The sequence below is a fragment of the Hemitrygon akajei genome, chromosome 13, assembly GCF_048418815.1.
Source record: "Hemitrygon akajei chromosome 13, sHemAka1.3, whole genome shotgun sequence".
Taxonomy (NCBI): domain Eukaryota; kingdom Metazoa; phylum Chordata; class Chondrichthyes; order Myliobatiformes; family Dasyatidae; genus Hemitrygon; species Hemitrygon akajei.
The window spans coordinates 109,762,436-109,879,453 of record NC_133136.1 but is presented as its reverse complement, the minus strand read 5'-3'; the positions used below and the strand labels follow the sequence as shown (position 1 = coordinate 109,879,453).

Here is a 117,018-nt window from a genome sequence, read left to right as displayed (position 1 = left end):
AACTGCTGCAATTCCAAAGAAGCCCTGGTCCTGGTCTACCTGTGCCTCTGAGCTGAAGAAAAATCAGATGAAATCATTTTAAATTTAATTTTAAACCATTTTTAAGCTTGGATGATGCAGCTGTGAGTAGCAAGCATTATTTCATGGCAGCGAGTCATCGTTTGCTTCTCTTGGCCTGGAATGGTCTCTAGCCAAGGAAGCTTGATCTTGACCTGAACAAGAAACAATCAGCAAGGCTCTTTTTGAGCTTCCAGTAAATCACAGAGCTCAGCAAGATTAAAGGACACAGTCTGAATTTTGTTCTTTAAATAGCACGATTTCAGAGGAAGACAGGATTTTTAAGAGCTGGTTGTTCCTAAGTAAACGGGATTGCCATTGCTTAGAATAGTGAGCTGGAAAATTGCAGAAAAGTGTGGTAATTGAACTATCACTGGAATCAATGTACAAACACAAACTAAATTATGTCAAAAGATTGGGGGGGGGGTGAATTTCTGATAGGGCTTAGGCAAATAGCGAATCCTCTCCACCACATTAAGTCAATTTTCAAAAACACAGCAACTTCTTTTTAAAAGAGTTATCCAGAGGAATTTCTAGGTTAGATTAGGTACTCACTTCCTGTTCTTCACAGGGATCCAGCTAGTTTGCAATTCCTGGCTGTCATGACAGTAAAATTGTGCCAAGTGTGAGATTAGGTGAATAGAGGGAACAGGAGACTTCACATGTTTACAGCAACCACAACTTGAATAGCAGAAAATCTGTGGATTTTTAGAGCATGAAAAGGAGGAAGGATATGAGGATGCTCTTATCTTCTAGAGTTTCAGAACTATCAATGGCAAAGACCTCATTAACAATAAGAGCTGGCTATCATTTAAGGAGTGTAGCTTGCCTATTTCATTCCAGTTAGATGTTTCTCATGTGATTATAGACTAACATTCTCCATAAAATAAAATTCTATTAATAAAATGCCATGTATGGATGATGGACTACTATGGTTGAATAGCTGGCAGTATGTTCTGGCTGCGAACTATCATATGCAGCTTTCACAAGAAAATCTGCAGATGCTGTAAATCCTAGCAACACACAGAAAATGCTGGAGGGTCTCAGCAGGCAAGGCAGCACCTATGGAAAAAAATTAACAGTCGATGCTTCGGGCTGAGACCCCTTCATCAGGACTGGAAAAAAAAGATGAAAAGTCCGAGCAAGAAGGTGGGGAGACAGGATGAAGAAGTACAAGGTGGTAGGTGATAGGTGAAACTAAGAGAGGGGGAAGTGTGAGGTAAAGAGCTGGGAAGTTGATTGGTTAAAGAGATAAGGGGCTGGAGAAGGGGGAATCTGACAGGAGGGGGCAGAAGTCAATGTTCATGCAGTCAGGCTGGAAGCTACCCAGGCAGAATATCAGGTGTTGCTCCTCCAACCTGAGTGTAGCAGAATGGGAATGGAAAGTAGAATTGAAATGGGTGGCCACCAGGAAATCCTGCTTTTTCTGGCTGACGGAGCGTAGGTACTGTGCGAAACGGTCTCCCATATGAAGTTTCCTGAAAATTTACTTCTCCGGCAGCAAAGTTATCTCACCAGCAATCAAAAGGCAAGCAGCCAGCGTTCACCTTCTGCATTCACCTTGATATTTCAATCTCCCTCTTCACTTTAATCGTAAAACAATAGAAGCTTTAATCAGTGAAATGGAGTCGACCATCGACTCGTGCCCCGCACGCTGCCTCTGCCTCCTGGAATCCTCTTGGAGACTGAAGAGTGCTGATATACCCAAAATGCAGATGACAGGCTCCGACAGTTCCAGCAATCACACTCAAGATGAAAAACAAATGTAAAAGACATAAATGAAGTGAAATATTTGATTTCACTATCTATTCAAATGACATTGACTGAAGGAGGGTTGTATGCATGGTTCAAATAAATTTTTATTTCCCCCAAAGTGAGGGAAAGAGGAAATATGAATCATACTTGTTGAATGACAATTGGGTGAATTCAAACTGAGCTGGTCATTAGCTAGAACAGGACAACACATACGTCACTGTCTAAGTCATTGACTGTGAAACAAGGCAGAATGCTGGTGTGTAGAAAGGGCAGCTGCAGGCTCCTCTGATCACTCACAATGAAAGCCACCATCTAAGAAGGATTGGACATACCTATTTCCTCCCAAGTCTATAACCTGAAAAAATAATGTCACCATTTTAATACATTTTAATTTAAAGATGGCCAAGTGCATCTGATTATAAAATGCAAAATGAAAGGAATTTAATTGGCATTCTAAATTATGAAAGCCAAGTGCCAATTTCAGTATATTGCATACCAGGAAGTACAAAGGTAGTTTCTGATCAGGTTCATTGTATTTTTAGGTGGTAGTCAGTATCCAGTGGTTCAGTGCACTCTATTTCCCTGGTGATGGCACCCACCTGAAGTTAACATTTGTAAGAATGCACAGAGCATCGTGACTATATGTAAAGTACAGAGGGACACTAATTTACCATTAAATTGTCTATGGAAAACTTAATGCCATTTACCAGATAATTTGTTTGACTGAACTTGATTATGTGGTAATAAAACAATCTGGCATAGAGTTTTAATTGTCACTTTTTCACAGTTTCATCCCTGTGTTTCACTGTAGCTCTATGATTTCTTTTCCACCATACTTCCAACTCCATTTGCAAGATCATTGAATCGTATTCTGTATTAAAATGAGCTGACTATGGAATGGACTTTATGGGCTGAATGGCCTAACTCTGCTCCAATAATTGATGACAGAATATTGTCCACTCGCCTCGCAAGCATTGCCACAGCAACTCTCAAAAAGCTTGTCACTATCCAGGATAGCAGATTCTAAACATTGACTTGGTGCATAGAACCCTCATCTGGGCTACATTGATAGCACCTTCAAAACCTACATCCTCTACCACTAAGAAAGGGACTTACTACAGGTAAATGAAAACACCGCCACCTGCAGATTCCTCTTCCTGATGCACATCACCTTGATTTGGTAATATATTGTTTGCCTCCTGTCATCAGCCGGAATTGAGCCCAGAATTTTTCTCCCCAACAGCACGATGGAAGGACTGTGGCAATTCAAGAAGGCAGCTCTCCATTACATTAGGGATTTGTAATAAATGGGGTTCTTCGAAAACTCTAAAGACACTGAATAAAAGACCTTACTCTTTCTGGTCGTGCGTTCACATTTTGCTCAACAGTAAAATCAGCACATTTAATTATGCCAGACATGGGCAGTTATTTAAGTGATTGCACTTACTTAAGCATGATTTATATTTTCGCATAATTTGTTATATTTGCAAGATAATTTTGAATCTGTGTGCAAGTAACAAATGGATGAATGTTAAGTGGTAAAATGTTTATAAATCTCCCTATTTTTATTGAAGCCACACACCCTGGGGTCACTTTCTTAGAAACCTCATGAACCTCACACCTGCTGACCATGGTTTGACTTAATGCATGTCTCTGCCAAAGGCTGCATTGTGATTGCATTGCTCACCAAGTTATATTAATTTCCCAGGCTTTGCTGATAATATTGATGTTGCTGGTTATAGTCTGTAGTTATTCCTTCTCTGATTACATCCTTTTCTTTGTTAATATAGTCACATTCAGTTGCGGTGATCTCTTGCTATTTCTCTGTTTCATTTTTTGCTCTGGTTACTTTCGTCTCTTTGTTCAACTTCTGGTTATTTTGATATCTCTAGCTACATAATTTCCCCAATTGCTCGTCCAGGTACACATTTCATGCAGGTGACATTCTAGTCTCTCGAGTTAAATTCTTCTTTTTATTTTGATTACCTATGTTTTCTGTGGTTAACTTCGGCAATCTGAGGGGAAAAGGAAGAGCGAGATATCAAAGGTTCGTGAATACGAGATTTGGCAGATCCTGGAAATCAACAACAACACACACAAAATGCTGGAGGAACTCAGCAGGTCGGGCAGCATCTATGGAAATGAATAAACAGTCACTGTTTCCGCCCGAGAGTCTTCATCGGGCCTGGAAAGGAAGGGGAATGATGGCATAATAAGAAGGTGGGGGAAGAGGAAGGAGTACAAGCTGGAAGGTGACAGGTGAAGCTAGGTGTGTGGGGCAGGGGTGATGAAGTAAGAAGCTGGGAGGTGATAGGTGAAAAAGGTAAAAGGCTGGAGAAAAAGGAATCTGATAGGAGAGGAGAGTGGACCATGGGAGAAAGAAAAGGAGGAGGAGCACCAGGGAGGATGATAGGGAAATGAGGAGAAGAGATAAGAAGCCAGGGTGCAGAAATGATGAAGAAGCGGAAAAAATTACTGTTAGTTGGAGAAATTATATTTATACCATCAGGTTGAAGGCTTCCTACATAGTATATGAGGTGTTTCTCCTCCAATCTGAGTGTTGCCTCACTGTGGCAGAAGAGGAGGCCATGGACCAACATATCCATGTCTGACAAAGAGAATTATCAAGTTAGTATTCCTGTTTACAATTGCTACAGCTGAAATCTGCAGCCTCAGAGTCTGCAGTAAGAAGCATTGTTTCAAGTCATTTAAAAGGACTAGCAGTCTTCAGAACTGACAGACCTGGAACTCCAGCTACTCAAGGAGCAAGTGCAACAGTTGGAAGTTCAAGGGACATCCTCATTGTCTCAGGAAACTTAGTTGTGGGGAAGGCTGCAGGTAAAACTGAAACACAGGGCTCAAAGCATCCTCCCCTTCTTCCTATCATCCCCCTGGCTAATGAATAAAGTTTGAAGACCTCAGAGCAAAAGCAAAATACACCAGTGACTGTTATGTATTCTGCTTAACAGAGACATGATTGATCCCAGCACTTGAGACTTAGCACTCTAACTTGAGGGCTTCACCTTCCACCTCCTGTGGTATCAGAAAAGGCAGAGGTGGTGGCATTTGCTTCATGATTAACTCATGCCAGTGCACAGATGAATGGATCTGTCTCAGACCTCCTCTTCTGATCTGGTTTATCTGGTAGTCAAGTGTTGTCCATACTAAATGCCAAGGGAGTTCCTGATAGCAGTGCACATTCCTCCTCTAGAAAACTTCAAACCAGCAATAATGATCAACAGTTATGAGACAGCACACCCTGATGCCTTCCTGATCATTGCATGGGACTTCAAACAAACTAGCCTGGAGAAGTCTCTGATAACTACTACTAATATGTCACCTGCAGAACCAGAAGAGCCAACACAATCGATCACTGTTATACCACCATCAAGAATGCCTACAGTTGCATCCCATGTCCATATTTTCTTAAGTCCAGTCACCTAGCTTTACTTTTGCTGTTAGCATATAGACAGAGACTGACGACTGTAGCACCAGTGGGAGGACTGCTAAGGTTAAGGGAGGTGGAGGAGTACTTTCAGGACTGCTTTGAATTGGTAGACCAGACTGCATTTGGATCTGAATGAATAGGCCACAGCAATCACCAACTTCATCAAGACCTGTGTGGATGAGTCTGTGCCTTTCAGAGCATACTGTGTTTTCCCAAACCAGAAGTTCTAGATAAAGTAGGAGATTCAAAATCTGCTGAGGGCTAGATTTGTGACACTCAAGACTGGCGATTCAAGAACTTAAAAGAAATCCAGGGAAGTGTTACAGAAGGCCATTGTGAAAGTAATAAGGGTAATTCTTTGTGAAGCTGGAGATATAATCTGAAGGATGACAGCTGTGTCAGAGTTTGTATGCTCTCACTTCCTAAAAGGCAAAAGCTAATAGCATAAATGTTGCTCCCTGATGAGCTCAACATTTTTTTACACACTCGTTGAAAAGGGGAATAGCATTAGACCTATGCAAATATCCAAATTTGATGACCCAGTGATCTCTGTTACAGAGGACAATGACAGGCTATGTCCACACTAGACTGGATAAATCCATAACTGAAGCTTTTTCTCTTTGTTTTGACCCTCCGTCCACACTAAAACAGTGTTTTCCTCCCCCGAAACCGGAGCCTTTCAGAAACGCCCTCCATAGTGTGTAAATTTGAAAACGCCAGATTGGCCGGAGCAGCGTGGACGGGGTAACCAGAGAAATCTATAAATGCTGTCATGACGTGCCAGAACAGATGGTGAATGCAACCTTACAATATCAGAACAGACAGCAACGAGACTGAAGCCAGAACAGTTAGAAATGTACTCACCAAATACTTTGACCCATAACTTACTGAATAAATAAGTATACTCATTTTGCCCTGTTTTCTGTCCTTGCTCGTATGAAGGTGGTTTACCTATTTATGCAAGTACTTCTCTGACAATAGATGTGTAACAGCCTAATGTAACATTGCATGGAAATACAAGATAATACTGATGCAGACATGTTTTATACATTTAACAAGGGGCTTTATTAATGCAACAGAGTTAGCCAGTTTTTCAATGTTCGTCGTCAGCCGGGTCATACTGTCTGTGAACTTCCTGTTGGTTGCCTCCATACACTCCAGTATTTTTTTTTTTTAGTTTTAAGTCCTCCTGCACGAGAGCCAACAGCTGTCTGTCGTTTAAGTTTTTCTACTCTGTAACTACACAAACGCGCACCAAGTCTTTCAAGGTGAGATTCAACACCAAACATGTCGCTTGTTTTCGGTAGATGTGTCCTGTGCATGCCCAGTAGGAGGAGATTCGCCGAAATATCCATTTTAATGTGGACAGAAGTATTTTCAAAAATGCTCAGTGTGGACGCCCATCGTTTTTAATGCGAAACCGGCGTTTTCAAAATTATCCGGTCTAGTGTGGACGCAGCCTCAGAACACCCTTCAAGGGGGTGAACCGTCATGAGGCATCACGCTTTGATACTGTACCTGACAAGGGACTGAAAACTTGTGCCGACCAGCTGGCTGGAATATTCAAGGACAACTTCAACCTCTCACTTCTGCAGTCTGAGGTTCCTTTCTGCTTCAAATGGGCTTCGAAGATACAGGTGCCAAAGACAAGCAGGATAAGTTGCCTCAATGATCATTGCCCGATAACACTCACATGAATGTGATGAAACACAGAAAACCTACAGCACAGTACAGGCCCTTCAGCCCACAAAGTTATGCCGAACATGTCCCTACCTTAGAAATTAGTAGGCTTACCTATAGCCCTCTATTTTACTAAGTTCCATGTACTATGGACTCGGACCCCAAGCTCCCTCTGATCCTCCACACTGCCAAGAGTCTCACCATTAATACTATATTCTGCCATCATATTTGACCTACCAAAAGGAACCACTTCACACTTACCTGGGTTGAACTCCATCTGCCACTTCTCAGCCCAGTTTTGAAGTACTTTGAGAGATTGGTATGGCTAGACTTTACTACTGCCTGAGCAAGGACGTGGGCCTCCTGCAATTTGCCTGTGCTGCAGTAGGTCTCCAGCAGATGCAATCTGACTGGCTCTCCACTCTGCTTTGGAGAACCCAGATAACAGCAAAACAAACATCAGGCATTTATAATTTCACAGATGACACCATTGTTTGTAAAAAAAATCACAGATGGAAACAAGATGTGTTTAGGAATGAGATAGCTTGACTGGTTGTTTGGTGTGACCACAACAATCTTGCACACAACATAATTATTGTGGACTTCTGGAAGGAAATGTCAGGAGAACGTGCACCAGTCCTCAGGGAGATGTCAGCAATGGAAAGAGTCAGCAGCTTCAAGTTCCTGGGTGTCAAAATTTGTGAGGATCTGTCCTGGGCCCTATACATTGATGCAATCAAGAAGAAGGCACACCTCTGGCTCTACTTTGTTAGGAGTTTGAGGTGATTTGGTATGTCACCAAAGACTTTTGCAAATTTCTATGAATGCACTGTAGCATTCCAATCGGCTGCATCACAGCCTGGTATGGAGTCTCCAATACACGGGATCACAAGAGCCTACAGTGGGTTGTAAAATCAGCCAGTCAGTTCCACACAGGCATAAACCTCACCACCAATGACGACATCCATCGTTAAGGACCCTCGCCATGTTTGACATGCTCTGCTTTCGTTACTGTAGTACAGGAGACTGAAGGCCAACACTCATTGATTCAGGAACAGCTTCTGCTTTATCAACAGATTTCCAACAGTTCAAGAGCCCATGAATACTACCTCATTATTCCGATGTTTGCACTATTTAATTTTGTAAATTATAGTAATTTTGTATCTGCATTGCACTACCGCAGCAAAACACATGTCACGTGACAATAAACTTGCTTCTGATTTTGTTATACTGCTGTCAGTTACCTTGTTCACCGGTTTCCATAGTCCTGCTGGTTATACTGTCACATTGGTTCAGTTGTTCTCAGGTTCAACAATTGCCTCAGTTACGTTGCTTCCCTAATGACACTGATGCCTTGGTTATATTGTTCCTCCTGTTATAATGACCCCTGGGCTATAAGGTCGCCATTGTTCTCTGGTTATGCTGTCACCCTCAGCAAAACACACAGAGCACTGGAGGAACTCAGCAGGTCAGGCAGCATGGATGGGAAATAGTAAACACTCAACATTTTGGGCTAAGACCCTTCTTCAAGACTAAGAAGGAAGGGGGGAAGATGCTTGAATAAAAAGGTGGGGAGGGGAGGGAAGGGAAGGAGGCCAGCTGGAAGGTGACAGGTGAAGCCAGGTGGGTGTGAAAGGTCAAGGGCTGGAGAAGAAGGAATCTGATAGGAGAGGAGAGTGGTCAATAAGAGATAGGGAAGTAGGAAGGGACTCAGGAGGAAGTAACAGGCAGGTGAGAAGAAGTGAAATGTCAGAGTGGGGAATGGGGAAGGGGTGGTATTTGTTCACCGGAAGGAGAAATCGATATTCATGCCATCGGTTGGAGGGATAGCCAGACAGAATATAAGGTGTTGCTCGTCAACCTTGAGGGTGGGTTCTGTTGGCACAAGAGGAGGCCATGGACCGACATGTGGGAGCAGGAATGTGAAAAGGCCTTTGGCCACCAGGAAGTACCGCTTGTGGCGGATGGAGTGGAGATGCTGGACAAAGTGGTCCCCCAATTTACCAATATAAAGGAGGCTGCATTGAGTGCACTGGACACAGTAGAGGACCCCAGCAGATTTGCAGATGGAGTGTTACCTCACCTGGTAGGACTGTCTGGGGCCCCGAATGGAGGTGAGTGGGCAGGCGGAGCACTTCGGCCGCCTACAGGGGTAAATGCTGAGAGGGACAAATGGACAAAGGGATCGCGGAGGGAGCGGAAAGCGGAGGGGAAAGGGAGGTAAAGACATGTTTAGTGGTAGGAAGCTGTCACCCTGTTTACACTATGCCCTCGGTTTTGCTGTCGCCATGGTTACACTATTCGTCCCTTTCGCTCCCGTCCCGGGGTTTGATTCGTTGCTCTAGGCGCATGCGCGCTGTTGTCTCTTGGGGGAGTTGACCTGAACTTTCGGAGCAATCGGCCTTCCGTCAACTTGATGTCTTGGTGTGTCGTTGCCAGAGCAGATGTACGAACAAACAGGTCGACCAAGTGAGAGGCCAGCTATATTGTTGTGAGGTGCTGCTGCAGGTGGCAATGTCGAGTGAACAGTGATGTCTCGGCGAAATCGTAAACGGTGTACCTGGTGCATTCTTCTGTGCTGCGCTCTTTTCTCCTTGGTAGGTACAGTAGTAACCGGAATTATCCCTGTATTCCTTGTGGGACATTTCTGACAAAGCTTGAGCTAGATACAATGTGGCAATCATGTTACGTTTACAAAAAGTTTGTTATTGTCAGCTTTGGCCAGTTTTGCAAGAATACGACCTGGCCACAACTTCAACTCATTAAACCTAGCAAAAGTCAATGGTCGTGTTTTGTTGCATAACAACATTGACAAATCAAATGTCTCGAGGAAGTAAAAAATGCATATAAATAAACGTAAGTCTTTTACAACTACCGAAACTGCATACACTGATAAATCAAATGAACATGTAAGATCGGTTGGTAATGACTGGGAACTATGTACTCAATTTTATGGAAATAATTAAAACTGTATCCATGCATATCTTTTACAGAGAACACTTACTTTGAACTCTGTGATTAGCAATGATGAACTAAGTGTTAACTTTTTATATGAAATCACATTAGTAATAATGTTCTTATATGCTGTGCTTACTCGTCCATAGTCTGGGGTAACAAGAAGGTGGATTTTTTTTGTTTATAGGGGTTTAGCCATTAGAGATTTGTTTCCTACAAGTGCGCTGTTGTGATATTCTCACTTGAATTGTTTGGGCACCCCCACTTTAGTTACACAGCATGTCATAGCTCCTTGCAACTCCTACTTCTCTGCTGTGTGTGGTTCTTGCATTCATCCTAGGATTTCAAAATGCATAAGCTCTTCTCAGGTTTCATCATCATGAAGGTGGCAGAGTGCTGGTTAAAATCGACGTCTGACCCGGCTGGAAGCCTGAGAAGAGTTTAAGTGTCATATACACTAGGAAAGTACTAGATCCTTTTTCAGGCTCTCAAAATGTTGGAACTGCTATCCACTTACTATTACTCTTCTAGTGCCACCTATTTCCTCTTTAATTGTGACTAAATTGTCAATTTTTAATCCCATTATTAACTTTAAAAGAATTCTGACAGATGGATTCTCTTTCACGTGATTTAGATCGTACATTTCAGAAACTTGAGATTTTGGTTGTCTGAAGAATGTATAGCTTTGGTGAATTATGTGATATACTATCTTTGGTTGAAATGCCTGAGGTAAAGTTTAATAGATATGTACTTACATAGTTATCAATCAACACTGAATATTGTTTTGTGTTTAGCCTGATGATCACCTTTGTAGCTAGATGCTGTCTCCAATGACTGGCTGGGCTTCTTTGGATAACTGATTGCACACACAAAGAATTGTGACATAGATCCTCTGTTATACATATTGTACTCTGACCTTACACATACCATATTTATTCTCTATTTAGATTAGAGGATGGTATAAAAACACATTCAGCTAATTCATTTTTAACATTGAGATCCACTTCTCTTCAGTCTGATTTTTTTGCTCAATAACATTCTCATTTATAGACCTTTGTCCATTCCAATATTGCTGATCAACATATTGTATCTTCATTAGGGATAAATAGTGCGACATAATGATTTTTCCTGTTTTTGAACTGGTCTCTTAAAATGATTTTCTCATTCGTCTATGTCTTTAAAAGTTTAAGTATATATAACTTGCTTAGAATACAGCAAAAAAGGTTTCTTGCATTAAACATAGAAAATACGTGCAGGAGTAGGCCATTTGGCCCTTCGAGCCTGCACCGCCATTCAGTATGATCATGGCTGATCATCCAACTCAAAACCCTGTACCTGCTTTCTCTCCATACCCCCTTGATCCCTTTAGCCACAAGGGCCATATCTAACTTCCTCTTAAGTATAGCCGGCCTCAACTGTTTCCCGTGGCAGAGAATTCCACAGATTCACCACTCTCTGTGTGAAAAAGTTTTTCCTCATCTCAGTCCTAAAAGGCTTCCCCTTTATCCTTAAACTGTGACCCCTCGTTCTGGACTTCCCCAACATTGGAAACAATCTTCCTGCATCTAGCCTGTCCAATCCCTTTAGAATTTTATATGTTTCAATAAGATCCCCCCTCAATCTTCTAAATTCCAGTGAGTATAAGCCTAGTCGATCCAGTCTTTCTTCATATGAAAGTCCTGCCATCCCAGGAATCAATCTGGTGAACCTTCTTTGTACTCCCTCTATGGCAAGAATGTCCTTCCTCAGATTAGGGGACCAAAACTGCACACAATACTCTAGGTGCGGTCTCACCAAGGCCTTGTACAACTGCAGTAGAACCTCTCTGCTCCTGTACTCAAATCCTTTTGCTATGAATGCCAACATACCATTTGCCTTTTTCACCGCCTGCTGTACCTGCATGCCCACCTTCAATGATTGGTGTACAATGACACCCAGGTCTCGTTGCATCTCCCCTTTTCCTAATCGGCCACCGTTCAGATAATAATCTGTTTTCCTGTTCTTGCAACCAAGAACAGGAAAACACATTTATCCACATTAAATTGCATCTGCCATGAATTTGCCCACTCACCTGATCTATCCAAGTCACCCTGCATCCTCTTAGCATCCTCCTCACAGCTAACACCGCCGCCCAGCTTCGTGTCAACCGCAAACTTGGAGATGCTGCATTTAATTCCCTCGTCTAAATCATTAATATATATTGTAAACAACTGGGGTCCCAGCACTGAGCCTTGCGGTACCCCACTGGTCACTGCCTGCCATTCTGAAAAGGTCCCGTTTACTCCCACTCTTTGCTTCCTGTCTGCCAACCAATTCTCTATCCACATCAATACCATACCCCCATACCGTGTGCTTTAAGTTTGCACACTAATCTCCTGTGTGGGACCTTGTCAAAAGCCTTTTGAAAATCTAAATATACCACATCCGCTGGCTCTCCCCTATCCACTCTACTAGTTACATCTTCAAAAAATTCTATAAGATTCGTCAGACATGATTTTCCTTTCACAAATTCATGCTGACTTTGTCCGATGATTTCACCTCTTTCCAAATGTGCTGTTATCCCATCTTTGATAACCGACTCTAGCATTTTCCCCACCACCGATGTTAGACTAACCGGTCTATAATTCCCCGGTTTCTCTCTCCCTCCTTTTTTAAAAAGTGGGGTTACATTAGCCACCCTCCAATCCTCAGGAACTAATCCATAATCTAAGGAGTTTTGAAAAATTATCACTAATGCATCCACTATTTCTTGGGCTACTTCCTTAAGCACTCTGGGATGCAGACCATCTGGCCCTGGGATTTATCTGCCTTTAATCCCTTCAATTTACCTAACACCACTTCCCTACTAACGTGTATTTCCCTCAGATCCTCCATCTCACTAGACCCTCGGTCCCTTACTATTTCTGGAAGATTATTTATGTCCTCCTTAGTGAAGACAGAACCAAAGTAGTTATTCAATTGGTCTGCCATGTCTTTGTTCCCTATGATCAATTCACCTGTTTCTGACTGTAAAGGACCTAGATTTGTCTTGACCGGTCTTTTTCTTTTCACATATCTATAAAAGCGTTTACAGTCAGTTTTTACGTTCCCTGCCAGCTTTCTCTCATAATCTTTTTTCCCTTTCCTAATTAAACCCTTTGTCCTCCTCTGCTGGTCTCTGAATTTCTCCCAGTCCTCAGGTGTGCCGCTTATTTTTGCTAATTTATATGTTTCTTCTTTGGACTTGATACTATCCCTAATTTCCCTTGTCAGCCACGGGTGCACTACCTTCCCTGGTTTATTCTTTTGCCAAACTGGGATGAACAATTGTTGTAGTTCATCCATGCGATCTTTAAATGCTTGCCATTGCATATCCACCGTCAACCCTTTAAGTATCATTTGCCAGTCTATCTTAGCTAATTCACGTCTCATACCTTCAAAGTTACCCTTCTTTAAGTTCAGAACCTTTGTTTCTGAATTAACTATGTCACTATTAGGAAACCAAGATTTTTTTGAAGCAACTTTCTCAGGAACGCCTTGGAAACAGATTAAACTATTTAATCAGAAATAGCTTTATGACTTTTGAATTTATAACTTTTTTCCTCACAGTATATGGGTCAAATTTTTGCAAACATAGTCTTTTGGTCTCCTACATTTGTGACTGGTTGGTCTCCACTGAGTTAAATGTAATAAAGCATAGGTCATAGGCTGATTAAACAAAGTACTACATCACACTTCAAAGGTTCAAAAGTCAAATTTAATGTCAGAGAAATGTATACAATATGCAGTGGCATGCAAAAGTTTGGGCACCCCTGGTCAAAATCTCTGTTACTGTGAATAGCTAAGCGAGTAAAAGATGACCTGATTTCCAAAAGGCATAAAGTTAAAGATGACACTTTTCTTTAATATTTTAAGCAAGATTACTTTTTTATTTCTGTCTTTTACAGTTTCAAAATAACAAAAAAAGGAAAAGGGTCCGAAGCAAAAGTTTGGGCACCCTGCATGGTCAGTATTTAGTAATATCCCCTGTGGCAAGTATCACAGCTTGTAAACGCTTTCTGTAGCCAGCTAAGAGTCTTTCAATTCTTGTTTGGGGGATTTTTACCCATTCTTCCTTGCAAAAGGTTTCTAGTTCTGTGAGATTCTTGGGTTGTGTTTCATGCACTGCTCTTTTGAGGTCTATCCACAGATTTTTGATGATGTTTAGGTTGGGGTCTGTGAGGGCCATGGCAAAACCTTCAGCTTGCGCCTCTTGAGCTGTGGATTTTGAGGTGTGTTTACGATCATTATCCTGTTGTAGAAGACATCTTCTTTTCATCTTCAGCTTTTTTACAGACGGTGTGATGTTTGCTTCCAGAATTTGCTGGTATTTAATTAAATTCATTCTTCCCTCTACCAGTGAAATGTTCCCCGTGCCACGGGCTGCAACACAAGCCCAAAGCATGATCGATCCACCCCCGTGCTTAACAGTTGGAGAGGTGTTCTTTTCATGAAATTCTGCACCCTTTTTCTCCAAACATACCTTTGCTCATTGCACCAAAAAATTCTATTTTAACTTCTTCAGTACACAGGACTTGTTTCCAAAATGCATCAGGCTTGTTTAGATGTTCCGTTGCAAACTTCTGACTCTGAATTTTGTGGTGAGGACGTAGGAAAGGTTTCCTTCTGATGACTCTCCCATGAAGGTCATATTTGTGCAGTTGTCGCTGCACAGTAGAACAGTGCACCACCACTCCAGAGTCTGCTACATCTTCACGAAGGTCTTTTGCAGTCAAACAGGGGTTTTGATTTGCCTTTCTAGCAATGCTACGAGCAGTTCTCTCGGAAAGTTTTCTTGGTCTTCCAGACATCAACTTGACCTCCACCATTCCTGTTTACTGCCATTTCTTAATTACATTACGAACAGAGGAAACAGCTACCTGAAAACGCTTTCCTATCTTCTTATAGCCTTCTGTTTTGTGGGCATCATTTATTTTAATTTTTAGATTGCTAGGCAGCTGCTTAGAGGAGCCCATGGCTGCTGATTGTTGGGACAAGGTTTGAGGAGTCAGGGTATTTCTAAAGCTTTGAAATTTGCATCACCTGGCCTTTCCTAACGATGACTGTGAACAAGCCATAGCTCTAACAAGCTCATTAAGGTCTGAGACCTTGGTAAAAGTTATCTGCAAGCTCAAATCTCCTGGGGTGCCCAAACTTTTGCATGGTGCTCCTTTCCTTTTTTCCACTCTAAAATTGTACAAAACAAAAATAATACACTAATCTTGCTTAAAATGTTGAAAAGAATGTTTCGTCTTTAACTTTATGACTTTTGGAGATCAGTTCATCTTCTACTCACTTAACTTTTCACAGTAACAGAAATTTTGACCAAAGGTGCCCAAACTTTTGCATGGCACTGTACATCCTGAAATGCTTTTTCTTTGCAAACATCCACGAAAACAGAGGAATGCCCCAAAGAATGAATGACAGTGAAACACGAGAATCCCAAAGTTCCCCCCCACAGCTCTCCCCTCTCGCACGTAACTGGCAGCGAGCAATGATCCCCCCCCTACCCCCACCAGCAAATAAAATGCGCATCAGTACCATCACTGAGCCCAAGCGTGTGCTAAGCAATAGAAAAGACACAGACCAAAGTTACCCCAAAAGCTTTGCATTTCATCCAACAATTGACAACTCAAAAGGTCTCTCTCGCCCTGGCAAGGGAGAGGGAGGTGTCCCCATTTTCACAGTGAGCGGGAGACATAACAACAACCTGCTGGTTTACGACGTTAAAAGTCTGTTTCATCGTTTTTTCGAGCACTTCTAAAGTACTTTGCTTTGGGGGCATCCAGAGGCTGTGAAAAGTTCTGGGTAGACCACACTTGGAATATTGTACTCAGTTCTGGATACTTCATTATAGGAAGGACATGGAAATCTTTTAAGAGGGTACAGAGAGATTTACTTGGATTCTACATGGGCTAGAGGACATGTCTTATGAAGATAAGTCAGGTGAGCTAGGGCATTTTTCTTTTGAGCAAAGAAGGTTTAGAAGTGACTTGATAGAGGTGTACAAGATGATAAAAGGTATAGATAGTGGGTAGCCAGAGACTTTTCTCCCCCACTATGGTAAAGGCTAATACAAGGGGACATAATTTTATGGTTATTGGAGGAAAATATGGGAGGTGATATCAGAGGCAAGTTCTTTACACAGAGTGCTGAGTTTACGGAATACCTTGCCAGTGGTGAGGGAAGAGGCAGATACATTAGAGGCATTTAAGAAGCTCTCAGATAGGCACATGTATGATAGGAAAATAGAGGCTATCTAGCAGGGAAGGGTTAGATTGATCTTACAGTAGGTTAAATGTTGGCACAATGTTGTGGACCAAAGGGCTTGTACTGTGCTGTAATGTTCTGTATGAATGAGATAGGTGATATATGCATTAACAAAAGATATGATGGATGGTTCTTTCCTCCTCTGCTTGGTTAAAATGCAGAAATACGTCTTAAATTTAGTCATAATTTATGGGAAGATCACTCACTGTCACTTATTATTGTGATCTTTATTTGGTATGTTACAAATAGATCCGTGTCAATTAATTTTGGACTATAGTAATGCACAACGCTACTAATTTCTGGTTTTTATTTTTTATGTATGAAGCACTCGGGTTTCCTTGGCTGCGTAAGTCTAAGGAAGACAATCTGCGGCCCCACCAAACATGTGAGATCGAGGCGTGAGCCCCCCCCACCCCCTGTTTGTGTAGGTGCTGCGTAATTCACTACCCTGTTACAAATTGATGCCACAAAATATCAGACAGTACACTGCATACTATTAAAGGAATCATATTTATGAATCTTAACTAAAGGGTTAATAAGGAATAACAAAAAGAAAAGAGCCCATTCTAATTAAGTAGTCAAATATGCACAAGTTGGAGCTCATCTTGAACTTCTCTGTCACTCACGCGTTGGGCCCTCAGCCAACGTGAAAGCAGAAACGTCGCTTGCAATCCATCTCCAACAAACGGGTCTCCCACTGGATCGTATGCTACGACTGGTTTTCCCCAGCGGCTTCTCTCTTCATCTCCTCTCGAACAAAAAACTCAACACCAACCTTATTATCCCTCACCAAGAAAAACCTCCCGCTAATTGGATTCCACATCATCCCTTATCTTCAACAGTAACCCAAACAGGCTGAAAGCAGAACAAACAGCTCTTACAGAGCTGCTGAGTGAAATACCTACAACATAACAGTAAAGATGTGAACCAGGGCACTACCTGTATTTAAAGAGAATATGAGTTCACTAGCTTTAGAAAGATAAGGCCTCAGTATTCAGTCCTTATCCCTTCAACCTAACAAATCCTGATGCAGCTTGTATGCCTTACGCCATGTAGTGGTTAGTGTAACGCTATTACAGCTCATGGTGTTGGAGTTTAAAGTTCAGTGCCCACGCTGTTCTGTAAGGAGTGTTTGTGCATCTTCCTCATGGAATTCATGTGTTTTCTCCAGCTGCTCTGATTTCCTCCCCTGTACCTAAGATGTACTGGGTAGGTTAATCGGTCATTGTAAATTGTCCAGTGATTGGGTTAGGTTTAATCGGGGTTGTCGGTGGTTGCTGGGGTGGTGTGGTTTAAAGGGCCTTATACACGCTGTACTGCTAAATAAATAAATATTAAGCTCCAAAGGTATTTCTGTTTTGCTCTTTTTCACAGACTAAGGTGCTATTTGCTGTGAAAGTAACCAGGCCTTCAAGGTCTTCACAAATTCTTCTCTGATTTCCATAGCAATTGTGGTGATTGTTCAGTTCTGGTCTTGTAACCATGCATTACCTCTTCCACTTATCATTTCCCTGCTTCTTACTTCATCCCCCTCCTCCCCCACCCATCATTTGCCAGATTGCAATCCTTCCTCTTCCCCTCCTCATTCTACATTCTTCCCTTCCTTTCCAATCCTGATGAAAGGTCTTGGCCTGAAACATCAACTGTTTATTCCCCTCCATAGATACTGTCTGACTTGCTGAGTTGTGATTGTTGTTCCAGAAGGGGTTGTATGCTACAGACTGGAGTTTTTTTTTTCCTGTGTGTTCGTATGAGGAAAGGTTTCCTTTCACAATTTCATGTAGAAGTTACTTAGGTTATGTTAAAGACAGCAGGTATTATATTTGAGGAGTTTTTAATTTTAAATTAATGCACAGCCAAAGCAAATGTAGATATCCCAATTTAAATGCCCTCTGAACTTTTTTCTTCTCTGTCAAGTTGTTTTACAGCTAGATTTTTCTTCCCCTGTCTGATAATGATGTTAATGAGATCTTGAGAGCTAAAGGGGGGAGAAAAAGAAGGTCAGAAAGTTAAAGGAGTGGGGTAAAAAGAAATACAGTGGACGATAGGAAACAATGGAGACAGACACTCCTTTCAAAATGACTTGTTTTGAAAATAGAAAGGGTTGTACCAGGATCTTGTACTTAATTTTGTAAGATTTGAGTCCTATGTGCTTTACATTGATTAATCAATGGATCTAAAATGTACCTTTGACACAAAGCACATGAAAAACTCATCTTTATATTTTTGCTATTCTAATTTATTTTAGTATTGGGAAATGGAGAGTAGAGGGAAAACAAATTGTAGAGGAGGATGGTGAATGAATAGGTAAGGGAATAAATAGGATTAATTTGTGGTGACACTACCTGTGATGCTGTTCATGAGTTGGTGGGGGTATACCATATATTATGTGGATTGGACTATAAGACATAGAAGCAGAATTAGGCCATTCAGCCCATCAAGCTTGCTCCGCCATTCCTTCATGGCTGATTTATTACCCTCTCAACTACATTCTCCTGCCTTCTCCTCATAAACTTTCATGCCCTGACTAATCAGCAATCTACCAACCTCGGCTTTAATTATACCCAATGACTTGGCCTCCACAGTTATCAGTGGAAATGAACTCCATAGATTCACCTTCCTCAGGTAAAGAAATTCTTCCTCATCTTTGCTTGAAAGGGATGTCCTTCTATTCTGAGATTATGTTCTCAAGTTGTAAACTCTCCCACTACTGGAAACATCCACTCTATCTAGGCCTTCCAATATTCAATTGGCTTTAATGAGCTCCCCATCCTCACCTTCTGAGCACTCCTTAATACATGCCCATGGCCATCAAACAGTCCTTATACATTAAACTTTTCTCATGAGCCTCCTCCAAATCCTCTCCAATATCATCACGTCTTTTCGTAGGTAAGGGGCACATAACTCATGATACTCCAAGTGTGGTCTAACCAATGCTTTATAAAGGCTCACCATTTTATCTCTTCCCTTATATTCTGGTCCTCTTGAAATGAATGCTAACATTACATTTGCCTTCCTTACCACCAACTTAACCTGCAAGTTAACCTTTAAGGAATCCTGCACAAGGACTCCTTATTTTAGAAAGGATATACTGACTTTGGAGAGGGTTCAGAGAAGATTCATGAGAATGATTCTAGGAATGAAAGTGTTACCGTATGAGGAATATCTGGCAGCTCTTGGGCTGTATTCCCTGGAGTTCAGGAGAATGAGGGGGATCTCATAGAAATATTCTGAATGTTAAAAGGCCTGAACAGATTAGATATGGCAAAGTTATTTCCCATGGTAGGGGAGTCTAGGACAAGAGAGCATGACTTCAGGGTTGAAGGACGTCCATTTAGAACCGAGATGCAGAGAAATTACTTTAGTCAGAGGGTGGTAAATCTGGAATTTGTTGCCACGAGCGGCTGTGGAGCCCAAGTCATCGGTTGCATTTAAGGCAGAGATTGGTTCTTGATTGGCCGGGGCATCAAAGGGTATGGGGAGAAGGCAGGGGAGTGGGGATGACTGGAAGAATTGGATCAGCCCATGATTGAATGGTGGAGCAGACTTGATGGGCTGAATGGCCTACTGGTCCTATATCTTATGGACTCCCAAGTCCCTTTGCATCTCTGATTTTTCCCTCTTAGAAAGTAGTTTACATCTTTATTCCTGCTAGGAAAGTGCATGTCCATATACTTGCTTGTACTATATTCCATCTGCGACTTATTTACCCATTCTCCCAATCTGTCTAAGTCCTTCTGCAGCCTCTCTGCTTCCTCAGCACTACCTGCCCCTCCACCTATCTTCTCATCGCCCATGAACATGGCCACAAAGTCATCAATTTCATCATCCAAATCGTAAAAAGAAGTGGTCCCATCGCAGACTCCGGTGGAACACCACTAGCAGTGGCATCAAACCAGAATAGACCCCCTTTATTCTCTTACTTTGCCTCCTACCAGTCACCCAATCTTCTATCCATGGTAGTATCTTTCTTGTAATACTATGGGTCTTATTTTGTTAAGCAGCCTCGTGCGGCACCTTGTCAAAGGCCTTCTGAAAATCCATTTATACAACAACTACTGACTCTCCTTTGTCTATCCTACTTGTTATTTTCTCAAAGAATTCTAACAGATTTGTCAGGCAAGATTTCTCCTTAAGGAAACCATGCTGACGTTTGTCTATTTTATCATGTGCCTCCAGGTACCCTAAACTCTCATCAATAATGGACTCCAACATTCTATTATTCACTGAAGGAATGCTAACTGGTCTATAATTTTCTTTATTTGCCTCCCTCCCTTCTTAAAGAGTGATGCAATATTTGCTGTTTTCCAGTCCTCCAGAACCATTCCAGAATCTATTGATTCTTGAAAGCATATTACTAATGCCTCTACAATCTGTTCCGTTACCTCTTTCAGAACCCTGCGGTGTAGTCCATCTATCCCAGGTGACTTATCTACCTTAAGGCCTTTCAGCTACCCAAACCCCTTCTCCTTAATAATAACGACTACACTGACTTCTCCCCACTGATACTCTTGAATTTCTAGCATACTGCTAGTGTCTTCCACAATGAATCCTGATGTAAAATACATATTGTCGGCCATTTCTTTGTCCCTCCATTGCTACCTTTCCAGTGGTCTGATATCCACTCTGGTGAGATACTGATCAGTCAGTGGACAGCACTGGGAGATGCTACTCATTGTTAGTATTTCTGATTATTGAGGAAGAGGCCCTTATTGGTCAGGGTTGACCATGGATGTTGTTTCCTAGCTGTCATAGTTACCTATCTAATTAGTGAGCAGCTGATAAATCTATCCAATTACTCGACCAATTCTTTGTTTTATTTTGGTATCATTAATAACTTGACTCCACTTTAACGGGTAGAATCAAAAGACTGCAAATATTGAACTGCTTGTTGCTTCATTTTAAAGGTGTTTTGCATGACCCTGGAAGGGACCTCATTTCAATAGTGCTTCCTTAGCTATTTCAGGCTTCACCAATGTCATAAAAAGTACCATATAAATTGGATTTTATTTTTGTTCTGATGTATCTTTCCATTAACCTATTCAATTGGTCATTTCAGATGTTTCTCTTTCCAAGTGAACTTTGACAAAATGAGGTGGAGGAAAGAAAAAATGGGAGGTGAGGGTAAACAATGAAGAAAATATATATTGTCCAAAGTAAATATAGTGTGCATAAGTGAATTATATTGGAAAATTTGTGATAACAGTATGCCAAGTGACAGCTGCTTTTATTATATAAGAATTGTTAAAATACCAATTCCATTTTAGAATTTGAATAATGTCCTTGATCTGCAGTTGTCCCACTGTATGTTACACCCACCTCTGTATTGATTGACATTGTTATTCTTAACTAATGTGCATCCTTAACCTCTCTTGAGCAGGCTTGTTTACAGTTTTCCTTCCTTGAAGTATCTACTCAAATTCACCATACATCAAGTCAAGCAAACAAGGACAAGACAACCGCTGTAAGTACTAGCCTGCCTGTGATAAATCCTACATTAGTCATGACCTCTATAAACATTTGTTACGTGACTACTTCTCGTTACTTTGAAAGTCTGAAACATTTAATTAAAAACTAAAATATAAATATTCATTTCCTTTCTACTGCATATTGCTCTGCTATATAAGATTGTTGCTTTATTACACTCAGAAGACCAATATATACATTCTTCACCAAATCATGCTTTCATAGGAATAATCCATTAATAGCAATTTTTTTTTACATGTTCAGGCCAGTCTTGGAAATATTACATTTGGTCATATTAGTTTCTTGAGTGGTGTAAGCGCCTTTGTTTTAGTGGTGTTAAATGCATGTGAAATTGTGGAACAAACCTATTTTGTTATAGATTTTACTATAGAATCCAATTGTAATACAGATATGTGGTGAGGTCATTTTTAAAGAGCCATTCCTCAGTGCTGTTAAGATGGTGGAGATGATTTCATGAATTGCTTTACTATAGTCTGTGCGGTCAAAGTGCATTCGCAGTACTTGGCAGTAAATTCAGGGATATTGACTCATGATGAAAGAACTACAGTGTATTTTCAAGTCAGAATGGCCTGTGATTTGAAGTGGAACTTAGTCTTTTACCCATGTGGCTGTTACCTTTGCACTTTTTAGATGGTTAAAATTTCAATTTGGGGAGGCTTTGTGGAGCTGTGCTCCATCATTCGCTATAAGTCTATGTTAGAAAGGATTTGGGGATGTAGAGGACGAACAACTCATTGGAAAATACTAAGCTTTTGGTTAATGATACCCTGTAAAATTGATTTTGATGATGATGCTGCTGTCACTGAATATGAAGAGATTATTAAATTCTTTTCTTGGAGTTGGTTGTTGTCTAGAATTTGAGTGTTAGTTCTTACCTTCTTGCAGCAGAAACCTGAATATTATTTGGGTTTTTTATCATGTGCAGACCTTCATTATCTGAAGACTTATGATTGAACAATGTGTAATTAGGACAGCTCACTTTGTAGCGTCAGCAATCACTGACTCCTGCCACTGTCTGCAAGATATTTGTATGTTCTCCCCGTGACTGTGTGGGTTTCCTCCAGGTGCCCTCTTTTCTTCCCATATTTCAAAGATGTAGGGTTATTAAGTTGTGGGTATGCTATGTTGGTGCTGGGAGGGTGTTGATACTTGAAAACTGCCCTAGCACAATCCTCGCTGATTCGATTTGACGTAAACAACGTATTTCACTGGATGTTTCAATGCTAATCTATATCACCTTTATTTTTTTTCTTTATTAACAAACATCCGGTTCTGAAGTTTTGAAGGTGGTAAGGTCATTGCTGAAGTATGTCAAAATTTTGGACTTGGGGGTGCTGCCCTGAGAGATTCCAGTAGTGATATCCCAAGACTTGAGATGATTTCTCTCTAAAATCCACAATCATGTTTTGTGTTTAGTATAGTTGAGGGTTTCCCCCTTGATTCTCATTGTGTTTAATATATACAGCACAACACACCATTTCAAGAGGGTAGCTTGTACCAAAAATAGAGAGCAGGAATTTGATGAAGCAGTGGAAGAAGTGCTATTTGGTGACAAATAAAATACAGGATGGTAGTAAGAAATTAACACTTGTTTAATCACTGACTTAAATATTTAGGTTAGACTGTGAAACTAAGATAAAAAGATAAGTGTAGGTTCAACACTGTCTACAATAAGAATCAAAATCGGGTTTATTGTCACTGACTTAAGTTGTGATGGAGCAAAGTGGGGGGGGGGAGTGTGAGGATGAGAGACAGCTATTGGAGAGAGGTAAGTAGGACCACACAGCGCTATCAGAGCTAGATTTGGATATGCAAAAGAGATGAGTGGGAACCACCAGGGAAGAGGTGTACAACATTTGGAACCAGGTAAGTGTAGGGGTGCAAAAACTGTGAATTGGGTGGATGGAGCAAAGTGTGCAAAGGGGACAAAGATATGAGGGCCAGAGGATCAGTAGAAGAAGGGAAGGGAGTAAAGGGGGGGGGGTGGATAAAGGAAAGTAGTGTGTGTGGTGTTGGCGGGGGGTGGGGGGAGGTACCTAATATTGGAAGACTCAATGCCATTCTATTGGGTTGTATGTGTCATAGAAGGTGTGACTTTTCTAGTTTGTGTTGGGATTCATCCTGGCAGTAGAGAAAGCTAAGGGTGGATGGGCCATTGAGGGAATGGGAAGTGGAGCTGAAATGGTCTGCAACTGGGAGCTTAGGATGACCACTGTGGACTGAGCATAGGTGATTTGCAAAATGAACACCGAGCTGCGGTTTGGTCCTGCTGATGTAGAGGAGGTCACATCGGGAGCAGTGAGTGCTGTAGACAAGGTTGGAGGAGATATTGTGAACCTTTGCCTAACATGGAAGGTCTGTTTAGGTCCCTGGTTGGCGGTGAGGGAGGATGTAGGTGGACGTGTTACATCCACTAGAATAGCAGGGGAAAGTGCGAGAGGTGAGGGAGGGCTAGAGCTTGTCTAGTCAGATTCAAACCTTAAAAGGTAGTTCATCTTCCATTACTTCAGAAGGGTCAGCCTGGCAATGGTGCAGAAGATGCTGGGGGAAATTCTGAGGGACGTGTTCTACCAGCATTTGAATAGATGGTCTTATTTGGAAGAGTCAGCATTGCAAGTCTTGTTTGACAAATCTTTGAGTTGTTTTTTTTGAAGGAGTTGCCAAAAAGGTAACTGAGGGTAGACGTTGTCTATTTTGGACTTTAGCAAAGCCTTTGACAAGGTTATGCATGGTAAGCTGGTTATGGATGGCATGGTAGTGCAGTGGTTAGCACATCACTTTGCAACGCCAGCAATCTCTGACTGGGATTCAATTCCTGCCGCTGCCTGTAAGGAGTTTCTGTGTTCTCCATGTGACCACATAGGTGCTCCAGTTTCCTCCCATGTTACAAAGATGTATGATTAGGGTTAGTGAACTCTGTTGGGTCTGGAAGCATGCCAGCACTTGTGGGCTGCTGAGCTCAATGCTCACTCATTTGATTTGATGCAAAGGATACAGTTCACTGTATGTTTTGATATTTCAATGTCCAGGTGACAAATAAAGTAATCTGTACCTTCAAGATAAAGATGATGTCCAGTGGAATCCATGGAAAACTATTTAAGTGGATTCAAAGTTGGCTGGGAGATGGGAAGGCTGTTTCTCTGAATGGAAGCCGGTGACTTGTGGTATGCTGCAAGGTTTGGTGTTAGAAACCTGTTATTCATTATTATGTAATAGTTTGCATGTGAATGCACAAGGAAAATTTGCTGTTGACACAAAATTTGTTCCTTTTGATAGTGAAGAAGGTTATCTTGATCATTTGTGGAAGTGGCCTGAGGAGTGGCAAATAGATTTCAGTACAAACAAGCATGAAGTGATGCACTTGGAAAGTCAGCCAGTATAGGACTTGTACCATGAATGGTAGGGCATTAGGCAGTGTAATTGAAAAGAGGGACTCAGTACAAGGGCATAGTTCATTGATAGAGGGAGGAGTCACAGGTGGATAGGGTTTTTTTTTAAAAAGAAAAGACATTCAGCTTGCTGGCTTTCATCATTATGCAATATAATGTTGCAGCTGTCTAAGTTGTTAGTGAGGCCACACTTCGAGTTAAATTTTGGTTGACATGTTTTAGGGAAGATGTGCTTAAACTGGAAAGGGTACAGAAAAGATTTGAGGAAGTTGCCAGGTTTAGAGGGAGAGACTGGAGGAGGCAGCTGGAAGAAGTGTGGTGCAGAACATGACAATTGGGAGGAGTGAGTCATTGAAATACAGTAGAAACTCATTTCTGCAATGGTCAATGTTAGTCCCTATGTTACATTGTCTCTCTGGTGCCAGGGCAAAGGAGACTACAAGAATCTGCAAAGTTTCTGTGATTGGAATGGGGGTGGGGTAGGGTTTGAGCCAGATGTGGTGGTACATGTCAATTCCAAATACTTTGGCACTAAGCTACACTGATGGGTAATGTACAACAATTAATCTACCAGTTCTGAGAAGAAATTGGAGAACCTGGTGGAAGCCCAAGTGGTCTCCAGAAGATAGAAGCTAAGTTCAAGGTCAAAGCTTAACTCTGAGAGCAGTAGCATTGATGGGTGCAAAACCATATTTCTATTAGAGAGAACAGTGAACGTAATATTGTTTAGTATAGTAATGCCATTGAAAAACACATCGAGCACTCATGAGGTAAACATAGTCAGTGTCCGTTTTGTTAGGTATACATGCTCATTAGTGCAACTAATTAATCAGCCAATTATGTGGCAGCAACTCAATGTATAAAAGCATGCAGACATGGTCAAGAGGTTCAGTTGTTGTTCAGACCAAACATCAGAATGGGGAAAGAAATGTGATCTAAGTGATTTTGATCATGGAATGATTGTTGGTGCCTGACAGGATGATTTGAGTATCTCAGAAACTGCTGATCTGGAATTTTCATGCACTATAGTCTCTGGAGTTTACAGAGATTGGTGTGAAAAAACAAAAAATCATCCACTGAGCAGCAGTTCTGTGGGTGAAAATGCCTTGTTAATGAGAGAGGTTAACTCTCTGAAGAACTTCTCTGAATGCATGACATGTCAGACTTTGAAGTCTTGAAGTTTGAAGTTGGTACAGCTGCAGAAGACCACAGACATACACTCAGTGGGCACTGTGTGCAAGTTGGTTGAGGTGGATATTGGGCTAATAAATATTCTAAAGTGGTGGAAAGTATTATTATGCCCAATATCATTTGATGACAGTCCCCATCTGAAGAAATGCACCAATCTTCTTGAATATGTGTTTTATTTAAACTTTTATTTAAGACGAAGGCTATGTAATTTCATCATTCCATAGTGTAGGTTGCTGAACTTGATTGAGCTTGAAGAGTGGTAATGGTTGAGGTAATTTTTAAGAATTGATACAGAAACATGAAAGTGTATTCTTTGCCTTTAACTGAATATTTTGTACATTTCACAGTATATACAGAATTTCAGCACCATTGCCACCAGGTTGAAATCTTCCACATATGATGACATCTGTCCAGTTTTCAGGCTGCAGTCTGAGAAAGAGAAGCCACAGGAGGAGGTAGCTTGCATCCGAGCAGAGTTTGTACCAGGTTCTTGTCGCATCATGAAAGAGTTGTTCGCTGATAAAGAGCCTGCCAACTGTTCCCACCAGCTCTCAGATGTGATTTGTACAATTACGGTATGAATTTTAAATTCAATTGAGAAATAACCTTTCAGCACCTGGAAGGAATGCATACTAAGATTATTGGGCACCATGGTAGTGTAGCAGTTAGTGCAACACTTACGCTTGGGGTGTACCAGAGTTCAGAGTTCAAATCCAGCACCATTCTGTGAGGAGTGCTCCCTATGGGTTTGTTGAAACCTAACCATTGATCAATTAACTAAGTGCAAAATGAAACCCAAATAGAAATGTTTCCAGCCTGTGTGGTTCTGTTATTTATTGTTTGATCAGAAGCTTTGTGGTGGGAATTGTAATACTTGCAATTTACACCTTTTAAAATTTTGTTTTCTCAAAGCAATATAATCCCTCAAAGCCTGAAGCAACCTGTCACCACGATCTGTGCAGTAAATCATCTTCAGTAGTTGTGGGATTGTACAATGAAGAGCTGGGTGTTAATCAGTGGTTGAAATTTAAATCCACAATGGAAGCAGTGATATTTATTAATGAAGAGCTGCTAATGGACTGGAGGACCTATCACCATGGTTACTGTTTTATACGCTGCCTCAGCCATCATGGGAGGAAGATGTCACAACTTCTTATTCTACCTCCTGTTCTGCGTGAAGATCACAGATCCATCAACAAACTTACAAATGAACCAGCACTGAATGTGAATATTTTACTCTTGGATTCTGTATCCAGGCACCATTTTTATAGAAGTCTACCAAAAACTATTGATGCATTCAGAAATCTGAATACTAATGTGTTCAAAACTGGACAAGTATTTGACTTTGAACTGGTTCAAGGTATAAAAAGTAGGACGTTTGAGTCTCTTCAGGCTCTGTTTGGTGGTGAGTCATTCAAGCCACTTAAACCATTCAGTTCATTTGGTCTGCCACCAAAGGCTGTGGATTTCAAAAAGACACTTGGAAACTTTAAAAGATTTGGATATGAGACTTTATATTTGGAAGACATGTGCTGGAAGTGGGATTGGGGTTTGGTGAAAGAGCTAAGAGCTCTTAACAAAAAAGCACCATTTTCAGAAAGGGCACAGCTGCTTTTGGAAGCAGCCAGGAGAAGTGGAATTGACAGGATGGATGTTTCATATTCTAGCTGTGATATTCTTCAAGAAAATGGGGTGAAGGACATGTTCCATGGTCCTGCTGCTCTATGTTACAATGGTATCCATCAACACACCTACCTCCTCCAGTATATTGAGTACTTTGTCACTCGTTTGTCTTTCCTGCAAAAGCGTTTTTTCAGCTTTCTTATGCTGGACACTAATCATGAAGATACAGGTCTCAGGTTAAAGCAAGTAGATGAGGACCTGTCCAAACACGTAACTTACTTGGCTGATCAACAAAACACTCTAACCTTCATTCTTTCAGACCACGGCAATAACTATGGGAAGTTTGTCTCGATGTCTACAGAATCTCAAATAGAGCTATTCCACACCACACTTTTTGTCATTGTCCCAGATACAGCAGCTGCTTTACTAGGTGAAGAGAGGATTCGATCCTTGCATACAAACCAACACAGATTGATCAGCCTCCTTGATATTCATCATACCTTACAAGGTCTATTACCAGGTGCTGGAGCCATGAAAGAGAATAGTGTGAAATATGGGATAAATACTGATGGGTTGCTGAGTCCAGTTTCTCCCAATAGGACCTGTGACAGCATTCCAAGGATTCCTCCAAACTTTTGCATTTGCCAAGATTTTGAAAAACCAGTAGTGAGTGATTCCAGTTTTGCGCTGTTTGCTGAATTTGCACTTGGTCAAATGAACCATGAAATCCTTCAACAACAGGTAACTGCAAAAGGTGCTCTTGAAGGACGCTGGGCCTGTCAAAAATTAGTTGGTGTTAGATTTGACAATGTGAAAATTCGTGAAGAGCACAGAAATGAGACTGTTGTGAAACTTGATCTTTATGTAAAGGGTTCTGAAATTACAGGCCGTGAGGAAGAAAAATACTTGGTGGTTATAGACTTCAACTTTCTGGTCGACGCTTCAATGACTTTAGTAGGTTTTGACCGTTTGACTCCATACAGCCCTTATGAGATTTGTGCTAATCGTGATTTAAGATTTAAGATTGATTTAAGATTGTGCATTTGTGATGTAGAAAATGTCCATGAAGCACCTATTCCATATTGGAAAAATACTTTGACCTCATCAGTGTCTTGGATGGAGACTAATTTCAGTTCAATTCATGAGAACTGTCTGTACCTTATCAAAAGGCATTATAACTTGGGTGTTGTTTTGGCTGTGCTTAATGCCTGCTCACATTTGCACTATGACATAGAATTTGACTTCCTGACTGTAAATATGTACTCTTCATCTGTGATGCCTGTAAATGTGACACTTTGGTCAGGATCAGAGGTGCTCTTAACTGTTGGATTTCAGAAAACTAAGGGAAAACCTTGGAAGTATAAATATTCTTTGAATTACAGAGCATTTGCTTTATAGATGAAACCCCACACACGTTCTCTCAACGGAAACATTTTCAATTCAATAAAATGACTTCAGACAACCTTTAGAGTTGTAGCTATCAAGTGGAGTATGCCTAGCACTGAAATCAGGAGCACAGTTTTTTTTATTAAAAAGTTCTAGAATACAAATCTAGAATACAAACCTGCAACACAATCTGCAGGAAAGTGACACAAATCTTGAGTAAATGCGAGGAAATCTGCAGATGCTGGAAATTCAAACAACACACACAAAATGCTGGTGGAACACAGCAGGCCAGGCAGCATCTATAAGGAGAAGCACTGTCGACGAAGGGTCTCGGCCCGGAACGTTGACAGTACAAATCTTGAGTGCTTTTTCTTAAAAGCAAGAATAGCAGAGTTTTGGGAAAACTGTTTTGACAGTGTTTCAATTCTGTGGATTGTCTCCTGTTTTAGCAGCTGGTGAATCCTTATGTGTGGCATTAAGTAGAATGCATCCTTTCGGCTGTCTGGTTATAGCTGGACTGCTACAAGGCTTCTAGCTCATTCTAGGAACTTTTCAGGAACATTCTAGGAACTCCATATCCACTACAAGTATATAACTATCTCTCTTTATAAACCCAAATCTTCAAGTTTCTCTGTCTCTTTGCTCATTATTTTCATGTGGTTTTGCAGTTTAGGTTTCCGATATTTGTCTGTGGCAGCACTCTTGGTTGAATAGTGAGATTTGTTAGCACAGATTAGTTACCAGGGGTGTCAAACTCATTTTAGGTCACGGGCCGGATTGAGCAAAATGCAGCTTCATGCGGGCCGGATCAGTCGGACGCGTGCGAACGCAGCTTTCGTTGCCTCCGTTTTTTCAGCCTGCTCTCATGTGTCTCAGTCTCTGCTATAACTACAAAGTGTTTCACTTTACAAATTCCGTTTCTTATGAAGAAGACTGCCGAGCAAGACTGCCGAATAAACACTAAAAACCCTGAAAACCTGGTACCTGAATAAACTCAGCATTAGCCATATCATACGCCATACGCTTCGATTACTGGGGCCAGCTTTAATAGTAATTAGATATTATCTCGCGGGCCAAAGATAATTCCACCGCGGGCCGGATTTGGCCCGCGGGCCTTGAGTTTGACATATATGAGTTAGACCATCTTCTTAATGGAGAGAAGAAATATTTATTCTTGGAATCACATTTCTGCACATATTTCACAGCTCAATCATTTTCCTTGTCTAACATGAACTGAAAAATGATCTAGATAACATGCTTGCTTATTCTGATCGTGTAAATTGGAGTATCTTTTGGTAATCAGAATCGGGTTTAATATCACCAGAATACGTCATGAAATTTGTTGTTTTTGCAGTGGCAGTACAATGCAATACATGATAAATATACATAAAACTGAATTACAGTAATTATATGCAGTGTACATATATTAAATAGTTAAATAAGCAACGCAAGAACAGAGATTGAAAATTAGTGAGGTAGTGTTCATGGGTTCAACGTCCATTCAGAAATCGGATGGCAGAAGGGAAGAAGCTGTTCCTGAATCACTGAGTGTGTGCCTTCAGGCTTCTGTACTTTGTTCCTGATGGTAACAGTGAGAAGAGGGCATGTTCTGCATGGTGGGGGTCGATAGAGATGAACGCCTAGTTTTTGAGGCGACGCTCCTTGGAGATGTCTTGGATGCTCTGGAGGGCAGTACCCCTGATGGAGCTGACTAATTTTACAACTCTACACTGTGCAGACAGTGATGTAGTCAGTCAGGATGTGTTCCACGCTACACCTGTAGAAACTTTGGAGTGTTTTAGGTGACATTCCAAATCTCCTCAAACTTCTAATGAAATACAGCTAACACGAGGAAATCTGCAGATGCTGGAAATTCAAGCAACACACACAAAATGCTGGTGGAATGCAGCAGGCCAGGCAGCATCTATAGGAAGAAGTACAGTTGACGCTTTGGGCGGAGACCCTTCATCAGGACTAACTGAAAGGAAAAATAGTAAGAGATTTGGAAGTGTGGGGGAGGGGGAATGCAAAATGATAGAAGACCAGAGGGGGTGGGATGAAGCTAAGAGCTGGAAAGGTGATTGGCAAAAGGGATACAGAGCTGGAGAAGGGAAAGGATCATGGGACGGGAGGCCTAGGGAGAAAGGAAGGGGGAAGGGGAGCACCAGAGGGAGATGGAGAATATGTAGAGTGATGGCGGGGGGGGGGGGGGGGAAACTAAATATGTCAGGGATGGGGTAAGAAGGGGAGAAGGGGCATTAACAGAAGTTAGAGAAGTCAATGTTCCTGCCATCAAATACAGCTGCTGTCTTTGTGGCTGCATTGAAGTGTTGGGACCTCAGAGATTTTGACAGCAAGGAACTTGAAATTGCTCACTTTCTCCATCTCTGATTCCTCTGAGGATTGGTATGTGGTTCCCTTGCTATCTTACCCTTTTTGAATAATTTCTTTGGTCTTACTGACATTGAGTGCAAAGTTATTGCTGTGATATCACTCAACTAGCTGGTATATCTTGCTCCAGTATGCCTTCTTGTTACCATCTGAGATTTTTCCAACAATGGTTGTATCATCAGCAAGTTTATAGATGGCATTTGAGCTGTGCCTGGCCACACAGTAATGGGTGTAGAGAGTAGAGCAGTGGGGTCAAAACACATCCCTGAGGTGTGCCCATGTTGATTGTCAGCGAGGAGGAAATGTTATTACCAATCCGCACAGATTGTGGTCTTCCAGTCAGGAAGTTGAGGATCCAGTTGCAGAGGGAGGTAGAGGGATGCAGGTTCTGTAGCTTTTCGATCAGGACTGCTGGGATGGTGGTTTTATTGGAGGACCAGGAGGAATGGATTTAAGTGGGTGTAGCAGTGGAGTGGATTTGTGAGGGAAATGTGTGGGAAGGGAAGGAAGGAATTTGTCGGTTTGAAAAATAATTAAAGGATATTGGTGACATGAGAAGCTAGCAGAAAGTTGATTACTGTGCTTTCATTCTGAGTTTTCAAAAGGGCTGTCGGTTAAATCAGCAATACTGGAAGGCATCAACTGTTAATCAATAAATCTGCTTAAGTTCAAAGGTACAATTTAATGTCAGAGAAATGTATACAATATACATCCTGAAATGCTTTTTCTTCGCAACCATGCATGAAAACAGAGGAGTGATCCAAAGGATGAACAACAGTCAAATGTTAGAATCCCAAAGTCCCCTCGAGCTCCCCCCTGCGTGTAAGCGGCAGCAAGCAACAAAACTCCCCCCCCGACAAAAAAAATAGCATCGGTACTCACCACCGAGCACTCAAGCGTGAGCAAAGCAACAGCAAAGACACAGATTTGCAGTTACCCCAAAGACTTAGCGTTTCACCCAGTATTCAACATACCACAGGTTTTCTCTCTCTCCCTAATAAGGGAGAAAGAGGTGTCTCCATTTTCCCAGTGAGGGGGGGGGGGAAGACAACAAAAAACTTGCTGGTTTACAATGTTTAAAGTCCGCCATGTCGATGAAGAACAGTATGACAAATATTTGGTTTAAAAAGAAAGAGTAGATGAGAATCATATGAAGGACAGTATGTTGATTTGAAGGAATTGTTGGATAGTTAGCTATTTTAATAATAGCTTGGTCCAGCTGGTTTCATATTCAGTTCCACGTGTGAATTCCAGGAAGCTTCTTGTGCTCTAGACGTCCATACATGCAAGAAATGTCATCAAGCAGAGAAAGTAGAGATCTGGATTTTGGCATGCAAACGAGAAATTTCATTGCATCCTGGTGTATATGACAATAAACTAATCTGAATCTGGAATGCTTAAGAAGATGATCACTCCACAGCTTAAGTGCTGGCACAGTGGGTATGCGTATACAAGGAGAGGAGTCCCAAATGCAGCATTCTGCCTTGTAGCTCATAGTGGGAGTGGCAAAGTTTCCTGAGGAGTGCAGTCAAAATCAGAATCAGGTTTATTATCACCAGCATGTGTCGTGAAATTTGTTAACTTAGCAGCAGCAGTTCAATGCAATGCATAATATAGAAGAAAATAAATAAATCGATCAATCAATTACAGTATATATAGAATAAATTAAAAATCATGCAAAAACAGAAATAATATATATTAAAAAGAAAGTGAGGTAGTGTTCATGGGTTCAATGTCCATTTAGGAATCGGATGGTGGAGGGGAAGAAGCTTTTCCTGAATCGCTGAGTGTGTGCCTTTAGGCTTCTGTACCTGCTACCTGATGGTAACAGTGAGAAAAGGGCATGCCTTGGATGGTGGAGGTCCCTAATAATGGATGCTGCCTTTCTGAGACACCGCTCCTTGAAGATGTCCTGGGTACTTTGTAGGCTGGTACCCAAGATGGTGCAGACTAAATTTGCGACCTTCTGCAGTTTTATTGGTCCTGTGTAGGAGCAACCCCCCACCCCCCATTCCAGACAGTGGTGCAGCCTATCAGAATGCTTATGAGGTACATCTATAGAAGTTTTTGAGTGTTTTTGTTGACATACCAAATCTCTTCAAACTCCTAATGAAGTGTAGCCACTGTCTTGCCTTCTTTATAAATATATCAATATGTTGGCACCAGGTTAGGTCCTTGGAGATCTTGACACCCTGGAACTTGAAAGTGCTCACTTTTTCCACTTCTGATCCCTCTGAGGATTGGTATGTGTTCCTTCATCTTACCCTTCTTGAAGTCCACAATCAACTCTTTTGTCTTACTGACGTTGAGTTCAAAGTTGTTGCTGTGGCACTGCTCCACTAGTTGGTAAATCTCATTCCTGTACGCCCTCTCATCTCCATCTGAAATTCTATCAACAATAGTTGTATCATCAGCAAATTTATAGATGGTATTTGAGTCATGCCTAGCCACACTGTCATGGGTATAGAGAGGGTAGAGCAGTGGGCTAAGCACAGACCGCTGAGGTGCGTCAGTGTTGATCGTCAGTGAGGAGGAGATGTTATCACCAAGATTGTGGTCTTCTGGTTAGGAAGTCGCGGATCCAATTGCAGAGGGAAGTACGGAGGCCCAGGTTCTGTAACTTGTCAATCAGGATTGTGGGAATGATGGTGTTAAATGCTGAGCTATAGTCAATGAACAGTATCCTGACATAGATGTTTGTATTGTCCAGGTGGTCTAAGGCCATGTGAAGAGCCATTGAGATTGAGTCAGAGCCAAGAACATGAACGAAATACTGCACTGAGGTAGATAGGAGAGGAAAGCTCCAGTGGTTGAGGACTCAATTAGTAAGGGGCAAGAGGGTGTTTCTACAACACAGATGTGATCCCAGGATGCTATGTTGTTTCCAGATGCCATGGTGTTTACTGAATGGCTATAAATGGTGGGAGCTTCGGAGCATTGGTTTACAAGAGTATAATAGAACATCAATAAATGAGGCCAACTGGGTTAAAATAAAAAGCAAAGAATGAACAATCTTGCTGCTGTAGATCCTCAACGATCTGAGGGAGAGTGATTTAGGCAAATTTCCAATCAGTATAAACCTAGCAAGGCTTAGTAATGATGAATTCAACTACTCTAACTTTAGAGTAGCAGTGTGAAAGTTATGTTGGAGCTGACTTATTGGAACTTTTTCCATCAGTGAAAAAGAGGAGCATTTTCAGATTAAGATTTAGGGAATGGACCCAGGCAAGTGAAAATAGTGAGGGGGGGGGGGAAACATTTTAGAAACAACGTCTATTAGTTAGTTATATTTAGTATAGATATGAAAAAAGGCAAAGATATACCATGATTTTAAAAAGCTCTGAATTTGTGTAAGGATAGTTTTACCAAAGGATGTAATTAGGAGCTGGTCAAATCAAGGGAAACCAAAATGGATTTTATAAATATATTTTGGGAAAGAAAATTATAAAGGGGGAAGGGGGGAAAGGGTGGGCTATTAGACAATGAAATCACAATTTTTAACTATGGAAATGGAAATTTTTTGTTTCTTCACAGAATAAGAGGATGCAAACATTCATATTTAAGATGTAGGGTGTGAAATGTGTGATATTCAGGATTCAGACATCTTTTAAAGAATGTAAGTTATTAGGTTTGGATAAAATATACTAGGCTATTCAGAGAGGGAGTACAAGGAGGAAATAGTATGTTACTTTTCAATCCTCTTTGACCACAGTTGATGGCGCCAGAGGCCATGAAGACCTTTTTTTTAAATGATGGAGAAATAAGATGAAGTGTGGATGATTAGAAAGAAGTAAGTCAGCTTAATATTACTGGAGGGGAATTAATGGAAGACATTCGGAGTGTAAATCAATCTCAAGTGAAACACTGATCAATCAAGTCCATCAATATTGATTTGTTAACAGAAGGCTGTGTCTAACTAACTTGATTTGAGATGCTGTGCAGATTTAACAAGTGTTAAATTCTAGATATGGATCATAGATTTTACCAAGGCATTAGACAATTTCCTCAGAAGTAGAATCCCATGAGATAAAAAGGAAGATGGATTTAAAATGAGCTTGGTAGGAGTCTTAGTGACTGTAAAGGCTGTGTAGCTCTTGGTTTTTTTGCATATTTCACCATGTATGCAATATATCCAGGTCCAAGAATGAAGGTGCGCTTGTCAAAACTAGGAAGACACACTGTACCTCTTGTAAGGAAAACTTGAAGATGACTTCAGTTGTGTCTCTGTCTTGGACACTAATGTTGTTCATGCTCACCATCTCGCCAGACCATCAAGAAAAATGACAAGGTCCCATGATCGTATTGTATCTTTGACCATTGCTCCCTGTTTTCTCCCTTCCTCCTGTCTTGTAGATAACATTTGCTGCCTTCCAATCTCCATACAGTGCCTTGTAAAGTATTTGGCCCCCAATCCTTTGTTCACATAAATGAGTATTATAACTAGGGATTTTGATCAATTTAACCAAGAATTTTTCAAGTTCAAGTCACTTTTTATTGTCATTTCAACCATAACTGCTGGCACAGTACACAGTAAAAACGAGACAACGTTTTTCAGGACCATGGTGCTACATGAGACAATACAAAAACTACACTGAACTACGTAAAACAACACAAAAAAAACTACACTAGACTACAGACCTACCCAGCACTGCATAAAGTGCACAAAACAGTGCAGGCATTACAATAAATAATAAACAAGATGATAGGCACAGTAGAAGGCAATAGGTTGGTGTCAGTCTAGGCTCTGGGTATTGAGGAGTCTGATGGCTTGGGGGAAGAAACTGTTACACAGTCTGGTCGTGAGAGCCCAGACATTTTGGTGTCTTTTTCCAGATGGCAGGAGGGAGAGGAGTTTGAGGGGTGCGTAGGGTCCTTCATAATGCTGTTTGCTTTGCGGATGCAGCATGTAGTGTAAGTATCTGTAATGGCGGGAAGAGAGACCCCAATGATCTTCTCGGCTGACTTCACTATCCGCTGCAGGGTCTTGCGATCCGCGATGGTGCAGTTTCCAAGCCAGGCAGTAATGCAGTTGCTCAGGATGCTCTCAATACAACATCTAGAATGTGTGGATGGGGGGGTGGGAAGTGGACTTTCCTTAGCCTTTGCAGAAAGTAGAGATGCTGCTGGGATTTCTTTGCTGTAGAGCTGGTGTTGAGGGACCAGGTGAGATTCTCTGCCAGGTGAACACCAAGAAATTTGGTGCTATTAACGATCTCTACTGAGGAGCCATCAATGTTCAGCAGAGAGTGGTCGCTCCATGCCCTCCTGAAGTTAACACCCATCTCTTTTGTTCACATTCAGAAACAGGTTGTTGGCTCTGCATCAGTCTGTTAGCCGCTGCACCTCCTCTCTGTAAACTGACTCGTTGTTCTTGCTGATGAGACCCACTGCCATCATGTCATTGGCGAACTTGATGATGTGGTTTGAGCTGTGTGTTGCAGCACAGTCGTGGGTCAGCAGAGTGAACAGCAGTGGACTGAGCACACAGCCCTGGGGGGGGGGGGGGGGGCCCTGTGCTCAGTGTGATGGTGTTGGACATGCTGCCTCTGATTCGGACCGACTGAGGTCTCCCAGTCAGGAAGTCTAGGATCCAGTTGCAAAGGGAGGTGTTCAGGCCCAGTAGGCTCAGCTTTCCAATCAGTTTCTGAGAAATGATTGATTTATATCCTTTTGTCACAGTATAGCCCAAAAAAGCAGGAAAAACTAAAAATACAAAAACTGAAATGCCAATAATTCAGAAGTATTTACCCGCCTCCCCCCCCCCCCCCGCTGCTCAGTACTTGGTTGAATCACCTCTTGCAGCTATTCTTCTTTTGCTCGCTACACCACTGGAATTTAGGAGAACAATGAAGGCCTTTCATCTCTGGCAGCAGTCACAGCTTCTTTTCACCATGTCAGTAGCTTCCTCTTGGATTACTGTCAGTAATGCAAGTCCTGGGTGGGAACTCAGGAATACCATTACACTCAGATGTAGGATTCTTCATTGCTGTTTCTGTAACAGTTTTGTTTGACCGGTCAGGATTGTTAGCTCTGAGCTGAATCCCCCGTGCCTGGTGGACCAGTGGACCACTCCTTGTCTGACCTCTACCCTTTGACCTGTTTGGCATGGTTGACACTACCAAGAACCAAAGCACAAGGCCCTGACTCATTAAGGCATGCAAGCCTCCAAACCACAAGAAGGTTGTGCTCCTCTTGGAGGTTTGCAGCTGTTAAACATAGAAACATAGAAAGCCCACAGCACAATACAGGCCCTTCGGCCCACAAAGCTGTGCCAAACATGTTCTTACCTTAGAGCTACCTAGGTTTACCCATGGCCCTCTATTTTTCTAAGCTCCATGTATCCATCCAGGAGTCTCTTAAAAGACCCTATCGTTCTTGATCCACCAGTGCCGCCGGCAGCCCACTCCACGCACAGCCAATAATTTTTTGGATAAGTCTTTGCACAACATGATGGAGCAAGATTTGCCCATTTCTTGCAAAATTGCTCAAGCTGTGCTAGGTTAGTTGGGGAGTGATAGTGAACCGAATTCTTCTATATCTTGTACACACCAAACATGACAGACTCTTCTGTATTATTCATCTATATATTTGTCAGAAAATATTGATACTGTGCCAAGTCGGAAGATGGTGATCATAGGGAAACAGACCTCTGCCATATATTAATTCCCGTATTTTATTTGTATGGTCATTAAAACATGATTTTAAGATTGTCCTTGGGTAGCTGTATTTTTGTATTTAGTCTATTATTTGTAATTCCTCTAGCAACTAAACAAAACAATACAAAAGAAATTGTGCAGATGTTGGAAATCTTGAGCTACATACAGAATGTTGGAGGGACTCAGCAGGTCAAGCAGCATCTGTGGAGGGCAATGAACAGTTGACATTTCAGTCTGGGACTCTTCGTCAGCACTCAATTTTATTTTAAACAAGTCAGATTTAACTAGTTCCAGATTTGTGAACTGGTGAATGCAAGTCATCATATTGGGGAGAAAGCAGTTCTTTGACTGATGAGGCACTACATTGATTTATGCTAAGGTTATTCAGAAACAAAGGTTGACATCAATTTATCTCAGTCTTTGATCTTAGATATTAAAAATAAAATTTCTAATCTAAAATATTTAGAGATGGAAATTTATAGCCAAGGATTTTAATATTTTATTTGCAGAGCTTGATCTATCTGGAATGTTAGTGTTGTTATATCTTGTGCAACCTTAAGCGTAGTGTTGAATAATGGACAATAATCCCGCAGTGTGTTATTTATCATTTCTCATGCTAGGATACAGAAATTAATTCTTCCATTCAGTTCTGATCAAGTGTCTTTAACCTGAATCATTAATTGCTTCTTATTCCACAGCTGCAGTTTGACCTACTGAGTATTTTCAGTATTTAGTTTGGATTTGCAGTACCTGTAGTTGTCGACTTTATTTCCATATTTTGTCAGCATAAGTTAACCTCTTTTTCTTTTATTGTTGTACTTTTATGTTTAATTATGGTCAGGAGATTCAAAGGACATTTTCTCCTTATAGTTTTGCTTAATATGTGATTTTTCTCCATTTTATTTTATTCCAGCATCCGTTAATCAGCAGTAGTTATGTTTATCCACCTATAACCTTCATTATACTCAGTAGATTCCAATAAGGCTGTTTCTTGGAAATAAGTTAACTCTTCAACTGCTGCAAAAATTTTGAAGAATATTTTTTTATAGCTCTGGCTTTTTTCCCGTCCTTTTTTATCACTCTAGGATTGCACCAAAGTTGTTTTAATGTTCGTGATGCTGCCAGAAATTTTTGTTTTGCATTCTTGTGTTTAGTATATTGCCTTATTGTCAGAGAATTCAGTATTTGTGGTTTACCTCTTGATATTATCGTGGGTCAGTTCCCAAATTTAACTAAATAAGTAGTTTATTTAAATAAGAATAAATAAATAAGTGGCAGTAATATCAGAATCAGGTTTAATATCACTTTTCAATTCAAAGTTCTAGTTTATTGTTATAGACATTGATAAGGAGTGAATGCTCTGAAAGTTAAAATTTTTCGGCAGCAGCAACACAGTACATAACAAAATGAGGACAAGTACAATAAATATTGCTATTAGTTTATCATTGTCACATGTACCAAAAGCTTGTCTTGCACACTGTTCATCTACATAAATCAAATAGTTACACAGTGCATTGAGGTAGAACAAGGAAAAACAATAGGACTTCAGAATAAGTTGTAAACGCTACAGAGTCAGTGTAGTAATGCAAGTGAACTATAAAGCACAGGAGCCGAACAAAGTACATATACAGGATATAGAATTGTGTAAGGTAAAGGAAACAAGTAGGGAAGTTATGGAAACTATGACAATTAAAGAGCAGGAAGTACTGGAGCTTTTAAGGAATATAAAAGTGGATAAATCTCCGGGTCCTGATAGGATATTCCCTAGGACCTTGGGGGAAGTTATTGTAGAAATAGCAGGGGCTCTGACAGAAATATTTCAAATGTCATTAGAAACGGGGATGGTGCCAGAGGATTGACATATTGCTCATGTGGTTCCATTGTTTAAAAAGGGTTCTAAGAGTAAACCTAGCAATTATAGGCCTGTCAGTTTGACGTCAGTGGTGGGTAAATTAATGAAAAGTATTCTTAGAGATGGTATATATAATTATCTGGATAGACAGGGTCTGATTAGGAACAGTCAACTTGGATTTGTGCGTGGAAGGTCATGTTTGACAAATCTTATTGAATTTTTTGAAGAGGTTACGAGGAAAGTTGACGAGGGTAAAGCAGTGGATGTTGTCTATATGGACTTCAGTAAGGCCTTTGACAAGGTTCCACACGGAAGGTTAGTTAGGAAGGTTCAATCGTTAGGTATAAATATTGAAGTAGTAAAATGTATTCAACAGTGGCTGGATGGGAGATGCCAGAGAGTAGTGGTGGATAACTGTTTGTCAGGTTGGAGACCGGTGACTAGTGATGTGCCTCAGGGATCTGTACTGGGTCCAATGTTGTTTGTAATATACATTAATGATCTGGATGATGGGGTGGTAAATTGGATTAGTAAGTATGCTGGTGATACTAAGGTAGGTGGCGTTGTGGATAATGAAGTAGGTTTTCAAAGCTTGCAGAGAGATTTAGGCCAGTTAGAAGAGTGGGCTGAACGATGGCAGATGGAGTTTATTGCTGATAAGTGTGAGGTGCTACATTTTGGTAGGAATAATCCAAATAGGACATACTTGATAAATGGTAGGGCATTGAAGAATGCAGTAGAACAGAGTGATCTAGGAATAATGGTGCATAGTTCACTGAAGGTAGAATCTCATGTGGATAGGGTGGTGAAGAAAGCTTTTGGTATGCTGGCCTTTATAAATCAGAGCATTGAGTATAGGAGTTGGGATGTAATGTTAAAATTGTACAAGGCATTGGTAAGGCTGAATTTGGAGTATTGTGTACAGCTCTGGTCACCGAATTATTGGAAAGATGTCAACAAGATAGAGAGAGTGCAGAGAAGATTTACTAGAATGTTACCTGGGTTTCAGCACCTAAGTTACAGAGAAAGGTTGAACAAGTTAGGTCTTTATTCTTTGGAGCGTAGAAGGTTGAGGGGGAACTTGATAGAGGTATTTAAAATTATGAGGGGGATAGATAGAGTTGACGTGGATAGGCTTTTTCCATTGAGAGTAGGGGAGATTCAAACAAGAGGACATGAGTTGAGAGTTAGGGGGCAAAAATTTAAGGATAACACGAGGGGGAATTTCTTTACTCAGAGAGTGGCAGCTGTGTGGAACGAGCTTCCAGTAGAAGTGGTAGAGGCAGGTTCAGTATTGTCATTTAAAGTAAAATACGGACAGGAAAGGAATGGAGGATTATGGGCTGAGTGCGGGTCAGTGGGACTAGGTGAGAGTAAGCATTCAGCACGGACTAGAAGGGCCGAGATGGCCTGTTTCCATGCTGTAATTGTTATATGGTTATATGGTTACATCGTGCAGTTAAGAGTATCTTGTACAAGTTCCATTCAAGGGACTGAGAATAGCAGGATAAATTTCTTAGAGCTTGGTTGTACTTTCAGGCCATTCAATAGGAGTGGCAAGGGGAAAGTGGGTGCTGTCTGCTTTACTGTGTGAGGGGGGGGGCTGGTTTCTATGATATGCTGGGCTTTGTGTATAACTCTGCAGTTTCTTGTGAAGATGTATAACATCAATTATACATAGTTTATGTGTATATGAACACTAGTGCACGAGCGAGACTAGCTTCTATTCCATCCAATAGTCAAGGTGCTGCCATGAAACTACTTGCTTGTACTTTTGTATTTATTATTGTTATTGCACACTAGAAACATCTTCACTATTTTGACATTGTGTTAAGACTTGGTGCTTGCTTTTTTGCCATTTGGTCAGGTGGATGTGTCTTTAAGTTTTTCAAAGTTTTGAGCAGAAAATAACAGAGCTCTTGAAAGAATAATTGTTATATGTTTCCTCCTGGATGATAAGACCGTTAGACATGGGAGCACAATTAGGCCATTTGGCCCATTGTGTCTGCTCTGACATTTCATTATGGCTTTGTTTCTGCTTAATAGTATTTTAATTTGCCTTGCCCCAATTAAATACTTTTATGTATTTTCTGCTCCTATCCCTGTCCAAACATATGGTAAATGTCAGGGAGATGTGGTTACTGTCACCAAGCTGCTCGCCTATGAAGAGATCTGTCAGCTGACTAGGTTTGTTGCCTAGTGCTAGATCAGGAATTGCCAGCCTGGTTGCCATGAATCCCTTGGTTAATGGTAGGGGCCATGGCATCAAAAAGGTTGGAAACTCCTGTACTAGATCCATGATGACCTCTCCTCCATTTGGCCAGTCTACATTTTGTGTCAGGAATCCTTCCTGGACATACCCAACAAATTCTGCCCTATCTACAGCTTTTGAACTAAGGAAGTGTCAATCAATATTAGGAAAAGAACACCAGTCAATCAAAACCGTTACTTCGCAGAATTCGTATAAATCATTTCCAGTTTGGTCTTTCCTGCTCATTTTATTCCCTGAAGCAATAGGTTTCTCTATAAATCCTTCAAAGGAAATCATAGAAAATTCCAGAATGTCGATGAGATAGGCATGTGGTATGTGGATGAAAGCAACTATTGTACTTTGATCTTGTTAATTGACAACTGGCAAATGCTTTTGTTTATTTCTTAAAATAGTTATATAATTGGACATTTTAAATATATATATATAATATTTTGCTGTTCAACTTTTAACATAAAAAAGTTTAATATGCCGTGAGAACATTAGCACAAGTTCCCTACAGCATTTATTTAAAGAGTGATTGATGTGTGACACATTATCCTAATCTTTCTGCATTTGTTAACTTTACCACAATTTTTCTTTGGATTTTTTAAAAACTAGCTTAATTGGATTTCTTTCACTATCTGTTAACATTCATAGAAATAAATGTGGGAGGAAAGATACACGGGAATCAGAGTGCTGGAACTGAAGTAAATTTCACATGCTTTGTTGATCACTAATACCAACCAAGCAAATATTTTTCTTCATCTGCTATGAATCATTTGGTTTCCTATAAAAATAAAATACAATTTATAATCCTAATCTGGACTAAAAATAAAATAAAACATTAATCAGTAGATCAGCAAAAAATTGTTTCATGGTAATGTAAATGGTTCGTGGAATTGCTTAAGTGCAATGGGGTTTTGCTTGCGTGCTGCGGTTTCCTTGCACATTTTCAAAGACACAGAGCTAGAGCTAGTGAGCTGTGGGCTTGCTATAGTGACAACACTTGCAGGCTGCCCAGCACAATCCTTGCTGATTTGATTTGATATAAATGATACATTTCACCATTATGTACATGTGACGGATAAAGCTAATTTTTATCTTTTGTAACCCTCAGCATTACGAAAGTTTACAAACCACATGTTTAGCATTGCAGAGATGAAGATTGTGGCAAATAAAGGAAGTTTATAGATTGATAGATATAATGTTTCAGTTTGGTGATCATTTCTGATGCAAAGCCATCAACCCGAAACCAATTTGGCATGATCTGCTGTATGTTGGATTTTGCCTTGGCTATGCAAGCTTTTATTTTGAAATGTAAATTGAGAAAGCTGCTAATAACATTTAGTAACCCTGTGTTTTATTTTAAAAAATGTTTTTGGAGTCTTCCACCAAGGATTATTAATAGTACAGTGATTTATAAACTGGCTGAGGCCCTACATCTTATTTGAGCTCTCTGTGGGTAAATCTGTGGAGAATACAGACTGTCCTCCAAAGTGAAAATATTTCAGTGAGGAAATGAAAAATTACTCTGACTCAAAACCTAAAAATTTCAACTAGTACTCCATGGTTAAAAAAAATATCTGTGACCATTTAATTTTGGTAGCTTTCAATTTACCACGTTTCAGCTCTACGTTTAAAATGCTTATTGACATTCTTCCTCAATATGGCCGGCAAAACATAATTTACCCTTTACCTGCTTTGAAAGTAAAGAAAAAAATCTTCCATTTATACAATTCCCTTTCAGCCAACATTACAAAGTTTGTTCAGTTATTTACTTACCTGCTTGCATTAAATCCAAAGTTATGGTGTGACCACAGCTAGATTGCTTTCATGCCTAAATACTCATGATGATGACCAACATGTGGCTTGCCTTCTTAACTGCTGTCTGTTTGCTCTCAGTAGCGGCTGTGCAGGTGTCACTTTTGTAATTTTCGGTATCAATATTTCTCATTCTATTACCATTGAAATAATACTTTGCCTTTCTCTTTCCCTGTCAAAGTAGGTTATATCAGTTTTGTCTACATTACTGCCACATATTTGCCTGCTCACTTGCCAACATCACATTCAATAGTTTAATCTCTCCATTTAATATCCGGATGCACACAATGTACAACCTGAAATTCTTGTTCTTCACGGGCATCCACAAAAACAGAAGAGTGCCCCAAAGGAGTTTGGAGTTTAATGCTGAGAAGTGTGAGGTTCTACATTTTGGCAGGAATAATCCAAATAGAACATACAGGGTAAATGGTAGGGCATTGAGGAATGCAGTGGAACAGAGAGATCTAGGAATAACAGTGCATAGTTCCCTGAAGGTGGAGTCTCATGTAGATAGGGTGGTGAAGAAGGCTTTTGGAACGCTGGCCTTTATAAATCAGAGCATTGAGTACAGAAGTTGGGATGTAATGTTAAAATTGTACAAGGCATTGGTAAGGCCAAATTTGGAATATTGTGTACAGTTCTGGTCACCGAATTATAGGAAAGATATCAATAAATTCGAGAGAGTGCAGAGACGATTTACTAGGATGTTACCTGGGTTTCAGCACTTAAGTTACAGAGAAAGGTTGAACAAGTTAGGTCTCTATTCATTGGAGCGTAGAAGGTTGAGGGGGGATTTGATCGAGGTATTTAAAATGTTGAGAGGGATAGATAGAGTTGACGTGAATAGGCTGTTTCCATTGAGAGTAGGGGAGATTCAAACGAGAGGACATGATTTGAGAGTTAGGGGGCAAAAGTTTAAGGGAAACACGAGGGGGTATTTCTTTACTCAGAGAGTGATAGCTGTGTGGAATGAGCTTCCTATAGAAGTAGTAGAGGCCAGTTCAGTTGTGTCATTTAAGGTAAAATTGGATAGGTATATGGACAGGAAAGGAGTGGAGGGTTATGGGCTGAGTGCGGGTAGGTGGGACTAGGTGAGATTAAGAGTTCGGCACGGACTAGGAGGGCCGGAATGGACTGTTTCCGTGCTGTGATTGTTATATGGTTATATATGATGAGTGACAGTAAAAATGTTAGAATCCCAAAGTCCCCTTTACTCCCACCCCTCCCACGCACAAGCAGCAGTGAAGCATCAACCCGCCACTCACCCACTTTAGCAAAAAAGCATCAGTACCCTCCACCCACCAAGCTAGCAATAGCAAAGCCCCCCCCCAAGAAAGACCATGATCTGCAGTACACCTAAAACTAATCGTTCACCCAACATTTCGACATACCACATGCTCTCTTCTCCTCCCCCCCCCCCCACAATAGAGGGACAGAGAGGACCCCCCTTTCACAGCAAGAGGGGAGATCAATGAAGACAAACAACTCACTGATCATGGTGTTAAAGTCTGCCACATCAGTCTCTGACTAGAGAATTGCAACAAGCTCTCCCCCACCGAGAGAAAGAGAGAGCGCATGATTCACCGAATACAGAGCCTCCAACAGCTGGTCTGCTGTTCCCCATGTTATGTTTTCTCCCTCAATGCTTCAGCTGGCAGCACTGGCTCAGAATCGGCTCATCCCCAGGGCCGTGAAACCTTGGAACCCAGAGGCGGGCTCAGTTTCTGGGCTGTGTCCTTCGGATAGCGAGAAACAGCCAATCATGAGCCCCCTGGAGCACGTCCCACTGCCACAAAGAACTGAAGTTTGAGTGTAGCTCTATGTCAGGGTCTTCGACAGAACTCCATCCACTTTGAAAAGGAAAAAGAAAGGCTTTAAAGTTAGAAATTAAGCTGTTTCTGCAGATGAATTTGAAGAAGTAACTGTCGATGGCATCATAGTCTCAAGCCTCTTTACATCCTCCATCCTTCCTTCCATTGGTGGATTTAGTAATAATAGTTTCCTCATTCAAAACATTGGGAACAAAAACTCATTGATTAGCTGAGGCTCAATTTTCCACACAAAGCTCCAATGTGAAACTTTACAAAATGCCTCTTTTTGAAGAATCCAAATACTCTATGCCCATTGATATTTCCTTGTAGAATCATAGCAATGTGCAGCAAAGGAATAAAGTCATTCATGCCAATCATGATGCCTATCCACGTTAATCCCATTTAGCCACATTAGGTCTATATCCCTCTGTCTCTAATTAGCTATTCAAACATTGTTAGTGTATCTGCCTTCAATACAAACTCTGACAGATTATTCCAGATATTCACCACCTTCTGTATGTGGGGAAAAGCAAAATTAGAAACATAGAAAACCTACAGCACAATACAGGCCCTTCGGCCCACAAAAAATCTATTTCTAGTAAGTTTGTCGAGCATGATTTCCTTTTCATTAGTCCATGCTGATGTTATTAATTCCATCCTTTACAATAAATATTAGTGTTTTGCAGGGTGCTGATTTTAAACTTAGCGTTTTAAATAATATGTTGTGTTTGCTGCCCTTCAATCTGGAGGAGGTATTCCATGCTTCAAAATTTTGCAATGACATCCAATGCGTTTCCATGATTCTTTCTTTTGGTACTCTATGGTGCAACAAGCTAACAAGTCTCAGAATTCATTGTCTTTGAATGCCATTAAGTTCTTTAGTACACTCTTTTTAAAACCTAGTAATAATTTCCTTAAAATGTCTTACCTTTTTGTTAGACATTTGATTCCTGAGCATTTCTAGAAAGCTGTTTGTGTCCTCTTCAAAGGAACAAATTTTAAACAAAATCAAAGTATTTATCTGATTCTAAGGACCTACATTCACTTTGTCTCGGTTTTCTTTGCACAAATTTGTGTTCTGTGCAAGTTTATTTATATTCACATTTTGTCACAATTGAATATTGTGTTTTATTTTTGCTGAGGTTTTCCACTGCTCTCAATCCTCAGGCCTGACTACTTTACATGCCTCCTCTTTGTATTCAATACTATCCATATATTTATTTTGTAAGCTACGATTATGGCAGTTCTTGTACTTGGAACAGTGCAGCACAAGAACATGCTAACAACTCACAATATTGTGCTGAACCAATTAAGCTAATTCCTTTTGCCTGTAAAGAGTCCAAATTCCACCACTTCTGCATATTCACATCCCCATCCAAGATCCACTCAAACAATTCTTTTGTATCTGCCTCCACCACTGTCCCTAGCAATACTTTCTGGGAACATTCGAAGTTTTGGCTCTGAAAGGAATGTTCCAACGTTTGCTCCTCAAATGTTATCCATTTTTATGCTCAAGCCTGCACCTTCATACTTCACTTTGGTAATGTTTAGAACCATGGTTTTGCATCGACATACACTTTATATCTTAATGAAGAATGTTATGGTTATTCTTCACTGAAGGAATCACCACAGTGATTACAAAGGGAGTACATTCCTAGGCACCAGGCTTAAATTTCCAATGTAATAGTACTTGACATTGACCTACAAGGAGACAACTCAGAATAATTTACTTCTGTTTGCAGTATGCTTTCCAATTTCCCCTGCATGCAGAACTCTGGCATTGAACAATAAGTCATATATGATGCAGAATCCATGTAGACGGCAAAACAAATAATCAGAGCTCTAGCTTTTCATTAACATTTTAATGGGGTAAATTGAAGATTAGAATGCACATGTAAACTCATTAGAAGCCAGAAGATAAAATAACAGATTTTTTAAAATTCAAGAAATAATTAGATCCAAAACATTGAACCAGTTTCAGGGTGGGGGGGGGGGTGAATGTGCCTGATCCGTTTTTATTTGTGGGGAGGTGGTTGCAAGTATGAAGGCAGTGAAGGTGAGAGGGGATGGGGTTGTGAATTTGATTAGGGAGAATATCAGAATCAGGTTTATTATCACCAGCATATGACGTGAAATTTGTTAACTTAGCAGCAGCAATTCAATTTAATACATAATTACAAGAAGAAAAGCAAAATAAAATAATAATAATAAATAAGTAAATCAATTACGGTATATGTATATTGAATAGATTAAAAATCGTGTAAAAACAGAAATACTATAATAAAAAAGTGAGGTAGTGTTCAAGGGTTCAATATCCATTTAGGAATCGGATGGCAGAGGGGAAGAAGCTGTTCCTGAATCGCTGAGTGTGTGCCTTCAGGCTTCTGTACCCCCTACCCGATGGTAACAGTGAGAAAAGGGCATGCCCTGGGTGCTGGAGGTCCTTAATAATGGATGTTGCCTTTCTGAGACACCGCTCCCTGAATATGTCCTGGGGACTTTATAGGCTAATGTCCAAGATGGAGTCGACTAGCTCTGTAGCTTCTTTCGGTCCTGAGAGAACCGCACTCCACACCGACCCTAAATTCAAACAAGGATTAGGTTGCACTTGCGTAAAATGGCATACTTGGGCACAGTAACTGTGGTTGAATCATCAGCGTCAGGCGGTCACACAGACGCTCCATTGTCACATCTGCTCTGTCCGCCGGTACTACCTGCGGCGGCAACAAAATGTTACGGATGCTTCTCAAGTTACTTAGATACGGGAACAAAAGCTTTTGCGTTTTCCAACATCGCCGAAACGCGACCAAGTGGTCAGGTAGAAAGGCCTGATCGACTCGCGGGAAGGTTGGTCGGAAATTCCCGTCTGAGCGGCCCGCGGAAAAGGTGGTGGTGAGTGCGGGGGAGCGGCAGGAAGCCAGCTGGTTCACTTCGGGAGCTCGGCACTGAGAGGAGGTAGGAATCGTTCGCAGTGGTAAACTGCAAAAGCGAACTACTTCGCGGATCATTTCGATGACCTCCTGCTGCCTGAACCAACCGAGGCCACTTTAATCTCCCCAGGAGTTGGAGTTACAAGCATTAGTCTCCAATAGCAACGCCGGAGAGAAGGAGGGAGCAAGGAATAAGAGGCGAGGACCTGCCCTTTTTCTTCCGTAGTTGTTGTTACCTACATTTCGATTCGTAGAGAGTTGATTTTTTATCCACTGATACCTTAAGGTATCTGTATATTACTGGGGATTGTAAACTGGTGAATAAGCCAAATAATTTCTTTTGACATAATTTTGGATGCGCTGGATTCCAAAGAATAAGTTCCGCAAAAAAACTTGGATAAATAAGCCAATTTTAAAAGTCTGTATTAAAAATAACTTGTTTATTTTCAGTGGCCCAGTATTCAACAACTGTTGGCAACGAACTGCAAGATTTTTGTTTTTATATAGACCGACCTTTGTCAGCATTAATTTTTTTCCAAAAAAGCTCCAAATGGATCCTTTTTACCCTCCAGACTTACTATTAAAGCGTGCCTTGTTTTATTCCATCATCTTAGAAATCCCTGCAAGAATTAATGAGACATTAGCTTTTTTTCTATACAGTATATCCATTTTATTAGGGTACAGAGTTTATCTAATTTCACTTTGCATGATAATTAATCTTTTAATGAGCTTATTAGAATTTACCATAAAGCAGTACAAAAACATGTTTACATAAAATTAACTAGTTCAAAGAATTTTTTTTCTGGCAACGTATGTCATGGTCAGGTCCATAAACTCTTGAGTTCCGTTCACAGTCCAGTCCGTGGACTCCGGACTCTGGGTCTTCTGGCTGTCCATTGTTTCAGTTGGGCTTAATCACAGGCATCTGATTCTCGTATTGGGGCTGGAATATAAGTGACCCTGGGTTTGTGTGTGGTTGCTGGAGATTGGAGAGGTGGGGCGTGCGGGCGGTCGGGCTGGCAGACAGACAGACAGACAGACATTGCGGCTGCGAACTGATGGGTGCATGCGTGAATGTGGTTTGGAACTTGTTGAGGGAAGGAGCGGGAATTGCTGGGAGGGGGTCGTCCAGGTCTGGTAATAGTGGACAAGGCGAGGGGGGGGGTTGAGGGAAAGAGTGGAGAAGGAGCAGGGTAGGGATTTGGGATCAGAGGTAGGTAGCTGGGGAGAAATGGATTATGGTGAAGGGAGAAATAAAGGGAATGAGGAGATAGTGAGGGGATGGATGAATGAAAACCGAGACAAAGGGAATAAAAGAATAATAAATGACAGTGGAGAGAGCTCTGAAAGTGAGGAAGATGAACAAGTTCAGAGAGAAGGTGTTGTCATAATTAGGTTTAATGAGAAGACTCAAAGACACATGAAAATTAACCCGTTTGTGCTAACAACAACTCTGGCAAATAAGATAGGGGAAATAGTATTTGCAAAAGTCCTTAATGATGGCAACCTATTGGTAAGATGTGCGAATGAGGAACAACTTGAGAAAGCACTCAAGCTAAAAGAGATAGGAAAATGCAAGGTGGAGTATACAGGGAGGGTGGGAGCACGGAATGGTGGTTGTAAAGGAGTGATCACAGGTGTACCAATGAGTATAAACATGGAGGAGTTGAAGAATATCAAAGGGGGAACAGTAATGAATGTTCTAAGACTGAAAACAACAAAGGAGGGAGTGAAAAAGGAAAGTGAATCAGTATTGATTGAATTTGAAGAAGAAAGAGTGCCAAGGAAAGTGTTCCTGGGTTTCATGAGTTACCCAGTAAGGGTATATGTGCCAAAGCCATTGAGGTGATATAATTGTCAAAGGTTTGGACATATAGCTAAAAACTGTAAAAGGCAGAGGAGATGTACTAGATGTGGGGGTGATCATGAATATGGAAAGTGTGGAACAGGAGTACAACCAAAATGCTGTAATTGTGGAGGAGCTCATAATGTGGTGTATAGTGGGTGTGAGGTTATGAGACGGGAGAATAAAATTCAAGAAATAAGAGTGAAAAGAAAGATCACTTATGCAGAAGCTGTAAGAATGTCAAGAGAACAGAATAATGCTCCTAATGACCAGAGAGCAATAGGGATGCGAGAGATGCAGCAAAGAACAAATGGCAGGATTTATGTAGACAAAAAGGCTCTAGTAACATTCATTGCAGGAGTGATTAATAAATAGTACGGCTGAGGTAAAGTCAAAAAGTGACAAAATTCAGCTGGTGGTCAAAGCAGCAGTAAACCATTTAGGGTTAGTAGGACTGACATGGGAAGAAGTGAGGGAGAACCTCACTAATCAGTCAAGCCAGGAAGTGTCATAGGTTGGTTAATACTCATTATGGTGATTCTTTTGCAATGGAATGCAAGGAGTTTACTGGCCAATGGCCAGGAATTCAAGCACTTTATTAAGGAAATGGTTGTAAAACCGGATGTAGTGTGTATTCAGGAAACTTGGTTGAAACCAGCTTTAGACTTTGTGGTATATGGGTATACAATGATAAGGAAAGATAGAAATCTAGGGGGAGGAGGGGGTTGTGCTATGTTAATCAAGCAAGGTATACCATTTAAGGTACTGGAAAAAGGAGACGATCAAGAATAAATATGGGAGAGAGGGGAGGGAGTGGTTATAATTAACTACTACAATCCATGTAAAAGGTTGGATTTGGACAGCCTATTAAGGATACAAGGACAAAACAGACATAAAGTAGTGTGGTGTGCAGATTTCAATGCTCACAGCACAATATGGGGGGGGGGGGGATCTGATTACAGATTCAAATGGAAAGGTAATTGAAGATTTGATGGAAAAAAGGGATTTGGTGTGTATGAATGATGGTAGAGGAACAAGGATAAACACAACAACAGGAACTGAATCAGTATTAGATATTACGTTAGTGTCTAATGTCTTGGCTGGCATTAGTAACTAGGGAGTTTGGACTGCTTCAACAGTAGGCAGTGATCACTACCCAGTTTTATGTTCAGTGGGTGAAAGGGTTGGAGTAAGACCAGGTGGTGGAATCCCAAAATGGGTGTTTGGAAAAGCAGATTGGGGTAAGTTCCAGAAGTTAAGTGAAGAAGCATTGACAAAGATTGACATTTCTGGAGATATAGATGAATTAAACAGTCAGGTGACTTCAGCAATTATTATGGCAGCAGAAGGATCTATACCCAAGAGTAAAAATAGGATGAATAGAAAACTATTGCCATGGTGGACAGGGGAATGTTGTCAGGCTGTATAAAACAGAAATACAGCATTCAGGCTAGTTAAAAGAACCCATAATATGCAGCATTTGATTCAATATAAGAAGGCACAGGCAGTGGTGAGAAGAACTATACGTCAAGCTAAAAGGGCAAGTTGGAGGAGTTTTTGCAACAAAATAGGAAGAACAATGCCTGTGGGAGAGGTATGGGGAATGATTAAGAGGATGGGGGGAGATAGAAGGGATTGGGAGTATCCAGTAATGATATCTGAGGAGGAAACAGCAGTCTCCAGCAGGGATAAGGCTGAGATCATGGCCAAGTCATTTGTAAAGATACATAGTTCAGAAAATTTGTCTGAAGAAGGGAGGAGGAGAAGGGAAAGAACAATGAGTCAATACCTGGGTGTGTTAAACAGGAAGGAAGAAACAGATGATATAATTGATGATCCATTTACTTTGGCAGAAATGGTGAGAGCAATAAAGAGATCGAGACCAACCTCCCCAGGGAAAGATCTAATATGCTATGTTATGCTAAAAAATCTAGGAGATGGAGCGCTCTTGAAGTTACTGCATCTTTATAACAGAGTGTGGGAGGAGGGAAGATTACCAAGTTTTTACAAGATTACCAAGTAATTACAATAAGGAAACCCGGCAAGGATCCGTCAAAACCCACTAGCTACAGGCCAACAGCACTAACATCAAATATATGTAAGGTAGTGGAAAGGATGATAACAGACAGTTTATCGTATGATCTTGAGAAGAGAGGAATGCTGGCAAGTTATCAGAGTGGTTTTAGGAAGGGAAGGAATTCCATGGACTCAGTGATAAGGTTAGAGACTGAAATAAGAAAGGCCCAGGCAAATAAAGAGTCAGTAGTTGCAGTGTTTTTTGACATTGAAAAAGCCTATGATGTGATGTAGAAGGAAGGATTATTAATTAAACTGCACAAAATGGGGGTTTGAGGGAGAGTTTTTAATTGGATTGAAGATTTTTTGTTTGGTAGAAAAATTCAAGTTTGGATTGGATCAGAATTATCAAAACAGTACATAGTGGGAAATGGCACACCTCAGGGTAGTGTGATTAGCCCGTTACTTTTCATCATTATGATCAATGGTGTCTTCACAAAGGTATCAGTGGATAGAGGTAGGTCTCTGTTTGTGGATGATGGGGCCTTGTGGAAAAGAGGCAGGAACATGGAGCATATAATCAGGAAACTACAAGGAGCAATTGATGAAGTGGTAGAGTGGGTTATGATTGGGGATGTAGATTTTCAGTAGAAAAAATTCAAACTGTGTTTTTCACCAGGAAAAGAATTGAGGTAGGGAAGAAGTTAAGGATGTATGGGATTGAATTAGAAAGGGTTGGGTCATTTAAATTTCTGGGAGTTATATTTGATTCATGATTAACATGGGCAGATCATATCAGGAAAGTTGAGGAGAAATGTAAAAAAGTAATAAATGTGATGAGATGTTTGACTGGTAGGAAATGGGGAGCAAGTTGTTCAGCATTGAAGAGAATGTATGTGGCTTTAGTAAGATCTGTGTTGGATTATGGAAGTGTAGCATATGGATCAGCAGCTAGGTCTCTTATAAGGAAACTGGATGTGATTCAGGCTCAGGCTTTGAGAATGTGCAGTGGGGCTTTTAAAACATCACCAGTATCAGCCCTGCAGGTAGAAATGGGAGTAATGCCTTTGGAATTAAGAAGGATGCAATTGATGGCAAACTACTGGGCTAATTTGCAGGGGCACAATGATTCTCACCCTGCTAAAGGAGTGTTGCAGGAGTCCTGGGAAAATGGGAGGTTTCAGAGGGAAAACTTTAGTCGGGTAGGGAATGATATTGCTAGATCATGTGGAGTGTTTGATCTAAGGATAAGTCCTTCAGTAGTTTATCCGGTTGTAGCTCCATGGAAGCTGGTATGGCCTGACGTAGACTGGCATTTGTTAGAGGTAAAAAGGAAAGGAAAGTATAAAACTGATTTGGTAAGTGCATTTAACTGTTATGTGATGGAAAAGTATAGTGATTATACTCAGGTCTATATAGATGGTGCTAAGGAACCTGAAACAGGAGTGACAGGGTTTGGGGTGGCTATACCAGCAAAAGCAATTGCAATCAGCAGAAGAACATCTGATAAGTTAGCGGTGTATACAGTGGAGATGATGGCAGTGTTGGTTGTGTTGCGTTGGGTGGAGAAAGCTAGACTAGTCAAAGCGTTGATATGCTCAGATTCATCTTCAGTTCTAGCAAGTTTAAGGTCTTTTCACTCAAACAGCCAGCAAGATGTACTTTGTGAAGTCCTTCAGTCAGTCACAAGAGTTGCAAATCAGGGAGGTCAGGTTAAATTTCTATGGGTTCCAGCTTATGTAGGGGTGAAGGGGAATGAGAGGGTGGATGAGTTGGCAAAGAGGGTGTTAAAGAAAGAAAATATAGAAATTGACCTCCCTCAGTAAAGCAGAGGTTAAGTGTGTTATCTGGGAAAAAATCAACCAAGTGTGGCAAGAAAGATGGGACAGGGAGGGGAAAGGGAGGCATTTATGTCAAATACAAAAAAGTGTTGCAGCTACTAGGGTAGGTAGTAGATACAGAAGAGACTAGGTTAAGGTTTGGGCACTGTGCACGAAACCAAACACTGAAATTGATAGGGAAACACCAGACAGGATTGTGTGAGGAATGTCAGGAAGAGGAGTCAGTAGAACATGTAGTTCTGAGTTGCAGGAAGTATGGGATACAGAGAGAGATGATGAGAATTAATCTAAGGGAATTGGGGGTGCAGGACTTCACATTAAAAGGGTTGCTGAGCAAACATGAGGAAATCTGCAGATGCTGGAAATTCAAATAACACACACAAAATGCTGGTGGAACACAGCGGGCCAGGCAGCATCTATAAGGAGAAGCACTGTCAACGTTTCGTGCCAAGACCCTTCGTCAGGACTAACTGAAAGGAAAGATATTAAGAGATTTGAAAGTAGTGGGGGGAGGGGGAAATGCGAAATGATAGGAGTAGACCAGAGGGGGTGGGGACAAAGCTAAGAGCTGGAAAGGTGATTGGCAAAAGTGATACAGAGCTGGAGAAGGGAAAGGATCATGGGACGAGAGGCCTAGGGAGGAAGAAAGGGGTGGGGGGGGGGGAAGCACCAGAGGGAGATGGAGAACAGGCAAACAACTAAATATGTCAGGGATGGGGTAAGAAGGGGAGGAGGGGCATTAACGGAAGTTAGAGAAGTCAATGTTCATGCCATCAGGTTGGAGGCTACCCAGCTGGTATATAAGGTGTTGTTCCTCCAGCCTGAGTTTGGATTCATTTTGACAATAGAGGAGGCCATGGATAGACATATCAGAATGGGAATGGGACGTGGAATTAAAATGTGTGGCCACTGGGAGATTCTGCTTTCTCTGGCGGACCAAGCGTAGGTGTTCAGTGAAACGGTCTCACCAATATATAAAAGGTCACACCAGGAGCACCGGACGCAGTATACCACACCAGCCGACTCACAGGTGAAGTGTCGCCTCACCTGGAAGGACTGTCTGGGGCCCTGAATGGTGGTGAGGAAGGAAGTGTAAGGGCAGGTGAAGCACTTGTTCCGCTTACAAGGATAAGTGCCAGGAGGGAGATCGGTGGGAAGGGATGGGGGGGACGAGTGGACGAGGGAGTTGCGTAGGGAGTGATCCCTGCGGAAAGCAGAAAGATGGGGGAGGGAAAGATGTGCATGGTAGTGGAATCCCATTGGAGGTGGCAGAAGTTACGGAGAATTATACGTTGGACCTGGAGGCTGGTGGGGTGGTAGGTGAGGACAAGGGGAACCCTATCCTGAGTGGGGTGGTGGGCGGATGGGGTGAGGGCAGATGTGCGGGAAATGGGAGAGATGCGTTTGAGAGCAGAGTTGATGGTGGATGAAGGGAAGCCCCTTTGTTTAAAAAAGGAAGACATCTCCTTCGTCCTGGAATGAAAAGCCTCATCCTGAGAGCAGATGCGGTGGAGACGGAGGGTATTGGCAAGGACGGCCGGACTTACCCCACGGAGGCAAGGACAGGAAGGGACAGATCCCACCGTAGGGTATTGGCAAGGACGGCCGGACTTACCCCACGGACTTACCCCATGCGGCTGAGCATGGGTGAGAGAGCACAGGTTAGGGTATTTTTAGCTTTCTTCAGGGGTTTTTTATAGGATGTGATGGATAAACAGGAATAGGGTACTAGGATGGCTAAAGATGGGAGGATAAAGTGTAGGCTAGGGTATGTGTGTGTGCGATTGGGTGAAGGGATTTAGAATGTGAGTCTATCGCACACTCCGGAGCAGAAGGTGGTGGTAATGCACCACTAAGCTGAGTGCCAACCGCCGTAAAACAAGATGGAGAGAGAGAGAGTGTGGTTGCTGGTTCGTCTTGTTGGTATCTTGTCCTCGCCTCTGTGGGGTAAGTCCGGCCGTCCTTGCCGTTAACCTACGGTGGGATCTGTCCCTTCCTGTCCTCGCCTCTGTGGGGTAAGTCCGGCTGTCCTTGCCGTTACCCTGAGGCTGGACTGTTACCTTCCTTCCCTCTGAAGCCTGGCCTGAAGCCCTGCCGGCTACCTCGCCTGCATCAAGTTTAGCCGCCGGAGTGAGACCGTAGCCTTGCCACGCCAACAGAAGGAACTATCTATCGTTGAACTTGGAACTGTCTCTTTGTGTCCCTGTGTTTAGTGTCCGTGTATGAGTCCCAGCCCTACGTCCTGTTCCCAAGGAGGGGTCCCGGCTCTGTGTTCTACGTTCCTGTGCTCCAGTCCAAGGCTCCGTGAAGGTTCCAGTCCATGTCCAAGGCTCCGTGGAGTTCCAGTCCATGTCCAAGGCTGAGCTTCACGTCCTCGTCCAGCCCTGGAGTCCTGCCCCCATGTCCAGTCCTGTTGCCTTGCCACATCCAGTCGTCGCCTGGATCCAGAGTCCACACCCAAGTTAAGACCCAGGTTCCGGGTCCTCGTTCAGTCTCTAGCTTGGAGTCCTTGTCCAGGTTCCCAGTTCCTAGTTCCTCGTCCAGGTCTCACTTTCCTACTCTAGTCCTAGCCCATGCCCTGTCTCCTAGTCTTGTCCAGGGCCTGTGTCTTGTCCAGCGTCGCTTCTTCCCCATTTCCCTTGCTTTCTTGATACACCTAGTCCTCTCCCTAGTACTTCAGTGTCTGTGTCTTGCTTTTGGATCTGTTCCCAACGCCCACCCTATGACAATGTAGGTCTTTGTGTGTGGTGAGTACACACTGGGAGGCTTGACTTCTAGCCTCTCTTTTGCAGATATTGAATCACATTTGATGCTCAAGGCTACTGACAATTTTTCATTGATTCAAGATTTTTTAAACAACTGGATACAGCAATAAAATTTCATTCAGCTCTTTTCTTTTGCCCCAAAGATCGTGGAAAATCTTTGGTGTATCACCAGGCAAACCATTTATCATACAATTCCCAATTCAGATATGCATTGGATAGCACTAAACATAAGACCAAGGGTCAGCAACCTTTTTGCCTCTGTGGGTTGGATAGATAGATAGATAGATAGATAGATAGATAGATAGATACTTTATTCATCCCCATGGGGAAATTCAACTTTTTTTCCAATGTCCCATACACTTGTTGTAGCAAAACTAATTACATACAATACTTAACTCAGTAAAAAAAATATGATATGCATCTAAATCACTATCTCAAAAAGCATTAATAATAGCTTTTAAAAAGTTCTTAAGTCCTGGCGGTAGAATTGTAAAGCCTAATGGCATTGGGGAGTATTGACCTCTTCATCCTGTCTGAGGAGCATTGCATCGATAGTAACCTGTCGCTGAAACTGCTTCTCTGTCTCTGGATGGTGCTATGCAGAGGATGTTCAGAGTTATCCATAATTGACCGTAGCCTACTCAGCGCCCTTCGCTCAGCTACCGATGTTAAACTCTCCAGTACTTTGCCCACGACAGAGCCCGCCTTCCTTACCAGCTTATTAAGACGTGAGGCGTCCCTCTTCTTAATGCTTCCTCCCCAACACGCCACCACAAAGAAGAGGGCGCTCTCCACAACTGACCTATAGAACATCTTCAGCATCTCACTACAGACATTGAATGACGCCAACCTTCTTAGGAAGTACAGTCGACTCTGTGCCTTCCTGCACAAGGCATCTGTGTTGGCAGTCCAGTCTAGCTTCTCGTCTAACTGTACTCCCAGATACTTGTAGGTCTTAACCTGCTCCACACATTCTCCATTAATGATCACTGGCTCCATATGAGGCCTAGGTCTCCTAAAGTCCACCACCATCTCCTTGGTCTTGGTGATATTGAGACACAGGTAGTTTGAGTTGCACCATATCACAAAGTCCTGTATCAGTTTCCTATACTCCTCCTCCTGTCCATTCCTGACACACCCCACTATGGCCGTGTCATCAGCGAACTTCTGCACATGGCAGGACTCAGAGTTATATCACGTATTAATGAGCGGATGATGGGCCAGATAAATGCCATAAAAACCTGAAATATGGGAATTACCCATTTAAATACATCTAGTTATGTTTTGCCTCAAATTAATGAATAACACATGCTAAAAAATCAATAATGAGGAAATCTGCAGATGCTGGAAGCGCTGTTGACGTTTCGGGCCGAGACGTCGACAGCGCTTCTCCCTATAGATGCTGCCTGGCCTGCTGTGTTCCACCAGCATTTTGTGTGTGTTATTGCTAAAAAATCATTTGTGCTTAACCAAGGATGCCAATTAATAATCAAAGAACTCAGTTTAGTTGCAATTTATTTCAATCAAGTCATCTATTGAATCTATTAAAAGGACACAAAGAATCTTTAAACGTAAAACTTATGAACATGATGCATTGAATGGTGGTAAATTAAGTATAATAAAAAAAGAAAATTTTAATGCAAACAGTCGATAAATCAATGTGAAACTTGATGCTGTTTGTTGCTTGAAAGTTTCTCAATATTGGGTGTCAGACTTGTTGATGCCAAGAGCAAGGCATTATCCAGATGGGCATCAGTCAATCTTGTTCTCAAATGGTTCTTGGTGTGCTTCATTTTTGAAAATAATTGCTCACACAGGTAAGTGCTGCCAAACGATGATGCCATCTTTTTTGCATGATCCACTAAGTTAGGATACTTCCCACTTGGATGAATATAGTTTCTATAGAAGTCAAGCACTGACACATCTTTAGAATGAAATTTCGATCTCAATATGTTGTCACACTACATCTCAATCAATTCTATTTGAAAAATTTCTGATGCATCCAATGGAGTAGCTAACAGCTTGAACTCATTTGCATGCAAACGAAAATCAGCAAAACGAGATGAAAACTCTTTTCTCAATTCTTGGACCATATTCACAATAATGCCTAGATCTTGTGCTTTACTTTTTTGAAAAGTGGGAAAATGTGCACAATTTTTGAAGCTAGTACTCCCACAATTGCAGCTTTCTTTCAAAGGCCACAATATGACCATACATCTCATGTATCAGCTGATTTTTTCCCTTGAAGTTGTAAATTCAAGTTATTTAAATGAGATGTAATGTCCACAAGAAATGCCAAGGTTGCAAGCCAATCAGGATCACAAAAATGTGAAGCATCCTCATTTTTGCTTTCAAGGAATATTGCCACCTCTTCGTGCAAAGCAAATACTCTCCAGCATTGATCCTTGGCTAAGCCAGTGTACAGTGCAGAAATAAGCCAGGTCCCCATATTCTGCCTCTGTATCCAACAAAAACTGCTGAAACTGGCAATGATTCAATCCACGAGATAGGATCAGATTCACTGCCTTCACAACAATGTCCATAACATTCTTTAATTTCAAAGACTTGGCACATAATGCCTCTTGATGGATAATGCAATGAATTTTAACCAGTTTCTGTGCGATTCCAAGGTTTTCTACTTGTCATTGCAGCGATGCGATGATGCCTTTTTTCTGTCCCACCATTGCTGGTGCCACATAGTTGTGATACCAATTAGCTTTGACACGTTGTTTCATTTCTGACATCTGGATATTTAGCGTGGATTTCTTGTTTAAAACACAGTGACGCTGTTTCTGTTTACAAATTTGAACGATCCCACCTGAAAACCTGTGCGTGCACGGAGAGTATCTAATACATATTAATAAGGTAGCTGCCTTCCCGTCATTCGTATATACCAGTGTTTAGTTTGGAACAAAACGGAACCGGGGACAAGTGTAACAAGATACCATGCATGCCCATCAATGCGGTCGCGTGAAACACACAGAATAAGGAAACATCGCTCGCGGGCTGGATAAGCATAGTATCCCAATATTTGCTCGTGGGCTGGTCAAAATACCTTCGCAGGCTGGATGTGGCCCACGGGCTGTAGGTTGCCTACCCCTGCATAAGACCATAAGATGCAGGAGCAGAATTAGACCATTTCATCATGGCTGATCCATTTTCCCTCCCAGCCCCAATCTCCTCCCTATTCCTTCATGCCCAGACCAATCAAGAATCTATCAACATCTGCCTTAAATATACCTAAAGACTTGGCCTCCACAGCTGACTGTGACAATGAATTCCATAAATTTACCACTGTCGGGCTAAAGAAATTCATCCTTATTCTAAAAGGCCTCCCCTCTATTCTGAGGCTGTGTCCTCTGGTCTTAGACTTTCTCACCTATGGTGAGGAAACATCCTCTCCATCTCCATCCTATCAAGACCTTTCACCATTCGATAGGTTTCAATGAGGTCACTTGTCATTTTTCTGAATTCCAATGAATACAGGCCCAGAGCCATGAAACACTCTTCATATGACAAGCCATTCAATCCTGGAAGCATTTTCATGACCCTCCTTGAATCCTCTCCAGTTTCTGCACATCCTTTCTAAGCTAAGGGGCCCAAAACTGCTCACAGTACTCCACGTGAGGTCTCACCAGTGTTTTATAAAGTCTCAACGTTACATCCTTGCTTTTATATTCTAGTCCTCTTGAAATGAGTGCTAACATCACATAGGCTTTCCTCACCACAGACTCAACCTGCAAGTTAACCTTTAGGGAATCCTACACAAGGACTCCCAAGTCCCTTTGTGCCTCAGTTTTTTGTATTTTCTCTCTATTTAGAAAATGGTCAATCCTTTCATTTCTTCTACCAAAGTGCATGTCCATTCACTTCCCGCCACTGTAATCCATTTGTCATTTCTTTGCCCATTCGAATCTGTCTTAAGTCCTTCTGTAGCCACTCAACTTCCTTAAAAATACCTGCCCCTTCACCTATCTTCATATCATCTACAAATTTTGCAACTAAGCCCTCAATTCTGTCATTCGAATCATTGACATGTAATATAAAAAGAATTGGTCCCAACACAGACCCCTGTGGAACAGCACTAGTCACCGGCAACCACCCAGAAGGAGCTCCCTTTATTCCCAATCTTTGCCTCCTGCCAATCAGCCACTGCTTTATCCATGTTCGAATCTTTCCTGTAATGCCATGGCTTGCAGCTTGTTAAGCAGCCTCACGTGTAGCACTTTGTGAAAGGCCTTCTGAAAATCCAAGTACTGTACACAACTTCAACTGATTCTCTTTCGTCTGTCATGCTTGTATTTCTTGAACTTCAACAGATATGTCAGGCATGGTTTTTCCCTTCCATGCTGACTATGATCTCTCTCCAAGTACCTCCAATCTACAGCCTTAACAATCGACTCCAACATCTTCCCAAGCACTGAGGTCAGACTAACTAGCCAATAATTTCCTTTCTTCTGCCTCTCTCCCTTCTTGAGGAGCAGAGTGACATTTGTAATTCCCCAGTCTTTGAGAACCATTCCAGAGTCTAGTGATTCTTGGAATATTATTATTAATGCCTCCACAATCTCTTCAGCCACCTCTTTCGGAATCCAGGTGTGTACACCATCTGGTCCAGGTGACTTATCTGCCTTCAGACCTTTCAGTTTCCCAAGAACCTCACCCTAGTAATGGAAACTTCGCACACTTCTGCCCACTGACAGTCTCAAACTTATGGCATACTGCTAGCATCTTCCACAGCAAAGACTGATGCAAAATACTTATTCAGTTCATTCGCCTTTTCCTTGTCCCCCTTTATTACCTCTCCAGTGTTGTTTTCCAGCAGTCCAATATCCACTCTCACCTCTCTTTTACACTTTATGTATCTGAAGAAACTTTGTGTATCCTCTTTAATATTTCTGGTTAACTTATTCTCATATTCCATCTTTACCTTAATGACTTTTTAGTTGCCTTCGGTTGGCTTTGAAAGCTTCCTATTCCTCCAAATTTCCACTAATTTTTGTCTATTATATGCCCTCTTTGGCTTTTATGTTGACTTCTCTTATTCGCCATGGTTGTGTCATCTCGCCTTTACAATACTTCTTCTTTGGGATGTATATAGCCTATATCTTCTGAATTACTTCCTGAGATTGCAGCCATTGCTGTTCTGCCAGCATCCATGCCAGTGTTCTTTTCCAGCCAATCCTGGCCAACTCCTCCCTCATGACTCTATAATTCCCTTTACTCCTCTGTAATACTGTTACATCTGACTCTAGCTTCTCCTTCTCAAATTTCAGGATGAATTCGATCACATTATGATCACTTGCCCCGAGGGTTTCCTTTGCTTTATGGTTTCTAATCAATTTCAGTTCATTGCACAACACCCAATTCAGAATAGCTGATCTCCTAATGGGCTCAACAATGCGCTGCTCTAAAAAGCTATCTCATAGGCATTCTAGAGAATTTCTGTCTTGTGATCCAGCAATAACCTGATTTTACCAACTACCTGATTTTCCCAACTACCTGCATATTGAAATCCCCCATGACTATTGTAGCATTGCCCTCTTGGCATGCATTTTCCGTCTCCCATTGTAATTTGTAGACCACATCCTTGCTACTATTTAAAGGTCTGTATACAACTCCCATCAGGGTATTTTTACCCTTGCAGTTCCTTAGCTCTATCCACGATGATTCAACACCTTCTGACTTTATGTTACCTCTTTCTAATGATTTAATTTCATTTTTTACCAACAGAGCAACACCACCCCCTCTGCCTTCCTGCCCTTCCTTTTGCTACAATGTGTATCCTTGGACATTAGACTCCAAACTATAATCTTCTTTCGGCCACGATTCAGTGTTATCTATAGCATCATACATGCCAATCTGTAACTGTGCTACAAGTTCAACAAAATCATCTAGCTTATTCCGTGTACTGTATGCATTCACATTTAACAACTTCAGACCTGTCCAGTATTCACCCTTTCAGTTTTGTCTGCCTTTCACATCGCAACTCATCCTGTTGACTGCAATATAGTAACAAATTTCAGAGGCAGAAGAATAAGTTGTTACGCTTTGCCATAGTGTAACTGGAAGTTATAAATCTAATGGCACAATTTCCCCCCCAATTCTTTGCAAACCATGACATGTGGATTAGTCAGAACTAATGTTAACACAGGAAATGTGTTAACGTTTTTGTGAGTGGGAATGCAGCGACAAATATAATTGCTGTTCTGTCATTTTGGTGGAACTGGATCTTGGAATGCTTTCTGTTTCATTTTCCTACCTTTAAATCTAATATGTGCCTTACTTTTTTTAAAACTAACCCTTTTTGTCAATCTGTTCCATTTCCCATTCATGTTATATACAAGTTTTTATATGACCTAACTGACAAACAAAAGATAGACTTTTCCCCTAAATTATCTGATCATCTAATATGAATAATTCATAGATCGTTTCACTGTGTTTTATCTGTGGAGCAGCGCTAGTTACAACCTTTTTAATCCATCTCTCCACCATAGTTGATGCTTATTCCCTGGAATTGTTCAAAGTTCAAAGTAAATTTATTTTCAAAGTACATTAATCTCTCACTCTCACACACACACACACACACACACACACACACACACACACACACACACACACACACACACACACACACACACACACACACACACACACACACACACACACACACACACACACACACACACACCCCCCCCCCCCCCCACCCCCCCCCCAGGTAGAAGGAATCATTCTTAGAGAGCCTGGCACATTTATTTTTCAACATAGTCCCCCTCCTACATTTACACACTTAGTCTAGGGGTGATTGAAATCCACTGCTGGGGACCACTTTCTGGAGGTCCAAGACGCCATCTTCTACAAAGAAGGGATCTGTATGTTCCACGACCGCTGGACTAAGTGTGTAAATGTAGGAGGGGACTATGTTGAAAAATAAATGTGCTAGATTTTCTAAAATTGACTCCTTCTACATTAGGCCACAAACTTATCAATCACCCCTCGTATATATGAGATCCATTTTCTTGCAGGCAATACATTAGAACAAAGAAGTACATTAGAATCAATAAAATATCTGCATACAAACAAGGACTGACAAATAACCATAGTGCAAGGGAAGACACATTATGCAAATATGAAAAAAATAATGATAATAAATAAAACTGAGAACAAGAGTTGTAGAGTCCTGGAAAATGAGTCCATAGGTTGTGTTCAGTGATCACTTCAGAGCTAAGGCAGTGAAGTTATACATGCTGATTCCAGAGCCTCATAGTTGAAGGGTAATAACTGTTGCTGAACCTAGTGATGTGGGAACTAAGGCTCCCTCATCTCCTTCTCAATGGCAGCAGTGAGGAGAGAGCTTTGCCTGGATGGTAGGGGTTCTAGATGGTGGGTGCTGCTTTCTTGTGACAGGGCTCCTTGTAGGACCAAAATGGGGGGGAGGGTTTTTCCTGTGATGCTTGACAGTTGTATATTGGGCTGTATCTACCACTTTTTGTAGGCCTTTCCTTTCTTGTGCTTTTCTTACTGGGCCGTGAAGCAACTGGTCAGAATACCCTCCATTGTGAATCTAGAGATGTTTGTCAAAGTTTCAGATAAATGCTGAATCTCTGCAAACTTCTAAAATGCAGAGGTGCCGTCATGCCTTCTTTGTAATGGCCCGATCTGCTGGACCCTGGATAGATCCTGCGAGATGATGATGCCAAACAATTTAAAGTTACTAACCATCTTCAGTTCTGATCCCCTGATGATGACTGGCTCATTTGGCGCCATTCAACCAGATTTTCAACCTCTCTCCTGTAGGCTGATTCATCACACTTTGATTCAGCCAACAACAGTGGAGTCGTGAGCGAACTTAAAGTATGGCATCGAGCTGTATTTAGCCTCACAATCACAAGTGTAAAGCAAGTAGAGCAATGTCTAAGTACACAGCCTTTTGGTGATTGATGATGATTGTGGAGGAAATGTTGTTGCCAATCCGACCTAACTGGGGTCCGCAAGTGAGGAAATAAAGGAATTAGTTTTATAAGCAGGTATTGAGGCCTAGGTTTTGGAGCGTATTGATTAGTTTTTAGCGGATGATAGCATTGATTAGTGAGCTGTAGTCAATGAAGAACATCCTGATGTGTGCATCTTCACTGTCCAGAGCTAAATGAGGAACCAATGAAGTGGCATCTGCTGTTGACCAGGTGTGACAGAAGGCAAAATGGTATAGATTCAGGTCACTCTTAAGGCGGGAGTTGATGTGCTTCATGGCCAATCTCTCAAAGCACTTTATCACAGTAGATGTAAGTGCTACTGGATGGTAGTCATTGAGGCAGGTCTTTCTTCTTCACCAGTATGATTAAAGCCTGCTTGAAGCAGGTGGGTACCTCCAACTGCTGAAGTGAAAGTTGATGATGACAGTGAATACTCCAGCCAGATGAATAGCACAGGTCTTAAGTACTTGGCCAGGTACACGGTTTGGGCTTTATGTGGGTTCACCTCTCTGAAGGAAGCTTTCACATCGACCTCAGACACAGGAATCACAGTGTCTTCAGGTGTTGTGGAGGTCTGGTAAGCTGCCTTCATATTTTGCTGGTCGAAGCAAGCATAAAAGGCATTGAGCAAATCTGGCAGTGAAACATTGTGACATATGTTGCTTGATTTTGCTTTGTAGGAGGTGATAGCATTGCCCTACCACAACTGTCAAGCATTCTTCAGTACTTCAGGTTTGGTCTGGAATTGCCCCTTCACATACGAGGTGGATTTCTGGGATGCCATACCTGTACTTCCTCTATCACCTGACCTGAATGACACCAATGTAGCCCTCAGCAAATTGTGGATCTCTTGGTTTAGCCAGGGCTTCTAGTTGGGGAAGTCTCTGAATGACCCCGTGGGTACACACTCATACACTTGTGTCTTTAAAAAGTCCATGATAACACCGGTGTATTCATTCAAATTCTCTTGAACGTGGCTCAATTCATCAACTGGCACCAATCCCATAGACTCTCCTCTGCCTCCCGGTCTTTGTTGCTTTTACCTCTAGTGCCTTGCTGTATGTGGGTAGGAAAAGGACAGCTAAGTGATCAGAGTTTCCAAAATGCAGTTTAGGGATGTAACGGTAGGCATTCATGATGGTAATGTAGTGGTGGTCGAGTGTGTAGGGATCTCTGGTGCTCCAGCTATTGTGCTAATGTTAATTGGGCAGAGATTTCTATAAGCAAGCCTGACTGCAGTATCCGGCAAGGATGTGAAAGATGTCAAGGTAGGCTGTTTCTTGTATGCTAATCATGGCACTCAATACACCAAGTGCTTGCTTAATATCTGCAGTCAGAATCACAGAAGAGAACTCTCTTGATAAGTAGAATGGTCAGCACTTAGATGTTCCAGGTTTGGAAAACAAGAGTGCAACAGTGCCACTATGTCTGAGCATCATGAAGAGTTTGTCATGAAATACAGTCCCCCAGCTTGTGCAACCAACTGCTGGGAGTATTCAAGGACATTTTCATCCTCTCACTGCTACAATCGGAAGTTCCATCTGCTTCAAAAAGGCAACAATTATACCATTGCCTAAGAGCAGTGTGAGATGCCTTAATGACTATCACCCAGTAGCACTCACATCTGCAGTAATGTGAGGTTGGTCATGGCTAGAATGAACTCCTGCCTCAGCAAGGACTGGGACCCACTGCAATTTGCCTTTCGCCACAATAGGTCTATTGCAGACACGATCTCAATGGCTCTTCACATGGCTTAGACCACCTGGACAACATAAACACCTATGCCAGGATGCTAGTCATTGGCTATAGCTCAGCATTTAACATCATCTTTCCCACAGTCCTCTGGATAAGCTGGTCCTCTGTACCTTCCTCTGCAACTGAATCCTCAGCTTCCTAACCAGAAGACCACAGTCTTGGTGATAATATCTTCTCCTCGCTGATGATCAACACTGGTGCACCTCAGGGGTGTGTGCTTAGCCCACTGCTCTACTCTCTATATATCCATGACAGTGTGGCTAGGCATGACTCAAATACCATTTATAAATTTGTTGATGATACAACCATTGTTGGTAGAATCTCAGATGGAGATGAGAGGGCATACAGTAGAGAGATGTGTAGGAAGTTGAGTGGTGTTGCAGCAACGACCTTGCATTCAATATCAGTAAGATGAAAGAACTGATTGTAGACTTCAGGAAGGGTAAGATGAGGGAACACATACCAATCCTCATAGAGGGTTCAGAAGTGGAGAGAGTGAGCAATTTCAAGTTCCTGGGTGTCAAGATCTCTGAGGATCTGACTTGGTTCCAACATATCGATGCACCTATAAAGAAGGCAAGACAGTGGCATTACAAAGTTTGAAGAGATTTGGTTTGTCACCTAAAAGACTCAAAAACTATAATAGATGTACCATGGACACCATTCTGATATGGGGGGGGGGAACAGGGGCTACTGCACAGGACTGAAAGAAAGTCATAAAATTAGTCAGCTCCATCTTGGGTATTAGCCTCTGTAGTACCCAAGACATCTTCAAGGAGTGCTGCCTCAGAAAAGTGACATCCTTTACTAAAGACCCCCATCTCCCAGGCCATGCCCTCTTTTCATTGTTACCATCAGGCAGGAGGTACAGAAGCCCGAAGGCACACTCAGCGATTCAGAACAGTTTCTTCCCCTCTGTCATTTGATTCCTAAATGGACACTGAATCCAAGAACACTACTTCACTTTTTAAAAAATATATATTATTTCTGATTTTGAAGTATTTTCAATCTATTCAATATGTGTGTGTGTATATATATACATACACACACACATACACACATGTTTATTGTAATTGATTTACCTATTTATTTTTTTCTATAATATCATGTATTTCATTGTACTGCTGCTGCTAAGTTAACAAATTTCATGACACACGCTGATAATAGTAAAACCTGATTCTGATTTTGATTCCCCAACTACTTGCCTTCCCCAACTGTTTTGCAGTTCGACCCATCTGGTGGATGGAGGACCCCTTGGAATGCAACACTGTATGCTAAAAGTCTGGAGTTAGCCATGTCTCAGTGAAACAGGGAACATTCCTCTCTGATACAGTAATTTTGCCCTCAGGTCCTTTATCTTGCTTTCCAGTGACTGTATATTGGTCAATATTATGCTTGGAAGAGATAGCCTCATACCTTAACACTTTAGTTTGGCTTGAAGTCTGCTCCAATGATGGCCAACCTTCTTCCACTTCAAGATACCTGAATTCCTGAGAGTTAAGTTTGCCGAATCCTTCAGGAGATTATAAGATCTAGTTACTAGTTCATTTAGATGATTCAAAAGTACATTTTTTAAAAGGGAAATTACAGGCTGCGGATTGCAGTGATCGTAGTTCAGAAGTATATCTAGAAGAATATCGAATAGTTTTGTGAGCTGCCTGCAAATCTTTGCTGTATATCGCCATCTAGTATAGTGCCATCTTGATTTTGCATCTTGAATTGGATAGAAATGATAAGATAGGAGGTGATTAAGACTTCCTGCTGGCCGTTGATGGAGTAGCAGCTTTTTGTAGTCGCTCCTATTTTACTTACTTTACTGTTTCCAACCTGTTTTGAAACCTTACTTTTAAACTTGATATTGTTTCACTATGAATACAAGGGGTGCCCAAGGTACTAAAAAAGAAGATCCTCCTGCACCTTTGGAATCTATTATAAATTTGCTTCGAAAACACAGAAAAGAATCTTCCACTGAAATTAAACTAATAGATGCAAAATTGGATTATATTCAAAAAACCTTAACTGAATATGATAAACGAATAGAAGAGAATGAAGCAACTCTGACGATTTTGGATGCAAAAACTGATGACCTGCAAAAGCTTGGTGGAAAACAATCAAAGTCTAATGAAAAATTAAGTTAGAAGATTATCGATTTAGAAAATAGAAGCAGAAGAAATAGCCTACGAATTCTGGGCCTTGAAGAGTTAGTGGAAGGTGCTCAGCCTACAGAATTCTTTGCAAGCTTTATGGCACAATTATTTCCTCAAGTTTTACCGTCTTTACCTATGATTGATTGAGCTCATAGATGGCCTGTGCCCAGACCAGTTCCAGGTGCAAGACCCAGATCAGTAATAATCTGTTTTCATGAATTTCGAACAAAGGAACTTTTAATTCGTGAATCCCATCGAAGAGGAATGATTGATTATAATGGCCAAAAGATTAGAATCGTCGAGGATTTTTCACCCAAGGTCATGAATGAGCGTGCTATGTTCAAAAGGGTTATGTCAGAACTTTTTAGCAAAGGTTTCAAAACTTCCCTTCGTTATCCTGCTTGGCTCAGGATTATACCGAGGGATGGCTCTAAGAAATGGTTCCATTCGATTGAAAAAGCTCAAGAATTCTTAGAATCAGGAGATTAACTGTTCAGTATCTTTCTACATGAATAATTGCTTCTTTTACTTTTGGTGAACCTTTGTAGCTAACTCACTTTTTGAACCTTTTAATGCTTTACTTAGAGAATAAGATTTTAACAAGTTAATACCTTGTGTGTTCATATGTTTTGAATTTTTTATTATTTTATATTATACTTATTCTTCTTGAGGTTGTATTTCTATCAATAAGGCTTAGTATGGGTATTTTTCATTTTATCATTTTGAAGCTCTAATCATTAATCTATATGTGTTCTTGTTATGAGGATTAAGTTTTTTTTCTCTGTCTGTTGCTTTGTCTAGGTTGAAATGCAGATAACCTTGAAATCAATTTGGAGCTAAACCAGTAGGTTTTTTTGGGGGGATGTTGTTACTAGTTGTAGCTGCCGACTATATTGGTTGACTTTCTGACTTTGGGAAGAAGGAGGGAGTATGTGTTTTTTTTTCTGGAAGCTGTTTTGGACTCTCAGCCAAATCTGTTGCATGGTTACCCTATCTCAAGGTTCATTGTTTGGTTTCAATATACATTCCAGTGGTTATTACTTCAACCTTTCTTTTAAATAGTATTAAAATAGGATCAAACTATTAATTTACTTAGTCTTAACATGAAAGGGTTAAATCACCCTGTGAAACAGAATAAGATTTTTGCCTATATTAAAAAACAAGATCCCAATTATTTTTTTACAAGAAACTCATGTATGTAAATGTGACAATTTATGCCTTTTTAGCCATTGGAGAGGGCTACATTTTCATTCCTCTTTTCAGGCCAAATCTAGGAAAGTTTTGATCTTTATAGATAACACAGTTCCCTTTGTCCAACATAAAGTAGTGTCTGATACTAATGGGCATTTTGTTACAGTGTCAGGAAAATTAGATAATAAATTAATGGTATTTGCTAATCCGTATCCCTCGAATATAGATGATCCAGGATTCTATGAGCGTTTTTTTTCATTTTTGCCAGATTTGAGTCTTCACTCATTGGTGATGGGAGGAGACTTTAATTGCTGGTTAGATCCAGTTTTAGACCGGTTATCTTCTAAACCAGTGACACTCAATAAATCAGTTTTGTTTATTCAATCTTTCCTAATGAAATGTGGTATTGTTGATGTCTGGCTTTTCTTACATCCAGCAGACAGGGAGTATTCTTTTTTTTTCTCATGTATATCATACGTATTGCAGGATTGATTATTTTTTTATTGATAGCCAAATGGTTCCATTAGTTTGATCCTGTGCATATAAACAGATTGCTCTCAGATCATGCTCCTATGTTTTTATCTTTAAATCTCCCTCAAATAAACAGATTTTGGCATTTTAATCTTACTTTGCTATCTGATAAGGATTTTTTAAAGTTTCTGGAGAGACAAATTTTTTTTTTTAAGAGAATATGCTAGAAGAGACTTCTAGTCTTATTATATGAGATGCCTTCAAGGCCTTACTTAGAGGACAAATTATTTCTTATACTGCAAGTGTTAAGAAAAAAGCTAATAAAGAGAGACTTGAATTAGCTAATCAGTTGAAACAATTAGATCAAAAATAGGCCTTGGCTCCAGATCCTGCTTTATATAAAAGGTGTGTTGAAATTAAAACCAAATATGATCTTCTTTTAACATATCCAATTGAAACTCAACTCCTAAAAGATAAAAGTCAATTTTATATTCATGGAGACAAAACAGGTAAACTATTGGCTAACCAATTAAAAACACTTATAGCTAAATGGCAAATTAAAGAAATTTGTAAAGCTAATGGTGATAGAACAACTGACCATCTAGAAATAAATGATACCTTTAGAGAAGTTTATTCTAAACTTTATAGTTCTGACCCTCCTAAAGATAATACTGTAATGAATAAATTTTTAGACCAATTAAACATACCTACACTTCCTGTTGATAACTGAAAACAGTTGGATCAACCTATTTCTTATGAGGAAATTGCCGAGGCTGTATGTTCATTGCACTCGGGGAAGGCTCTGGGTCCTGATGGATTTTCTGGAGAATTTTACAAGGCTTTTTCCTCACTGCTTATACCTCATTTATGTTCAGTCTTTTTGGATTCCTTTTAGTTGGGTAGGTTGCCGCAATCTTTTTATGAAGCTTCTATTTTGCTTATTCTTAAAAAGAATAAGAACTCAACTGAATGCTCTTCATATAGACCAATCTCCTTACCAAATGCTGATACTAAAATCCGATCCAAAGTTCTGGCTCGTAGGATTGAAATTATTTTACCGTCTATCAGTTCTGATGATCAGACTGGATTTATTAAAAATCGATATTCCCACTTTAATATTCATCATTTATTAAATGTTATCTATTCTCCTTCTAAGGAGATATCAGAATGTGTGATATCCTTAGACGCTGAGAAGGCTTTCGATCAGATTGAATGGAATTATTTATTTAAAACCTTAGAAAAATGTAATGTTGTGCCCAATTTCATTCAATAGATCAAATTACTTTATTTATCTCCCTCTGCTCGGGTTCTTACTAGTTTTCAGAATTCCAAACCATTTAAACTTCAGCGTGGAACCAGACAAGGGTGTCCTTTGAGCCCTTTGCTCTTTGATCTGACCTTAGAACCCTTAGCCATTGCTTTTCAAGAATCTAGTGATATCACTGATATTTTAAGGAGAGGTACAACCCACAAAGTTTCGCTCTATGCTGATAACCTATTGTTTTTTATTTCTAATGTCGACACTTTGTTACCTCCTGCGCTTTCTTTACTCTCCTGTTTCAGCCAGTTTTCAGGATATAAACTGAATTTACATAAGAGTGAACTTTTTTCTTTGAATAATTTGGTATCAATTAATACTAACCTTCCTTTTAAAATTATAAGAAATCAATTTACCTATTTGGGTGTAACAATTACTAAGAATTATAAACATCTACTTAAAGAAAATTTTCTTACCCTACTGAATTATGTAAAAAGGGCACTATCAAACTGGTCGCGCCTCTCGTTGTCGTTGATTGGCCGAATTAATTCTATTAAAATGAATATCTTATCTAAATTTATATACCTTTTTCAGGCCTTACCTGTTTTTATTCCTAAATCCTTTTTTGATTCTCTTGATTCTATTCTATCTTCTTATATATGGAAAAACAAACGTTCTTGACTAAATAAAGTTCATCTTCAAAAAGCTAAAAAGAATGGAGGTTTAGTTTTACCAAATTTTAGGTTTTATTACTGGGCAGTCAATATATGAAATCTTACGTTTTGGTCACATTATATTAACCATGAGGACTGTCTGGTATGGGTTTCTTTAGAAGCTAACTCTATTAATAAATTTTCTATCATTTCTCTTCTTGGATCCTCATTTCCTTTATCTTTAAGTAAACTAACTGACAATTTGGTAGTTAAATATACTTTGAGGATCAGGGTACAATTTAGGAAATACTTTGGTTTATTGAGATTTTCTATTTTAAGTCCCATTTTTTCTATTTTTTTTTAAACCTTCTATGACCAATCTAGTTTTTAAAGAATGAGATAGATTGGGTATTAAATGCTTCCAGGATTTGTTTGTTAGAGGAAGTATCTTTTCGTTTGAGCAATTGTCAGCTAAATATAGCTTACCAAAGACCCACTTTTTTCAATATCTACAAATTAGAGACTTTCTGCGATCTCAAGTATATACATTTCCTAGAAGTCCCGATAAGAACTTATTAGATGTAATTCCTAATTTGAAAGCTTTTCATAATGGTTCAATATCCAATATTTATGGCATGGTGCTGGGAATGAAAAATGCTCCTTTAGACAAAGTTAAAAATCTCTGGGAACAGGATTTACAAACTTCAATTTCTGAGGAAACTTGGAATGAAAATTTTAAATTGGTTAACACTTCATCGTTATGTGCACACCACTCCCTCATTGTCATGGTTCCAGTTGGCCGTTCCCCTTTAACACTTCTTTCTCCCCGATTATGCCCCAATTTCAGTCAATTGCTGCTAGTTACCCAATTACCATACATCTGGCTCTCATCAGAGACTGGGAAATAAATACAATGGCGACTCTATCACAGGTTGCCAGTTCGTTGGTCAATTCTCATGTGATACTTCGTTCCCTGTTCTGATTAGAACCGTTAGTTCTAAGTTCTGCTCTAGTTTCTAGATAGTCCCTGTGAATCCCGTCTCCTTATCACGATCCCTCTGGTTTCCTGCTCTACGTTCAGGTCTACGTCAGCCTCCCCAACTGAGTCGATGTGCCGGTGTCCTGCACTTGGGTTCTTCTCCGTCGCCCCTGTGTAACAGAACAAACTGACCGTAATGAACCCAGCAACACGGACCCGGTGCAACAGGCCCTCATTAGCCAGGGCTCCCTATTGGGCATACATGAGGAACTACTCAGAGAAGTCATGAAAGATCTTCGTGCCCTATCCAAGGATGTAAGAAGGTCAGTGAGCAGGTTCACCGGGTATCCGCTCCCCTTACTCTGTCCCTTCCAAGAACCCAGTCTGACCAAACCGCACAGCCTGGGATGGCTACGCCCCTGGGCTCGGCAACACAATCACCTGGAGAGCCTTACGTACCCGAACCAGAACCCTACGCTGGGGACCTCGGGAAGTGCTGGGCTTTCTTACTGCAGTGCTCGCTGGTTTTTGAGCAACAGCCACATACGTACAGCTCGGACAGATCAAAGATTGCGTACATCATGGGGCTGTTACGAGGGGATGCCTTGTCATGGGCCACCGCGATCTGGGACAACCGGCCAGAGGTCTGTTCCTCCTTCTCCACCTTCGTCTCCGAAATGAGGAAGGTTTTTGAACAGCCCATTCGTGGGAAGGACACTGCTAGGCGCCTTCTGACTCTCTGTCAGGGCTCGCGAAGCGTAGTGAAATACTCCGTAGAGTTCCAAACATTAGCGGCCGACTCTGGGTGGAATGACGAAGCACTACAGGAAGTGTTTCGATGGGGTCTCTCTGACAAGATAAAAGATGAATTAGCGGCCAAGGATGACGCGAACAGCCTGGACTCTTTGGTCTCTCTAGCCACCAGGGTAGATAATCAACTTTGAGAAAGTCTGAGCGAAAAGACCGGTCACCCCTCACCTCGGTTCATCCTACAGCCCATCTTACCATCTTTGGCCAGCCTCTCTTCCCCGTCCGCTCCTAGCGTAGCCCCCACTCCAACTGTTCTGGTGAATCAGATGACACTCCCTTCAGTTCCCCAAACCCGGATGCAGATCCAAGCTACTGGAACCTACAACCAACAGTCTCTGTCCTTGTCTACCTTGATAGACTCTGGAGCTGAGGGGAATCTGTTGGATGAAGACATAGCTGCCCAGGCCGGAATTCCTTGGGGGCCATTGTCTACCCCTCTGGAGCCCGGGCACTGGACGGAAGACTTCTGGCTCGAGTCACTCACCGTACTCCACCACTGTCTTTGATCCTCTCTGGGAATCATCGGGAGCAGGTACACTTTAACCTAATCTCCTCTCCTCAGGCCCCGATAGTACTTGGATACCCCTGGCTATGCCACCATAATCCTTGTATGGATTGGTCTACCGGGAGGATAGCCAGCTGGAGCCTGTTTTGCCACGCCACCTGTCTACAGTCGGCCCTATCCCCTAGGGAGGATACAGCGACCTCGCCCGTCTTTGCAACCTCGACTTGTCCAGAGTTCCCACAGAATAGCACGACCTGGGACAGGTATTCAGCAAGCAACGTGCTCTTTCCCTGCCTCCACACTGCCCGTATGACTGCGCTATCGACCTTCTCCCTGGGGCCTCGTTACCTACCAGTCGCCTGTATAACTTGTCCCGGCCTGAGAAAGAAGCCATGGAGAAATATATTAGTGAGTCTCTTGCAACGGGCATTATTCAACCCTCATCCTCCCTGGTGGGCGATGGATTCTTCTTTGTGGGGAAGAAGGATGGCTCTCTCTGTCCCTGTATCGATTACCGAGGCCTACATCATTTCACCATTAAGAACAAGTACCCACTGCCTCTTATAAATTCTGCGTTCGAGCCACTTCATGGAGCCACAATCTTCTCGAAGTTGGTCCTCCGAAATGCCGACCATTTGGTCCGGTTAAGGGAGGGGGACGAGTGGAAAACGGCTTTCAATATCCCTTCAGGCCACTTCGAGTACTTAGTCATGCCTTTCGGCCTCACCAATGCCCCTGTGGTTTTTCAAGCCTTGATTAACGATGTACTAAGAGACTTCATTAACCGCTTTGTGTTTGTCTACCTGGATGACACCCTAATCTTTTTCAGCAGTCCCCAGCAACACGTGCACTATGTCCGTCAAGTCCTGCAGAGGCTGGGGGAGAATAAATTATTCATAAAGGCAGAGAAATGCGAATTCCACGTCCCCTCGGTCAGTTTCCTATGTTATATCATCGAGAGGGGACAGGTGAGAGCTGATCCCGAGTAGATCCGGGCTGTGGCGGAGTGGCGCAAACCCACGGACCGCAAGCAACTCCAACGGTTCCTGGGGTTTGAGAACTTCTATCGCCGGTTCATCAGAAACTACAGGCAGGTGGTGACTCCCCTCACCCGACTTACCTCACCTGCCACTCCTTTCCTTTGGAACTCCGAGGCGGACTCAGCATTCGCCGAACTGAAGAGGCGTTTCACTTCTGCCTCCGTTCTGATTCAACCGGACCCCTCCTGTCAGTTCATTGTGGAGGTTGATGCCTCTGACTCGGGGGTGGGAGCGGTACTGTCCCAACGTTCGGGCCCGGATCAGAAACTACATCCCTGTGCCTTCTTCTCTCGCCGACTGACTTCCACTGAACAAAACTACGACGTGGGGAACCGGGAGCTACTAGCGGTCAAGCTGGTGTTGGAAGAGTGGAGGCATTGGTTGGAGGGGGTGGAACACCCACTCATCATCTGGACAAACCACAAGAACCTTAAATATATCCAGACCGCCAAACGGCTGAATTCCCGCCAGGCCCGTTGGGCATTGTTTTTTGGCCGGTTGAGGTTCTCCCTCATCTATCGTCCGGGGTCCAAGAACAGGAAGCCCGATACCCTTTCCCACCAATACGTTTCTGAGGAGGATCTTCCCATTCTTCCACCATCCTGTGTAGTGGCTGCCCTCACCCGGGAGATCGAGTCCAAAGTCAAAGAGTCCCAAAGGACGCAACCCGACCCAGGCACCGGACCTCCCAATCGCCTCTTTGTACCCGATGCTGTTCGATCACAGGTTCTACAGTGGGGGCATACTTCTCACTTCGCCTGCCACCCCGGAGTCAATTGGATCCTGACCCTCCTGAAGAGGCATTTCTGGTGGCCCTCCATGGACGCTGACACCCGTTCCTATGTTTCGATATGTTCCGTCTGTGCCCGTGGAAAAGCCTCCCATTGGCCACCTGCGGGATTACTCCGTCCCCTACCTGTACCTGGGTGTCCCTGGTCCCATATTGTTTTAGATTTAATCACCGGTCTACCCTCTTCACATGGAAACACTGTCGTACTCACTGTGGTGGATCGTTTCTCCAAGTCAGTGCGTTTTGTGGCCCTCCCCAAACTACCTTCCGCACAGGAGACTGCAGATCTTCTCGTCCGCCACGTCTTCCGACTTCACGGAATCCCCACGGACATCATCTCCGATCGAGGTCCCCAGTTCATCTCACAGGTATGGAAGGCCTTCTGCCTTCTGTCAAGCCTTAGGTGCAACGGCCAGCCTGTCGTCCGGCTTCCACAACCCAGTCAAATGCGCAGACGGAACGGTCAACCAAGACCTGGAGGCGACGTTACGTTGTGTAACAGCAAACCACCCGTCAACCTGGAGCGACCATCTCCCGTGGGTTGAGTACGCCCACAACTCCCTGGTGAGCTCTGCCATTGGGAGGTCCCCGTTCGAGTCCTCCCTTGGGTACCAACCCCTGCTGTTCCCCGTACAGGAAGAAGAGATCACGGTACCGTTGGTTCGGGACCATGTTAATCAGTGCCGGAAGGTTTGGGAAGAGACTCGCACGGCCCTACTCAAATCAACAGATCGGAATAGGAAAATGGCCGATCGACACCGGACTCCAGTGCCGGAGTACCAACCGGGGCAGATGGTGTGGCTTTCCTCCAGGGACATCTCGCACAAATGCGAACACAGGAAACTCGCCCCTTGCTTCCTGGGACCATTCAAGGTCGATAGGATTATCAATCCCACAGCAGTCCGCCTCTCGCTGCCAAAGTCCATGCGTATTCACCCAACCTTTCATGTGTCCCAGATAAAACCAGTCTCCGTCAGCTCTTTGTGTCCCTAGCTGAGACTCCTCCCCTGCCCGGCTCATCGACAACCATCCGGCATACACCGTCCGACGACTGCTAGATGTGCTCTGTCGGGGCAGGGGCCTCCAATACCTGGCGGACTGGGAGGGGTACGGTCCTGAAGAACGTTCCTGGGTCCCCCACTCCTTTATCCTAGACCCTTCCCTCATCCAGGACTTCCATCAGGACCATCCAGACAGGCCTGGAGGAATGCCGGGAGACTCCCATTGGGGGGGGGGAGGGTACTGTCATGGTTCCGGTTGGCCGTTCCCCTTTAACACTTCTTTCTCCCCGATTATACCCCAATTTCAGTCAATTGATGCTAGTTACCCAATTACTGTACATCTGGCTCTCATCAGACACTGGGAAATAAATATGATGGCGACTCTATCACAGGTTGCCAGTTCGTTGGTCAATTCTCATGTGATACTTCATTCCCTGTTCCGATTAGAACCGGTAGTTCTAAGTTCCGCTCTAGTTTCTAGAGAGTCCCTGTGAATCCCTACTCCTTGTCAAGATCCCTCTGGTTTCCTGCTCTACGTTCAGGTCAACGCCAGCCTCCCCAACTGAGTCGACGTGCCAGTGTCCTGCACTTGGGTTCTTCTCCGTTGCCCCCGTGTAACACTCCTACAATTTAAAGTGGTCCATAGGGCCCACCGACCAAGGATAAGCTATCTCGTTTTTATTCAGATATATCTCCCTATTGTGATAGATGTAACAATGGAGAAGCTTCACTAATTCATATGTTTTGAACATGTCTGAGCCTTGAAAAATACTGGAAGGAAGTATTCCAAACTTTCTCTGTACTTTCCAAAGTAAATTTTAAGCCTAACCCTTTGACTGCCTTTTCGGTATTGTTGGAGGAAAAGATATTATTTTGGAGACATCTGATTTGCACATTTTGGCTTTTATTTTTCTAATAGCTAGGAGGGCACTCTTGCTTAAATGGAAGGATGTCATTCCGCCTACTCACACTCAATGGTTACGTGATGTTATGTCATGCTTAAATTTGGAGAAGATCCGTTGTTCAATTTCTGAATCTAGCCAAGACTTTCAAACATAGTGGTGACCATTTTTGAACTATTTTCAAAACCATTGATTTGCTGTTAAAGTACAGATGTTGGCTAATAACATATTTCACTATATGATAAGGATTTTTTTCCCCCTTTTTTCTTTCTTCACCAAACAGCTTTGATCATGGTAGCGGGCTTAGTTTCTTTTTTTTTATATAATAAAATGATCACATTTCAATATTATGATTTAATTTACATGAATATAGGGTAATGAGATTACAAGTGTGATTCAAATATAATGTATTTGGTATTATTTAATTTTTTTTACCTATAATATATATCTTCTTGTACTCTGTATTTTTCTATGTAGAAATTAACAAAAATATTGAAAAAGAAAAGGTGATTTATCAATCAATCCTTTTTGTTCATCCTCAACACCTATTTGTTTTCTTTCAATCTGTCATTGTTTCTTTACTTTCACTGCCTCATCTACTTTACCATGTTGATTGGCCTTTGCCTTAGCTATTAACTTTAGTTGCATATGCCATGGCATTATAAAACTCTAAAAGGTAGCTTGCTCTTTTTTTAATCTAATGCCAATGTCTCATTACTCAGTGGAAAGGATCTGTTATTATTTGCTTTCCCCATCCTTCACAATTTTGAACATTGCTCTCATATCACTCTGATACTCTTTGGTTTAACTGCAAAAAAGCTTTTTAAAACATTTAACTGGCATCCTCAGTTTACTCTCTGAAGTACCCTGTTATCAATCAGAAAAGCCAGACAGTTGGCCTTATCCCTGTACTACACACAAAATGTTGGTGGAACGCAGCAGGCCAGGCAGCATCTATAGGAAGAAGCACTGTCGACGTTTTGGGCCGAGACCCTTCGTCAGGACTAACTGAAAGGAAAGATAGTAAGAGATTTGAAAGTAGTGGGGGGAGGGGGAAATGCGGAATGATAGGAGAAGACCGGAGGGGGTGGGGTGAAGCTAAGAGCCGGAAAGGTGATTGGCGAAAGTGATACAGAGCTGGAGAAGGAAAAGGATCATGGGATGGGAGGCTGAGGGAGAAAGAAAGGGAGGGGGAGGGGAGCACTAGAGGGAGATGGAGAACAGACAAAGATTGATGGGCAGAGAGAGGGGAAAAAAGGGAGGGGGGAAATAAATCAGGGATGGGGTAAGAAGGGGAGGAGGGGCATTAATGGAAGTTAGAGAAGTCAATGTTCATGCCATCAGGTTGGAGGCTACCCAGCCGGTATATAAGGTGTCGTTCCTCCAACCTGAGTTTGGGTTCATTTTGACAATAGAGGAGTCCATGGATAGACAAATCAGAATGGGAATGGGACATGGAATTAAAATGTGTGGCCACTGGGAGGTCCTGCTTTCTCTGGCAGATAGAGCATAGGTGTTCAGCAAAATGGTCTCCCAGTCTGCGTCGGGTCTCACCAATATATAAAAGGCCACACTGGGAGCACCGGACGCAGTATACCACACCAGCTGACTCACAGGTGAAGTGTCGCCTCACCTGGAAGGACTGTCCACCAGAGAAAGCAGGATCTCCCAGTGGCCACACATTTTAATTCCACGTCCCATTCCCATTCTGATATGTCAATCCATTGCCGCCTCTACTGTTGAGATGAAGCCACACTCAGGTTGGAAGAACAACACCTTATATTCCATCTAGGTAGCCTCTAACCTGATGGCATGAACATTGATTTCTCTAACTTCCGTTAATGCCCCTCCTCCCCTTCTTACCCCATCCCTGATATATTTATTTTTCCCCCCTCCCTTTTTTGACTCTCTCTCTGTCCATCACTTTGCCTGTTCTCCATCTCCCTCTGGTGCTCCCCTCCCCCTTTCTTTCTCCCGAGGCCTCCCGTCCCATGATCCTTTCTCTTCTCCAGCTCTGTATCCCTTTCGTCAATCACCTTTCCAGCTCTTAGCTTCATCCCAACCCCTCCGGTCTTCTCCTATCATTTCGCATTTCCCCCTCCCCCTCCCACTTTCAAATCTTGTACCATCTCTTTTTTCAGTTAGTCTTGACGAATAGTCTCGACCCAAAATGTCAACTGTACTTCCTATAGATGCTGCCTGGCCTGTTGTGTTCCACCAGCATTTTGTGTGTGTGTGTTTGAATTTCCAGCATCTGCAGATTTCCTCGGGTTTGCCTTATCCATGTACTGAGGCTTTTAATGAAGTCTCTCTTCTGCTGACTCATAATCAGACCGATTGATTACTTGTGAATAACTGTGATGTGCAAAATGTAAAAAATCTAAATTATGAAAATTAAAATATGTTATTTTACAATAAGTTTACATGAATACTTGTGTGGCTAGGATTACACCATTTTGCAGTGTTTGTGCAGATTACTGAGAGTGCCTCCTTTGGAAATTACTTCATTTCCTTAGTTCAGCTTCCTTGTGGCTGTTGTGTTTTACTATTTATTGTTATGTTTATTATTTAGTGTTGCGTTTGTTATGTTATGATTGCACTGCTCCTGGGAAACAGTGTCTCATTCTGCCCTGCAGAGCTGATGTATGGTTAGAATGACAATAAAGTTTTTGAATCTTGAAATCTTTAACTAAATCACAAGAACAATCACCAAAATGTGTATTTTCTAACCAAAATATGAGAATTATAACATAGTTTTAGAGTGCTTAAAAATACTCTTTATATAATGTCCTGAGGAAATTCTATATTTGGATATTTGTCATACTGTTTGTCAATATAGGTTATCTGTAGGTATTGGTCGTGATAGTTTAAAGTCATTTCACTTTTTAACAAGGGTTGCCTTTTTCTCATGAACAGTTCAGTATAAAAGGGAAAACTTCCTTTTCATGAGAAAACCAGACCCAAAGAAATAATACACATTAATAATTTGAAATGTCTTGATAGTATACTAACAATGATGATTCGTGTTCTTTATATGCTGCCCAATAGGAAAAAGGACCAGTTTACATTCTCAGACTTGTATGAGTAAATAGAAAGTCAAAGTTCAAAGTAAAATTTATTATCAGAGTACATACATGTCACCACACACAACCCTGAGATTTGTTTTCTGCAGGCATACTTAGCAAATCCTTAGAACAGTAACTGTAAGCTATACACAGCATGAAGAGTTAACTGTAAACAAACTGCAATGTAGACAAATAATTAGCAATAAATAATGAGACAGAAATAACAATATAACAGAGTCTTTAAATGAGTGTAGCTATCCCCCTTTGTTCAAGAGCCTGATGGTTGAGGGGTAGTAACTGTTCTTGAACCTGGTGGTGCACGTCCTGAGGCACCTGTACCTTCTAGCTGATAACCATATAACAATTACAGCACGGAAACAGGCCATCTCGGCCCTTCTAGTCCGTGCCGAACGTTTACTCTCACTGATGGCAGCAGTGAGAAGAAAGCCTGGCCTGGGTGGGGAGGATCTTTGATGCTGCTTTTCCACGGCAACAAATCATGTCAATGTGCTCAGTGGTTGGGAGGGTTTTACCGTGATGTACTGGGCCAAATCCACTACCTTTTTTTTTGGATTTTCTGCTCAAAGGCATTGCTCTTCCCGTACTAGCCCGTAATAGAGCCAGTCAGCACACTTTCCACCACACATCTATAGAAGTTTGCCTAGGTTTTCAATGACATGCTGAATCTCTGCAGACTCCTGAGGTCATGCTTTCTTTGAAATTATATGTATGTAGGGTTTTCAGTACCAGTAACAGTGGTGTTAACTGTTCAGGCTAACAAAATGGCTTCTCTGTATTTTATAATGAAATGGCTTCTCTGTAATGCTGTAATAGGATCCTGTGTCTCATATGTTTGGGTTATGGGTATTGCAAGGAGAAGGCGGGTGAGGACTTTTCGGAGACCCTGTCGGTGCACCCCATGTTTCAAGCTGCCCTTAAGGAGAAATGTGGTCACACCGGGTGGGACACGGGAACTGTATGGTGTGCCCAGTCAAAGCCCAGGGTGGTACGGCCCGGTGACGTAGCGAGAGTGATGGGGATCCCCAGATACTCTGGAGTGCCTGAGGGTGAAGCCTCTTTAGTGGACACCCGGAGGATCTCGAGGGGGAATCGAGATTCCCAGCTGGGGTGCTGGTGAGGCCTGAGCTACAGAAGCTCTCGGTGTTGCAGGCACGTCGGATGGTGGCGAACATCAGGAACACCACGCCACGGAGATCACTTTTAAACGAGGGATGCCCCTGGCACATTTGTTCCTGGTGACGGTGGAGCTTTTAGGGGGGTTTCAGGGCCTATGTCAGGAGAAAGGGGAAACGCTTTCTGAGTATCTTTTCCGGGTAGAGCGAAGGCTAAATTGTTTGAGGTGAACAGGGTCAACTGGAGGCACGGAGGCTACATGTATATGATGGGTTCAGGACAGGTCCTTTCAAAGAGTGACACCCAAGAATTTAAAGTTACTGACCTCCTCCACCTCTGATCCTCCCATGAGGACTGGCTCATGGACCTCTGGTTTCCCTCTCCTGAAGTCAATAATCAGTTCCTTGGTCTTATTGACATTGACTGAGAGGTTGTTGTTATTACACCACTTAGCCAAGTTTTCAATCTCCCTTGTATATAATAATTCATCACCCCCTTTGATAGAGCCCGCAACAGTGGTGTGCTCAGCAAACTTGTATAAGGTGTTGGAACTGTACTTAGCCACACAGTCATAGGTGTAAAGTGAGTAAAGCAGGGGGTAAGTACACATCCCTGCAGTGCTCCTGTGCTGATGCAGATTGTGGGGGACATGTTTTGGCCAATCTGAACTGACTGGAATCTACAAGTGAGGAAATCCAGGATCCAATTGCACAAGGGGGTATTGAGGCCCAGGTCTGATTTAGTTTTGAGGGGATGATGGTGTTAAATGCCGAGATGTAATCAATAAAGAGCATCCTGATCTATGCAGCTTTGGTGTCCAGATGTTCCAGGGTTGTGTGAAGAGCCAACAAGACGGCATCTGCTGTAGACCCGTTGCTTTGGTAGGTGAATTGAAGCTGATCCAAGTCACCACTCAGACAGGAGCTGATATGCTTCAACACCAGCCTCTCAAAACACTTCATTACTGTGGATGCAAGTGCCACTGGGTGATAGTCATTTAGACAGGTTAACACACTCTACTTGGGCATTGGTACAATTGAAGCCAGCGTGAAGCAGGTGGGTATCCCACACTGCTGGAGCGAGAGGTTGAAGATATCTGTGAATACCCCAGTCAGTTGGTCAGCACAGGTCTTCAGTACTTGGCCAGTTACTCTCTCCAGACCTGGTGCTTTGCTTGGATTTACTCTCTTGAAAGTAGCCTGCACACCATCATCAGATGTTCCTTGGGAAATGCACATTTTGTTCTTTTTTTAAATTATTAGATCTATGTAATGATTAGAAAATCTCCATCAACAATTTATTAATCTCTTTTTATAAAGCAGGTGTCTGGAGAAAGGCAAAAAATCAGTGCATTACACCTTTGCGATTAGAGTGGAATTCTTTGCTGCAGTAACACAATGAACTGCGGAACTTGTTTGCAACCATCTGGGACAAAATGTATATCTGATCAGTTTAAATTGTAAGTAATAAATGTCAGTACTCATGTTTTCTCCAAACTCCCCTTACATGTAAAATAAAATATTACAAATTCTGAGCCACCTCTTACGAAAGCATGCTTCCAGGTATTAGCTGCTGGTAAGTTTGTTGTTCATTAGCAGATCAGCTTCCACCTACATTCTAGCCGGGCTACATTCAACAAACATTTGTTCAAATAAATGTATTATCCATATATTACCTTGAGATTCATTTTCTTGCAAGCATTTGTGGAAAAAAATGAAATTATACACTAACAGATGAAGACCAACAAACAATCAATGCGCAGAACATAATAAACTGTCCAAATAAAAATAATACTGAGAACAAGAGTTGTAACGAGTACTTGAAAGTGAGTCTATAGGTCATAGAATCAGTTCAGAATTGTTGTGAGTGAAGTTATCCACATTGGTTCAGGAGCCTGATGGTTGTAGGGTAATAACTGTTCCGGAACCTGGTGCTGTGAGAGCTAAGACTCCTGTGCCTCCTGCCCAATGGTGGCAGTGAGAGGAGAGCTTGGCCTGGATGGCGGGGGTCTTTGATGATGGACGCTGTTTTCTTGTGACAGTACTGCATTTAAATGTACTCAATGGCAGAAAGTGTTTTGCCTGTGACGGACTAGGCTGTATCCACTACTTTCCATTCCTGGGCATTGGCGTTTCCATACCAGGTAATGATGCAACCAGTCAGGATACTACCTACTGTGCATCAATGGAAGTTTATCAAAGTTCTTGGTGATATGCCGAATATACACAAATTTTTAAGAAATCAGAGGTGCTGTTGTGCCTTCTTTGTGATGGGACTTACAGTACATGCTGGTCCCAGGACAGATCCTCTGATATGTTAACTCCATAGAATTTAAAGCTACTCACCCTCTCTGCTTTCATTTCCCTAATGAGGATTGGTTCATGGACCTCTGGCCTCTTCTTCCCATTACTGATAACCATCTCTTTGGTTTGCAGACTAAGTGAAAAGCCTCTGATATTGGTAGGATTTTGCTGTGATGTTACTGCAGAAGTGGGTGTTGTGAGTCTTTGCCACTGTAGATCTTGGCTGTCAATACCTGGATTATGTGAGAGGCACGTTGGCTGCGTGGAGTGCCTAGCTTCTCCTTGTAGAGCTGGAGCATTTTTTTTAATAACCAAAGAGCATTTGGACATATTCTTTAGTAAACTGCACTGCCTGTTGTGACAGAAAAGCATGACAAATTCTGGTTGTAGTCTGGCCACTATTTAAGATGCTGCTTCATATATCTTTGCCCTTGCTAAGGCAGCTTCAGCTTCACACTCTTCCCTGAGTACACTTAATATAGCCTCTAAACGTGTTCTACACGAGCTTTCTCTGTGTTTGTGTGAGCTTTCTCCATTTCTTCACGTTTAGCATAACCCACCAGAAGACCATAAGGTATAGGACCAGAATTAGCCCATTTGGCTCATCTAGCCTGTTCTGCCATTCCATTATGGCTGATCCATTTTCCCCTCACCTCAATCTCCTGCCTTGACCCTGTATCCCTTCATGCTCTGACCAAACAAGAATCTATTAACCTCTGCTTTAAATATACATGTAAGCGGGTGACCATCGAATGCTATTCATCATTGTTTAAAAGTGTACTTAGGCAGTCATCTGGGTAATGCTAGAATAGGTGTCTGTGCCTTTAAGTGGAGATGGTGATGTCATTATGCACACGCGGGATAGTGGGGAGACCATTTTGCTTTCTGCTGCAGGAGCTGGTGGGGCTTTGGAATTGAGTTCCTCGCAGGGACGCTGGGCATGGTGAGGAAAGATGTTCACGAGTAAAGAACTCGGCGCTGGATAGCGTGGCTTGCAAAGTTCCTCACTGGCCAAGTAGAATTGCTACTGCTGTATTAGTACTGTATTAGTTTTGTGCGATTTTCTTTGTATTTTTATACTGCATATGCAATTGGTCGAGACACAAGTGTGTGGATCGAAGGTTAAATGGAGATTGTAATGGCGGGGCCTGATTGTAAAGTCATTCATTTTATTTTAAGACCCTCTTCTGGCACTTAAACATCAAAAACAGATAAAAGAATTAAAACCCAAAAAAGTAGTTGTTGTCCTGAGTGTGTACTTTTCCCCGGGCTACAACATACATAAAGACTTTGCCCCCACAGCCAAGTGTGGCAACAAATTCCACAGATTCACCACTCTCTGGCTAAATGAATTCCTCCTCGGCACCTTTCTAAAAGGATGCCCCTCTATTCTGAACCTGTGTCCTCTGGTCCTAGGCTCTCCCACTGTAGGAAACATGCTCTCTACACACACTTTATCGAGGCCTTTCAATTAAGTCACTGTTCATTCTTTGGAATTTAACTGAATACAGGCCAGAGCCATCAGATCCTCTCTATATGACAAGTCATCCAATCCTGGAATCATTTCCATGAACCTCCTTTGAAACCTCTCTAGTTTCAGCACATCCTTGCTAAGATAAGGGACTCAAAACTGCTCACAGTATGCTAAGTGAGGCCTCATCAATGCTTTATAAAGTCTCAGCATTACATCCTTTTATATTCTACTGCTGAAATGAACACTAACATGGCATCACCACCTCAGCCTGCAAATTAACCTGTAGGGAATCCTGCACAAGGACTCCCAAGCCCCTTTGCACCTCAGAGTTTTGTATTTTCTTTCCATTTAGAAAATAGCCTATCCTTTAATTTCTTCTACCAAAGTGCATGGCCATAGACTTCCTGGTACTGTATTCCATCTGCCACTTGTTTGCCCATTCTCCAAATCTGTCTAAGTCCTTCTACAGCCTCCTTGCTTCCTCAAAACAACCCACCCCTTCACCTATCATTGTATTGTCTGCAAACTTTGCAACAAAGCCATCAATTTTGTCATTCAAGTCATTGACAAATAACATAAAAAGAATCGGTGCCACCACTACTCACCGGCAACCAGTCAGAAAGGCTCCCTTTTTCACACTTGTTGCCTCCCGCCAATTAGCCAATGTTTTATCTGTGCTAGTATCTTTCCCATAAAACCATGGGCTCTGAACTTGTTAAGCAGCCTCATGCATGGCACCTTGTCAAAGGTGTTCTGAAAATCCAAGTACACAACATTCACTGATTATCCTTTTCTATCCTGCTTATTATTTCTTCAAATAATTCTAACAGATTTGTCAGGTAAGTTTTTCCCTTGAGGAAACCATGCTGACTATGGTGTATTTTATCATGTGCCTCCAAGTACCCCGAAAGTACATCCTTAACAATTTTCTCCAACATCTTCCCAACCACTGAGGTCAGACTAATTGGCCTATAATTTCCTTTCTTCTGCCTCTTTTCCTTTTTGAAGAGTGGAGAGACATTTGCAGTTTTCCTGTCTTCCGGAACCATCCCAGAATTTAGTGATTCTTTAAAGATCATTACTATTGTGAAAGGTGATGTATTTATTACTATTGTATTTATTATTTATTTATTGTATTTATTATTGTATTTATTACTACAATATTCATTACTATTGCCTCCACAATCTCTTCAGCCACCTCCTTTAGAACCCTAATGTGTACACCATCTTACCTTCGTTTCAGTTTGTTAAGGACCTTCTCCCTAGTAATGGCAACTGCACACACTTCTGACACTCTTGAACTTCCAGCATACTGGAGTTCCAGCACAAAATGCCACCATCTACCACGAGCACCTTTTTTTTCATTGACTGGTGGCAACTCTTATCACTCAGATTGGTCTCCTCTCTATTCTTTGCAAATCACTCCCCAAACAAGGGCAGTTGAGACCTAAGATTTCACAATATTATTTTTGGGGAAATTGCTTATTTGTGCATTTTGGGAAATTCAGTTTACAGCCATTTCTGAAGAACAGTGTTCTTAGTTAGAGCGAGACCTTCATTTTGGTTGAAATAGTTTTCCTCTAATTTTAGTTCAATGGCTTCCTTTACCATTGTAAATCTTTGAATTCAATTGTAAGTATGGTGGGAAAGCACAAAACTGGTTGGATGAGGACTAACTAATCAGGAGGGACAAACTATGGTGGTATAAATACCACCAGACTAGGCATACCCTGGCATCATCCCTGAAGAAAATGCCAGAGTTTGTTATCAAGACATTGGTCATAATTGATACCTATATCCAGCTGGAAGCCCAAGAAGCTATGTATGGAGCCAAAAGAGATGGGGGAGATTTTGAACAATTTCTTTTCTTCGGTATTCACTAAGGAGAAGGATATTGAATTGTGTAAGGTAAGAGAAACAAGTAGGGAAGTTATGGAAACTATGACGATTAAAGAGGAGGAAGTACTAGAGATTTTAAGGAATATAAAAGTGGATAAATCTCCAGATCCTGACAGGATATTCCCTAGGACCTTGAGGGAAGTTAGTGTAGAAATAGCAGGGGCTCTGACAGAAATATTTCAAATGTCATTAGAAACGGGGATGGCGCTGGAGGATTGGCGTATTGCTCATGTGGTTCCATTGTTTAAAAAGGGTTCTAAGAGTAAACCTAGCAATTATCGGCCTGTAAGTTTGATGTCAGTGGTGGGTATATTAATGGAAAGTATTCTTAGAGATGGTTTATATAATTATCTGGATAGACAGGGTCTGATTAGGAGCAGTCAACATGGATTTGTGCGTGGAAGGTCATGTTTGACAAATCTTATTGAATTTTTTGAAGAGGTTACTAGGAAAGTTGACGAGGGTAAAGCAGTGGATGTTTTCTATATGGACTTCAGTAAGCTCTTTGACAAGGTTCCACACAGAAGGTTAGTTAGGAAGGTTCAATCGTTAGGTATTAATATTGAAGTAATAAAATGTATTCAACAGTGGCTGGATGGGAGATGCCAGAGAGTAGTGGTGGATAACTGTTTGTCAGGTTGGAGGCCGGTGACTAGTGGTGTGCCTCAGGGATCTGTACTGGATCCGATGTTGTTTGTTATATACATTAATGATCTGCATGATGGGGTGGTAAATTGGATTAGTAAGTATGCAGATGATACTAAGATAGGTGGCGTTGTGGATAATGAAGTAGGTTTTCAAAGCTTGCAGAGAGATTTAGGCCAGTTAGAAGAGTGGGCTGAACAATGGCAGATGGAGTTTAATGCTGATAAGTGTGAGGTGCTACATTTTGGTAGGAATAATCCAAATAGGACATACATGGTAAATGGTAGGGCATTGAGGAATGCAGTAGAATAGAGTGATCTAGGAATAATGGTGCATAGTTCCCTGAGGGTGGAATCTCATGTGGATAGGATGGTGAAGAAAGCTTTTGGTATGCTGGCCTTTATAAATCAGAGCATTGAGTATAGGAGTTGGGATGTAATGTTAAAATTGTACAAGGCATTGGTAAGGCTGAATTTGGAGTATAGTGTACAGTTCTGGTCACTGAATTATAGGAAAGATGTCAACAAAATAAAGAGAGTACAGAGAAGATTTACTAGAATGTTACCTGGGTTTCAGAACCTAAGTTACAGAGAAAGGTTGAGCAAGTTAGGTCTTTATTCTTTGGAGCATATAAGGTTGAGGGGGGACTTGATAGAAGTATTTAAAATTGAGGGGGATAGATAGAGTTGACGTGGATAGGCTTTTTCCATTGAGAGTAGGGGAGATTCAAACAAGAGGACATGAGTTGAAAGTTAGGGGGCAAAAGTTTAAGGGTAACACAAGGGGGAATTTCTTTACTCAGAGAGTGGTAGCTGTGTGGAACGAGCTTCCAGTAGAAGTGGTAGAGGCAGGTTCGGTATTGTCATTTAAAGTAAAATTGGATAGGTATATGGACAGGAAAGGAATGGAGGGTTATGGGCTGAGTGCAGGTCGGTGGGACTAGGTGAGAGTAATCGTTCGGCATGGACTAGAAGGGCCGAGATAGCCTGTTTCCGTGCTGTAATTGTTATATGGTTATATAAGAGTTTAATCGTACACTGTCGTCTGCTTGGACCCATAGTTGGTTCCCAGCATTTGAATAATCCTATTTAAATGTTTCTGTCGTAATGCACTCGACATATCATTTTAAATCCCTCTGTTTGATTGTCCCTTTCTCTGAAACCTCTTCCAGTCCTATAGACACCAGATTTTTTAATGTTAAATTTGAAAATAAACTGCACTGTAAATCCGAATTAGCAATATATGAAAATATAATTTGGATTATGTATTTTTTAAGTCAGAACCCCTGGGATTTGATAATGTTGACAAAGGCCCTGAAAGAAGCACAGAAAGCAAGAATGGGAGAGTCAAAATTCCTGAATGAGATAAAGTCTTTTAACCATTGCTCACTCAGGCATGTGGAAAGTGTGGAAAAAACAAGAACTTCTCTGCAAAGTAAGCTATGCATGTTGTTGGAACGCTTCTTTTGATAAATAGAGCACAATTGTTTCAGGTGGTTGAGAGGTGAATGACTGAAGGGTTCACATCAAAAGTGTTTGGCACCATAAACTTTTCTTGGAACAAATGATGAGGATTCAGAAAGGGTGTGGATACAGATGCAACAGTATTGTCGATCCTTTCGAAACGAGGGAGGGAAAATTGCAATGATATATGATGGGTCTTGCTGAAGGGTTTCGACCAGAAACATCGTCTGTACTTTTTTCCTAGATGCTGCCTGTCCTGATGAGTTCCTCTAGTACCTTGTGTGTGTTGCTTGGATTTTCAGCATCTGCCGATTTTCTCTTGGTTATGACATGGAAGTGACATCTTGTGAGAAAAAAGGCATTTGATTTTCCCTTGAAAGAGTTGGCTCTTTCCCAATGGGCTGAATGAATTATTTTTTGTGCTGCTACAGCCTGATACCAACAAACAGATAATTTGTTTGTTGACTGCCATTCCTGATTTATCTGCATATAAACATTTGCTAACTCACTGGCTTTCCAGAATTATATTTATGGATGTGGACAAGGCCAGGTAGCTCTCTCCTTTTCACATGCTGACTAAAGGATCAAAAAGTGGAAGATTCCAGTGACCTGAAACTGACCCTTATGATGTATTTCAAAAGAAACATGTTGTCTTTTTCTCCAAGAAACCATCAGGTATCCCTTTTCCAATCATGGGTATCTTCTCTGGACTTGCTCCCCTCTGAGACCCCCACCATACAGATGGAATGAGTGTTTGCATTCCTTCTCTCTGAGCCATCAATTTGTGGTTAGACTTCTACTAACACAGGTATCAGAAACCAACAGACATGGAACAGATGTTCCACTCATCTCCAAATTGTCAACTATAGAAAGGACAGAGAGAATAAACCCCAACCCATTTAAATGAGTCCTGATGCAATGAATCAAAAGAGCAACAAATATCTTCAACTCTGAGTGATCCGTTTAGTCTCTAGCTGACTATGAGATGCTCAAAAGTTCAACAACATCTAGGACCATTTCAGGTTCACTGCAGAAAACTGCAGCTAGTACAAATAAGTTTGCCACATTAATCTGGGCATGTATAACTACTCTACAGGATTTGTCCATTCCTTTTATGGTTTTAAATACTCTAATTGTGCCTCTGTTTCAAGGTGGGATGTTGATCAAGTCTCTGGAAAGAGGACACATTATTTTTAATGTGATTGGGCATGCAGATTCTCAAATTAACATTTCGTTTGAAAATAGGATCTTCAAACAAATTAAATACCTCCTCAGTCATTCTCTATTCAAAATTCTAACCTTGATGTCAGTGACCAAGCAGACATTTCTGACCTCATGCTTGGAACGATGGGTTAGTGAATCACAAACTGTTTCTGTAAGATTCCTGCAGAAATTGTAGGAATCTTTACAAAGAAATGAACTGCCAGAAGAACTCATTCGATCAAACAGCATGTGTGGAAGCAAGAGGATGGCTGATGCTTCAGGATGAGACCTTCAAAGAGGAAAGACAGACAGTATTCGAAGTGAGAGGAAGGGTTAGACAGAAGTTGTTAGATGTTAGGTAGAATGAAATCGTGGGAGGATAATGGGCAAATGGAGGTGGGTGAGAGATGTGGAGAGTAAGTGTTGAATCAGACAGGTGGATGATAGTGGAACCAAATAAGAGGACAATGAATGGACAAAACCAATTGGGAGAGTGGGGCAGAGAAAGTGAATCAAGCAACCCAGGTAGATAGATATGTGGGTGAGGGGCTGGTGGAACCAAGTGACCTGGTGGGAGAGGGTAATCAGTTCAGGTAATGGTTGGAGAGAAAGAGAGGGGTAGATAAGGTAAACAAAGGAAATTTCAGTGTTTATGCAACACACACAAAATGCTGGAAGAACTCAGCAGGTCAGGCAGTATCTATGGAAAAGAGTAAATGGTTGACGTTTTGGGCCGAGACCCTTCATCGGGACTGGGACAAAGGTAAGTCAGAGCAAGAAGGTGGGAGGAGAGGAGGAAGAGGTACAAGGTGGTTGGTGATAGGTGAAACTGGGGGGGTGGAGGAGGTGAAGTAAAGAGTTGGGAAGTTGTTTGGTAAAAGAGACAAAGGGCTGAGAAGGGAAAATCTGCTAGGAGAGGACAGAAGGCCATGGAAGAAAGGGAAGGGGGAGGAGCACCAGTGGGAGGTGATGGGCAGGTATGGAGATGAGGCGAGAGAGGGAAATGGGAATGGTGAAGGGGGGGGGCAATAAATGAAAGTTCGAGAAATTGATATTCATGCCATCAGGCTGGATACTACCCAGATAGAATATAAGGTGTTGCTCCTCCAACCTGAGTGTGGCCTCATTGCGACAGTAGAGGAGGCCATGGATGGACATTTCAGAATGGGAATGGGAAATAGAATTAAAATGGGTGGCCACTAGAAGATCTTGCTTTATCTGGCGGACGGAGTGTAGAGGCTTCGTGTGGTTTCCCGATCTATGTTGACCTTAACATGGTAGTGGAGATGGCTAAGGACAGGTATGAAGAATTGAAATGACATACAACCAGAAGCCCAGGACAGTGTGCAGGCACTCTGCAGAACAGTTGCCAAGTCTGTGCTGGGCCCTGCTGAGGTAAATGAGGCCATATCATGAGCTCCAACTGCATTGGACCAGGTTGGTGAATGTGCATGTGAATCTTTGCCTCACCTGGAAGGACTGTTCAGGACACAGGATGGCAGTTAAGGGACAAGTGTTGGACCATTGTAAAGTACAAGGGAAGGGTTTGGGTGGGAAATGAACAGACCAGGGAGCCAGAGAGAGTGGAAAGCAGAGGATGGGTGGGAGAAAGATGAAGATGTGTGGGATTCCATTCGAGCAGGTGGAAGTGGCAAAGGCTGATGTGCTGCCTGCGGAGACTGGTGATTCATGTGCTGGAATGTGCAAGGTGTCAGTTACCTCCTTCAACAGCTGAGATCAGATTTCTAGCCTTCAAAACAAAATCAGTGGCTTATTCTGTTTGAAGAATAATTTGAGTAATATAATTGAAATCTTAAGATATTAAAGGAGATTAAATTCAGGGTCCCAATGATATATGATTAGCTGTGGAAGACTAAAGAGCAGCAGTGTAGCTTTAAAAAGTATGAAGTCCATTTGGATCCCAAATTTCATCTGAAACTGAAGTCTTCAAATACAAAGTTTGTAGTTCGCCATTGTGTGTGGTGAATGTGAATTGCTAGAAGCCTTCTCGAATGAGCTGGGAAAGTTGATGTTAGTACATACTGAGCTAAGGATGGTGGGTTTGAAAGGAAGAAATAAAACTAATCACTGTTGCCATATGTTGATTGCTATTGAAGAACTCGAAAGTCCTTTCCTACGTTTTTTTTCTATTTTATTTTTCCTAATATTGGAGATACTGTAGGATCAGTAGTGAAATGGTGGGATGGAGATAGTTAGTGTGGGTTTGATGTAGGAAGGTGGAATTTACGGTGTATCTATGTTGTACCACATCAGGATGGGATGGCCATTGAACTAACTTGTTAATTTTTACCCCTGTTCTCTGTGATTTGCTCAGAAAGTGAGAGAGAAATGCTTAAAGTAATGGAAGTTTGTGAAGGATTTTCTGATAGTTTGAAGTGCCAGATATTTCATGGGAATTATATTTTGGTAAAGTGTGGCGAGATTGTGGTAGAATTTGTGCCTCTTTGTCAGAGATTAAGAAAAATATTTTGTAAATGTCTTTTTTTTTCTTTGAGTATACAGGATTTGATCCAAATCCTGCCTTGTTAACTTCTCCAGTTATTTAAGGTGCATTGTCTCATTTGAGTTAGCTAGCTTCATAGCCCATAACAAATAGTAGTTTAACCATGTGATTAGTTTATGAGTTTACAAAATATAATTAAAATATTTGTTTAATCATCAGCAATTGAAATTGAAAAAGCCATACACACTTGGAGACTGGCAAAGATCTTCGAAATGTGGAATAAACAGTGGATTGCATACCAGCCAGGAGACAAAGAGGGAACAGTCACAAGGCATCCAAAGCCAAAGAACACTGATGAAGATTGACCTTGTTGAGTCTGAGTGGTAAACACAGCTGGAGTGAGCTGGTCTTCTGTGTGTAACTAACAAAGTCTAGAGCTTCAAACAAGCCATTTGAACTAAACCAATTGCTATTTCAACTTTATTTCATATGCTTATCATTTGATTAAAATTGAAATACAATTTTCTGGGTGACTTTATGATCTGACAATAAACTTACTGTCTTTCTCAAACAGAGAGTGACTAATACATTTCCTTGTCATATTTTTAGTTACCAGTTTTTCTGTTCCTGTACCAAGTCTCTAATTTTCTCATTCAGCATATCTGGGTTTAACTGAACCAATAAAGTTAATCTTTAGCCAATACAAATATTTTTGTGCCTAATCAATAACTGTTGTTGAGGGTGAATGTATGTGGTACAACTGGGATGCCGGTGGGACTTGAGGGTAACTTTGACTCAGTGGAAACTCGAGTTGGACCAGCTTCACAATTCACCACCAAGATGGGACTGCTAAGTCTTTCAAAGACAGATGAAGAGGAGTATACTTTATGATCAACCCTTGTGATGTACAAACGTGGCGGCATTATTCCAGTCTTGCTCACCCGACCTGGAACATCTCGCGATCAGGCGTCATCTATTTTATCTGCCGCGAGAGTTTTCAGCCATCATCTTGTACATCCCACATCAGGTCAATGTCAACCAGGCTCCAGACAAACTGAGCCTCAAAAAGGTGGCATCAATCATTAAGGACACCCATCACCCAGGAAGGAGGTGCAGAAGCCTGAAGACACACACTCAGCAACTCAGGAACAGCTTCTTCCCCTCTGCCATCCGATTTCTGAATGGACATTGAACCCATGAACACTACCTCATTACTTTTTTGCACTACTTACTTAATTTATATCATATATGTAAATATACACTTAATGTAATTCAGTTTTTTATTGTTGTTCTTAGTAATGTACTGAAGCTGCAAAATCAACAAATTTCATGACATATGCCTGTGATATTAAACTTGATTCTGATGAGAACTGAGAGCTAGGTAGTTAGCTGTTACTAAAACAGGATGAAGAATTCAGGGGACTTTGGTCATTTTGATTGGAGGAGACTCCTCCAGCAATACATGATGGGGAAGATGCCTCAATACAGAGAGTGCGCTGGTTAAGCCAACAGTGAAGGGAAACCAAGGATGAAGCTCCTTGGAAGATCAGTCAAGGGAAATTGTCACACAAGGAGCTTAATGGAGTACAGAAACTGGTAGCACTTAATTGTTTAACTGAAGATTGGATAGCTTGTCTGCAGCAAGCTAACATATAGTGGGACTGATCAGAAGAGGAAACCGAAAGGTTCTGTGAGGAGGTAGCACACCTTAAAAAGAAGCTTACTGACTTGTGGGGCCGAGGAGTGCAGGTTTGATTTGATGCATATGAATGAGTTTCAGTTGCAGTGTGAGAAAGAAAACAAAAAGAAGCCCAAGTAGCTGGGAATGAAGTGGCAGGGATTGAAGTAATGGTGTGATGATTTAAAGATGGCTATGAATGTCATTCAGAAATCAGTACACGAAAAGTGACACTAGCGATCACATAGAGTAAAGCTGCATGAATGATTTGCTGCTTAGAGAGCAATAAAACAGACGTTGCAGAAGGGAGTGTTACAACACAGAATACCTTCAGCCTATCAGGAAGAAGGTAGTGGCGGAGGACAAACATCCTGGTACAGTGCCAAAATCTGCTGCTTCAGTTATGGTAATATGAGTCATTATACCCTGGACTATACAGCAAACCGTTCATATCGGTCGGTACCAGTGACTTAGGTAGGAAAAGGGAGGAGGTTCTGAAGAGAGAATAGAGAGAGTTAGGTAGAAAGTTGAAAAGCAGGACCTCCAGGGTAATAATCTTTGGATTGCTGGCTGTGCCATGTGACTGTGAGGGTGAGAATAGGATGATTTGGCACATAAATAAATGGCTGAACAACTGGTGCAGGGGACAGGATTTCAGATTTCTGGATCATTAGGATCTCTTCTGGAGAAGATATGACCTGTGCAAAAAGAACAGGATGCTCCCAAACCTGAAAGGTTTCCTAGAGCTGTTAGGGAGGGGTTAAACTATTGTGTCAGGAGGATGAGAAACTGAGTGATAGGGCTGAGGATAGGCATATAAATAGAGGCAATGTGTAGAGACTGTCAGGAAGAATAGGCAGGTGATTGGGCAAAATTGCTGTCAGTGGGATGAATTGAACAGGTGGACAACATTGAAAAGGGAGACAAAAATGGGACTGAAGTTGTTGTATTTGAATGCACACTGTATACTGAATAAGGTAGATGATCTTGTAGGGAAGTTAGAGATTAGCAGGTAGGATGTGGGCATCACTGAGTTGTAGCTGTAAGAAGATTAACATTCAAGGATACGCATTGTGTCAAAAGGACAGGCAGGTAGGCAGAGGGGTTGGTGTGGCTCCGTTGGTAAAAAATGAAATCAAATCCTTAGAGGTGACATAGGATAGGAAGATGTAGAATCATTATGGGTAGAGTTAAGAAACTACAAGGGTAAAAAAAAACCTCTGATGGGAGTTATATAGAGGCCTCTAATAGTAGCAAGGATGTAGACTACAAATTACAGTGGGAGATAGAAAATACATGTTAAAAGGGCAATGTTACAATGTTCTATTTCGGACAGAGATGAGAAGGAATCTTTGTAGCCAGAGGGTGCTGAATCTGTAATTCATTGCCACAGAGAACTGTGGATGCCAGGTGGTTAGGCTGGTATTTAAGGTGGAGGTTGATAGATTTTTGATAGGTCAGGGCATGAAAAGTTACAGAGAGAAGGCAGGAGAATGAAGTTGAGCTGTGATCAAATGACAGAGCAGACTTGATGGGCTGAATAGCCTAGTTATGCTCCTATGTTTTATAGTCTAATAGAGCCAAATGAAACAGTGTTACTCTGGGGCCATGATGCAAAAATACAGGAACCGACAGTCGTGCACAGCACAAAGTACACATAGCACATAAAATAGCAATAAACATAGTCACACAAAAAAATTCCATATCTCTGAGTCTGTGAATGTTGCAGCAGTCTGCAGTCGAACACAATACAACTGCGAAGTGAACACTGGAGTGTAGCACTGACTCCGACAACTCTCCTCTGGGATAGCTGCAAGCGGGCAACATGGTCCCAAGGCCTAGTCCTCGCTACATCTAAAGCCACACAGCTCCCCCCCCCCCCCCCACCCCACCCCTGCTAGGTCTAAAGCAAGAATGGTTTGTAAGTTTCAAATGTTGCATGTGGTGGGGCTATTTGTGAGCTGACTTGAGAGAAGTAGAAAGAATGTGTGTGAGTGAGAGCAAGGCTCTCACACATTTGTTAAATTTGTATTTGGAGGAAATTTGAATTAATCCTATGCTTCATAGGAGTAGGATGTGACCAATGGAACATTTTTGTTACTCTATGTGAAGTGAATTTGCAGGAGTTATTATATCTAAAAAAGCTTTAAGAGGTTGTGTGAATGGTTTACTGTGTGGGGACACCTCCCAGGAATCTATCTTTTCCTTTGTTTTTGGAATATGCGTTCAAGTTTTTTCACTGTGGAAATAAATTGTTTATTCTAAGTTTTGTAGTTATATGTGAAAGTTCTTATCTTATCAGTCTTATCAATGTTTTTAGTCTGTGTTCTTTTATTGTTTCCTTTCAAACTGATTTTGGATACAGACCTAGATTCCACATTGGCCTTGTGGAATCCAGATTAAAGTGATAGAAATCTGTATCTCTCTATTCTGGAGATGAGATTTTAGAGAGAATTGACATTTGGGGAATTTGGTCATAGATGCATAGTTAAATTGGGAATTTGGAATTGAGATTTTGGGAAGATTTGGGAAACAGTCCTAAAAGTTGCTTTCGCCAACAAGAAGGTTTTCTTTTGCCAGAACATCAAAGGTGTTGCTGAAGACTTGACATGGTGATTTTGAGCTCAGTTTAAATTAGAGGTGGTTTCAAACAAGTAGTTCAGGATTTTGTTTACATCATCAGATCTAAGTCCCTCACCATCTTAACAAAGCACATACTTGGGTTATACAGTTATTGCTGGATGGTCAAATTAAAAGGACTTGTTCAGTCATCCCTGATACTACAGGGCTGAGATGTACGTTGTAAAGGGTATTAAAGTTCCTACCTTCCTCACAGATAATCTTAGTTATACTGGAGAACTGCACGAGTGTCAAGTTAGCAAAATATCCCGAGGGTCTGTTTGTATCAAAGCCAATAATAGGGGCTGGAAGCAAATCAAATGAAGAAATGTCTGTCAACAAGGACACAAAGTGAAGTGAGGAACCCAATTTAAAGCTTTTCGTAGGCACTTCCTTATCTGTACAGGACGGCGAGAGAACCAAATATAAGGTAAATACGAAGAGATTCTGCAGGTGCTGGAAATCTTGAGTAATACTCTCAATTTGCTGGAGGAACTCAGCAAATCTTCTGCTCCTCTGTCTTTATGGTCTTATGGTCTAAGTCAAGCAGCATCTATGGAGGCAAGTGAACAGTCAACATTTCCAACTGAGACCCCTTTACCAGTTGTGCTTATTCTCCTCCAGCATTTTGTGTGTTTTGCTCGGGTGTAGGATATATATGGAGCCACTATGAATGGACGGGGCAGTTGCTGATTGGGAAATCATAAGGCAGAAGGAACAGTGGGATAAGGTTGTGCATTTAATGGAGGAGCAAAGGAAGGAGAATGAATTACAATAACTGATAGACAGAGCAGGGTCAGAACTATAGAAAGAGCACAAGAGAATGCATATTAAGGACTGAGGAGTCTTGTATGAAGGGTAATATAAGAATATTGTGGTTCCAGAGAGGAGACTAAACTTAGTGACTCGCTGGTAATGTGGACTACAAGGACAACAGGGAACTGATAGTGCTCTGAAAAGGATAAAGGGAAGTGTAACAATAGGGAACAATGTGGTTTAACCCAAGGTGAAGGGAATCATGTTTTTTCATTGTGATGGAACTAATTGTATCTGGGGTTATGGTTGAGCCATTACAACTGATGAATGCGCCAGCAACAGTGTCAACACTTCAATGCCCTGTGATCAAAAACACGTTTTCTCAGTGGATTCGGGAATTGGGGATAACAAAAGGGGTAATAAAAGGGTGAATGTTTAGTCTACTAGTCTATTCTCGCTATCTCGTGACTGTGTGGCTAGGGACAGGTCAAACACCATCTATAAATTCACTGGCGACTGATATATACCCCTAGGGTTCATTTTTTTCTGTGGACTGTCACTTTAAAAATGCTGAGAGAATGAGTCTGACTTTTGGACACTGTTGAATTTCTGCTGACTGCGGAGGTGCTTGGTTACTATGTTGAGAGAGGTGGAGTTATTTGATGGACAATGAATGTTTATGGTTTCTCGCGGCTTGTTTTGAATATACAAGGATGCAGAAAGACACAGGCTCAGAGTCGAGATGGATTTGGTCAATGGAAGACACCACTGAGTCGGTCGCTGGTTTAAACTTTCAGTAGCCCAAAAGGGATGAGTTGAGATCGATACAGAGTATTGATAAATGACTCTCACAAGTTTTCTGCAACTAGAAGAAGTCTGCAGGAAGAGAGGAGAGGAATGTTTGAAACAGAAGAAACCTAGTGACAAAGAGATCACTGTTTAGAGTCTCTCCAAGTAGCTCTTAAGGGGTGAGTTTGATTCCATTTGGATACAAAAGTGTGATTCTCACAAAGTTAATCCACAGGAGTGGGTTCTCTGGTGAGGGGAAAACCGTTGTGAATACCACGTGTGTGTTTACTCTTTGTCTGGGTGTGGTAGTTCACTGAAGAAGGCACCTCTGTGGCAAATCACTGTTGGAGGTATTTCGTATGTTATGGAACAGGCTATCACATTGCATGTGTTTGGGGTAACCTTGTGGAATCTACCGGTGTGTCGACCCTTGCCTGGGTGGCGGTTCCGTTGAAGAGGGTCCCCTTTGTGATAAACTTGTTACGTACCCATGGGTATCTTGTGCCTGTCACATGACCATGATGTAATTGAGTCTCTGCTGGGCATGATGTAATGGCCTTGTGATGGTGGAGTGACATAATTTTCCCGCCAGTGAGAGGTCATGTGATAGTATTTTTCAACAGGGTATAAAAGGAGAACCCCTCCCTGTGACGCAGGTCAGTTCATGGTTGAATTCGTCAGTGACTCCGTTCTGCTGTGTATTTGATGTTATGTCGCAATTTCGTTTTAAAAGTGGAGTTTTAATTTCTACTGTGAGAATCGTTGTGCCGGCAGTTCTGAAAATCGCTGCCAGTTAAAGTCCAATCGGAGAGTGAAGAATTATCAAAGTTCGGGAAGCTGAAGGATCGAGGAAAGTTGATGTCGGCGGTAAAACAGGTTTGACCTTATTTAATCTTCGTACAAGGAGTTAGTAACCTGTGTCTGAGATAGCTCCTGCTTTGCTAAAAGAGCAGAAAGAGTTGGATGCAACGTTTCGCTAAGGAAAGGTCAGTGCCTTTAAGCCATTTTATTTCCTACATCTTAAATCCTTTGGGGCAAGGCATACTTCGGCTGGGATCAGCAGTAACACCACGAAAGAGGATTTATTACTTCAAGGAAAGTCTCTCCTAACTGACTGTGTAAATCATTTTGGACTTTTTGCAATACTACTTTAAAGAACTGAGTTTGCATTTCTCGCTTTAAGAACTGTTTGAGCTGCCGTATAGCAGTCCACTTCCGGTTAAGTTAGTCGTTTGTTTACTTTTGGGTTTTTTTAAAGCGGTGTTTAATAAATGTTTTATTGTTTTAAAAAACCTGTCTCAATTATATATTCATTGTTGCTGGATCATAACAATTGGGGGCTCGTGGGATATGTACCATTTTTGAGTTTAAGTGCTTGTTTAATATTTGGTCAGTGTTGTGGAAAAGGGAAATACCCAATTCTTTTGTTTGATTGGCTTGTGAGTGGGGTTCGGCAACAGTGAATATTGACAACTTCCTGGAATCGCCAGATCCGGTGTAATTATCGAAGGCGAAAAAGAGTGATGTATCTGAGATTTCTAGTAGGTTAGAACTTAAAGGTATTTTGAAGACTACAACGAAGCCTGTAATTCAGAGAAAAATCGCGTCACACTATGTAGATTCGGGTGATTTTGATGAATCGATTTTAGATTTGTTTGCAATAAGTACTCTAGAGATGCAGTTATAAATTGAACAAATGAAGTTAGAGCAAAGTAAAGCAGACTTGGAGCATTGTAGGTTAGAAGCTGAAAATAAGAAGAGGGAATTTGAGTTTGCGATGGCAGAATTAAGGTCCGAGAATCAGTCTTCTGGTTCTAGAAAAATGTTTGTTGTTAGTCAGGAAATTAAATTGGTCCCTCCATTTAGTGAAATAGAAGTAGAGATATATTTTCAACACTTTGAAACTATTGCTCTGATTTCAGAGTGGCCGAAAGAGAAATGGTCAGTGTTGTTACAGAGTGTAATTAAGGGCAAAGCACAACAAGTTTATACAGCTTTAACTGCTGAGCAAGCACTTGATTATGATACTGTGAAACTGCACATATTAAAGGTGTATGAGTTAGTTCCAGAAGCATATAGAGAAAGATTCAGAAATTTGAAGAAATTTGTGGAGAAAACTTATGTGGAATTCGCCTATGATAAAGCTGTGTGTTTTGAGAGATGGGTTTCCTCTAAAAATGTAAATAGGGACTATCATAAATTGAAAGAGCTGATTTTAATGGAAGAATTTAAAAGGAGCATCCCTGTTGATGCTCCTTTTGAGAGAGACACTGCTACATTGCAGGACTCTGCTAAATTATCTGATGAGAATGCTTTAATCCGCAAGAATAAATTTCCTCGGGGCAGAATCTCTAAAAGGAAAAATAACACAGAGAATTAAGGTAAACCAGAAATTAAATCACAAGTTAGTGAGAAAGGTAAGGAGGAAGGAAAACCTATGAAGGAAAGACAGTTTGGTCCCATTTGTAATTATTTTAAGAAACCTGGTCACGTAATAGCTAACTGTTTCGGAATGAAAAAGGAGAAGGAAGCAGTCCCAGTTGCTTGTGTGCAACATATTGAAACACCTGTAAATCCACAGGGTTTGATAAACACAAATGAAGCTTTGTTAGAGTCTGACCATGTTAAGAAGGGATATGATCATTTTATAACTGAAGGATTTGTATCCTTAAAAGGGGGATCCCTCCGGTGCCAATAAAAATCCTTAGGGATACTGGAGCTTCTCAATCACTGATGTTAGACAGTGTGTTAAAGTTTAATGATGAGTCTGACACTGGTTAGGTAAATTATATACGAGGTGTTGGGAGGGCCCTTATGCCTGTACATCTACATGAAGTAAATTTAAAGTCAGGGTTAGTTACAGGACTTGTTAAAGTAAGACTATAACCTAGCTTACCTGTAAAGGATGTTTCTTTATTGTTAGGTAATGACTTGGCAGGCAGACAAGTTTTTTCTGAAGTGCATTTGACAATAAAGTCAGAGGAACTATGAATGGATTCTAACACAGATTCCTCCTGTGTTGTAACTCGAGCTATGGCTAAAAAGTTTGATGTGCAGAATGAGGTTGTTACCCATGACTGTTCAACTCAGGATTCGAGTTTTGAGGATGTGTCAGAAACTTTCTTACCTTCATTGTTTGAACAAGATTCTGGGAGTAAGTCTGATCATGAGTATTTGTCTCTGACTCGGAAGGAGATGATAGCAGAGCAGAGTAGAGACCCTGAGATTATCAAATTAAAAGAACAAGCTCTTCCAGATAGTGAAATTGATAAGGTGCCAGTAGGATATTATTTTGAGAAAGGAGTATTGATGAGGAAGTGGAGATCACCTACAATTCCTGCAAATGATGAAAAGAATATTGTTCACCAGGTAGTTGTTCCTAAAGTTTATCGAAATGAGGTTTTAACTTTAACCCATAGTGTGCCCTTGGGTGGACATCAAGGGGTAAGGAAAACTGTGGACAAGATTTTTACTGACCTGGTTTGAGAAAGGGTGTGGCGACGTTTTGCAGAATGTGGCATACTTGTCAAATTGTGGGTAAACCTAACCAAGTTACTCCAGTGGCTCCACTGTGACCTATTCCAGCATTCGGTGAACCATTTTCCAAAATTATTATAGATTGTGTAGGTCCATTACCAAAAACAAAAACTGGTTATCAGTACTTGCTGACTATTATGTGCACTGCACCTAGGTTTCCAGAGGCAGTACCACTTAGAAATATAATGACTAAAACTGTAAAAAAGGCTCTTATAAAATTCTTTACTTATTTTGGGTTGCCTAAGGAAATACAATCTGATCAAGGTAGTAATTTTATGTCTGGATTGTTTCAACAAATAGTTTATAAATTGGGAGCTTGGGAGCTAAGCAGATTACTTCATCTGCATACCATCCAGAATCGCAAGGTGCCTTGGAGAGGTTTCATTCTACCCTCAAGACTATGATTAGGACGTATTGTGTGGAAAATTAAAGTGATTGGAATGAGGGTATACACTTACTTCTATTTGAGGTAAGGGGTCCAGGAATCATTAGGTTTCAGTCCATTTGAACTTGTATTTGGGCATAGAGTTTGGCTTTATTAAAAGAACAATGGATTAATGAAGAGGTACACACTAATTTGCTTGACTATGTTTTAAAATTTAAAGACAGATTACATAAAGCTTGTAGCTTAGCCAGGGAAAATTTAAAATTGGTTCAGGAGAAAATGAAAACCTGGTATGATAAAGAAGCTAGGATGAGGACATTTAAGCCTGGAGGTGAGAAGGTGCTGGTTCTTCTCCCAGTGCAGACAAATCCTTTACAAGCTAAATTTCATGGTCCTTATGTCAGAGGGGGCCGGTTGCGGTAAGACTCAAGTGCAGACCAATGAATGTTCTTTTACCAGGATTTTATTAGCGGCCGCAGGGGCAACAGTCTTTCAACACCAGGAGGCAGGCTCGAAGCCAGAATGGCAGGCGGCGGTCTTACCCGGGAAAGGCTGTCCAGCGAGGGCGGACGATTATGGGTGCTTCAGGCAAGAATCAGGTTCCAAACAGGCAGGATCCAGAAACACAGAATTCAACAATTTCCGTTGGCAATAGTCGCTATAGCAGGCTAGAACGACTCAGTTCAGGACTGGGATGAACAGGCAGAGAGTGTGAGTCGAGGCAGGGTTTAAATGGACCGGGTAATGAGCGAGAACAGAAACAGGTGGGTGCTATTGAGGAGATAAGTGGGTAATTGGTGAGAGTCCAATTAGGGAAGGGGCTGGTTCAAAGCCCACATGGCCAGGTGAAAGAAGGTAGAATTTAAGGGCTGTTGTGGTCCAGAGCTATCAGCAGAGCCCCTTTGACCCAGTGTTCAGGCCGGATCCTTAACACCTTATGAAATTGTGTCTAAAATTAATGATGTGGATTACGTGATAAAAACTCTAGATTGTAGAAGGACAACTCAACTTTGCCATATAAATATGATAAAACCGTATTATGAGAAACAATCTGATACTGTGACTGTTGTGGTCAATAATAATGAGTCTGATCTCACTAGGAACATAATGGATGATTCATTTGAATCTCATTCTAAACCCAACATTGTTTCTGTCAGGTTACCAAACTCAACCATTCTGGAAAATATTGATTTTCTGGCTATAATTAGCACATTTACAGCCAGAGCAGAAACAGCAAATGAAACAATTAATTTTTAAATATATGGGTTTATTTCCAGACATCCCTAGAAGAACCACAGTAGCTTCACATGATGTAGATGTTGTAGATGCCAAACCCATAAAGCAACATCCATATAGGATGAACGTGGAAAAATGTGAACTTGCTGAGAAAGAAGTTAAATATATGCTAGAGAATAATATTATTCGACCTTCTAACTCGAATTAGAGTTCACCTTGTGTTATGGTGCCTAAGTCAGATGGTAGTATTCAGTTTTGTACGGACTACAGGAAGGTGAATGCTGTAACAAAAACAGATGCATATCCAATTCCTAGAGTAGATGATTGTGTAGATAAAGTTGGAAAAGCAAAGTTCCTTACAAAGATTGATTTATTGAAAAGGTACTGGTGTGTTCCATTAATGGATAGAGGTAGAGAGATTTCTGCATTTGTCACTCCATCTGGGTTATATGAGTATAATGTTCTTCCATTTGGAATGAAGAATGCCCCAGGTACTTTCCAGCGGATGATTAACTCTGTGATTCAGGGATTGAAAGATACTGATGCTTATATTGACAATTTAGTTACAGGAAATGATACTTGGGAAGCACACATTATTGCGGTGGAGAAATTATTTGAGGCTTTCGAAAGCTAACTTAACTATTAACTTAGCTAAAAGTGAATTCGGACATGCCACTGTGACTTACCTTGGTTATATTGTGGGTCAAGGTAAGGTAGCTCCTGTTCAGGCAAAAGTTCGGGCAATTTTAGAGATCCCCACTCCAACTGGGAAAAAAACTTTCAGAAGATTCTTGGGAATGGTAGGATATTACCAGAAATTTTGTAAGAATTTTGCTAATATTGGACTTTCATTAACTAACCTCTTGAAGAAGAATGAAAAGTTTGTGTGGACAGTGCTTTGTCAGGAAGCATTTGAGAAATTGAAAACTATGATATGTCAACAACCTGTGCTCAAGGCACCTGACTTTGAAAAACCTTTTTCATTAGCTGTAGATGCTAGTGATGAGGCTGCGGGAGCAGTATTAATGCAAAGGAATGAGAGTGATGAGGTTGATCATCCGGTAGCTTACTTTTCTAAGAAATTTAATGAGCATCAAAGAAACTATTTGGCAATAGAAAAGGAATTGTTATCTCTTGTTTTGGCCTTAGAACATTTTGATGTGTATTTTGGTACAACTCAAAAGCCACTCATAGTCTACACTGATCATAATCCGTTAGTGTTTCTGAGTAAGATTAAAAACAAAAATAAAGGGTTATTAAACTGGAGTTTAATGTTACAGGAGTATAATATTCTGATAACTCATATTAAAGGCAAAGATAATGTGCTTGCTAATTGTCTATCTCAATGTTGAATGTACAATGTAATTTTTTTTATTTTATGGAGTGATATTTTAACATTTGTAACACTCCTGTGTAGTAAGTTGTAAGATGCTGTATGATGATACTATGTATATTGTATGTGTTGTAAATTTTATACATTTATATTCTTTTTCTTGTAAATAATTAATTGTTAAAATTTTGTTCATGGCAGATCAAAATTTTTTTTGGAGGGAGGTGTTACATACCTGTGGGTACCTTGTGCCTGTCACATGACCATGATGTAATTGAGGCTGTGCTGGGCATGATGTAATGGCCTTGTGATGGTGGAGTGACGTAATTTTCCTGCCAGTAAGAGGTCATGTGATAGTTTTTTTCAACAGGGTATAAAAGGAGAACCCCTCCCTGTGACGCAGGTCAGTTTGTGGTTGAATTCATCAGTGACTCCGTTCTGCTGTGTATTTGATGTTATGATGCAGTTTTGTTTTAAAAGTGGAGTTTTAATTTCTACTGTGAGAATCGTTGTGCCGGCAGTTCTGAAAATCGCTGCCAGTTAAAGTCCAGTTGGAGAGTGAAGAATTATCAAAGTTCGGGAAGCTGAAGGATCGAGGAAAGTTGATGTCGACGGTAAAACAGGTTCGACCTTATTTAATCTTCGTACAAGGAGTTAGTAACCTGTGTCTGAGATAGCTCCTGCTTTGCTAAAAGAGCAGAAAGAGTTGGATGCAGAGTTTCACCAAGGAAAGGTCAGTGCCTTTAAGCCATTTTATTTCCTACATCGTAAATCCTTTGGGGCAAGGCATACTTCAGCTGGGATCAGCAGTAACGTCACGAAAGAGGATTTATTACTTCAAGGAAAGTCTCTCCTAACTGACTGTGTAAATCATTTTGGACTTTTTGCAATACTACTTTAAAGAACTGAGTTTGCATTTCTCGCTTTAAGAACTGTTTGAGCTGCTGTATAGCAGTCTACTTCCGGTTAAGTTAGTCATTTGTTTATTTTGGGGTTTTTTTTTAGCAGTGTTTAATAAATGCTTTATTTGTTATTAAAAAAAAACCTGTCTCGATTATATATTCATTATTGCTGGATCTTAACAAACTACTGTTGGTGATATTTTGTGTGAGCATTTAGAGTACAGTGGGAAGATCAACGACACCATTTGTTTGGATTACAAATTTCTCTCCCTCACTTCAAATCCTGTGGACTGAACTGACTTTCCTTGCCACCCCATGTATCACTTACCACCTAAGCTTGAAAAAGTTTGGGGATTTATATATTTATCCCTATATATGCATAACATCTTTAACTCTTGATTTACCTCGTTTAAGTTACTATATGACGTAGTTACTAATAAAACAGTGTTTTGTTAACAGACTCCAGGTGTATTCTGTTGCTGCTGATACTTTTACAGGTTTACATGTACGTGACAGCGACACAATTGTTGGCAAAATCACATAGAGAAATGAGGAGGTGTACAAGAGTGAGATAGGTCAGCTGGTTGAGCAGGCAACCGTCCTCAACATCAAGGACATCAAGAAAATCAGTAAGGATCATCACCATCTGAGGCCTCACCTTGAGTATTGTGAACAGTTTTGGGCCCCTCATCTTAGAAAAGATGTGCTGGCATTGGAGAGGGTCCAGAGGAGGTTCACAAAGATGATTCATATGAGGAACATTTAATGGCTCTGGGTCTGTACTCACTGGAATTCAGAAGTATGAGGGAGGATTTTATTGAAACCCTTTGAATGTTGAAAGGCCTAGACAGAGTAGATGTGAAAAGGATGTTTCCCATGGTGGGAGAGTCTAGGACAAGAGGGCACAGCCTCAGGATAGAGGGGTGCTCTTTCAAAACAGAGATGCAGAGAAATTTCTTTAACCAAAGAATGGTAAATTTGTGAAATTTGTTGCCACATGCAGCTGTGGAGGCCAGGTCATTGGGTGTGTTCAAGGCAGAGATTGATAGGCTCTTGATTGGACATGGTATCAAAGGTTACAGGGAGAAGGCCAGGAATTGGGGTTGAGGAGGAGATAGAAAAAAGGATCAGCCAAGACTGAATGGTGGAGAAGACTCAATTGGCTAGATGGCCTAATTCTCCTCTTACGTCTTGTGCCCTCTTCTCATTACAACCATTGGGCTGGAGGTACAGGAACCTTAAGATCTATGCTCAATGTTTTAGGAACAACTTCTGTCAGATTTCCAAATGGTTGGTGAATGCAATGTGCTTACCGTATTCCCCTTTTGCATTACTTCTGTTTTTACAATTTAGTAATTTTTATGTCTTGCACTGTACTGCTTCCACAAACCAACAGATTTTAAGACATATGTCAGTGATAATAAACTGATTCAGAGGTTCTGGATTTGACCATATATATTATGAATAGTTTGATGTGCATGGACAAAACCTTGAATATCCAGCAGGGAGCAGGGTACAAAGATCCAACTCTAAAGTAATAAAATTCTAGAGGAGGTGTTTTCATTAATCCCAGGGGGAGAATCATCAGTCAGTTTTAGCCCAGTTATCGAGAAACCATCAGGTAATGATGGCCATGGTTCTGTGGGATCACACTCAAGTGAATATTAAGCAGGGCAGTGAGTCCCTCTAGTGATACAGTGATTATACCAGGCATTTTAGGAATGTAGCTGGATCATTATTAACTGTACGCAGGAGGACACAGTGCAAGGAAGAATTGGAGTGAAAAGGCATTGCCGAGAGTTTCTTTCAGGACTCAGGATCCTTCATCATCTTCAAATCTAGCAGAAAATTTACTTTCCCACACCCACAATTAATTGAGACCACACCGGAATTTAAGGGTAGTGAGACCCAACACCATGCAAAGGGGGTGGGACTAGTGTTAGAAGATACAGGGGAATCTGTTACTTTGGGACCAGAAGATCAACATGTTCAGCTAGTTTTTAATCCCACTGAAATAATGGTGCCTGAAAGGTGCCCACCCATCACAAACAGTTATTCACTCATCTTCTTGGCAAAGTTTAAACCAGTCAAAAATAGAAGGAAAAGAAAATTATTGGGAGCAGGTTGTACAACAGGGGCAGGGGCAGTAAATACTTTAGATAAAAGAGAATTTGCAAACCAGATACAGTCTCTCCAGCAGAAATTATGGAATATTTCCATAGAAAGTTATCAAATAGGGTGTAACCAGATGGGTCAGGGTGCATCCCAGGTGACCCTGGGTGTAGTTAAGTTTCTGATGCCCCTTCTGGTAGAACAAGCCTGATTATTAACCATATAGACATCACTTCTAAGGCTGAGAAATGTGCTGCGAATGCTTGTTGGGTACTGGCCATGAGGGGCTGGGGGGGCATAAATTTATTACAACTTGATGCACATCAAGTAAAAAGTGGGCTATCAGACAAACAACTAAAAAAATAGTTTGGAGAAAAGGCACATGTATGTCACCTTAGAAATCTTGCACTGACCAAGAGATTTGGGTAACACACACAAAATGCTGGAGGAACTCAGCAGGACAGGCAGCATCTATGGAAAAGAGTATAGTCGATGTTGCGGGCCAAGATGTTTCAGGACTGGGAAAAAAAGACGAGGAGTCATTGTAAGAGAGTGGGGACAGGGGAGGAACAACCACAGGGTGATAGGTGAAACTGGGAGGGTGGGGAAGGTGTGAAGTAAAGAGTTGAAAGAGATTCAGGGCTGGAGAAAGGGGAAACTGAAATGAGAGTACAGAGGGGCATGTAAGAAAGAAAAAGGGGGAGGAGCACCAGAGGGAGGTGATAAGGTGGGAGAGGGAAAAAATGGAAAAGGGAATGGTGAAGGGTGGGGAATGGGGTATTACTGGAAGTTTGAGAAATGGATGTTCATGCCATCAGGTTGGAGGCTACCCAAACGAAATATAAGGCGTTGCTCCTCCAACCTGAGTGTGGCCTCTTCACAGCAGTAGAGGTGGCCATGGGCTGACATATCGGAATAGGAAGTAGAAGTAAAATGGGTGGCCACTGAGAGATCCCATTTTTTCTGGTGAATGGAACGTAGGTGCGTGGTGAGACGGTCTCCCAATCTGTGGCAGGAGGCCACACCAGGAGCATTGGATACAGTAGGTGTCCCCTCACCTGGAAGGATTTTTTGGGCCCCTGAATGGTGGTGAGGGAGGAGGTGTAGGGGCAGGTGTGGCACTTGTTCTGCTTGTAAGTATCAATGCCAGGAAAGAAATCGGAGGGGAGGGACGAATGGGGTTGTGTCGGGAATGATCCCTGCGGAAAGTAGAAAGTGGGGCGGGAGGGCAGAGAAAGATGTGCTCGGTTGTGGGATCACGTTGGAGTTGGCAGAAGTTACGGAGAATTATGTGACTGGACGTGGAGGCTGGTGGGGTGGTAGGTGTGGACAAGAGGAACCCTATCCTTGGAGGGGTGGCAGGAGGATGGGGTGAGGGCAGATGTGCACGGAATGGAAGAGATGTGGATGAGGGCAGTGTTGATTGTGGAGGAAGGGAAGCCCCTTTCTTTGAAGAATATCCGGTGCTCCTGGTGTGGTGTCCTTTATATCAGAGAGAGCTGACATAGATTGGGAGACTACTGCTCTGTAAACTGTCCAGAAAAAGCAGGATCACCCAGTGGCCACCCATTTTAATTCCACTCCCCATTCCAACACGTCAGTCTGTAGCCTCCTCTACTGACGTGATGGGGACGCACTCAGTTTGGAGGAGCAACATCCAGCCCACTATTGAATGGTGGAGCAGACTCAATGGGCTGAATGGCCTACTTCTGCTCCTATACCTTATGGTCTTGTATTCCGTCTGGATAGCCTCCAACCTCATGGCATGAAAATCAATTTCTCGAACTTCCAATAATAAACCTGCTCCCCCACTTAAACATTCCCCAATCCCCTTTCCCTCTCTCACCTTATCTCCCTTCCTGCCCATCGCCTCCCTCTGGTTCTCCTCCCCCTTCTCTTTCTTCCATGGCCTCTGTCCTCTCCAATTAGATTCCCCCTTCCCCAGCCCTGTATTTCTTTCACCAATCAACTTCCCAGCTCTTTACTTCACCCCTCATCCCCACCCCCCCCCATTTCACCTATCACCTTATGGTTCTTACTCCCCTCCCCCCATATCTTTTGTTTTTCTCTAGTCTTGATGAACGGTCTTGGCCCGAAACGTCAGCTGTACTCTTTTTGTCACAACTATGAATTTGGCAGCGCAGTAGATACGGCAATTACACTCGTGAATTTGCACATGTCAGCTAATCATTATTTAATTGTGATAGTATTTAACTCCATTCATTATGCCATAGTACTTATTGAGACTTGGACACAGCACATCAACACTTTGCTGCTTGTTTGCATTCAGCCTTGCCTGAGAAATTGGACTACCAAGTCAACTGACTGTGAAGACTGTGTATTTGGTTCTTCTTTTCAGCCGCAGTTAACAGCCCTGTTTGGCCTAGTATTTATTGTTTTCTTTTCCCTGTAACACTGTTCACTTGGGCCATGTTCACACCTGGTGATGCTTTTCTATAGATGCTGTCTGGTCTGCTGAGTTCCTCCAGCATTCTGTGTGTGCTGCTCGGATTTACAGAATCTGGAGATTTTCTCGTTTGTGATGGGAGTATTGGGTATGTGTTCCAACAGATGGAAACAATTTAATGTTCTCTTTGAAAAATGTGCATAAAATGTGAACGTACTTGGATGTTTTAAAGTAAACCACCAACATATTATTTGTTACTAATTGTATTGGGAAATGGAACAGAATTATTGAGATGTCACCAAAGGAAAGTTGACTAGACTTGAATAGAATGCGCGACAGACAACAACTCATAGATTGTGGTTGCAGTCTTATGAAATAATTTGTAATCTATTTTGCCTGTGTGTAATTAGTCTTTCTTGCAATATGTACTTGTGGGACAGATGTACTGTATAGCAATAGCAACTCCAAGTTATACCTAGGGATAGAAACTTTGAAAGGGCACAGTGTAACCAATAGTAAATGTGGTAACGAAAGAAAACCTCATGGTTCAACACACTGATATGGATCAATATTTGTGACAGTATGCTGTTACTGAGTTGCCACCAATTTCACACTCAACTGAAGACTGGAGACAAGATGGGGAAAAGGCAAAGGAAATGGTCCCTCAACAGACAAAACACCCTAAGAAAAGCAAATGAGGTATTGCATGACACAGATCTTTGGAGTCAGTTTTGGACCTGGAGGTCTAATGTTCAAGTACATACATGGATGAGGAGGGTATCACATGCTGCTGTAATATCAATTTTAAATACTTTGATCAATGCAATTGTTATACCCTGGTTTAAGATCATGATTTATTTGATTAATACAGTTATGCTGTTGGGTATTTTCTGCAGATTTTCTCAAACTGCTATTTCTCAAAGTGTTATTTTAATTACATTATATAATAGAGTACTTTTTGCTGTTTAAAGTAATGATTCAGTTGATAAATTAGGCTTGTTGAATTAGCCAATAGGATTTGTATTGCTGACATTTTTTATAGAAAGGGCGCAGGAAAAGAACGGGATTCCCATCTTCGAGAGAGAGGGTGGAATTGAAGGAGAATGGAAATGGATAATGAACATCTGAGAGGAACGTGATGGGGGGGTGGATGGGATGTTCACAAAGGGCATAAATTGTGTTAGGAAATTCCAATGCAGACAATGATCTCACAGAGTATGTTCAGAAAACTTTTAGTTAGGCACCCGACATTGAAGAACATTCAACATTTTTTTTCCTTGTTTCCTGGGACCGTTCTTCAGCACAAAGCCATTTCCATGTTGTGAGTAAATGAAGGAAAGTAGATTGATTATGCAACAATGAGCTCTAACAATTACTTGCATGATATTAAAGGTTTTGACTTGAGTTCATGATTGTACATTTAATATCAGAGAACTGTATAATATACACCCTGAAATTCTTCTTCTTTGCAACCATCCATGAAAACAGGAGTGCCTCAAAGAATAAATGACAGTTAAACGTTAGAACCCCAAAGCCTCCCCAGCTCCCCCCTCCCATGTATAAGCAGCAACATTCCCCCCTCCCCCACCAGCAAAATAAAGGCATCGGCATTCACTCAATGTGCAGCAGAGCATCAATAAGGACGCAGACTTGCAGCACCCCAAAGATTGCTCATTCACCCCAGTAGTGCGACATACCACAGGCTCTCTCTCTCTCTCCCTGATGAGGTAACAAGAAGTACAGCGAGAGGGGAGACAGAACAAAACAACTCAATGATTTATCACGTTAAAAGTCCTTTGCATCACTTTCTCCAAGCTCTGTGCTCAATAACTTGGGTCTCTGGGCACGCAGCCAGCAGCCAGCTTGCCTCTTTCGATCTTCTGTGTAATCCCACGACACAACGATTTCTTGCAGAGGCAACAACCTCAAGTCCGTCACCTCCAGAGCTATGAAATCCCCAAACTCCAAAGGCGACATAATCTTCTAAGCCATGGCCTTGATAAATGGAGTAAGAACCAGTCGTGAGGGACCCCAAGAGAGGGGAGAGGGGCAAGAGAGGGGAGAGGGGGGAAGAGAGGGGAGGGGGAAGAGAGGGTGAGGGGGAGAGAGGGGAGATGGGGGAGAGAGGGGAGGGGGAAGAGAGGGGAGAGGGGGAAGAGAGGGGAGAGGGGGGAAGAGAGGTGGAGGGGGGAAGAGGGGGGAGAGGGAGAGGGGGGAAGAGAGGGGAGGGGGGGGAGAGGGGGGAAGAGAGGGGAGGGGGGAGAGGGGGAAGAGAGGGGAGGGGGGGGGAGAGGGGGGAGGGGGAGAGAGGGGAGAGGGGGAAGAGAGGGGGAGGGGGAGAGAGGAGAGGGGAGAGGGGAGGGGGAAGGGAGGACAGGGGGAGAGGGAGAGGGGGGATGAGAGGGGAGGGGAGAGAGGGGGGAAGAGAGGGGAGGGGGGGAAGAGTGGGGAGAGGGGAAGAGTGGGGAGAGGGGGGAAGAGAGGGGGGAGGGGGGTGAGGGGAGAGGGGGTAGAGATGGGAGAGGGGGGAAGAGAGGGGAGAGGGGGAAGAGAGGGGCGAGGGGGGGAAGAGAGGGGTGGGGGAGAGGGGAGGGGGGGGAGAGAGGGGAGGGGGAAGAGAGGGGAGGGGGGAAGGGAGGGGAGAGGGGGGGAGAGGGGGAAGAGAGGGGAGAGGGGGGATGAGAGGGGAGGGGAGAGAGGGGAGAGGGGGGAGAGAGGGGAGAGGAGAGGGGGGGGGAGAGAGGGGAGAGGGGAGAGGGGGAAGAGAGGTGAGAGGGTAGAGGGGGAAGAGAGGGGAGGGGGAGAGAGGGGAGAGGGGGAAGAGAGGGGAGAGGGGAGAGGGGGAAGAGAGGGGAGGGGGAGAGAGGGGAGAGGGGGGAAGAGAGGGAAGGGTGGAAGAGTGGGGAGAGGGGGGAAGAGAGGGGGAAGAGAGGGGAGCGGGGAGAGAGGGGAAGAGAGGGGAGGGGGGGAAGAGAGGGGAGCGGGGGGAAGGAGGAGGGGAGAGGGGGGGAAGGAAGGGGGGGAAGACGAGAGGGGGAGAGAGAGAGGGGGGGAAGAGGGGAGGGGGAAGAGAGGGGAGGGGGGAAGAGAGGGGAGGGAGGAGAGGGGAAGAGAGGGGGAAGAGGGGAGAGGGGGAGAGAGGGGAGAGGTGGAAGAGAGGGGAGAGGAGGGGAAGAGAGGGGAGAGGGGGGAAGAAAGGAGGGGGGGAAGAAAGGAGAGGGGGGGAAGAAAGGAGAGGGGGGAAGAATGGAGAGGGGGGAAGAAAGGAGAGGGGGGGAAGAAAGGAGAGGGGGAGAAGAGGGGGGAAGAGAGGGGGGGAAGAAAGGAGAGGGGGAAGAGGAGAGGGGGAGAGAGGGGAAGAGAGGGGAGGGGAGGGGGGAGGGGAGCGGGGGGAAGAGAGGGGAGAGGGGGAAGAGGGGAGAGGGGAGAGGGGGGGAAGAGAGGGGAGAGGGGGGGGGAAGAGAGGGGTAGGGGGAAGAGAGGGGAGAGGAGGGGAAGAGAGGGGTAGAGGGGGAAGAGGGGAGAGGGGGGAAGAAAGGTGGGGAAGAAAGGAGAGGGGGAAGAAAGGAGAGGGGGAAGAATGGAGAGGGGGTGAAGAAAGGAGGGGGTGAAGAGGGGGGAAGAGAGGGGGAAGAAAGGAGAGGGGGGGAAGAGAGGGGAGAGGGGGAGAGAGGGGAAGAGAGGGGAGGGGGGGAAGAGGAGGGGAGCGGGGGGAAGAGGGGGAGAGGGGGGAAGAGGGGAGAGGGGAGAGGGGGAAGAGAGGGGAGAGGAGGGGAAGAGAGGGTGGGGGGGAAGGGAGAGGGGGGAAGAAAGGAGGGGGGAAGAAAACGAGAGGGGGGAAGAAAGGAGAGGGGGAAGAATGGAGAGGGGGAAGAAAGGAGAGGGGGGGAGGGGGAAGAGGGGGAGAGGGGGGGGAAGAGAGGGGGGAAAGGGGAAGGGGAGAGGGGGGGAAGAGGGAGAGGGGAGAGGGGAGGGGGAGAGAGGGGAAGAGGGGGAGGGGGGAAGAGAGGGGAGTGGGGGAAGAGAGGGGGAAGGGGGGAAGAGAGGGGAGAGGGGGGAGAGGGGAAGAGGGGGAGAGAGGGGAGAGGAGGGGGAGGGAAGAGTGGGGAGAGGGGGGAAGAGAGGGGAGGGGGGAAGAGAGGGGAGGGGGGAAGAGGGGAGGAAGAGAGGGGGGAAGAGAGGGGAGGGGAGGAGGGGAGAGAGGGGAAATGGGGGAGAGAGGGAGGGGGGAGAGGGGGAGGGGGAGAGAGGGGGAGGGGGGAGCTGGGGCGAGGGGGCGAAGTGATTGAGAGGGGTGGAAGATGGGGTGAGGGGGAGAGTGGGGAGGAGATGAGTGGGGAAGATGAGGGGAGGGGGGAGAGAGGGTGGAGAGGGGGTGAGAGAGGGTAGAGGGGAGGGGGGAAGAGAGGGGAGTGGGGGATGAGAGGGGGGTGAGGGGGGAGAGGGGAGGGGGAGGGAAGAGAGGGCGAGGGGAGAGAGGGGGGGGGAGAGGGGAGGGGGGAGAGGGGGGAGGGGGAGAGGGAGAGGGGGGAAGAGAGGGGAGGGGGAGAGAGGGGGAGGGGTGGGGGGAAGGGAGGAGAGTGGGGGGAGAGGGGGAGGGGGATGAGAGGGGAGAGGGAGGGGTTGGAGATGAGGGGGGAGAGGGGGAAGAGAGGGGATGGGGGAAGAGAGGGGGGAAGGGGGGGGAAGAGAGGGGAGAGGGG

At 42.1% G+C, this 117,018-nt stretch overlaps 1 protein-coding gene across 2 annotated transcripts; it reads left to right on the top strand.

Annotated features, from left to right (window-relative positions):
• The first annotated feature begins 9,325 nt into the window (after positions 1-9,325).
• Positions 9,326-95,271, top strand: LOC140738123 (uncharacterized). Of its 2 annotated transcripts, none has more exons than XM_073065269.1 (4): positions 9,326-9,537; positions 21,564-21,647; positions 26,598-26,825; positions 94,784-95,271. In XM_073065269.1, exons 1-4 carry the CDS (start codon positions 9,472-9,474, stop codon positions 94,949-94,951), a joined length of 546 nt encoding a protein of 181 aa, XP_072921370.1. In that variant the 5' UTR covers positions 9,326-9,471; the 3' UTR covers positions 94,952-95,271. The 2 variants fall into 2 exon arrangements, with proteins under 2 accessions (XP_072921370.1, XP_072921369.1); XM_073065268.1 differs by lacking the exon at positions 94,784-95,271 and adding an exon at positions 27,163-29,849.
• The last annotated feature ends 21,747 nt before the right edge of the window (positions 95,272-117,018 follow it).

Bases quoted from the DNA above. Each gene is read 5' to 3' on its own strand.
- LOC140738123 (XM_073065268.1), top strand. From the start codon at position 9,472: ATGTCTCGGCGAAATCGTAAACGGTGTACCTGGTGCATTCTTCTGTGC. The intron at 9,538-21,563 runs GTAGGTACAGTA...TCTCTTGAGCAG, and splicing joins GCTGCGCTCTTTTCTCCTTG to GCTTGTTTACAGTTTTCCTT. The intron at 26,826-27,162 runs GTATGAATTTTA...GTTTTCTCAAAG, and splicing joins ATGTGATTTGTACAATTACG to CAATATAATCCCTCAAAGCC.